The sequence below is a fragment of the Peromyscus californicus genome, unplaced genomic scaffold, assembly GCF_007827085.1.
Source record: "Peromyscus californicus insignis strain IS unplaced genomic scaffold, ASM782708v3 Scaffold_5__1_contigs__length_169319896, whole genome shotgun sequence".
Classification (NCBI taxonomy): Eukaryota; Metazoa; Chordata; class Mammalia; order Rodentia; family Cricetidae; genus Peromyscus; species Peromyscus californicus.
Genome location: NW_026294573.1, coordinates 16,578,463 through 16,713,539, shown reverse-complemented (window position 1 = coordinate 16,713,539; position 135,077 = coordinate 16,578,463). Strand labels below are relative to the sequence as shown.

General features: G+C 53.4%; 2 protein-coding genes across 3 annotated transcripts; one reads left to right on the top strand and one right to left on the bottom strand.

Moving 5' to 3' along the window:
• The first annotated feature begins 10,934 nt into the window (after positions 1 to 10,934).
• On the top strand, positions 10,935 to 61,221 carry Rap1gap (RAP1 GTPase activating protein). The gene is given in 28 exon segments (XM_052714967.1): positions 10,935 to 10,992; positions 12,847 to 12,882; positions 35,229 to 35,322; positions 40,940 to 40,975; positions 41,817 to 41,864; positions 42,580 to 42,618; positions 43,024 to 43,209; positions 46,639 to 46,742; positions 46,975 to 47,053; positions 47,397 to 47,450; positions 48,367 to 48,450; positions 48,646 to 48,746; positions 48,878 to 49,007; positions 49,932 to 50,087; positions 50,410 to 50,481; positions 51,059 to 51,145; positions 51,438 to 51,575; positions 53,203 to 53,334; positions 55,462 to 55,539; positions 56,399 to 56,508; positions 57,226 to 57,339; positions 58,454 to 58,577; positions 59,240 to 59,342; positions 59,642 to 59,745; positions 59,830 to 59,952; positions 60,248 to 60,332; positions 60,335 to 60,404; positions 60,406 to 61,221. Coding segments are annotated over 28 exon segments (2,664 nt in total). The 5' UTR covers positions 10,935 to 10,948; the 3' UTR covers positions 60,539 to 61,221.
• Positions 61,222 to 72,617: 11,396 nt separating this feature from the next.
• Positions 72,618 to 129,414, bottom strand: Alpl (alkaline phosphatase, biomineralization associated). 2 transcript variants are annotated; one of them, XM_052717856.1, is made up of 12 exons: positions 129,289 to 129,414; positions 91,401 to 91,554; positions 86,209 to 86,328; positions 85,583 to 85,698; positions 84,475 to 84,649; positions 83,744 to 83,919; positions 80,623 to 80,766; positions 78,847 to 78,916; positions 77,558 to 77,692; positions 74,523 to 74,714; positions 74,044 to 74,163; positions 72,618 to 73,537 (listed from the first exon to the last, which is right to left on the bottom strand). In XM_052717856.1, exons 2-12 carry the CDS (start codon positions 91,459 to 91,461, stop codon positions 73,272 to 73,274), a joined length of 1,575 nt encoding a protein of 524 aa, XP_052573816.1. In that variant the 5' UTR covers positions 91,462 to 91,554; positions 129,289 to 129,414; the 3' UTR covers positions 72,618 to 73,271. The 2 variants fall into 2 exon arrangements, with proteins under 2 accessions (XP_052573816.1, XP_052573818.1); XM_052717858.1 differs by lacking the exon at positions 129,289 to 129,414 and adding an exon at positions 119,028 to 119,209.
• Positions 129,415 to 135,077: the final 5,663 nt, after the last annotated feature.

The window sequence follows — 135,077 nt, the reverse complement described above, 5'->3', positions numbered from 1 at the left end:
CATATCTAAAACAACCAAATAATAAAAAATGCTGGACCTAGTAGCACAGGCCTGGAATCCCAGCTATTCAGGAGCCTGGGCAGGAGGAGTGAAAGTTCAAGGCCTGTCTAGGGCACAGAATGAGTTAAAGGGCAGCCTGGGCAACTTAGACCCTGTCCCAAAATAAAAAGCAAGAAGGCTGGACTAGAGCTCAGCGGTCGTGCGCTTGGCTAGCATCTACCAGGGCTCAGCTCTAGGCCTGCAGGTGAGGGTTGCCACAGGCAGAGTCCAAGTGCTGTGTGACTTTGGACGAGTCACCTACCTTTGATGACTCAGAGTTCTCCACAAAACAGGAATGTTGGTCTCCTATCTGCTTTCCTCTTGGGGGTCTCGTGAGGACGGTGGCATCATCGCTGGGAGCTGCTTTGGATAAACAGGACTGGGCTCCGAGGAAAACACACAAATGGACCTGGGACAAACACACACCAGGACACCCTGGAGAGACCTTTTTACTTCCCTCTCCTGCCTTCTCACTTTTCGTTCTAAAAAGGCGTTTGTTTATTAGCTTATGTGTGTGTGTGTGTGTGTGTGTGTGTGTGTGTGTGTGTGTGTGTGTGGCCATGACATGGCACCCACGTGGAGATCAGAGGAAACTTCTTCAAGAAGTCATTGAACTCAAGTTGTCAGACTTGGCAGCAAGCACCTTTACCCACCGAGCCAGCTCACCAGCCCTTGTTTTCTTTGTTTGTTTGTAACTGGTTCTCACTATGTAGCCCAGGCTGGCCTTGAACTCATAATAACCCTCCTCTCAGCCTCCCAAGTGCCAGGGATTTCAGGCGTTCATCACCACATCCAGTCCAAACTTTATAGTAAAAAAGAGTTTTAAAAGCCTTTCCTTCAGTGTTTGGGGATAGTGGGATTTTTTTTTTCCTCCCATGGTATCGCATTTTCAAGGTAATTGGCAACTGGGCAATTTTCCCTCTTGAGGGGTCAGGGCCTGGCACATAGTAGGTGTCAGTACATTTTAACAGGGACATCAGCAGAATTCTGAGCTGCACGGTGAGCGGGGCAGAGGCAGGCCTGATGGTGTGACCAGCTACGTTGAGAGCCAAGGTTGGGGGACCTGGGCTTCAGAGGAGGGTGGTGAGATGACCTGCCTTATTAATGGCTGGACTGCCAGCCTGAGGACTCTGCATCACCCCAAAGTCACCAAGGAGCCCGCTGGGCATTCTGCACATAACCTGGGGCTGCATGGCCGGACCCTGTAGCCAGGGAAGAGAAAGCAGCCTGGCTGTGCTCGGTGAGTACTGCCCAGTGCCTTCCTCTCTGGATCTCATCTTCCTCAAGACAAAAGCATGGCTGTGTCTTCTACCCCTCCCTGGAGCAGGGGAGGGGGTCAAGACGCCAGCCCTGCAGAGAACTGTATAGCTGTGAGTGCAGGAAACAAGGCGGTTGCCTGCACAGAAGGTCGACGCCTTGTCCCCTGCCTTTGCGTTGCTAGCTGGGGGCAGTGAGCAGGTTCTGAGCCTGCTGATAGGTCTGTGGCATGGGAGAAGCCTTGTGACTGCTGCCGGCCTTCAGGATGATGATGGCTGCGCTGGGTGAGCCCCGGGGGTGTTGCTCTCTTAGGGAGTCAAGGTGTTTCGGTAACTGCCTGTTCCTCAGGCACTCCTGGGAACTGGGAGCGGTTGGCAAGGTGCACAGGGCGACAGTAGGTGCAGAGCAGACACCTGAGCTGCCTCCTCAAGTCCGCAGGAGCCACACACTTGCAGAGGGAAAGTGGAGGCCAGACTGTGGGGTTCAGCCCTCTACCTCCTGAGAGCTAACTTGAATCTCTAAGGGACCGATTCCCCTGTCCTAGGTCCCCACCTTGAGTCAGGACTCCAGCGGCAGGTGGAGGTGGCTAATGGAGGATGACCTTGGTAGTGTCCCCTGCCTGGCTGTTTAGGAGCAGGAGTTGGGGGGCATCTAAGAGGGCCAAACCACTGACCTCAGGGTGTGCTGGGATGAGGCTGGGTTGGTGGTTGGCAAGTCTTTTTCCCTGATACTCTCTTCTGACCTTGGAAATCAGCAGAGAGGCCACACACCCTCTGGTAGACTGATGCAGGCCCGTGTGCCAGCCTTGGTGGCAGGCTAAGGGCTACAGCTCGGCGTGCGTGGGCTTTGGCCTTGCCTGTTCACACATACCTCCCACCTTGGAGTCTGCCTCCCTGAGCTCTGAGTACCGCTGGAAACAAAGCTTGGCAGAGCCCTTAGGGCTGAGACCCCATCCATCCCTGCCACCAGGCTTACAGCTGGAAAGATGTAGGTTGTTGTGGTCCCTAAGGATAGAGAAGCCTGAGACCTGCTCCTGCCCCATTACCCCAAATGTGTGCAGTCCTTGCCAGCAGGATGGGCTGAGCAGCAGAACCCTGGAGGGGCATTAATGGAGCACTTACAGTACGCTGAGTCCCATGTTAACGCTTTCCATGGACCCATCCCATTGACTTCTCAGCAACTGTTATTATCAGGTACAAGGGGCTCAGAGAGGTTAAGCAGCCTCCAGAGGTCACTCAGTGGGCTGAGATTTTAATTAGGGCTGTGTTAACCTCTGTTAACCACTGTGGTGTACAGAGAAAGACGGGAAGCGAGAGGGGGCTGCTGAGAGGAGTGGGCTATTCTCTAGGAAGTTTGATCTGGCCACGGCGGGTAGGGAGACTAGGCTGATGCCAGGACAGGGGCTTTCCCTATCAGTTCTGCCCATCACCCTGTCAGTGCCAATATGGAGAAAGTGGATGTCTCATGATAGGGACTAAAGAAGGCCTCACTGGCTCCCCAAGGACCTTGCTTGATTCTTGCCCTGTCCCCATGGGGGCCTCTCAGAACCAACCCTGTGACAGTAGAAGATGTATCACAGAGCCACAGCACAGGATGCTCCGAGTGGCCCAGTGTGTTCAGGAAAGGGATGGACCCAGAAGCAAGGCCATGTGCATACCCACCGAGGCCTATCTCTCTGAACCTGTTTCATCATGAGATGGAATAGCAACTGCCACAGGAGTCACACTGCCACCCAAGACACAGGGGGACCACCCAGATGTGACTCAGTCCTACTCAGGGAGACCATGATCTGTGAAACAAGGAGTCTGGACCCCATCACAGGCTTCCCTGCAGTGCTTAGGCTGAGGACAGTTTGGGTTCCAGGCTAGAGGATCCTGCAGACAGAGGGGCCAGGATAGCCAGAGAGTGCCCCTCACTCCCTGCCCCATTCTAGTCTGGGATACTGGACCCCAGGAATAATCTGTGGGGATGTGGGACCGGGGGCTTCAGGGTTAGGTCCTGCATGTTGAGAGGAGGGTCTTGGAGTCTGAGCTTCAACTTTGCCCCTGCCCACCGTGCCCGTGGGGCTGGGCTACCTTGGTAACCAGAGTGAGAAAGGCCCTCGGAGAGTCCTTGTTATAGACAAAGAAAGGGGCACAGAGAGGGGATGGGACTTGTCCCAAGTTACCCTGTGAGCCAGTGTGGAACTTGGCTCCTGGGACAGTTCATACTACCACCAGGACATGCCCACTAACCCTGTCAAACACCCATCTCAGTCTTGCTTACTCGGCCTTTTCTTTTGGTAGGGTCTCACTATGTTGCCTAGGGTAGTCTTACACTCCTGGCAATTCTCCTGTATCAGCCTCTCAAGTACTGAGGTTATATGCATTAGCCACACATTTCTGGTTTTTTTTTTTTTTTTTTTTTTTTTTTTGACACAGGATCTTGCTATACAGCCCAGGCTGACCTAGAACTTATAATCCTCTTGCTTCAGCTCCCCAAGTGCTGGGATTATAGGCATGCATACCACGCAGGACTGTGAGTCCCAGTTTATTGGTGGGTCCTGTGTTAGGGCTGAGAACTTTTGAGTTCTAAAACCAACTTTGTGAGATCACTACAGTTACTTCATCACCATTACCTGTTAAAAATCCCAGGCTTTGAAAGGTTATGAAAAGGACCCAAAGTCACCAGTCAGGAATAGTGGAGCAAGGGATTCGAACACAGGCCTGACTCATTCCAAGCTCAAGTCATCACTAGACCATGTATGTTATGATAGGGATAAAATTAACTTTCTTCCTATCCATAGCTGGCCTAGGACACTATTATGCTGAATATGAGAGACTGAGAGTCAGAGATTAGACAGTGAAGTGCAGGATCTCCAGACACCCTTCCACTCTCTGCCTCACCCATGATGGCTGCCTCTTTCCTGTCCCCAGTCAGCCTTTTGAGTGCCCATGGTGTACCTGACCTCCTCTTGTGAGAAATGGGGCAGGACCCAGCGGGTGCACCTGCTGCCATTGGTATAAATAACCACCCTGTGCAAGCCCTTTGTGAGCACCAGGCATCGCCTCTGTTACCGCTCAGCATCAGCCTCCACTCAAGGGAGCTGGGCCCCTGTTCTGTGTGGCTCTTGTGGACTCTGCCCTGCCCTGTGTCCAGGCTTTGTGCCCAGGCTGTGGCTGTGCTTGTAGAGTTCTGTGTCTGGAAGATGGAGTATCTACCAAGCAGCATGCATTTATTAAGCACTTACTGTGTGTCTTGCGAGGCTAAAGCTTGGGCAAATGGGGAGACCTTGTTCCTTGTGAGGGATGTGGAGCTCCAGCCCCATCCACTCCAGCCTGTGAAAACCAGAGCAGAATAGTTGTTTTCTTTTAGAAGGCACAGTGAATGTCTCAAGGAGTGTTTACAGTCATTCCCACCCCCACTCTTGGGCAGGCCCTTCAGCCCCCAGGATCCTGGGTTTCCTAACCTGTGGAATGGGGACAGCAATCCAACCTAATCTACAGAATGGCAGGAGATGTGCTTGGCACAAAGCCTCAGCAGTGGGTAGCTACTGCTTTTCTGGGATGGGACATGAATGATGAGGATCCAGGTCTTGAGGAGCACCCAGGGAGCCATTGCCAGCCTCAGTTTCCCCATCAGTTATGGCAGATACACAATTCTTGCATGCTCTAGCTCCTGGGGCTGTTATGGGATCACAGAGACCCAGGGTGCGTAGGTGCAGCTCAGCAATCCTCTCAGAGGAACGAAGGGCGGAAGGAACATGGTAGGCGGTGAAGCAGGTGCCACCATTGTGGCATGCAGGTGTGCCATTGTGGCCTGGAGAGACGCAGCCTAGAGGGAAGGGCGAGGACAGACTGTGGGGCCGCCTCCGCACCAGGGGAGGAGGGAGGGAGTGTGCCACAGCAGGGTCTGGAGCGCTTTCTCTGGGGCCTCAGGGTCTCCCACCCTTCCAGAGAGACGCTGGGGGCTGGGGCCGGGGCGCTGTCCCTGGTCCTGGAGTGCTGCCTGCTCTGGCCTGCAGTTCCATCGACGGCCAGATGAGGGCGCCAGGGACCGTCTCTGACTCCCAAGCTGTGTTCAGAGAGCAGTCTTCATTTCTAGACTTAACACTCCTAGATAACAAGCCTACCTGCTCAGCTCATTTCAGAAGCCACTGACATGTCACCATGAGGGAACCAAGCAGTGCTCCACTTGTTGGGGTGAGTGCCCTGGCATGACCACACTGCAAGAGTCACAGAAGCAACCAAACCCTTGGCATTTATAACAGAGACACTTTTCCATTTAACAGTGGAAAATCTTACTGCTGCACCTGACCTCCAGCTCTGGATGGCTCCAGTAATTGAACCTAAGAAAATTTCATTATGGATTAAAGCCACATCAAAAAGATACTCACAGGGTTGGGGCTGTAGTTCAGTGGTAGACCAATTGTCTGGCTTACTCAAGGTCATGGGTTCCACCCCCAGCCCCCGCACCATGAGAGAGAGAGAGAAAAGCACAGATCAATACTGGTGTATGAAGTACTTAGGGACTAGGCTGCCTTACCAGTCTGTGCCCACACGCAAGGCAGGGTAGTGTGTGTGCAGGAGTCTGCCTTGAGTGGGACTCTCCCTGAATAGCTCTTTGGGCTGCCACCCTCTGAATGGCTGTGGTGACTCTCAGTAATTGCTAAATTAAAAACCACCTTCCTCTATTTCCCTAATGCTTCTCGGGGGCGGAGTTGTCCTCATTGGGAACCACAGCCAAGGTGGGAGCTTTGTTGCTCTGCTGAGGCTTACTGGGTCCTAGACTGGCCGACTGTGTGGAAGGCGATGTTTTGGGAATTGTTAGGGTGCTCCCCCCTCATCTTATACGTGAACCAGCAGAGGCCAGAATAGGAAGGGGCTTCTTCTGGGAAATAACAAGTGACTCGCAGATCTGGGGGCTAGATCCAGGTCTCCTGGCCCAGGAAACAGGGCTCAGTCAGCCTGCCGCCCTGGTAGGTGTTGTGGGTACATACCGGGGCTTTAACCAACTGCCCTGAAAATGGGCAAGGAAGGTCATACACTTAGCAGAGATAGGGAGGCTAAATGGGTCCCTGCTGTCCCACAGGACAGTGGCCTTGACCTCCCTCTGTATTCTCTTCAGGGGTGCCATGATTGGTCACACACATCTCTGACTCATGAAGGGCCATTCTCTTTATCTCATTTCTTCCCAACAGTTTGCTGGTTACCACATAAGATAGCCATGCGTGTGTGGACATGTCTGTACACACACTGTATAAGTGAAAGACAACCGTAGTTAGAAGATACGATTTCTGTGCTCAGATCTGTGGTCTTGTGTGTCCTGTGCGTGTGCAAACCTAGCCACAGTCAGTAGGTGAGCACGCTTAGATTTGTGACTCAGGCGAGTAAACTTCATCTGACCTTGGCACGTGTGTGTGCATGTGAGCTGACAGCATGAGGGCTGACTTCCATGTGAGCAGGTCTACACCTATTGTCTAGGCACAAGTTAGACATCTGTATGTGTGCTCTGTACAAGTTCAAGTGCATGTGGACCTGGGAAACCTTGTGTACAGATGTGTACTCGGGTCCTCCAGGGAGTGTGTTATGCTGATGCTCCATACCAGAACCAGGACAACAGAGGCATCACTGGCAGCTGCTTGGGGAGGGTGAGCTGAGCCACACCTCCTCCCTCCCCAGGGGATATCCCAACCCTGATGCTTTAGAACTTAGATCACAGCTCCTGGGACCGGATGGATGTCACTGGGCTAGAAGGGTGAGGGTGCTTCCATGGCCGGCGAAATTCTTCCTAGGCGAGTGTACTTTGCCAGTGCTGGGCCTTTAGGCTGGCGAGAAAGAGATTGGTGTGCATGTATGTGTGAGGGAGATTGATTAACACATGAGCAAACCTGAGCCCTGGGAGGAAACAGATTCCAGCCAAGCCACTCAGGAGCTGCCAAGGCCAGGGCAGGGAGCCCAGACCTGCCATGTCTCCTGCCCAGGAGGCTCTGAGCGTATCCCTGCATGGGAATAACTTAAAGGGGAAGGGGCTGTTTGGGGACCCTGGCAAGAGCCCATGAGTGGCATGCGGAGCCCAGCCTGGGATCTTCCCAGGGCTTGCCTTTCGCTCTATTCTCCGGTTCCCTGCTGAGGGCTGGCAAGGGCGTGCTGAAGGCAGGTGGGCAGGATGCTCAGAGTTCAGCCTGGGGTGAGCTTGGGAAAGGAACTACTTTGCGCCCATGCACCTTCCCTTCTTCACCGGTTTGGAATGCGTTCATTTAACTTGGGTGCACATTCAGGAGGCCTAGAACAGGAGGTTTCTTCCCAGAAGGAGGCTGGCCATGGAGAACAGCCTGGCTCTGTTTTCTTTTTGAGATAGGATCTCATGTAGCTGAGGATGACCTTGAACTCCTGACCCTCCTGCCTCCACTTCTCTAGTACTGAGATTAGAAGTGTATACCACCAGACCTGGCTCTGTTATTTGTTTATTGAGACAGAGTCTCACTATGTAGTGTTGGCTGGCCTGTGATTGGCTATGTAGACCAGGCTGGCCTGGAACTCACAGAGATCCACCTGCCTCTGCCTCTTGAGTGCTGGGATCCAAGACATGCACCACCACATGTGAGCCTGATGCCTGGCTTTGTTTTGTGCAGGAGAGTGAACCCAGGGTTTCATGCATGCTAGGTGAGTGCTACTCCCAGCCTGCAGTTCCTTTTCTAGGTGAGAGACCAAGGAAAGGGGACTCTGACACGTGTAGCCGCCATTCCCCAGAGCCAGCCTGCAAGCACCACTCCCTGTCACGGTGGTCTGTGGTGGCTGATATGGGTCCCTTGTCACGCTGTCTCTCTGTGTGTCTGTCTTGGAGTCTGTTCTGTGTGTTTGCACAGATTTACCTCATTCTTCAACAGTATTTTAAAGTTTTGTTTTTATTTTATGTGTATGAGTATTTTGCCTGCATGTATGCATGTATGCATTTATGTATTTATGTGTAACATATGCAGCCTGGTGCCTGAGGAGGCCTGAGGAGGGCTTTGTATCTGCTAGAACTGGAGTCACAGATGGTTGTGAACCACCATGTGGATACTGGGAACATAATCAGGGTCCTCTACAAAAGCAGCCAGTGCTCTAACCACTGAGCAATTTCCCCAGCCCCACCCAGCCCCACCCACCCTTTTCTTGAGACACATGGAAGTGTGCACTGCCATGCCTGGGTCTGTATTTTAATTAATTAATTAATTGAGTCAGGGTCTCATTATGTAGTGTTGGCTGGCTTGGAATTGGCTGTGTAAACCAGGCTGGCCTTGAACTCACAGAGATCCACCCCCCTCTGCCTCCCGAGTGTGAATGCTGGGATTACAGGCATGGCTACCACACTTGGCCCATCCTTTCTCATAGCTGTGTGGCCCTGCATCTCCGTCTGGGTGGCCAGTTAGTTAGTTTACTAGTAATTCTTTGCTATCCTTGTAGAATGAGGCAAACTCATGTAGTTAAGCCTCCTCCAAATCATGCTGCAATGAAGGTTTTATTTACCACACACACACACTATGCCAGGCAGGATCCCCGGTGCTTTAGGATTGGCAGTTTAATTTATGGGCAGTCAAACTGTTTGAATAATTAACACCTTCATTACCAGCCCCACTTTACAGATGAAAAAACTGAGGCACAGAAAGGTTAAGCACCTTGCCCTAGGTCACACAGCAGACGGATGAGAAAGGCTTGGTTGGAACCTTAGGCGAGCCCACAGGATGCAGGTCTCCCCATCCCTTGTCCTTGGCTGTTCATCTTCAGTACCCAAGCTGTGACATAAAAGAGTGAATTCTTGTAGGTAGTCTTGCAGGCTAAGAGGGTACATTTAATGGCTGCTGGCCTGAGGGGCCAGGGGCTGGCCATGGAGTGCCCTCCACATCTGTGGCTGAGAGAACATGACCTCACTGACCATTGTCCCACCCCCATCTCTTGCCAACAAGGCAGCTGCAGTTGGGCAGAGCTCAGAGGCCGGAGACCACACTGGGCTCTTTGTCCTCGGTGGGAACCCTGCAGCCCCCATGGCCCATCTCAAGGGCCTTCTGTCCCAGCATCAGGGGGGCCTTCCTGGGGCCGGGCCCAGCTGGGAAACTTGGCGTGTTGGCAGCTCCTTGGCCAGCCTGCCAACTGGGCATTCAGAACCCACTCAGGAATTGGCCCCTTCGGTGAGCCTAGGGAGGCTGAAGCCCGTGCTGCAGGGTAAATGCAGTCCAGAAAGGGCTGGAGTCCTGGGTGAGCCAAGGGCGAGCCAGCCCCCAGCACACACATACTGCCTAGGCTGGATCCAGGTCCTCTTGCCCCTTCCAACTCCTCCCTGGAAAACCCTGCTTCTCCACACAAGGGGGGGGGGTTGTTCTCTTCTCAGTGGACGACTCTGGTGCTCCCACACTCGCCCCCCTCACTATCCAGCCCCACCCAACCGCCGCTTACAGAGTGCCCCTCTTCACGCTCTCCCTCTTCAGCATCTGCAGCTGGGGTCCAGCGCAGTCTCCTCAACCCCCAACCCCACTCTGAGTCCCCTGCCAAGAGGGCCAGGAGGCAGCCAGACTGAAAACCTCCAGAGCTGAAAACCAAAGCAAGAGTTCTGTGGCCTCAAACCCATCTCTGAACCCTTCAGGCCCCTCCTCAGGGCTCCACCACTCATCTGAGCTTGGAGCAAAGGGGCAGGGGTGGAGCAGGGCTGAGGCAGCTGGCTCAGTCACTGCCATGAGCCCTGCCCAGCCCTGCCCAGCCCTGTCTGGGTGAAGCAAACTGCAGTCTAGACCCTCGTCAGTCATAGCTGTCATTTCCCAAGAGATGAAGGAGCTAGCCTTGCCCCAGCTCAGTAAAAGCTTCTGAGGATCCCTGCCCCCTGGCCCTGTTCCTTTGGTGGGCCCTTCTCACTCTTTGTTTACGGCCTTAGACCCTGAAGTCCCCGCAAAGAGAAAACTCCACAGAAACACCCAGGGCTCCTGGGGCCTCCCTGGACAGGGGTGAGGGAGCATGGGGGGGGGGGTCACGGATGGAGGGACAGTGAGTCCCAGAACAGGGACTGTGTCCCTCTGTCAGCTGGTGTCTCCAGGAGTGTCTGAGCGGTGCGGGTGCGCTAGGCCAGCTGGGTGTGTGTAGAGGAGAGAACTACTGTGTTTGTTGAGTGAATATGAGGGGACTTTAGGATTCAACCCTGTTTGTTCCCCAAAGGTGGATGTATGAGCGATCCTAGACGTATTTCCTAACCTAGCCCAGGATCCCTCATGCATGCTGAAGGATCGTGCTGAGAGTCCTGAGGGGGCTTCAGCTGAGACAACAGGAGGGTCCCTCATTCTCTGACCTGCGGAACAGGCCCCAGGGCATCAGCCGGGAGACTTATGGGCTGCGTGGTCTGTCTCCGCGTTAACTCAGCATCTCATCGCCCTGGAAGCCAGGCTGACCCAACTTTCCCAGTGGGACACCCTTGGCACCTCTCCCCGGGGAGGACTGGAGGTGGCTATGTAGATGGGGCCGCGCGGCGGCCGGCGTGGGGGTGGCGCTCTCTCTCGGAAAGTCCCACAGCCCCGAGCGAACAAGCGACGCTTTCTGCGCCGGGGCCTCAGCTGGCTGGCGGCCGGGGCGCACACGGTCCGGCCGGGGCGGCGTTGCCAAGGTGACCCCGCGCTGGGCAGGCTGCGGGCGGCGGCTGCGACGGCACCATGAGCGGCCGGAAGCGCAGCTTCACCTTTGGCGCCTACGGAGGGTAGGTGCGAGTGCAAGCGCCGTGCGGGACTTGCTTGGGGGGCGGTGGCCCCCCGTGGTGGGGAGGGCTGCGGAGGCTGAGGCGAGCTTCCATCCAAGTCGTGAGTGGGACGAGTGAGCTCCCGCGTGCTCTGCTGGGTGTTCACGTGCACGCGTGGGGGTGAGAGTAAGTGTGGATTGCAGTGTCTATGAACATGAGCGTGAGTGTGTGGAAGATGCCAAGATGCCTGGACGTGTGTGTGTGTGTGTGTGTGTGTGTGTGTGTGTGTGTGTGTGTGTGCGCCAACTGGGTGGGCACAGGGCTAGGAGTGCGTGGTGGGGTAGACAGTCTCAGAAGGCCTCTGCGGTCCCTCTACTGAGGCTTTGGAAGTTGGTCCCTAGGAGCCATCAGTAGCCCCCTCCTACACTGACATCCTCACCTTGCGGAAGCCAACCACCCTATACATTTCCTGCTTGACCTGGAGGCTAGGGCTGGGGGCAGAGTAGTATATGGTCCATCTTAGGGTGGCTTACCTCCTTGACCCTAAGCACCCACCTGAGGGATCCTGAGGGATCCTGAGGGATCCTGAGGGATGGGATTGTTGCCAGTAGCAGAGATTTGGCAAACCAGAGGGAGCTGGTTACACAGACTAAGCCAAGTGGTCTTTCCTGGGCCAGCCAAGGGGCTGCTGCGTGACCTTCGCCAGCCTGAACTCCTAACTCCCCGAGGGACAGGGCAGGTTTGGTGTGGTGCTGTGGGGTACAGTCAGAGCCCCATGAGGTAGCTGTGTGTAGGGGAGCTCTGGTCCAATGTGCTCTCTTCCTGGCTGCTCAGCCTCTGAGGGGACTTCCTGCAGAGGGACAGGGTGGGCAGACAGAGAAGCACATTTTGGGGGTGAGATCCTGGATGTCAAGCAAAGCTAGGCGCCTGGGCGGGGGTGGGGATGGGGGGGAGCTTCCTGGTCATGACATCCAGGGGCAGCCCAGAAGGTGAGGACAAGGTCTTCTTTGTGACCTCGGGTGAGCCTTGGTCTTCTCAGTCTTACTTTCTCCCCAGCAGGATCTACTTTGCACCCTGGCTCAGTACCCCAACCTCAGCCGCAGCAGCCCAGCTTCCTTCCCCTCTGCTCCCTGCTTGCCTCAGGCAGAAGGCAAGGGTTGTTTATTTCCCCAACAGCTGCCCAGTCCTGCGGAACCCCGCTAGGAAGGAGGGTGGGGCCCCAGTGCTCCCCCACCCCAAGGTGCCCTCTCTGAGAACAGTGGGGTGAGAAGCTGGGGAGGCCCTACCCACCCACTCTCCTCTAGGCTGGGCCTACAGGGCTCGGGGAATGCAGTCTGGGCGGGGGGTGGGGGGTGCCCATGCACTCAGGCAGGAACATGTGTTGGAGTGAGGGGAGGATTGTCTAGGTCCTCAGGTGATTGGTTCCCGGGTGGATGTGAGCTGGGACAAGGCTGTGGGACTTGGAGAGATGATCGTGGGATTCTACCATAAGCCATAGACACCTCGCTTACCTCCCAGCCTGTCCACACTCCTAGAGCCTTGCGCTGACCCTAAACTGGAGCCACACAGTCCTACTCTGCTTGGCTCAGAACTACTGACTCCACCCCTGCCAACACTTATATTCCCTGCTTCCCTGAGCCCCAGACCCCCAATCCAGCTTCTGGTCCTTACTTGCATAGCCCCAGCCCACCTACCCAGGTGTCTAAACGGACTTTAAGAGTCTGGTCACACATAGGATTTTGGAGGGCATCGGTACCTTTAGCAGCAGTGCCTCCTCAGGCCACCAGGGGGCAGGATGGAATGGAATGGGTCTGGTGTGCCCTGCAGGGCCACGACGGATGTTCCCTCATGGGCTGTCCACTTGCTGTGTTTCAGGGTGGACAAATCCTTCTCCCCGCATCAGAGTGTGTGGTGAGTACTGGGGACTCTCAGGAGCATCTGGCTACCTTGACCGCTCCCTGGGGGCACCCCAACCATTCCTACCCTCTATAATGACAAATCAGACCTACCGGCCCCTCCAGGAAGGGCATGGGAGACCTTTCCCCCAGAACCCATATATTCTCCCCACACAGTTCTTTTTGGAGCTCAGCCTCAGAGTCAGATCTTAGCTCATGCTGGCTGGGTGATCACCAGTGTTTTGCCACCTCTCTGAACCTCAGTTTTCTCATCTGGGAAATGGGGGTATAGATGTCTATTTAGTAGTGTGATGTCGGGGAACTCAGGCATGCGAACCTGGGCTGGCATGTGAGAGGCCCTCATTCAAATAGTTCCTTGCTTTCCTGTTCTCCAGTCCTTGCCCTGGTGTTGCTCCCAGCTGGGCAGGTGGTGGCCTGCCTTCTTACTGACCCCCAAACGCTCTAGTCCCATTCATACCCAGCCCCAGAGCCACCTCCTGTGTCTGAGGCCTCCCTCTCTTTGGAGGAGGTGGCATCTGCAGCTTCCCCAACACCGAGAGGTGCCAGGCAGTGGGTGGAGGTGCCGTATCACCTCGGGATTCTCACAGCACTGGGCACCTGATGCCCCACAGGCGGGCGCCTCCTGGCTTCCCTGGCACCAACATCACATGGCCCTGACAGCTGTTCCTGCAGTGGCCTCACCTCCAGAGGGAGGCCCCCCGGGTGGCTCCAGCCTCCGTTCGAGGTTCCTGCCCCTGCTGGGGGCTTCCTGGGGTCTGCACACCCCACGGTGATTCAGTTGCTCTAAGATTTCTAAGCAGCCCCCATGGGCCCAGGACCCTGGGATGCGGGAGGCGCACGGGTGTCCAGGCTGAGCTCCGGGGCTGCTTTCTCATTTCCTTTTGTTACCAGCTGTGCAGTTGGGAGCCAGTGACTCTCTCTTTCTGAGCTTTGCTCCTGATGCCATGCTGAGTCAAAGTGGTGTGTTGTGCCCAGAGCAGGGGTTAGGGTAGGGAGATGAACAGGTGAGGCAGACGGTTCCCTTGCAAGGTTTCAATCACCAATAACTGCCACTTGTCAGGTACCTGCTGTGACTGATAGGCACTTGGTATGTGTTGACCACACCACCCATCGGGGACTGTTCTCTCTAATTATGCACAGATGAGACAGAGAGTGGACAAGTGACTTGCCCAAGGTCACACAGAGTTGGGATTTGAACTTTGACCTGATGTAGAATCATAATGGGGACCAGCAGCTGCCTCCAGGCATATCTGTCTTCAGCTCTGAGTCGAGAGATCTCCAGGCCTCAGAGAGATTCTAATGGGGGCAGGTATGCAAGGCTGTCGCAGACGAGCACTCTGAACCGAGAGCTACAGACAGGGTGCCATGGTTGAGAGTAACTGACCAGCTGTCTGGCTTTGACCCTCTCAGGATGTAAGGATCTTGACACCTCAGGATGCACCTGTTACCCACAATTCCTTGCCCTGTCCCATCGGCGCTTGAGCCGCTGTCCAAGGTGTTAAGTCCGGGTGTGCCCCACCCCACCCCACCCCTGCCGCCAACCCTGACCTAGCCTACCTAGTGAGTGGCAGCCTTCTCCACAAGTCATGATCTGATCCCTGTGCTTTGCTTCTGCATTCCTCTCGAGCAGGAGTTTATTTCTCACATGGCCTGCGTCTCTGGTCACCAGGGACACTTGATTAGAACCATCATGATGTTTTGCTCATGTGTCTCCCCTGCCCTCCCCACATGCTTCCTCCAGACACCTTCCTCAGCTGCTGGGTGGTGGGGGAGGGCGCTCTTTTCTAATCCCACATCACGCCTCCCTCTCCCTGGAACGCCCCCCTGTTTATCTCACACACATTACCGATTGTTCCCTGGTTAGCAGAAAGAGTGTGGATTGGGAAGGCTGACAGGTGTGGGTGGAATCCGCCTCTGCCATGTTCTAGTTGGGGACCTTGGGCAGGTCAGTCCCCTCTCAGAGCACCGCTTGATGCTCAGCACGCTTGTTGAGTTGGAAGTTTCTACACGGCAACCTCTGTGGCATTGAACGTGTCCACGTGACTCTGAAATAGGAGGCAGGCTCTGTACTCCTCCAAGTGGGGTGTGCTGAAGTTCCTCCAGGACTTGACTTCTTATACCTGTGTGAGTCCGAGATCAGTAGGGCTCTGTTCCCTGCAGAGCTATTGTCCCACCGAGTGCCGGGTGGATATCGTGGAATGAACCTGTGATTCAGCTTCTGCAGCCCTAAGAGCCCAGCTATCCTGGTGTAGGGGCTGGGCATTTAAGGTCGGTCCAGACAGGGGCAGGAAGATAAAAGGTATTAGGGCAGCTGGTGGACTTGCTCATGGCAGAGGCTTCTGGGAAAAACTGTGAGAAAAAGCAGTTGATTCACCCGTAAAACTAGGAGCCTTGGAGGCAGAGGCAGAGCCCAACAGAGAGGGTGCTGATGATTCTGGTGGCCTCGGTCAGTCATGACATAGGCCTGAGAGAAGACCTCTGTTTCACAGGTCACAGTTTAGCCAGAGTATGGTAAAGGTCATGCAGCTGGTGGAGGCTGGATTTGAATCCAGCTCCCTTTCTTCCTGGAGAGGGGATCTTGGTCAGGCATGGAAACTCCAGAAACAGGAGTCTGGCTGTGGGAAGGGTAGAGAGAGGCAAGTGACCCCCAAGTACCCCCAAAACAGGAGCCAGTGCTGAGTGTTCCATAGGGAGGGCTCACCTGCCACCGAGATGTGTCCCCTCAACACTGTGCAGGCCCTGGGTTCCCCTTGGATTATTTTATTCTGGAGCAGACTTCCATTCCCACTTTACAGATGAGGAAACAGACTCAGAGGACTAGTGGCTGACCCAGGGCAGGAAGTCAGCGACTGAGGAATGAGGCCTGTCAGTTCAAACAGTCTTCCAGATGCAGGAATTGAGAGGCGGCCTGAGGTGGTGGCCCCTGTCCTCAGGAGGCTCCTTCAGCCCTCAGACAGCCAGAGCTCTTGGGGCCTGGTACTGCTGCAGGAGGCACAGGCTGGCCTCATTAGCTCTGAAATGCCAAGCAGGTACAGCCCGCTGGGCCACCTCATCTATTATGCATCTGGTGGGCAGGCCCCCGGTGGGCAGCGGGGCAGAGCCCAGGCCGGAGCCAGCAGCTGCTTCCTGAGCCCACACCTGCTCCCAGTTCTGGGCAGGGGCCTTCTGGGGCAAACACCAAGGCTGGGCTGGCCAAGGCAATGCCATCTCTTCCAGCTAAGCTAGAGTGGGGAATCCCACTGGGCACGGGGGCAAGAACACATTCCAGCAGCCACTTCTGAGAGGGCCCTAAGTTCCTAGACCTGGATGGGCAGAGGGGGCTGATGTAGTCTGAGGTGTGCATGTACTCTCCTGCTGGCCCAGAACCACGGAGGAGTGGAGCCGCGATTATTTACCATGTATTCACTTGGCCTCAAGCGACTCTTGTGTACCTACTATGTGTGGACAGGTTTCCAAGAACTGAGAATCAGCAACAGCCATTTGAACACCTACTATGTGCGAGGAGTTTGCAGCAACCACTAAGTACCTACTGTGTGCCGGCAGGGTTCCAGGTGCTGGAGTTAGTGAGCCATGAGACAGGCTGACCTTTCTCCTGAGACAGCTATGCTTGGCCAGAGCGGGCTGTACTTCTCTGGGCCTTGGAATCCTCATTTGGGAAATGAATAGGGAAGAGGATTGTAAGTAGACAGAAACTGGCCTCTGATCCTTGTACTGAAGTCTGAAGCAGGCTTACAGGTGAAGGAGGAAGCCAGCTGCTTGGGGCTGTGCCACCACCCTTCACACAGGTAGACACATTGCTTCGGCCCCGTGACTCCATGAACCATGTGTGTTCCTGGGCCAGGAGGAAGCTGAGGCCAGGAGAAGAAGTCCTGAAAGGTTTTTAGAAGATCTAGTGTTTAGACTCTTGAGGAAAGGTGGAGCCGAGAAGAGCTGGGGTATCCAGAGAGCAGCAGATGCAAAGGTCCTGAGGCAAGAATGAGCTCAATCCGTTCTGTAATGGTGAGGAGCCAGGTGTCCGGAGGACTGAGGGAGTGTAAGGTCCGAGGTTGGGAGAGGCTTGGACTGTGGGAGTTCTACAGGTAGGATGGGAGTTTAGGTATGTCAGCCACTGACCTGTGGAAGCACTGAGTCTCAAGTGCCTGGCTTCACGGAGTCTTAGAGATTGCAGGCTTCACGGAGTCTTAGAGATTGCAGGCTTCATGGAGTCTTAGAGATTGCAGGCCTCCTGGAGTCTTTGGAGGTGGAAGAGACTTTGAAGTACCTCTCACGGCCTTCCACTTGGCAAGGAACCGCTGCATTCTCATGACCCTTTAGAGTGTTAGAAGTGATTGGGGGGCTTGTAGAAAAGCACAGCCCTACTTTCAGGGACTTCATGGACCTCTTGAGTCCCTTGTACCTCAGTTGAACCCTTCAACTCCTTTGTATTTTTTATTACATTTATTTATTTGTGTGTGTGTGGGGGGGTGCAAAGTGCCACAGCTTTCAGTAACCAATTCTCTCCTTCTACCAGATGGGTCCTAGAGACAGAACTCTGGTTTTCATGCTTGGCCGCAAGCACCCTTAGCCCTCCTATCACGCCTTCTTGAATATTCCCAGTGACGGGTGACTCCCTGCCCTTGAAGTGGCTCATTGCATTGTTGAGCAGTTTAGATGGGTATCAGAGGGTCTTCTTTTCAGCTTCCTGAGCCTGTACGTGTTCTGGGGTCCCCCCAATGCACACACACAGACCTTCAGAGAAGGGCGCTCTCTGAGGCTGCTCTTCCTGGTCAGTGTTGTATGTCTGTGTCCCGGGCTCCCATTTCATCCTGCAGCTCACTTACCGCTGCCCTGAAGCCACAGTCACTTGATGGGGCCTCAGAGAGACACACACTCTCTGCCAGGACACTTCTTTGTAGATGCAGGAGACAAGAGTCAGGTCCCTTCCAGGTGGGCTTTGGTCCTGGACTGTTGTGGTTTTGCAATGTGGCCTAGGGAAGTGATTGCCAAGAACCCCATGCACGTCACCCGCACCATGAAGCTGGGTTGTTTTTTTTTTTGCGGGTGTGTGTGTGTGTGTGTGTGTGTGTGTGTGTGTGTGTGTGTGTGCTTTGCCTGCCCGTGTGACTGTGCACTATGTACATATAGTGTACACAGAGGAAAGAGGACAGTATCAGATGGTTGTGAGCTACCTTGTGGATGCTGGGAATTGAACCCAGATCCTTTGGAAGAGCAGTCAGTGCTCTTAACCACTGAGCCATCTCTCTAGCCCTGAAGCTGGGGTTCTTGTTCAAGGTTCCTGGTTTTTCTTGCTTGGCCCTACATCCTGCTGATGTTCAGGCTTCCCCTTCTGTCAGGAAAGATCTGAACTCCACAGTTAGGCAGACCCAGGTTCAAATGCCCACTCTGGTTTCCACTCACCTACTGTATGGCCTTTCCCATTATCCATACCATGTCAGCAGTACTGCTTAGAAATGACTCTACTGTGGGTCTTCAGGGATGTTTCCTGCCTCGTGAGTATTTGCACTGAAAAAAAAAAAAAGACTCATTAATCCACAGAGACTAAGTGTTGTGTGCCTGAGCAGTTGGGGTGAGTGGATGATTGAGGAGGGTGCCCTCTTGGTGTCTTAGGGCCCAGGGTTTTATGAAAGATCATTGCCCAAGTAGTCCAATTCTTGTACTAAGGTGGGGAACTCCCCGAGGGCCAAAGCTTGTGCAAACCAGGGGGCAGGGTGGTGTGCAGTGGAGACAGCAAAGAGGCCATGCCTCTTGGAGTTTCTCAGTCCAGAGAGTAAAAGGATGAGGCCATACTAAAAGTACAGGCCATCATGGCAGAGAAATCAAGGCGGCAGGAGCTTGAAGTGGATGTTCACATCCCACCCACAATCAGGAAACAGAGCTGTGAATGCCTGGTGTCAGCTTGCTTTCTCTACTTAGACAGATACCAGCCAGGGAATTGCCACCCACAGTAAGCACTCTTCCCATCCAATCAAAACAATCCCCGCAGGCATGTGCGGTGATGCTGGATTCTATCAAGTTGACTGTGTGACTAACCATCTCACTACAGTGACCCAACATAGAAATGGGCTGCATGGCATTGTGCATGTGTGAGACGGAGGGGTGGGGAGACGGAGATTGTGTCTGGTAGGGAGTGAGCCCCATGCAAGAGAATATTCTAGAGATCATGGTGGGGAAGAGCAGATGGCATGTGTCGGGCACTGAGGGCAGCAGAGTTACCCACCAGGCCATGTGTCTGACCTCCTTTAGGGGACTCTGGAGTCTCTGAACCCCCAAACTAGGACTTATCCTGAACTTATCCTCTTTGAAGCTGCATTGTTCCTTGGGGCTTTGGAGCCCAGTACCCTGATGGTGCTCAGTGCAGGTTGAGCCCTACACCCTGGATTCTGGGCCTGGATTGTGGCTGTCTGGATTTAGCAAGCTAGGGAGCTGCTCTGGACTGCAGTTTCCCCCCTTGTTAGGTCTTTGTGTGTGTGTGTGTGTGTGTGTGTGTGTGTGTGTGTGTGTGTGTGTGTGTGTTTTCGGTTTTTTGAGACAGGGTTTCTAGTAGCTTTGCGCCTTTCCTGGAACTCACTTGGTAGTCCAGGCTGGCCTCGAACTCACAGAGATCCGCCTGGCTCTGCCTCCCAAGTGCTGGGATTAAAGGCGTGCGCCACCACCGCCCAGCTTGTTTTGTTTTTTTGAGACAAGGTTTCTCTGTGTAGCTTTGTGCCTTTCCTGGAATTCACCTGGTAGTCCAGGCTGGCCTCGAACTCACAGAGACCCGCCTGCCTCTGCCTCCCGAGTGCTGCACCACCACCGCCCGGCCCTTGTTAGGTCTTTAAGCTGCAGAGATGGAGGGAGAGAGAGAGAGAGAGAGGGGAACACGAATCCTAAATGGTCTTATAATAAAAACCTGGAGCCAGATATTGGGGTAAATGCTGAAAGATCAGAGAGACAAAGGGACAAGCCACTAGAGAAACTTCTCACCACTACTGAATCCTCAGGCCGAATGGAAGGCGAGATCCTGTCTCCATGAATCCTCTGACTGAAAGCTTCTGAGTCCTCAGCCAAAAACTCTTGAGTTCCTGTCTCCTCATGCCTTACATGCCTTTCTCTGCCCAGCCATTTCACTTCCTTCCTAGTGCTGGGATTAATGGCGTGTGTGTTTCCCAAATACTGGTAGCAAAGGCATGAGATCTCAAGTGCTGGGATTAAAGGTTTGTGACTCCCAAGTACTGGGATTAAAGGTGTGTGCCACCACTGCCTGGCTCTGTTTCTCTCCTAGACTCAATCAATCTCATGTAGTCCAGGGTGACTTTGAATTTACAGAGATCCAGATGGATCTCTGCCTCCCAAGTGCTAGGATTAAAGGTGTGTGCCACCACTGCTTGGCCTCTTTGTTTAATATAGTGGCTGGCTCTGTCCTCTGATCCTCAGGCAAGCTTTATTTGATACACAATATCAACACGAGAGAGAGGGGGAGAGAGAGGGAGAGGGAGAGAGAGAGAGAGATTAACAAAGGAACAAACCAAGACCCAGGGAAGAAGCAAGGTCACGTCAAGCCACCACACACAAGTCCAGGCTTGCTGTATCTCTTGCCCAGACCCCAGGCAGATCCTGAATGAGAAAGACTACAGAATGGGTAAGTTGTTTGGGACCCTGGCAAGAGTTGGCTAAAAAGAGTTCCACAAGGCAGTATGCACCAAGGACCCACTTAGGGACTAGCACAGAGCTGACCCTGACCACTGTGCTACTATAGTTACTCCACTGTCACTGAATGCACAGCAGGTCAGTCTTCTTGGTGTCATGGAGGCCTCTGCCTGCAGATGAGGAGACTGTCCCCAGTTCCCCATGTGAATGAACACGCTACCTACTGGTGCCCTGGCACTGGCCCACACAGGCTGGCCACCTCAGCTGACGACTCTGCGGAGACCCTCACCTGAGTTCTGCTTTCTTCCTCTATGCCGTGGATGTATGGAATTCCCTCTTCAGAGTCAGTGAGGTGGGAGGACATGCTGGAGGGAAGCCTCCCTGGTGACCCTAGTGGCCCTGGTGACATGTGGATGTATCCCTTCTCAGAGGGTTTTTTTTTTTTTTTTAATTCTCCATAAAACAAAGGTCGTCCCCAATTACAGTCTCTGCTAGCGAGGCCACAGCAGGGCTAGCTTATTTGTCCTGGCCTGGCTCTTTGCTGTGTGGGTTTGGTCTAGAGGCTTGCCTTTGTCTGAATCTGTTTATGCCCATAATAAATACATAAATGGGGATCTAGTCACCATGGAGGTGTCCTTCAAGGCTTTATTCTTTTCTTTCATTCCTTTTTGTTGTTTTGAGACAGGGTCTCTCTGTTTAATCCTGGTTGTCCTGGGACTCTATGTAGACCAGGCTGGCTTCAAACTCACAGAGATCCTCCTGCCTCTGTCTCCCAAGTGTTGAGATTAAAGGCATGCGCTACCACGCCAGACCCTGTAAGGCTTTTTATTAGCTATTTGCTCATTTAGCAAATACTTTCCGGGCTCATGTCCTGGGCCAGTTGTTATCTGAGCTGCAGTTTGCAGGGAGCCAGATGAATGAGGTCCCTGGCCTCCCACAGCTTCCTTCCAGTTGAGGTGGGGACTGGGCATAAGATGAGCTAAGGGACCAATGAGGTGATTTCAAATGGGTAATGTGGCCTACAAAAGGAGTCTGCCTTGGAAGGATACTTGGGTGGCCCCAGGGACTGATGGGAATGTCTGTTGTGGGAAGAGTGGTCCAGGCAGCAGAGGCGCTGTTTTAGGATCGAGAAACAAGAGAGTTGATGTTCCTGTCTCTTTCCTCAGCCAGCCTGGTGTCAGTCCTCTGCCTTCTTCCACCAGCTGCCCATGAGGCCAGAGGTTCCTTGAGGCCTCTTACACAGGTGCCCATGTGCCCAGGCACCTCCAAGTTCACCCTCACTGGCTGGTCAGGTAGACAGATGCGTGGTGAACACAGGATCACATGAATACACCTAACAAGCTGGGTGTCCAGTGGGTCACACTGTGCGCTGAGTGAATTCTGGTAACAAGGTTCTGTGGGCTTGGTCCAAGCTTTTGAGGCATGCTGGTTCGTGGGGCACCTCTCCTGGTTTGGTAGGGACTTCAGGGGAGGCTGGGGAAGGGTAGAGCATATGAGATTCTATTGCAAGTGGGAACGAACAGGGTGTGTGTAAAGGCCTGGAGTTGTAAAGTGTCCCAGGGACTTGGGAGCTGCAGGGGCTGGGGAGGGAGGACCAGACTGAAGGGGAGATGGGGGCCACGTGAGACAGCACATCTTCATTCTCACGCAGAGTGAAGCCATTAGGCAGGTGGGTGGCACAATCCCATCCAAGTACACTGGCACGCAAGCCCACGCACACCCCAGACACAAGAGCGTTCTCTGCCACCTCTACTTCCTGTCATACATACCCAGACACTTCCCACCTATGCTGCAGCCTGCCCCCCCCCTCTGCTCGCTGCAGGGAACCCAGTACTCAGAAGGGACAGACACACCCACAGCAACCTGGGGCCCAGCCCCTGTACGTGAGGTGGCTGACTACCAGAGAACTTTCCCATGAGCCTGCAGGGTGGAGCTGCTGCCACCCCTGCACATTGGAGGAAACTGAGGCTCCTCCACACATGGACCACACACACAGATCTTGACACAGCCAGGAACTGAACTTGGGGCCCTAAGATCTCCAGTTCTTTTCTCAGCCCCCTACCCTCTGACTCTGGTACCTGCAGGTGGAACCGCTCTGCTGTTCTCCCTGAGACGGGCACAGGTGACTTTCAAGGCCAAAGTCTTCCACAAACAAGTCGATTGACACAAAGTTATTCAGAGCTCAGGGAGGGGGCTGGGCCAGCCCGTACCCACCTGCCAGGTGACCGGGAGGTTTCTGAGGTGGGACTGGGGTGTAGTGGGGCAAACGTGCAGCTGGTGGCCAGCTGGGCACAGAGCCTGTGTTTGCATTTACAAATGAGATAGACAGCGTTGGCTTCCTGAACACTGGTGTCACACCAGTGTCCTTCCTCAACCCTCAGGGAAAGAGTGTGGTATGCCAGGGAGGTGAGTTTCCGGCTCTTCCTTCCTGGCTCTGGGCTCCAATCTCCCTAGGTCAGCTTCTCCCTCTTCTGGTGACTGGAGAAGGCAAAGGAGCCAGGTTCTAGCAGTCTGAATAAATGCTCAGTTTCCCTTTGTCTTTATTTTTTTTCTTTTATCCATTATTTGCCAAATACTTCCTTCACATCCTTTTTATCTACAGTGTAATAATCTGTAATTTTGCTGGGTGGTGGTGGAGGTGGCGCACACCTTTACTCCCAGTACTTGGGAGGCAGAGGCAGGAGAATCTCTGAGTTTGAGGCCAGTCTGGTCTACAGAGTGAGTTCCAGGACAGCCAGGGCTACACAGAGAAACCCTGTCTCAAAAATACAAAAAACAAACAAATAAACAAACAATCTGCAATTTCTTGTGGATCCATTAACTTTTCTGCATCTATATCTATAGTTCCAAACCCATATTTGTCTTCTGTGGCTGTGATGACCTCTACTTGGTCCAAACGGTCTAAGCCCAGGTCTTGACAATCTATCGAGCCTTCTCCTGGGTCTGTCTTGTCTCAGAGTTTCAAGACGTACAGAGGCCGATCCTCAGTTCTGTCTAACGTCAAAGCTGGAGTGTCATTACTCTGTCAGTATACACGGGGAACCTTCTGTGCACCTGCCTGAGGATCAAGCTCACTGCATTGCCTTGGACCTCATCCATTCCCAGAGGCTCGAAGTGGTGCCAAGTGCCTGGGCCAGCCAGTATGGAAACCCCAGGCACTAGCTTGAAGGTTGCATGCAAGGGGTGGACACAAAGGACTGGAGTCACCATGGCTCCTCTGTTTTCTTCCTTCCTTCCTTCCTTCCTTCCTTCCTTCCTTCCTTCCTTCCTTTCTTTTTTAAAAAGATTTATTTATTTATTATGTACACACAAGTGGGCGCCAGATCTCATTACAGATGGTTGTGAGCCACCATGTGGGTGCTGGGAATTGAACTCAGGACCTCTGGAAGAGCAGTTGGTGCTCTTAACCTCTGAGCCATCTCTCCAGGCCCTACTCCTCTGTTTTCTTTTCTTTTTTCTTTTTTCTTTTGGTTTTTCGAGACAGGGTTTCTCTGTGTAGCTTTGCGCCTTTTCCTGGAACTCACTTGGTAGCCCAGGCTGGCCTCGAACTCACAGAGATCCGCCTGGCTCTGCCTCCTGAGTGCTGGGATTAGAGGCGTGCGCCACCACCGCCCGGCTCTCCTCTGTTTTCTTAAAAGACCGGGTTGGGACCAGGGAGATGGCTTAGCTGGTGAAGGGCCCTGCCTCCAAGCCTGATAACCTAAGGTTGACCCCTAGAATCCACATGGTGGAAGACAAGAACCAACTCCCCCAAGTTGTCCTCTGACCTCTCTCCATGTGCTTGATGGCATGTGCTCCCCCAAGTAAACAAATGTTTTGTGTTTTGTTTTTAGAAAGGAAGGTGCTTGGTGGGGTGGCGTGCATCTTTAATTCCAGCAGGCAAATCCCTGTGAGTTTAAGGCAGCCTGGTTTACATAGTGAGTTTCAGGCTAGCTAGGCTACAGTGTGAGACACCATGTTAATCAATCACCATCAGTCAATCCGTATAAAAAAGGTGGGGTCTAGGGCTGGAGAAGTGGCTCAGAGGTTAAGAGCACTGGCTGCTGTTCCTGAGTTCAGTTCTCAGCAACCCCATCATGGCTCACAGCCATCTATAATGAGATCTGGTGCCTTCTTTTGGTGTGCAGGCATACATGCAGACAGAATGTTGTATACATAATAATAAATAAATAAATAAATCTTTTTTTAAAAAAGGCAGAGTCTAATTGCCACCCAGCCTGTGAGCCTCTTCCTCAGACTTCCAAGGACCTGGGCCTACATATGGGCTGTCAGGGTTTTTTATTTTATTTTATTTTATTTTTTTATTTTTTATTTTTTGGTTTTTCGAGACAGGGATTCTCTGTGTAGCTTTGCACCTTTCCTAGAACTCGCTTTGGAGACCAGGCTGGCCTCAAACTCACAGAGATCCGCCTGGCTCTGCCTCCCGAGTGCTGGGATTAAAGGCGTGCGCCACCACCGCCCAGCTAGGGTTTTTTATTTTAAAAAATTTTTTTAGCCAGGTGGTGATGGCACATGCCTTTAATCCCAGCACTCGGGAGGCAGAGCCAGGCCGATCTCTGAGTTCCAGGCCAGCCTGGTCTACAAAGTGAGTTCCAGGAAAGGCACAAAGCTACACAGAGAAACCCTGTCTTGAAAAACAAAACAAAACAAAAACAATAAACCCCTCCCAAAAAAAATAAAATAAATAAAATTGAAAGTAGGCCGGGTGGTAGTGGCGCACGCCTTTTATCCCAGTACTTGGGAGGCAGAGCCAGGCAGATCTCTGTGAGTTCCAAGACAGCCTGGTCTACAGAGCGAGTTCCAGGATAGCCAGGCTACACAGAGAAACCCTGTCTTGACAACCCCACCCCCCCCAAAAAAAATTGAAAGTAGAAAAGTGTGTCACAGAAAAAGGCAGAAGCTGCCACTGTCCTACTTCTTAGACACAAGCTGTGGAGATGTTCACATGTAGTTTTGATTTTTTATGAAAGATGGCAAATTTTTGTTGCAACTTACCTTTCTAATTTCCTCCCTCCCTCCCTCCCTCCCTCCCTCCCTCCCTCCCTCCCTTCTTTCTTTCTTTCTTTCTTTCTTTCTTTCTTTCTTTCTTTCTTTCTTTCTTCCTTCCTTCCTTCCTTTGAGACAGAGTTTTTGTAGTCCTGGAGCTCATTATGTAAACCTGACCCTAAACTCCCAAAGGTCTATCTGCCTTGGCTTCCCAAGTGCTGGAATTTAAAGGCATGCACCACCATGCCAGACCCAGTTTGCTTTATTTACTTAATGTGCCCCAAACCATTGGGACCAGAGACCTCTGTTATCCCTGCCGCCTGTTAGTTCACACTTTGTAGGTACCTTGAACTACTTTCCAGTATCATTTTATTGTGGTGGTGAGGACCAAACCCAGGGCTGCACACATGCTAGACAAATACTTTATCCCTGAGCTACATGCCCAGCCTTTGCACATTTATTTAGGGTCATTGTCTCACTAAGTTGCCCAGGCTAGCCTGGAACTTTCCATCCTGTCTCAGCCTTTAGAATGATGGGTATAGGCTTTGACCATCAGACTTGGCAATGTTTTAGTTTTTGCGATGCTTTGGATGAACTCAGAGCCATGTGAGTGTTCTGCTGCTGGATTCGTTCTCAGCGCACCAGCTTCCTTTAACGGGTGCTGAGGAACCTTCCAGACTTTAACTCTTGCAAACTCCACTGGCAATGAGTTGCCGGACCCCTGTGCATCCTTGCGTGTGTTTATAGAGGAGAAAGCAGAAACTGAGTCTCCAGGCCAAAGCGTGTATCTTTTGCTCTCGGCTAGGAGATGGATAACATTGCCTGAAATACTGTGGTTGTATCCTTTTTGCCCTGGTGCATCTAGGGAAATCCTGGAAGCTATGGGGATTTATCCACTGCCCCATCCCTGGGATCCTGAGCAGCTAGCGGGGGCCCCTTGGAAGCCCGACCCAGGCTTCTCTCTACACCTTCAGCTGCAATCCAGTGCTGCCCCGCCTTGGCTTCCAGGGGACCAATCCCCCACACAGCTGGCTGTCTCACTGCTCATATTTACCTTCTGGAACAGAGATGGTCTGTTGTCAGCAAAGAAAAAAAGAAAGACAGAGAAGGGAAGGTTCAAGATTAGCATTTACCACGAATGTTCTGTGTGTAAACTTATGAATCCTCACAGACTAACATTGTTATTATCCTTCCTTTTAAATCTAAATGTGTGTGTGTGTGTGTGTGTGTGTGTGTGTGTGTGTGTGTGTGTATGTGTGTGTGTGTGTGTATGTGTGTGCATGCGCACACTCATGCAGTGGAGATGGAACCCAGGGCTACGTACACAATGGGCAAGCCCTGTGCCACTAAGCTAATTCCACAGCTCTTCTTCCTGATTTGCTTGTTTGTTTTGTTTTGTTTTTTTAAGATTTATTTACTTTATGCTGGGTGGTGGTGGCACGTACCTTTAATCCCAGACCTCAGGAGGCAGAGACAGCTGGATCTCTGTGAGTTCCAGGCCAGCCTGGTCTACAGAGTGAGTTCCAGGATAGTCAGGAATAAACAAAGAGATTCTGTCTAAAAAAAAACCAAAAAGCAAAAAAATACTTTATTTCTATTTTATGTGAATGCGTGCTTGTCTGTCTGTCTGTATGTGTGCCATGTATGTGCAGTACCTCTGGAGGCTGAAAGAGGATGTCAGATCCCCTGGAACTAGAGTCACAGACAGTTGTGAGCCAACATGTGGGTGCTGGGAATTGAGCCTGGGTCCTCTGCAAGAGCAGTCAGCGCTCTAACCACTGAGCTGTCTCTCCAGCCCCTCTTCATTCTGATTTTATAGATGAGGAAACATAGGCTCTGGGAGGTTGGGTAACTTTTCCAAGGTTACAAAGTTGTTACAAAGCTTTTCCAAGGTTACAAAGTGTCAGACTTAGGACTAAAATGTGGGTAGCTCCATCTTAGGGCCTACTCTGTGACCTATACTGCCTCTGCAGGCAGAAAGAAGTTCATAAATCATAAAGTGCCTACTGTATACTCAATTCTAGGCTAGTCAGAATGTACATATGGCATCTAATTAATTACAAATAACAACCCTGCCAAGTAGGTGTTTATTATCCCATTTTTCAGACAAAAAAACTGAGGCCTGGGTCAGAGAAGCGCCTCTGAGGGGTTTAAGGTCTTCTCAGTGAAAGGTTTCCTTCTGGGTTTTGATTCCAAACAGCCCTTGGCTTAGTCCCTGTCCTCCCATTCACACCCAGCTGTGCTTCAGGATTGTCTAGCCCGAGACCCAATGTCCAATGTCAAAGCCCATGTTCAGAGAGAGGTGGCAGTCACACACCTACGTACCCAGATCGTCAGAGACAGAACCAGGGCTCGCCCTTGCCATCTTTGGTCAGGAGACGATGACCTTCTCCTTCTCCTGAGGTTTCTGTCCCAGCTTGGAGCCCTCAAGGTGGTGAACCTGACCTTTAGTAGGGCTGGTGCAGAGGGGGAGGGGTGCGTTAAACAAGGCCTCAGTCGTGGGGGTGTGAGCATCTTGCTGGTGAAATCAGAGGAGTCCTGGGCACAGCTAGAGAATCTGGGTATCAGTATGGATTTGCTGGGGGGAGTGTCACCCACTGGGGGAGGGGGTCACCCACCCTCACCCCCTGCCAACACCCAACACCATTGTCTGGCTCAGAGCAGGCGGCAAACCACGTGCTTTGGGTAAACGACCAAGCGTAGGAATGAAGGACATGGGGACGGGGGTGGGGGGGTTGGGGGGGTGGGGTGCGTAGGGCACTGATGGGCTGAGTGAGCACAGGAATGCTAGGAGCTTGGAGAAGGGGGACCCCCTGGGCTGCAGAGGCTGATTAGGACAATAGGTCAAGGGTGGGGTGGGGTGACACAGAGACTGTAGGCCGCTATGGAACTCAGTGGCCTGTGGGTGCTGGAAAGGGCACTCTGGCCACTCTTGCTCTGTGTCTAGGGTGGGGGTGGCAGGCCCATCTGAGAGAGCTGGCACACGGCGCTCTGTGCTATGGCAGTGTAGGCAAGGACTAGAAATAGAAAGTGTGAGCTTCGGGTGTCACCATGGGCAAGTCCCTGTCTTCCTGCCGGGGCTGCGGTTTTCTTCCAAGTACAGCATGGATTGTGTTACCTGCCAGTGGATTTCTGGGTAGCTGGTACCGAGGTCCTGGGGGAAGGCTGGTGGTGTGTTAATTAGAAGGTGCCTGGCTGCATTAGCAGATGTCCCCAGCAGGAAAAGTCCCAAGCTGGGTCTTCTCACATGCCTTCTCCTACACTGTGAGAGCCAGAGTGCTTGCCTCAGGACCAGGGGAGCTGGGAGAGTCAGGCCACCTGAGCCAGCACCCCAGGTTGGGGCCAGCCCATGACCTCCTCTCTGGCTTGCCAACCTGCTGTTTGCTCAGGAGGCCACGGCCTGGCCCAGCTCCGGGATCCGGGTATCTGGGCTCCCAGCCAGCACATGGTGAGGGCCCCACATGCCACCTTCCTGCCCACTAGTGGCCCCGGCCTGGAGTAGAAGGCCTCTTATCTGCATGCTCCATGGGGTCCTGGCAGCTGTAGCCCCAAGCCCATCTTAAGACATTTTGGGGGGATCTGGACTCATCTCCAAAATGGGTGGTGGCAGCAGTGACCTCATTAGGGGGTGTTGTTTTAAGGACTAAATGACATCACTGTCAACAGCAGCTCTTGGCCCCTCCCCACAGCCTCATGCTCCCTTCCAGTTGCTATGAGGTCAGAGGTACCTAAGACCTAAGGATCCAGGCGTAGAATAACTCAGGCCTATGTCTGGCTGCCTAGACTCCTGCCTCCACCTGGACAGAAGCCCCCTACCCACCCACCCCCAACTCCCCACACCTTGCTTTGAAACCTGTTCACCTGGCTGTGCCTAGCCACATTTCCTGGTACCTGGGCACAGGCAGGGATGGGCAGGCAGGGCATGGGGCATGGAGGAGGGCTGTGCCAGATGGCTGAGCTTCGAAAACAATGGGCCTCTGTGCCCCCTGGGAGGGGGCAGATCTCAGGCAGCCATTTGGCTTCCATTCTATAATAGAGCCCTCTTAGACTCAAAGCCCCAGGCCAGTGCTGGGAGACTGGGGCTCTGGAGGGCACGCCCCCCCCAAACCCCATCCTCACTGGGAGATCTGTGCCCTTTTTCCCACCAGGTGGGTAGAAGCACTTGGCGGGCAACCTCTGTCCCCAGTCTCTGCTGGCAGGCACAGGCTGGCAGGCACCCCTTAGGCCTCTGTCCCTGGCTAGCTCTGCCTGCCTAAGCCTTCATAAGCTGGCACGTTCTCCCAACGACTGTATCTGGTTGCCCATGTGTGTGCCAGGTGGGTGTCCTCAGGACAGGACAGGCAGAGGAGCACGAGAGGTGGAGGCTGGGAAGGAAAGTCAGCAGGGGCCAGATGCACTGGGGCCTCCATGTTTTTGGAACGCCCGTGTCGGCTTGACTCCCCTTCTGGTGCTTGGCATCAGCGTCCTCCAGGCTTCTAGGCAGTCCTTCACAGAAAGCCCCTCAGCTCCCACTCTGTAGATTCAAGAAAAGACGGGGCTCTCCGGCCGCTCTACATTCTCACAGAAGGAATGTACCCTGGCGAAGTGTGCCGTCACTTATCCTCAGCCTGCCCTAATACGTCCAACACCCCTCATGTTCAAACCTGGCTTGGACCCTGCTGTTTTGCAGGGCAAGACCTCATGAAGCATCAGAGCCCTGAAGGGTGTGTTGTGGGGGAGCTTAGATTTTCATCTCTGATCTGCTGTCGAATGCTGGGCCACCTTCACATGGTTCCTTGACCTCCCCAAGCCTCAGTTTGCCTTTCTGGGCATGAGGAGCCTGGGCCAGAGCCTTATCTGCCAGCTTAGTTGTTCAGTTCCGGTGAGAGTCCCAGGAGAGCCGATAAAGCAAAGGATAAAGAAAAGAAGCCTTTGAAAAGCTCAGAGCCTGCACCCCGCCCCCCAGGTGTGATTATTATTGTTACCTTGATTCAGTGATAAGTGCGATGCAGAACAGTTGCCAAGAAACCAGGAGCTGTCTGCAGCAGCTTCCAGCTGGCCCACTCAGGAACTGGGCCCTGTACCCTAGACCCCTGCCTGACTCTTTCTCAGGGAAAGATGGACACCACCAAGAGGTGAGGAAGCTGGGCCAACCGGCTGGTGACCAGGGAGCTGCAGGAGCTGAAGGTCACTCTCAAGTGTGCCTGGCCCAGGCTCCCAGGTTAGCTCTCCCTATGACGTTTGGCAAGTCACCTCTTATGTGGCTGCCACCTGTTCGTATGTCAAGGATGTGCCCAGTGCAGACAGGGCAAGCTTGGAGCCAAGAAGGCCATAACAATGTCCGCAGAAGTCCAGGGCTGGGGTGGAAAGTCGCTGTGGGCAGGCCAGTCGATAAGATGAGGAGCCTGTGTGGTGGACAGCTGGGACATACGTAGTGGAGTCAGACCCCAGCCTTGCCCTTTCTTTGCTGTGTGATCTTGGGCTGGTTAGAGAAAGTCTCTGTGCTTCTGTGTTTTCATCTGGACAAAAGTGTGATGAAGTCACACCTCAAAAAGCCATTGTGGGGTGGGGGGCGGGGGACAGGGGGCATCAAGATGGCTCAGTAGGTAAAGGCGCTTGTCACCAAGCCTGAGGACCTAAGTTTGATTTCTGGAACTCACGTGGTGAAGGAGAGAACCAACTCCTGTGAGTTGTCCTCTGCACACATTGTAGTTAGCATACATGCACACGCACATACGCACACATGCACACAAGCACACACACATATGCACACACGCACACACAGTACGCATACGTACACACACACACACACACACACACACACACACACACACACACACACGTATGCATACGTGCACACATGCAGGGCATCTGGCAGGGTGGGCCCCTTACCCCGGCTGCAGGAGTATGAAGAGTGGGGGATTCTTTTAACTGGGCTAGGCCTGAGGGTCAGGAAGGGTTTTGGAAAAGTGGGAAGGGGACAAGATTTAAGGGACCTCCTCCCGTGTAAACAGAATGACAGAGATGAGGATGGGACAGATGAGACGGGAGGGACCTAGAAGGCCAAGTTCATGTAGGTGGCGGGAGGTGTGCGGAGGCCAGGGCTGCAGGGAGTGAGGCTGGAGAGGAGCAGGAATGTCTGAGCAGAAGGCAGAGTTGAGGGGAGGGGGAGGAGAGGCTAAGTCTGTTGCTTCGAATTGTTAAATGAACAGCTGCTATTTGCTAAGAAGCTCTGTCATGTGGGGTTAAAGGGATACTTCTTCACCCAGATCCCTGGGAGTCTTATGGTCTTGGACTCACTGAATGTGACCTTCGGCAAGCACTCAATCTTGCAAGGTTTTAGTTTCTTCTCTCAAAAATTAAGGACCCCAGCTGGTAAGAGGGCTCAGCAGGCAAAGTTGCTTGCCGCCAAGCTTGAGGACCTGAGTTTGATCCCTGGGGCTGTGCTGTGGTGGAGAGAGAGAGCCAATTCCTCTGGGTTGTCCTCTTTCTTATTGTCATCCCTGTGCCGACCCTGCTGCCGGTACTGGCATCTCTTCAACGGTCAACAGGGTGTGATTAGCAGTGCTCAGCCCTTAGGCTGGGATGGCTCTGTGAGGACTGGTCCCTCAGGGTTGGCCACACGTTAAGAAGTTCAGATCTTGACTTTGGGGGCCTCAAACTAGGGTGCAGACGCCTGCTCTGTACGCCTTTCTGGTCCTGTTTCCTCGTCTAGGAAGTAGGCAGTTTGAAAGCACTACCTTGTTAGGCTGGAAGGCTTTTGTTACGATTGTCATTCCACCCATCAGGACTGAGGACAGAATGTCCTCTACCCCAGTCCCACCCCGCCCTTTCCCAGTCCTTTAGGACCCAGCTGAGGAGTTGCCTAGCTGGGGGAGGGCCAGGACTGTGGTCAATAGAGAGGAGGGAGCCCAGAGCAGGGAGGTGAGGGGTGGAGGTGGGGGGGGGGTTAAGTACAGGATGAGGGTCCTATAAAGGAGCTGAAGTATCCCCCCGACACACATCCCACAGCTGTGAGACACACCCCCTAGTTCTGTTCTGGCTTCAGTAGTTCTGAGAGAGATGGACATGGGATCTGGGGAGCAGGCTAAGTTGCTCTATTAGGACTTGCCACCAAGCTGACCAGCAGCTGTCAAAGTCTGATTCTGGGGCCATGAAACGGATAGAAAGTACCAGTTATTGAACCTGGCTATGGAAATCACCATCACATGCAGCCAGAGGATCCCAGGACAGTGGTCCTCACTAAGAGCACCCGTCTGGTCTCAACAGTACTTCTACTAAGCACATTTTTCTTTTTTTTTTTTTTTTGGTGGGAGGGAGTTCAAGACAGGGTTTCACTGAATAGCCTTGGTTGTCCTGGAGCCCACTCTGTAGACCAGGCTTGCCTGGAACCCAGAGATCCATCTGCCTCTGCCTCCTGAGTGCTGGAATTAAAGGTGTGTGCCACATTCTTCTTTACACTGCTGTGTGGGTAGAGCTTATCATCGGGATCACCAGCCAATTCCCAAATAAATGACAGGGAGACTTAATATTAATTATAAATGTTCCGCCAATAGCTTATGCTTGTTACTAACTAGCTCTTACAACTTAAATTAACCCATATTTCTTATCTACCCTCTGCCACGTAGTGGTACCTTTTTTCAGCATGGCATGTTCATCTGCTTCTCTTGCATCTGGTTGGCGACTCCTCTGAATCTGCTCTCCTTCTTCCCAGCATTCTCTTTGCCCCGAAAATCCTGCCTAGCTATCAGCCAATCAGCTTTTTATTAACAGTGAGAGCAATACATACTTACAGTGTATAAAGATTGTTCCACAGCACTGCTGGGCACCAGCCATGCTTGGTCAAGGCTGTGAGCTTTGAAGTCCGGCTGTCCTTTGTCTGTAAAATATGGGGGTCAGCAGGGGCCTGAGAGCTGGCTCCGAAGGTAAAGTGCTTACATTGCAAGTATCAGGACCTGAGTTCAGATCCCCAGCGCCCAGGTAAAAAGCTGCACAATGGCACACATTTTTAACCCCAGCTCTGAGGAGACAGAAATAGGAGGATGCCTGGGTCTCACTGACCTCATTAGCTCACTAGCCAATCAGTGAGCTCCAGGTTCAGTGAGCGCCCTTGCCTCAAAAAACCAAGATGGAGATCAATTGAGGAAGACACATGACATTGACCTCTAGCTTCCAGATACATGCATACCTATACACACGTGCACACATACACACACACACACACACACACACACACACACACACACACACACACACACACTTATGGGGGGGGGGAGAGAGAGAGGGAGGGAGAGAATAAGTAGCCCTAAACTCCAGTACAATAAGGGCAGAGTGGGTCTCCACAGAATCTACCTAAACACTGTATGGGCCTCTGTCTAATCTTCCACCCCATCTCCCCCTCCCCCTCCCCACTGTCAGCGCACACTGTGACAACAGAAGTTGTGTTGAGCACATTCCCTCACTCACCAACCTTCCATGGCTTCTTCCTGCTGCCCATCTTCAGTCAGTTAGCCAGCAAATACTCAGTGGGGCCCTACTTGGGAGAGAGTTCGTTGTGGGACTGCCTGTGACTGCACAGTCATGGTGCTGAACTGTTTCGGAGACAGAGGCCCAGAGGGACTGCTGTGTCCTGGACTCAAGCTACCCTAGTCAGTTGTTGTCTGCCATCATGTCCACACTGATGCTATGGCCTCAAAAGTCTGCTGCCACCAGGTCTGTCCTTTTGAGTCAAGCAATCCGGGACACAGACCTTGGAAGAAGTTGACAGCCCTTGGGGGTAGGGGGGGGCCCTGTGCTAAGTGGGGCTGGGGCTGGTTCCTCTGACCCAGGGAGAGGCAAAGAGGCTTAGAACTTGCCAGGGTCGTCTTCTGGGCCAGGATCCTATGGGTCCTGCCTCTCCTGGGTGTGTCTGCCTGTCTCTGCCTGACTCAAGCCTGCCACAGGCCACTGAAGCTCCTCTGGAAGGTGACTCACCCTCTTGGGACTAGCCTGCCTTGATGGAAGTGGGGCTGGGGCGCAGCCATGTCAGGTTGGCCTCGGGCAGCGATAGAAGCCAGGCCTGCTTCACCAGGCCATAGGTTCCCTGGATCCGGGAACCACTGGGCACGTCTTCCCCTTGACCTGGGAGGTGGACTCAGCAGGATTGTGTGGGAGACAGGTGCTGACTTCACTCTTTAGACCTATCCCCTGTCCTTCAAGGGTTGTGGGTGTAACTTCATCTAGGCTTAGCGTCAGATGGGTCATAAACAGTGGCCTGTTGTGGGCTGACTATGTGACCTCTGTGTACATCGTAGTCCATGTCCTAAAGTGGAAGTGAGGAGTTGTGTCTAGAAGGCCTGGGGAGTGGCTCACACAAGTCTGGCCACAGTGGGCCCACTGTGTGGCACTTACTGGCATTAGTAACAGCAGTCCTAAGGCTGCTGCCCACTAAAGACTCTGGGAGGGACCCAGAGAACTGGGGAACCTAACAGCTCCTGCTTCTACAGCAACATTTCCTGTGCTGACTCAGTTTCCATCTTCAGAATGGGCTGGAGAACTGGTGGAGAACTTGGGGGTCCACTCCTCTGACCTCTGGGAAGAGGAGCCCGCTTGTCAGCCCTGCTCAGGGAGGGCTCCCCCTGCCCTTCCTCCTGGAGAGCTCAGAGCCCTCCCCACCTCGCTCCCCCAGTTCTCAGGGACTCTTCTTCCCGGAGGTCCTGAATCTCCCAACCTGAGGCTCTCTCTGACCTCGGACTCCTTTTTCTCTTCCAGGAAGAGTGATGGACAGAAACAGTGCTTCCCTCAGGCACTAGACCTGCTACTAGTGGACTCGGTTCCCTCCCACCCTGCCTCACCTTATCCTAAGGTAAGTGACCCCAACCTATGGCCCTGGTCTGTGCCCCGCCATGCCAGGGCTGGGAGATACCTAAACGTGGCTATTGGGAAGATGTCAAATATTCGGTCGATGCCCCAAAAGGACACCATTCCTGACCGTTGGGTGGCTTGTGTGGTCTCAGAGATTGAACCAGTGTCTACAGAAGTGTTAGCAGTGGGACGTAGGGATAAACTATTAAGCAGCAGCTCCTTTGCCTTCTCTCCGTTATCATCATGGCCACAGCTGCCCCCACTATGGGCCAGATGTGTTAATAGTCGCAGACCGCACGCATCAGGATTGGATAAAAGGCATCTCTCCCACAGCCTGGGCTGTCTCTGGCTCCAAGCCCTGTGGTGAAGACTCATTTGTTGCTCTCATCAACAACTAAGGTTTGCCTGGTACCTGCTTATACCAAACTTAAAGATTCCTGGCAGGCCAGGACACGGCCCCTACCCCCAGAAGCCATGCCCTGGCCAGAAGATGAGTGACTGAATGGTGTCTGCACAGTGTCAGGGGCCAGGGGCAGCTGGTGTTTCAGGGGATTTGGTCAGTGCTGCATAGTACTTAGTGTCTTGCCTATAGCGTCTTCTGTCTCTCAGCTCTGTCCACTCCACTGCAGCCACGGCCATCCAAATCCAAGCTCAGTGATATTGTTATTCGCATAAAGGGATGCAGGCTGGATGCTGTGGGGCCAGGACCAGCTGATGCTTTTTGGCCAGCATGTGGCTCATGGACTCTCCAGTACTGAGGCAGGGTGTTCTGCAGTGACTAAAGCCTGCCTACAGCCACCTTGCCCTTTGCCCTTTCATCAACCTCAGGCAGGAAAACTGCTCTCAACTGGGATCTAAATGCTCAGAGATGTGAAGTCATCTTCCCCAGGGTTGCACAGCCAGGAAGGCTCTGCGAGGAACATCCTCCAGAGCTCTAGAATAAGGATTGACACCTTTCCTAGGCCAAGAGGACAAAGGACCAAGGAGTGTTATCTATGTATAGGACTGCTATCTCCATGGAAACCCCAAGGAGCGTGCTTTAAGTCACATACAGGCCTCCTGGGATCTTCCCCTGCCTTCCCAGGCAGGGTCAAAAGCGTCCTCAGGAAACAGAGACTTGATGGCAGCCACTTGCTCAAGCAGCTGGGTTTGTGAGTGAAGTCTTCCCAGGCTCTGGACTGTTACTTGTCCTCTCTGGGCTTTGGTCTTTTCATCTAGGAAGGGAGGTGGGTATAGCACATCCTTGGAGCCTTGTACCTCAGACGGCCCAAGGTGGGTCCTTCTGATTACCATGGATGACCCTTCAGCCTCCTGGCCTCCACTCAGCTGGCTACCACTTTCCAATTGTGCTAACACACCTCAGTGAGTTTCTGACCACTCCGTTCCCACAGTCCACTGCTCCTCCAAATTAGGACCCATTCTGTGAACAGTTGTCCCTTTCGAGGGCTGGACATCAACTCCCAGACACTGAGCGACTCCTCTGTGGTTTCCAGCAGGCTCCTGGCTCCAAGCCTGCGCTACCCTCCAGTTTTCCTCAGCACCCTTTATCGGTACATATTTATCAAGATACTGGAACCAGTCTGGGGGGCACATGACCTCCCTGTGCATAAGGACAAGTTCCGCCTATAACACAGAGTGGACAATGTCTTCTCTATCAACCTTGCCAGCTCGCCACTGGGCAATGCCCGTGAAGTGTTGGGAATAATCAGTCTGCCTGCGTTCTCAGGGCTGGGCAGGGGAATTCTCTTCTCTTTGGTGAGCCACACTTGAATAGACTCTAGCTGCCCTCTGCAGGACTCAGGGACTATAGAATCTACATACAAGTGCACAAGTCCTATACCTAGACACTGGGGGCCTGGCCACAGACAGACAGACACAAGCACATATCTATAGCGTATTCAGACTTGCACATGAACACATGAAGGAGATGGACAGTAAACATCCCTACCCATCCCTTCCAACCCACCCCCCCACACTTCTATTCTACAGAAATGCAGTATGTCACACACAGTCACAAGTAGCCTTGGAGCTGCACACGTACACACTGGAAGCGTGCATAGCATCCACTCTACCTGGCCTACATATCGCTGGTGATATGAGCAGGCTTGGCCTCCCCCAGGGCCAGTGTGGGAAAGGATGTTCCTCTGGCTGCATTGTGATGGGTGCCCGGAAGTGTGCAGGTCTGGAAGTGGTTGCATAAATCAATATTTGCTGCTGTTAATTATTAAAGCCAAAGCTACTTGGTGTCTGGAATGCACATCTCTGGCGTTCCCGCTGGCTCTCTGGGCCCGAGCCTGACCTGGGGCCAGGTCTGGGAGGGAAAGGAAAGTGCTGCCTGCCTTCCTCGCAGAGGCTCCCTGGCCCTGGGGACAGAGGGTAGTGGGCAGTGCTTCTGGGAAGTTGCAAGAGGTCTGGCCCCCCGAGCTGGAGGACAGCCCTACCCCTGCAGCACCCAGGATTCTCCAGCCTCTGTCTGGAGAGTGGGTGCTATGGCTGGGGGCCTGTCCACACTGCACAGTGGCTACACCAGCCCAAGACACAAGGACAGTAGTGTCAGATGGGAGGACTTCAGAGGCCTTGTACTTTAGATGGAGAATTGGGTCAACAGAGGTGCCAGAGACTCCCTTATGCACTCTGAAGTTGTAGCAAGGCCAGAGCTAGACCCTGAGGAACCTAAACTATAGAATACCGGTCCTAAAGTTCGCATGTGCCTTTCTCTCCACTCCAGGCTTTCCCCCAGGGTTGGGCAGGGTGCTGAGGTGGAGAAGAGGTGAGGAGGAGGCCGCTCCACGCTCTTCTAGGGTTTTCCTAGTGGTGTGATCTCGGATAAGCTATTGCACCTCTTGGAATACGGTTTTCTTGTCAGTCTAATAAAGATAGCCAAGTACCTCCTTGGCTGTGGCAAGACGGTGAGACACGCAGAAGGGTCCAGCTAAGGAAGTGCTCAAGAAAATCACCGTCTCCAGGACTTTTGCATTCCCTGGGCACAGCTGTCCCAAGAACCCTGTCCTTGAAGCCCAGAGGCAGGCAGGGTCTCCAGCCTGGGAAGGCACAGCTGCTAATAGACGTGCCTAAGGCTTCCTGCGCGCAGGCGCAGTGTCCCAGGCCGCCGGGGGCGTGGCCTAGATGTCCCGCCCCCACCCGCGCCTCCCGCACCTGGCGCCCCGCCCCCTCGGGCCCGGCCGCCGGGCGAGCCCAGAGAAGGCAGAGCGGCGGCGGGACGGGAGCTCGGAGCTCCGGCTACGGGGCCCGGGGCCGGGCCGGCTTGCGGAGCCGCCGGGTCTGGGGCTCGGGATGGCGCAGCCGCGGCCCCCAGCACCCCAGGGCCGTCCGCGAAGGGGCTCGCTGCCGGCTGTGGCCGGCTGGCAGGTGAGGACGTTGGCAGGGGCGGCCTGGCCGACGGGGGACCCTAGGGCCACCACTCAGCTCAACTACCCCGAGTCCGGCAAGCTGTGCCCGAGCCCCATCACGGTGGATGTGTGCACTTTTGGACTGACACCCGGACCACACGGAGCACCCCAGTCCCACGGGCAGTTTTCCACAGCTGCCCGTGGGACAGACGTGAGGACACTGGCCGTTGGGCTGCAGTGGCATTGGGTGTGTGTATGTGACTGCTGCTGGGACTACCCGCTGCCTTTCCTACACGGATGGGGTACAGATGTCACAGGGTGACTTTGTGGTGGCTTTTCCCCAGGTGGGATGCCCCGGCTTCTGGCCACACCACTCTAGCCTTCCTTTGCCATGTGTCAGGGCGTCTGCTGCTGCCTGTGGGGCTGTAACTGTGGGTGTTACTTGTTGCTGTGTGTGTACACTCTGGGTGACAGTACCATGTGTCAGTGTTTATGTAGTTGTGATTCCGGTGCAGCAGTGTGTGATGTTTCATTGTGCCTGGATGTTTGGTCACCTTCAGTGGGCCCCCTTCCCTCCTCAGCCCATTGCTGGGTGTCTTTGGAAGGGGTAGGGGTCAGAGGCTGTCTGGCTGCCCCGAACAGATGGAGGCAGTGTTGTCAAACAGTCGAGTTGACAGGTGTGTTTGTCTTCCGGGACTTTAGGTGTGTGTCTGTGCTGTCTGCCAAAGTGCCAGTGGGATCCGTTCTTCCAAACTCAGAGGTGTTGGGTGTGGCCACAGGTGACCATGGCCCAGGGGCTCCTGGGTACTGCTGAAGTGGACTTTACAGGCTGGGTCTTGCTCTGTAGGCAGGCTTCAGACCGTGCGCATGAGGGCTTAGGTTCCATGATCTTCTCGATGCGCATGTGTGGTGTTGGGTGGCTGTACTCAGGACCCCGTGGAGCCTAACAACGCTGGCAGTTGCCCGATTCCTCTTCCTTTCCTCAGAACTCTTGTCTGCAGTGTCGGATGCCGTCTTGGGTCTCTTGTGCAGCATGCCTCGATCCTGGCAATGATGCCTGGGATTCTGTGTCTGTTTCCCTGAGCACCTAGCTGTCCCTGCCCATGCCAGTGTGTCTCCTGGTCTCAGCCAGGAGAGAATGACTGTGTTTGCATGTGCAGTGACTGGGGTGCAGGCTGCACAGGTGTGGGTTTGCATATGTGTGAATCTCAGGTACGTGGACCTGAGTGTGTGTTGTGTGTAACTCAGGACAACAACATGCGTATATGTGTGTTAGGCTATGTCTTTAAGAATTACTCTGCATAGGTGCCATGTGGACCCCTGTGTGTGTGTTTCTTGATACACAAAAGGTATGCCTGGTGCAGTGAAACTGTCCAAATCATGGTGTGCAGGCCTGTGTGTGTCCCACAGACAGAGTGTGTGTTTCCTGGTACACAACCTTAGCACATGTGTGTGAGCTCAGATGGCTCCACCTGGGCAGTAGGAACTGCTCGAGTTGAACCTTGGAAGGGTTGGGGGGAAGGCTGCCCTGGAGACTCTAGGGGCTTCCCAGGCCTGGCCCCCAATCTGCCAGCCTCCATCCGGTAGGGATGCCGCCTTCCAGGAAGACTCAGAAGGGAGTTGGCGTTGAAGAGGCCCATGCTGCCAAGCAGCTGCCAGACGCTGCATTAACCCTCTGTGTGTCCTGATTCGCCTTGGACAGGCTGGCTTGTGCATGTGGGGTGCATGTGGGCTCATGCACAGGTGAAGGACCGATGGCAGGCTAACCTCTCCCCAAAGTGTCCCCAGCACACTGCTTGTGTTAAGGGCTGTCTGGCCTGGGCATTGGTAAACTGGCTCTTCCTGAGTGCTGGTGAACCACAGACCCTCCCTCCATACCTGATGCCTGGTGGGTCTTGGCACTCGGGCTGAGTCCTGGGGGCTCTCAGGGGTCCATATGCCAATCCTGGGAATGATATCTTTGTATTGGCAGAGGGGAAGATGTCTCTTCTCCTGAAGTAACTTCCTCCTCCTTTAGGAAAGCAGACTGAGTAGGGTGTCTGCCAGAGACCCAGGACCTAAGTTCTAGGCTCCCCTCACTAGGTGACCCAACTAGCCAAACTCTGGGGGGGTTAGCCTTACAGAGCCCCTCCCACAAAGTCCTGGTCACTCCCTCTGGCACCTGATGAGAGGACCAGGCAAGCTGAGGTGGCTGGAGCCTGTTCCAGGCTTGGTAGCATCAGCTGGGCTTCCCTCAGGATTGACCTCACTCTCCCATCTCTGTTCCAGAACACAGATCTGTTTGAGATGATTGAAAAGATGCAGGTAAGAATGGGCCAGGGAGCCTCAGAGCTGGCTGGGCTAAAGGTGGCGATCCCCTGCCTGCCTCCTCTCTGTGAACTCATCCAGGGTCCCAGCTCCCATCCCTTCCTGGGTCCCCAGCAAGTCATCCCCACATGTACATACCAACCTAGCTCATCAGAGTCCTGGGAGGCTCCTGTGCAGTGACCCCATGCAGGATGGAGGAGGGGATAGATGCGCAGATGCAGGTGGGGGAGGCATTAGTGAGCCAGGCAGCCTGGGGTGCAGCCCTGCCCCTTGCTTCACCCCTGCTCACCCTCCACCTCCCAGCTCTGCTCTGTCTGTGGCATGGGTGAGTGTCTGGACGGGGACAAAGGGTAACAGGGTAGGGTGAGAGGTGACTTGAAGAAAGCTCAGGAGCCTCCTTCACATCTCTGGCTTGCCTCCCATCCCTCCAGTTTCTTTGCCTTTTCCTCTTCCCTCTCTTCCTCCTCCCCCTCCATCTCCTTCCCCTCCAAGGATCTCCTGATGCATGCACTAGCCCCTCCCTACAAACAACACACACACACACACACACACACACACACACACACACACACACCCCACATGCCTGCGTACACTTCCCTGCCCCCACTCCCAGCAGCACGTGCGTTCCTGCACAGAGCCCCCAGCTCCTCTTGCTGCTGTACCTCCCTCAGCTCATCACCGTGGGGATGCCAGAGGCTTGAGGAACGATCTGGCCAACACCCCATTCTGCAAGTGCCCCTACATACATGGGCATCTCTCTCAGGGCTTTCTCTTCAGTCCAGGGAGGGCTCCCGGTGGCAGGCATGGCAGAAGGGTAACAGTATACCTTCTCTTGCAGGGAAGCAGGATGGATGAACAGCGATGCTCCTTCCCACCGCCTCTCAAAGTAGGTGGACCAGACTCTGGGCCATTCACCCTACTGGGCTGGGTAGGGTCCAGGAAGAGTGTCCCAGTTGCCACTGTGTGTCAGTATTGGTGAGCAGGGTACCTGGCCCTGAGAATTCAGCAGCTTGTAGAGCCTTTTCCCCGACCCAGGCAAGAGCTTTCAAGCCAGCCCTTGCTGCCCTCCTGCACCACCAAAGGCACTTGCCCCTCCAGGCCACCTCATACCAAAGCTGAGGCCTTGGTTGTGGCAAAGATGGTTGCTGTCACATGGTTGTGTTTCCTTATTGGCCTGTGAGCCCCCGCCCCACTCCGCCCAGATCCTCAGATAGGCATGTACCTCCATTGATTCGAGACTCCCCTAGAGGATGTGGCTGGACCCAGGGGAAGGTTCCAGGGCTGCAGGCACGTGCAGAGCTGTAAGCCTGAAGCTTCATTCGGGGCTGGGGTCTCAGAGCTGTCCTTAGACGGATGCCACCAGGTGCTTGGTGGGGATTTCACTTCTAAGGTCCTGCTTGGAGTGTTGTCTCTGTCTGTCCCGGCTTTCCTCAGGGGAGGCAGGGAACCTCCCTTGTCCCTGGCTTTGGAAGATATCAGACTCAGGGAGCCTCTGAACAAGCGTGTGTGTGTGTGTGTGTGTGTGTGTGTGTGTGTGTGTGTGTGTGTGTCAAGGGTGAAGCCCCACCTCAGCTGGTCCTTGGCTTGTTTGTATTTTGCAGACGGAAGAGGACTACATTCCCTACCCAAGTGTCCATGAGGTACCAGCCTCAGCCCCACACCCGCCCTTACCATGACCCTGGGAGGCCCTCATGCAGGCCTGTCCCATGGAGACTCACTTTCCAGTCCTGACAGTTGTGAGGTTATTTGAATCCGAGGCCTCTCGGCCACGTGTTTCAGCCCATGGCCCTGGGCCACACTCTCTTTCACCCTCTCCCCATCTTTTTTTTTTTTTTTTTAAAATTAAAAATCCCCTCTCCCCATCTTTTGCATAGTGCTGAGAGGTAAGGAGCCAAGCAGGTTCCCCAGGGGGTGGATGAGAGCCTTGGGTTTCATAGCCCTGGACTGTCCCATAGTACCTGGTAGTCCTGGGACTGAGTTGGGGGTTGCCTTGGGGCCCTTAGTGGGTGCCATGTGGAGTAGCTCTCAGCCGAGTCCCCCTCTAGGTTCTGGGGCGAGAAGGGCCCTTCCCCCTCATCCTGCTGCCCCAGTTTGGGGGCTACTGGATTGAAGGCACCAACCATGAAATCACCAGCATCCCTGAGACAGAGCCACTGCAGTCTCCCACCACCAAGATCAAGCTGGAGTGCAACCCCACAGCACGCATCTACCGGAAGCACTTTCTGGGCAAGGTGAGTGGCTGGCTAGGGTGGGAGGCGGGGCCCCACAGGAAGTGGCGTTAGGCTGAAGCTGGGTCAGTATTCCGGAATTCTGAGTCTCAGGGAGCATCATGTGGATTAATTCATTCACTCGACAAATGTTGCAAAAGGCAGACAGGCATAGTTGTGAGGAGAAGAGACCCCATCATGGTTTGTGCCTTAGCTAGGTTACCTACTGTGTGCCTCAGTTTCCCCATCTGCAAAAATGGCAATTGTGACATCTGTCTCATGTGGTTGCTGGGAAGCCTTAATGAGGAGATTCCAGTAGGGGGTTTTGAATGGCATCTCAAACCAAGCAAGTGCTTTTCAACATGAGCAAATTATGAGCACCAGCTGTGTACCTGGTCTCTGAGCACCAGTTGTATACCTGGTCTTGCACTGAGCACTAGATATGGAAAACAAAATTGAACCAGACTTGGCCCTCAGCAGCCAGGGCGAGTGGCTGGGAAGACACAGGAGTGTCATAGTTTGACTTGGACTGGTGTCATCACAGCCTCAGAGCCAGGGACTCTGCCCGGTAACTGCTCCGTAGACTGACCCACAGTGACACTCTGCTGAGTAGTTACTGAGCAAGGTGATAACTCTCCATAGTTATCAGGTGTGCACTGGGTATGGCGATTATATGCCTGTAATCGCCAGCACTTGGGAATCTGAGGCAGGAGGATTACCACAAGTTCAAGGCCTACCCTGGCCACAGAGCAAGATCTTGTCTCAACAGAAATGAAAAGAAAGAAGTTACTGGGTGGGAGCTGAGAACCCCTGTGCTGGGATCCTAGATACCACACCAGGTGCTGTCAGGAGAATTGTGCTGTGTGCTCAAGGGCCTCAGGGCTCTTACCTTCTCTTTCTTTCTTCCTTCTATTGATCTGGTCGTGTTATCTTGGGTGTTTTATTTGATCTTCTTATTTAACTGCTTCCTTATCTGTAAAAATGGGGGTAAGACAAGTGCATGTGAAGCATATAATAAACATGTGGTTGTTGGTAGCTGCCACCACACCTGTCTGCTCCCTCTGTGAGAGCAAGACTCTCCCATTCTTGCGGAAGAGGAAGCGGAAACTCAGGTGAGGTGACTTGGTCTAGATCAGTGTGTGTGTGTGTGTGTGTATGTGTGTGTGTGTGTGTGTGTGTGTGTGTGTGTGTGTGTGTGTGTGTGCACAGAATGGAAGAAGGGGTACCCTTGCAGGATTAGGAAAATATGTGGCCTCAGTGTGGCCCCAGAGCACCAGGCTGCTTCTAGGAAATCCTGGTGCTGTCTGGTTGAAGGTGGGGCGGGCCATCACTGTGTGGTGACTAATCCAGCCAGCCTTTGCCTGGGGACAGACCCAGAGCATAGCACTTGAGTCTACCCCCTGGCTGGGCCTGGGCTGGAGGGAGGGAGACCTTCATTCCAGGTGCCCACTGTCCAGTACTCTCAGCTGTGTCTAGGAGTCAGGGATTGTGAGCCTGGCATGTAGTTGGCACTCTAAAGTTTACTAAAGGAGTCCCAGTGCCGAGCGGGGGTGGGGGGGTGTCTTCCACACAGCAGATACTAAGGTACAGGTGGGGTCTGTGGTGACCAGGGTCAGGTCAGCAGGACAGAGGGGAGGTGGTGGGGTGGCTAGGGAAGAGGCAGTGTCTAGCACAGGACCACATGTTGGTAAGAGGCAGTCAGGGTGGCCTTAGGAACCGATTTCCTGAGACCATGATCCCACCTTCCACTGTGTCTCTAGGGCTTCTCTGGCCTTGTGGGGAACTCCCAGCCCCTGGACTTCCTGGACAAGTACCTGTCACTCATCTGTGGACAGTGTTAGGCATTTTGGGGTTTTCTCCAACCCTGTGCCTAGGCTGGGGTTCAGGGGGGCTCTGGTCTAGGTCCATTCATTGGACCTAGTTCAGGGGAGCTGCAAATTTGAGGGCACACCCCCTAGCCCTGCCTCTCTCTCCACCCTGCCTCCAAATGCAATGTTCATGTTTAAACAAGATTCATTTCCAGAATGATTCTCAGGGCGGGTGTGGCTGAACAGTTCCACTCCCAGGCCCAAGCCAGCAGGGGGAGCCCAGGGCCAGGCTGGGGCTGCAGTACCTCACTTCTGGGCTTAGGAATTCCCCCCCCCAAGGTTCCCCCAAAGGCCTGGGTTCCCATAGGAGGGGTGCCGTTCCTGTCATAGGCGTCCCCTCTTCTCTCGGTGAGGAGAGCAGGAACCTGCCTGGTTAGTTAGGATGCGTCACTTCCTGCTTCTCACGGGCCTTGGCTTCAGGGGCCACGGAGCCACAGGTTGGGCAATCAGCTGTTCGGCTTCTTTTCCTTCTAGTGCCTGGCACATGCTAGTGGCCCCTAAACCTCCCTCCCTCCCCACTCCCTCCATTCTGTGGAGGTCAGAAGAGGGCGCTGGATCCCCTGACCCTAGAGTTACAGGCAGGTGTGAGCCACCTGACATGGCTTCTGGGAACAGACCTCAGGTCCTCTCTACAAGAGCAGTCCATGCTCTTAACTACTGAGCCATCCAGCCCCATCCTAGCATTCTTCTTTCTGGAGGCTGACCTTGAACTCCGGATCGCCTGTCTCAGCCTTCCTAGGCTGGAATGCCAGGTGTTCACTACCACGCCTGTCTAGTTGGCTTTTCTTTTCTTTTCTTTTCCTTTCTTCCTTTCTTTTTTTCTTTCCTTCTTCTTCTTCTTCTTCTTCTTCTTCTTCTTCTTCTTCTTCTTCTTCTTCTTCTTCTTCTTCTTCTTCTTCTTCTTCTCCTTCTCCTTCTCCCTTCTCCTTCTCCTTCTCCTCCTTCTCTCTCTCTCTCTCTCTCTCTCTCTCTCTCTCTCTCTCTCTCTCTCTCTCTCTCTCTCTCTTTCTCTCTCCCTTTCTTTTTTTGTTTCTTGAGACAGGGTTTCTTTGTATAGCCTTGGCTGTCCTGGAACTCACTCTGTAGACCAGGCTGGCCTTGAACTCACAGTGATGCTCCTGCCTTTGCCTCCCCAGTGTTGGGATTAAGGCATGTGCCACCACCCTAGCTAGTTGGCTTTTCTTATTGAGCGATAGCTGGGTACTTAGGGACTGGGGTATACGTGCATACACATACATATACACACAGACACACAGATATGCATGTGGCTCTGACTTTAATAAGGAGCCAGAGACAAAGTTCCAACAGGCATTGTTACCATGGTGCCAGGCCCTTTACCTCACTCCCCTGCCCCGTCCAGGTGGCCTCCCTCCCATCTAATAGAATAGGAAAGGGAGGCATGGAGAAGCAGGTGTGCTCCTCAGGCTGCCCAGCTGCTAAGGGGCGGATCCATCTGATGCAGAGTCCGCTGTTGCCCACGGCATCTGCTGCTTGGTGATAGACATCAGCCGGGATGGAGTTGGCTGTCTTGCTTCCAGAAGCCAAACGCTCAGCTCCCTCACTTCCTCTGCCCCTCCCACCACAGGAACACTTCAATTACTATTCTTTGGACACTGCTCTTGGCCACCTGGTCTTCTCACTCAAGTACGATGTCATCGGGGATCAAGAGCATCTGAGGCTACTGCTTAGGTAAGGCAGTCAAAGGGGGAACCCCAAGACAGTAGAGAGGACTGAGGTCCAGAATTCAAGTGCACAGTTCCCTGTACCTGCCCTCCTGATGGAGGCCCAGAGAGGAGCAAGAATTTGCCTGAGGTCACCCAGCAAGGTAGTACCTTAGCCAGGCTTGGTGCCCTGCTGTCCCCTTTGGTCCCCCTGAGGTCTTCCCACCGTTGGGTCTCTCACCTGCCAGCTTTCTCCCCAGGACTAAGTGTCGGACCTACCATGATGTCATCCCCATCTCCTGTCTCACCGAGTTTCCCAATGTGGTCCAGATGGCAAAGGTGAGGCCATGAGCACCCTGGGTCTGGCACTTCTGGGATCCCTGGGCCTGCATAGGGCAGCTGCTTCTATGGGCAGCCTCTTACCTGATCCCACCCAGTGTGCATGCTGCCCTGTGTTGTCCTGGGGACCTGCACATGTGCTTCTCTCTTTACAGCACCCACAGATCCCAGGTGGCCCCAGTTCTCTCAGCCCCAGCAGTGGGTCCCCAGTCTGTCACTAGCCTCTGTTGCTTCAGACCGGCCCATCTCCCCTCCTTTCTTCCCTCGACTTGCTTACCAAGGCGCAGGCAGCCTCTCCCTTTCTCCTTGACCCCAGCTCAGACCCCCCTGTCATCTTTTGCAGCTGGTATGTGAAGATGTCAATGTGGATCGATTTTACCCTGTGCTCTACCCCAAGGTACCTACTCTGACTTGTTCACCAGGGTGGGTGGCAGTGGGAGGAGTGAGCACCTGTTGGTACCCTTGGTGGCTGAGCATCTCCCCAGGGCCTCTTGTTTGCCCCTGACAACCTTACCTTGCCCACAGTGTGCAGTAGAAAACACAGGAGGGTTGTATGTTTACTTATGGATGCACAGCTGATAAGGGGCCTGCCTGGAGCCTTGCTCATGCCTAGAATATCTCAGTGCTGCCTGGAGAGCTTCATAGGATGCTCTGAGCTCTAGATTTCTTTCCCATGGGCCTTGCCTTCTAGGGGATATGGAGGGACATAATAGCACTGATGACCCCGTAAGTGCGTCCCTAACAGATGTCCTTACAGTCCCCATGCTGCTGGCTCCTGTGGCTGTGACAATGATGGAATAGATACAGTGGCTTCTGTCTTCTGAAGGATAGATGGGGCCCTGAAATGTCCTGGGGGGTCCTGGATGAACTTTTTCATCAGGCTGTAGTCCTGAAAGGTGAAGGAAGGGATCTCAGAAATCAAGTCCCACAACTTGGTTTCAGTGGGAGAAACAGGCTCGGAGTGAGGAGGGCCCACCTGCTCAAGGCCCCAAGGCAAGCTGGTTGGTCTTGGGGTGTTTAGGAGCACGAGGAAGTTTGCCAAAGTGTCAGGGAGTGAGCTGGGCATTGTGGAGTGGTTTGGGATGGCCTTGGCCATAAGAAGTTCATGGTAGAACTTAGAAATCCAACAGAATCAGAGCCAGGTCCCAGGCCTGTGCTGACTGGAGGCAAAACGTTGAAGGTTTCTGAAAGCAAGCAGCAGGGGAATGATGGAGTCTCCCTCTGACCTTGTTTTGAGGATGGCGTGGGGGGGGGGGGGCGGGGGGTAGAGCACAGTGGTGCTCCCAGGGAACACTTCGCCTTGCTCTCCATAGGCCTCCAGGCTCATTGTCACCTTTGATGAACATGTTATCAGCAATAACTTCAAGTTTGGAGTCATTTATCAGAAACTGGGGCAGGTGTGTTTGCCCACCCCCTCCCCTGGCCTGGCCCTGTGACCCACCCCACCTCGCCCTCAATGGTCACCTGCCAAAGCGTTTTCCAGTTTCCCAGGAGCTTGGGGACTGCCCATGGCCACTCTGGGAGAAAATGGGGCTGAGGGAGGGCCACTCAGGAGTTGCAGCTTTGTGACTTTGCCCCCATGTGGTCCCCAGACATCTGAAGAGGAACTCTTCAGCACCAATGAGGAAAGTCCCGCCTTTGTGGAGTTCCTTGAGTTTCTGGGCCAGAAAGTCAAATTGCAGGACTTCAAGGGGTAAGTCCCAGGGTCAGATGGATAGAGCAGATATGACCATGTTCCTGAGCAGGGAGGGAGCCCCATCCTGGCCCCCTGGAGGCCTGACTGGAGCTGGAGACTGAGTCGTGGCCTGGGGGCCCTGGGGACAGGTTCCGAGGAGGCCTGGACGTGACTCACGGGCAGACTGGGACCGAGTCCGTGTACTGCAACTTCCGCAACAAGGAGATCATGTTTCACGTGTCCACCAAGCTGCCATACACAGAAGGGGACGCCCAGCAGGTAGTCGGGCACCCATACCTGTGACCCCCATCCACTTGTCTGTTCATCATTCGTTATGCCAGCCTCAATGCTGGCTCTGTGATACAGATACGGAAATGACCCGTTCTCCCCAGGGCGGGCTGTAGGTGGAACAGGGGAGGTGGGAAAGCCCTGGCGTCTGCCTCTGTGGAGCAGTGGTGATAATGGCATCTACAAGGTAGAGACTTAGAGGAGAGGGAATGTGAACAGGGTAGATTATGCACAGCAGGAGCCCTGCCTGGGGGGACTTGTGTTTTGGTGAGGAACAAGGGGCATGCGTGGTGGGGTCCTGGGGGGGTCCCGAGACCCAGCAGAGCCAGGAGTTAGGAAGTGCTTTTAAGATAAAATGACAACAGGCTGCCAAGTTGCCAACAGAAGGAAGTGAGGAGTCCCATGAAGAAAAATAGGGAGTTCAGGCATGTTCTTAGACCTGACGTCCAAATTCAGTTTACCTTCTCTCAGCGTTCCCATCAGGCCATCTGCTTGACTCTACCCCCCAGCCCAGGGTGCTGAGAGGGTAATAATGATGGAGATGTATATTCTTGCTGGCTTTTTTCCTTGCCTTTCCGTTTTAGCAACACTAATGTCTTTGTTCAGTGATGGACCATGTTGGGGGTGTTGAGATAGGATTGAGATAGGGGAAGGGCTGAGGTGGGACCTGGGTTTGAGACCTAGGTTCAAGTCCCCAAGGGCATCGGGAGACCTTGGAATCACTTTCTCTCAGCTTCCATTTTCTCATCTGTCAGAGGTATCCAAGGAAACGGGAATAGTTTTAAGACAGGAAGCACACATCCCTAGATATGCTCTCTGCTTGCTCCATTCCCCCTCCAGCTCCCACACCCCCTGGGCACCCCTGTCCCACACCCTGCATGGCCAGGCTCTGAAGGCCTGTGGCCCTGTGCTCAGTTGCAGCGGAAACGGCATATTGGGAACGACATCGTCGCTGTGGTCTTCCAGGACGAGAACACGCCCTTTGTGCCGGACATGATTGCATCCAACTTTCTGCATGCCTACGTGGTGGTGCAGGCAGAGGGGGGCGGCCCCGATGGCCCCCTCTACAAGGTAGGTGAAACTGGGGCCGCCCAGGGCTCGTGGGCTGTGAGGAAGGAGGGCCCCTCCTTAGAGGGGCCACTTACCTCCCATTCTGGTCTGGTCTTATCCCACCTCCTCAGCCTTCACATCCTCATGAGGTCTCCCCTGCAGCCCCACCCTGCAGACTCAGGGCAGTGGCTGGATGAGCTGAAATTCTGGTTTAAAAGGTTCCCGCCCAGAGCAGCCCCAGAGCCTCCTGAACCCCATGGGACAGGAACTAATTTAGGGGTTTCTAGATGCTGTGAGCAGGGTGGGCCCTGGACCCCACAGAAGCAGCTTCCTCTCTTTCCAGGTCTCCGTCACTGCGAGAGATGATGTACCCTTCTTTGGGCCCCCCCTCCCGGATCCTGCTGTGTTCAGGAAGGTAGGAGGCAGCCCGGCTCCTCATCACCAGAGCAGGACTAAAGAGGGAGGGGGCAGCGGGGGCCACAGTCTTGCCTGAGAAGGACCCGAAGCCCTGCTCTGTACTGGGGATCTAGGTTCCCCCTCACCCTTCAGCTGTGCTGCCTCTCTTCATCTTGATAAATGCTGTGACTTTCTCTACAAGGCCACAGAGTAAACCGCAGGGCTGTTGGACATTTTCTAGATGACTGTGGTCTTTCAGTTCTCCTCTCTCTGAAGACTGTCCTCTAAAATGTGTTTTTTGGGGATGTGTGTGTGCACACATGTCCCTGTCGACCCCTCAGTAGCTACATGGCAAACCTTGGTTTGGTTCCTCCCTCCCCCTGCATGTTCTGCTGGGCCCTCCCAAGTTGGGGGTCCCTTGCAGGTGTCTAGCTAGAGAGCTGAGCCCAAGGAGGAGCCCTCTGGGAGTGAAGGTGGTCACTTCAGACCACAGTATGGCACAGCTCGGGAGCTCTAGCCGGACTCACTCAGCTCAGCCCCTGCCTGTAGTGTTCATCTGACCCCCCTTTCGTCTCCTCCACTCTGGGGGCTCCCAGGGGCCTGAGTTCCAGGAATTTCTGCTGACGAAGTTGATCAACGCTGAGTACGCTTGCTATAAAGCAGAGAAGTTTGCCAAACTGGAGGTAACGTGGACTGGAGGGATGGACACCCTCCCTGGAGGGAAAAGGCATGTTCAGACCTTGGCTTTGGGGGGCTGATGGGGGAGGACAGAGCTACAGGTCAAGTGAGAGGCAGCAGAGGGCAGTGTCCAGCATGGGGTGGAGGGGGCAGATGCCATGCAGGAGGAGCGAGGATTGGGGATGCCAGTGCAGGTACCTAAGGACCTCCCCATGCCTCGCCTAGGGTAGGTGAGGCCAGGATTGGAATTGCCAGGCCGAGGGTTGATCTCTGGGGTCTCTCATGGCCGACCCACAGGAGCGGACGCGAGCTGCCCTTCTGGAGACACTCTATGAGGAACTCCATATCCACAGCCAGTCTATGATGGGCCTGGGCGGCGACGATGATAAACTGGAGAATGGCAGTGGTGGGGGCGGTTTCTTCGAGTCTTTCAAGGTGAAGGCCCCAGGCTCCACGCTGGCAGGCTGGGGCTTGGGCGGGCTAGTGGAGGAGGAGTGGGACATGAGAGCTAGAGGCAGCTCCGGTGTGGAGGGGCCTGGGGAGGGTCTGAGGTGGGACTTATGGTTCTGTGAGGGAGGTGTGGCTAGAGATGGGATTAGGGCTGGTCTCCCAGTGTGAGTCCTGGGGATGTAGCTAGAGGTGGGGTCTGGCTGAGGGCTTCTATCTCTGCTTAGAAGTGTGACTAGGATTGAGGACAGAGCTTGGTGGACCTGCACCTTCAGGTGCTTTGAGATTTGGAGATGTGCTCTGTGCTTCGAGAAGAATATAAAGTGGGGCTCTCGTTTTGGGGTGGAGTTAATGACTGGCAGGGCTCAGGAGCGGGTCTACCTGGGAGTACCACCAAAGGTTGGAGTCCTCTAGATGGCAGCCAGGAGCCACTGTTGCCATGGGCTGTGGCTGTCATGTCTGAGGGCAGAAAAGAGAGGAGGAGGTCTATAAGAAACAGGCTCAGGAGGCAGAGGGACCTCGCCATGTGACCTCTTCTGGTACTTTGTGGTTTAGCTAAGAGCACCAAGTCCCTGTGTTTATATCTATGTTTTGCCGCTTACCAGTGTGGGCATCCTCCAAACCTCAATTTATCTGCTGAGTAGGGAAATGGGGGTCATGATAACTCACCATACAATATGTTTTTTAATTATTTGCTAAGCAGTTAGGTTAGCATAATGTGGATGTCAACTCCTGCCCCATCTACCAGAGCAAGGACAAACTAGAGCTGGGCAGTGGAGGGGGACTTCTGCCTCCCTTTGGATGGGGCCTGGACCCACCCAGCTGCAGGGCACTAAGCAGTGTTTGCTTTCCCTAGGCCACCAGTGGGAGGTGGCCTCACTTACTCAGGCTCAGCTACAGTGGGAACTGTGGGTTCATATAGGAGGATTAGTCCAGTGGCCCACAAAGGACACCAGCAAATTGGCCTAGAGAGCCCTGGCCGTCCCACCAGAGTCAGGGACCCATGGACCGAACATGGGTCTAGTGTTTTCTTTGAGCAGAATCTAGGGGATTCTCATCTGACTGGTGCCAAGCAGTGGCCCTGGATTCGGTCAAAGGATGCCTCCAAGGCACAGAGTCTATGGGGAAGGGCATAGGATTTATCCTTATGGGCCCCAGGCTCCCCTCTGCCTAGGTCTTCTCCTGGGTAAAGTGGGCATTAGACAGTCCCACCTTGTAGGGAGGCTTGTATGGCAGAGTCTGTACACACTGTCTGGCTCCCGAGGAAGCATTTGATCTAGCATGGTCTGGAAATGGACAGAAAGAGGGCGAAAGGACCCTAAGAGGGCCCCACAGGGCTCCTGATGAGCCTAGTCAGCCAGGTACCTGCTCTGTATTGCCTGTCGTGACATCCACGAGACCGTGTGCTGGTGAGACATCCAAAGCCCTCTGTATACCTGCCTCTTGTGTGGCACAGAGGGAAACTGATACATCACAAAGAGGCGGGGCTTCCTAGAGTTGCCCAGAGGGTGCCATTGGTGGGGAGGGACTAGATGCCTGTATTCCCGAGGTTTCCCGAAAGTAAGAGGCCCCCAGGAAGCCAATACCTCCTTTACGCCCACCCCTACCCCCGCAGAGGGTCATCCGGAGCCGGAGCCAGTCCATGGATGCCATGGGACTGAGCAACAAGAAACCTAACACCGTGTCTACTAGCCACAGTGGGAGCTTCACCCCCAACAACCCTGATCTGGCCAAGGCAGCTGGAATAGTGAGTGTCCCCCAATTTCCTCTGCCCCCCCCTGCCCCCTGCCCCTGGGCCCTTGGTTCTCCCTGCCTCCTGAGGCCTGGCCTTGCCTCTTCCCACTGCCCTGTTGTTCGTGTGCCCATGCTGGGCACTGGACTTGGTATAGACACTGCTCTCCATGGTCAAGTGCCCCAATCAGGATACTGGGATACTGTTCCCCATCCCCTTGGCCTTCTCCTCCTGGCCCTTTGTTTATTTGGGTGTGACTTTCTGCAGCCTCTGTGTCCCAGTCCTAACTGAACACCTGCTGTCTGTCATTTGTGTGCTGGGAACTGGGCTGCTGTGTAGGCATTTACTGTCAAGCCTTAGGTTTCTGGAAGCACCTCTGTTATGTCAGGCATCACTGTGTGTCAGGACCTGGGCTGCTGTGTGGAAAACACACTTTGTGAGCACCTACTGTGTTCCCAGCCCTGAGTTCTTGTGAGCACCTACTATGTGCCCCACCCTGGGCTGCTGTGTGAGCACCTACTGTGTGTCTGAAAATGGGCTGCTGTGTGGGCATCCACTTTGTAAGCACCTACTGTGTGCCCCAACCCTGGGCTGTTGCGTGAGCATCTACTGTGTATCAGGACTTGGGCTGCTGTGTGAATAAATGATGTGTGCTAAGCCCTGATTATGAGGGGACATCTGCTGTCTGTCAGAACATGTGTTGCTGTGTGGACATTGCTTGTGTGGCATTCTGTGTCTGCAGCAGCCAGGGCCTCAATGCCTGGGACTGCCTTTTGTGTGTCTGGAACTGGGCTTCTGTGTGGGCTTCTCTTGAGTGAACCCTTTCACGATGATTACTAATTGTCTGCCAGGCTCTACGGACATCTGCTCCCCACACTCAGTGAATTCTACAAACCTAAATTATGACTTAGTTGCTTGCGCCATCTAGTGGCCACCTCAGACACTGCTCCCATTGCTCTGCCCCTCCACCCCTACTTGCCCTCTCATACCTCCACCCACTAACTCACCCACACTTCCATCTACCCAGCCACCCACCTATGCATCTGTCCATTCATCTACCCATCGTACAATCCATCTACCCATCTGTCTACCTACCTGTCCATCTGTACATTCCATCCACCCACCCACTTACACATCCATCCATCCATCCACCCACCCACTTACACATCCATCCATCCATCCATCCATCCATCCATCCATCCACCCACCCACCCACTTACACATCCATCCATCCACCCACTTACACATCCATCCATCCACCCACTTACACATCCATCCATCCACCCACTTACACATCCATCAATCCACCCACTTACACATCCATCTATCCATCCATCCATCCACTTACACATCCATCCATCCATCCATCCATCCACCCACTTACACATCTACCCACCCATCCATCCATCCATCTATCCATCCATCCATCCATCCATCCATCCATCCATCTATCCATCCATCTACTCATCTGTCCACTTATCCATCATCCATCCATCTGTCCACCTACCCGGCCTCCCACCCTTCTCTTTCTGTCTGCTGCATGCCGAGCCCTGTGCTTCGTGCTGTGAGGCTGTCATGTGGCAGGAGTCTCCCCTCCCCGGCCCATCTCTCGTGTGGTCTGGTCTGGCCAGGGGAGCAAGGTGGGTCTCTGCTGTTCAGTGGTCGCCAAGTCCATTGTCATCTAGGAGCTGGCCCAACTTCTCCCCAACCCAGGTTCTCAGCCTCTCCCTTCCTGCCCGTGGAGTGGCCTGGCCTCCTGTGGGTGGCTGTGGAGGGGCCCCGGGTTAGGGCCAGGCCAGCAGCACCCGCCATGCAGTAACCAGACCCATTTCTGTTTTTGTTTTTGCACAATCTCCCTCTCTTCACATGGCTTCCTCTTCTTACTCCTCCTGTTCCCTCCTCCTCCTCTCCCTTCCCCATCCGTCATTCCTCCTCTTACCCTGTCCGCTTGCACCCCCTCCCATTCTTCCTGTCTCTCCCCCGCCCCACCGTGCCCCACTGTCCCCCCTACCCCTCGGTTTCTCTCTGCCCACGTGGTGTGCTCTTGCGGTACCCGCCTCCCACTGCCTCTTTGTTTCTCTCTCTCCCTCCTTCCCTCGTGTTCTCTCTCCCGCCACTCTGTACCTCTCTGCCCCACGCCAGTCATTGCTTATTCCCGGGAAAAGCGCGAGTAGATTCGGACGCCGGGGCAGCGCCTTAGGCATAGGAGCTGTGGAAGAGGTTGTCATCCCGTCCGGGGGCCGCGGCTCCGGAGCTGCCTGCACCTGCACGCGCTGCTCTCTGCTCGCTCTCAGGACGGAGGCCATATTGGGGACGTTGCCCCCCTTCCCAGGACAGGCCCAAGGGCGTGCAGGGCAGAGTGCCAGCCACAGCCCCGGTGATACTGGGACCTGGTCAGAGTCCCCAGGCCCTCACTAGGAGACTCTGGCCCCGGCCTGGCCCCTAGAACCCTGACTGGGTCCTTGCCGGGATCTGGTGCTCAAAGACCCTCTGCCCAGCTGCACGTCTCCCAATATTGCCGGTTCTGCATGAAGCGCCATCTCTCTCCTTCCCTGTGTCCCCTCCACACCCTGAGCTGCCTGCAGGTCCTGCCCTTCCCTTCATGCCTCCTCAGGGCCCACTTCCTACCTCCCATGCTTCTGATGCCGGGCATCCCGCCATAGTGTGTGTAGGGTTGTCCCTATTCGGGGGACAGCCTGAAGTCTGAGGGGGCAGATGCCCTGGTAGGGGCTGGGGTTGCCACTGCTTTCTCACTACTACTTTTAGGCTGCAGCTCTCATGAGGCCCAGGGGCAAAAGGCGGGGCCGTCTGAGGATTTGTCCTTCCTTCTGACCCTAGTGGCTGCCCCCTACCCTTCTTGGACTAAGGTCCAGCACAGCCATGCTGTGTGTTCTCCGGAGCAGCACTGGCCCTCTCTGGGTCTGCCCGTCTATCAGGCAGCCCTCCGGAAAGCACATTTTCTCTCCTTTCTTGCTCATCACCTGTTGGCTTCAGGGCGCGGTGGCAGGGCCCCAGTGGGAGGTGGGGGCCACTAGGGTTCCAAGGCAGGTAGGCACTGAGTCAGAGTCTCTCCCCACAGTCCCTGATTGTCCCTGGGAAGAGCCCCACAAGGAAGAAGTCTGGTCCATTCGGCTCCCGCCGCAGCAGTGCCATTGGCATTGAGAACATCCAGGAGGTGCAGGAGAAGAGGTGGGTGAGTGGGAGCCTGACCGGCCAGGGCATCCAGCACGCCTCCCGCCTTGACCTGCAGGGGCCGCCAGCGCATCTCCCACCCTGACTCACAGGGCACCCAGCCTGCTGCGCCCGCCCCCCTCCCTGCCCAGTGCCTGCCCTCTGCCGCATACCCTCCAGTGAGAGCTATCACCTAGGAGGAAATGCTCCACCTGACACTCAGTAGTTCCACTGGTTCCCTGGGGCCAGCACCTTTCAGATCAAGAAACAGCTTGCCAGTTCGTACAGCCAGCAAGGGCGGAGCAGAGAGAGGGGCTGGCGGCATCTGTGAACGCCTGTGGGCAAGGCTGAGCCCAGAAAGCAGACAAGAGGTCCTCACCCTATTTCAGCTGTGTAGCCTTGGACACGCCCCTGACTTCTCCGAGACTCATCAAGGCAAAGAGCAAGCAACAGGCAGCAACCTGGGGCTGTGGTGCAGGTTCCCTGTCGGGACCCGACGCAGTGGCCAGCAGCCTCACACCACCTGAACTCAGACTATAAATCCTGGGCTCAAGCCCTGGGGTGACCACGTCCTGGCTGGGCGTCCTTTAGGAGACCATCACATCCAGAGGAAGGGCCAGCTAGCCAAAAAGCCCATCTGAGGCTACACCATGCCCATGACCACTCCTCACGGCCTGGGCCTCATTCTACCCCACTGCCAGGCTCGGTGCTGAGTCCCCCCTGTGTGCCCCGCAGGGAGAGCCCTCCAGCTGGCCAGAAGACCCCAGACAGCGGGCACGTCTCACAGGAGCCCAAGTCAGAGAACTCTTCCACTCAGAGCTCCCCGGAGATGCCCACGACCAAGAACAGGTAGGGCTTCGGGTACCCTGGACTTAGGGAGAAAGCCTCCCATTCTGTCTGTTCTCTGACGCCCCATTGAGTGCCTTGTGAATGCTGTACCCCTCTGTACTCTGGAACACAGCTGCACGCTGTGTGTACATGGGGCCACAGAGCTGCAGGCCTGGAGAATAGAACTAACAAACCACATCTGCACAGAGAGCAGGGGAAGACAGCGGGGGTGCAAAGAGGAATGAGGTGTCCTTAGTAGGTCTTTAGACAGAGCTGAGGGAGGAACCTGCCCTGGTGGACCCGGTAGAGATAGGGTTCTGGGAGGGACCCCGCAAATGCAAAGGCCCTGAGGCATGCCTGATGGATAGGCACAGGCAGTTGGAGCAGACTGGGGGACTGGGCCCATGGGGTGGGGGTGGGAACAAGGTCAGAGGGGTGGGTGGAGGCCTGCTCATAGCTTTGGAGGCTCTGTGAGAGCTTTGAGTTTTACCTTAAATGGGATAAAAGCCCAGGAAGAGAGCCATGTTTTTAAACATGCTGTTGAGAGAGGCTGGTAAGTTGGCGGGACCAGAGGCCTGAGGAAGCTGCTGCTCTGTTGGGCTGGTCCCTGTTGGAGTAGGGTGTGGGGTGGAGGCCTAGGGGACTCCCCATGAGCTGGAGAGTCAGACTTCTGAACAGAGACAGAAAAGTGTGACAGGGACAAAATTGGGTTGTGGGATTTTTTGGCTAGGCGAGACTTTGGCCAGGAGACACAAAGGCCCTGTTCTACCTTGAGCTGAGTGACCTGAGGCTGAGTGCCGCCCTGCTTGGGCTTCCGTGTCTGTGAGATGGGTCCCATAATAACTGACTATCTCAGGGGACCAATGAATGTTTACTAGACTAAGCCATTTAGTGTCACAGTTGTTGAGCACCAAGCCAAAGCGATAAGACTTTCCCTGGGGCAGTGAGGAGCCACAAGAGGGCGTTGAGCATGGCGGGGCCCATCCAGATACATGCGACAGGAACAGCTTCGCTGGGAGTCCATGGAGGCTAAGAGGCCGGAGGAGCTGTAACGGCTGCTGGGCTGGCCCCAGGCTGGGCTTTGGGGAGTGGGGTGCAGCGCCTGTGGCTGCCTGCTGACGGCACTGTGTGGCAGAGTGGAGACGGCTGCCCAGAGAGCCGAAGTCCTGCAAGGCTTTTCCAGATCCTCATCCAGTGCCAGCAGCTTCGCCAGTGTGGTGGAGGAGACAGAAGGTGTAGACGGAGACGACACAGGCCTGGTGAGATGCCTGAACGGTTAGGGCCCCCACAGGGGTGGGATGGGGCCCCTCAGGCCTCCGGAGGTGCTTTGAGCAGAGGGATATCTGGCTGTGGCTGAGGTGTTGAGGGGGATGTCCCAGCTCATAGGAGATGCAGACAAATCTCAGCCAGGCTCCCCAGTGCTGTCCACAGAGACCCTTGAGGACCCAGGCGCTCCTCACGCCCTGTCTCATCTCTTCATGAGACACTCTGAGCTCCTCTGCAGTCCCTTAGTGTCACGAGCTGACCCCACCCTCAGGCCTTTGGATCCAACATTGTCATTTTTCCTACCCTTCTCCTTCCCCCTTGGCCAGGCCGACTCACACTCTCTCTCCCTGTGGCCTGGGCCTCCCCTTCAGGGCCTTGGCTGGTTTTCATCTAACATACTTCCAGTGGGTACCTGCTACTGGCCTGGCCTGTACCCTGGCAGACACAGGTCCTGCCCGCTGGCCTTCTAGAGTGGAGTTACAGGGTTCTTCACAGCCTGTTGGCCTCTGAGACTTCAAGCTCCCTGAGGTCAGGGACTGGGTCTCTTCTATCCCCGAGACCCGGACCAGGAGAACATATGCAGATGTGTGTTGAGTGAACAAGGGATGGGGGTGGGTGGGGGCTGTGGGCGGGGCTGACCTCCCCCCCTCCCTAGGAGAGCGTGTCGTCCTCAGGAACTCCCCATAAGCGGGACTCCTTCCTCTACAGCACATGGTTGGACGACAGTGTGAGCACTACGAGTGGGGGCAGCTCCCCAGGTACGAGGAGAGCTGCGCTGGGTGGGAGCGGGCCGGGCACAGACAGCAGGGGCTGGTCCACACTCCAGAGCATGGGGATGGGGTGGGGCAGCCTCTTAGGTGGGGCAGTGGTCCAGGGTACGTGGACGGGTCTCACAGGACAATAAAGCGTAGCTGGGAGGTGAGTTAAGAGTGAGGTTACCCAAGGGAGGAACTTGGCAGGGTTGGGGAACCCCAATACCAACCACCCATCCATGCCTGCGTCTCCTTGGTGCCTCCTCTTGGCCAGTGAGGTGGCTCCCTCCTGCCCCCTTTCCCAGGCCTCACGCGGTCACCCCACCCAGACGCCGGCAAGTCGGGGGACCCTGCGTGTCCCGAGATCAAGATCCAACTGGAAGCATCTGAGCAGCACACACCCCAGATGGTATGAGGGACCCCTCCTGGAACAGGGTAGAGCTGGCTGGGGACAGGGATCCAGGGAGACCCCGATGGCTGGATGCTCCTCTAGGCCAGGAGGACTTGGGCTCATCCAGTGACTTCTGGTTCCCTGTGTCTCCTGCCCCCACCTCTGGCTGCATCTGTCCCCACAGGGTTGCTAGCTGCCACCTCATCAGAAGGCAGGACTGAGCAGGTCAGTCAGTACTTACCTGATCCTATGGGGTGGAGGAGGGGAATGCCCCTGGTGGCTGGGGACCTGGGCTGGTCTTGGTGCCTCGTGGCCTCAGTTTCCCTATATGTACAGTGGGGCTCAGAGGGCCACCTCACCTCTGCCTATGAGTTGTTGGGGAGCTTGATAGAGCCAAAAGGAACTGGGCAATCATGGACCGTGGGGAAGGCTGGGGATGCCCATGGGATGGAAGGAGCCCATGCCTGACCTTCCCAAGCTGTCCTCCTCTTCCTCTGAGCTTATCTCCCTTTCCCTGCAGATGAGGCCTCAGAAGCACAAGGAGAAGATGCTGCACCACATCCAGGCAGCTGGCCCTCTGCCCCACAGCCACCCCAGCCCCTGGTACCCCTGCCTCCAACCCCCCTGGCCCACCCATCTGGGCTGTCTCCGCAGGGCGGAGCCATCCAGAGCTGGGGGTGGATGCTGCTGGCATCACCCTCCCCACCCCGGGGTGGGGCTCTGGGTGTGGGCAGGGACTGTGGCCCTGGCTTGCCCCCACCTGGGCCTCTGTCCCCTGGGTTCCCCTCTGGAGTCACGGGGAACAGAGTAGGAGGAGAAGGAACAGTGTGTGCACACACTCCACTGTAGAAGCAGCAGGTGCAAGGTGTACAGAGTGAGCACTGAGCAGGGAGTCCTTGGGGGCTTCTGCTGTGGGACCTTGGGCAAGGCACTCCTCTTCCCTGGGCATCTCTGCTGCACGTGGACAAGATTATTTCAGAGGTCACTGAAGACTGAGTCCATGCACCTGTCCCAGAAGGGGGCCATTGTCCTCCTGGGGACCTCCTCTCACACTGACTGCTCTCTGAGGCCCCAGGTGGGGCTAAGGGGCTGGGGCTGTTGTACCTGTCACCCTACCTGAGCCCCCAGCTTTACCACAGACCTGCCAACATCCTTTCACTGCCTCCACACGATGGCCGACTATCCCCCGTTGGGAAGAGGGGCCTCCCTGGCTCCTCATCCGGCACCCAGCTTAACCCTGCCACCCCAGGCTCCTGGGCATTCTGGGCTGAGGGGTCTCAGCTGGTCTGGAGTCCAGGCCATCCCCCTGCCCACCACGGCTGTGGAGGGGGCTGCCAGGCATAGCTGCTGTGAGCCATGTCCTTGTGTGTACCTGTTCACTCTTAGGAGCCATGCCCAAGTCGAGACTTCCAGCCCCAACACCCACTTTGGAAGCCCTGTGGCTGTATGTATGTCGTAAGGGTTGTACAAAATAAATTCTATTTATCGCTATTGTCCTGAGAGTTGAGCCTGGCTTTGTGTAAACCCTGACTAGACACACTCCAGATAAATGCCCAGAGGACCCAAGGTGGAGGGAAGGAGCTGGTCCCCTCCAGTGCTGCTGAGTCTGGGGGCACCTCCAAGGCCAGGAGGCCGCAGGGTCTGTGAACACTAGCTGAGGCCTCCTCTCCATGGCCCCACTCTTCCCCCCACCTTGTGCCCTTCCCCATGGAGGAAAAGTGTGGCTCTGGAGTCAGCCCTGGTACTGTCTCTCCTTAGCTTGGTGGTAAGGAAGTCGGTCTCCTCTTAAAGGAGGAGGGCGAGCCTGTGACCTCCTAGGGGCTAGATCTGTGAGTATCTAGTGAGCTGGTGTACACAGTTACCAGACAGTGGCCAGCACACAGTAGGTGCTCAACTAACAATTATCTCCTTTCCTTGCTCATGTCCCGCAAATCCCAAGAGTTTCCTCTGTGTGGCCACCAGGGGGCACCAAAGGATCGCCAGCGGGGACAGAGGAGAGGTCAAAGTCGCCTCAGGCGCTCACAGTGTAGCGCCACAGGCTAAAGGATGAAGTGTGCTGGGGTGAGCAGAAGGGCAGAGGAGGAAGAGGTCTCTGGGAGAGGGACCTCCGAGTAGAGAGGGTAGAGAGCACCTCACATTGGGAGGGGTCCAAAGTCAGGACCGTCCTAGAGGGGATGAGATAGGCTAGGGTGAAGGCCAGAGATCACATGGTCTTGAATGCCAAGCCCAGGGCCATCATGCAGATAGCGGAGAGACACCTAGAGCTGTGGTGGCTGCTGATGGAGTCTGAGTGGGCCTGGCTGGCTGGAGGAGCCATGGAGGATGGGTTTCTTCAGGGACAGAGCCACAGGAGATTCATGAGTGGGACACGGGACTTGAGGGTGGTAGCTATCTAATTGAGCTCAGAGGGAGCAGCCATGCTTAGCTTCTCTAGATGCTTGGTACCCATATCTCACTCCCACCTTCCCAGGAGGATGCTGAGGTATCCTGAGACACTATGAGGCTCTCTGAGATGTACCATGCCTTTCCTGACAGGGCCCTTCCATGACCCTCAGCTGCCTCAGGCCACCCAGGGACCATGACTCATACCCAGATTCCAGCCTTGACCATCAGGGTTTGGCTCCAAGTTGCCCTGGCTCAGTGGTTCCCCCTCCTAGGTCACCCCATCTCCCACCAGCTCAGCTCTACAGTGCATTCTGCCCCAGCCTAAGGTCTACAGCCATGACATCCAGCATAGAGCTTCCTGGGCACGGACTCTGAGTTCACTCTCCTGGTAATCTTGACTCTCTGGCCCTCCACTCCCTCTTCTGTGGTCCCTGGTATGAGACTCGGTGAATGAGGCCTCACCACGATGGTCTCGGTACAGCTGGAGCCACAGGGCTCAGACAGTTGTGGGGGCGGGCTGGAGGCAGAGTTGATGGAGCCTCTGAACAAAGGTAACCGTGGACATCCTTATTGCTAAGCCTTCAGACGGTGCAAACCACTCTGTGTCCAGAGGTGTCCCAGGGGCTGGCTCCACACAGGAGTGTAGTTGAGAGCCTTTGGGAATGCTTCTAAGCTCAGCACCGCAGGCTTTTGAGCTGAGCATCCCTTCATGGGGCTTTGCTCAACTGTGTATCTACTTCTCTGATCTATCCCAGAGCTGAGCTGGAGCAGCAGGGCCCTGGAATAAAAACAGGTGAACAGCCAGGAGAGTAAGCCCTGGCCAGCTCCTCCCGCCCCTCTGCCTGTTTGCACCAGCCTGGCCGCAGGAAGAAGGCTCCAGGCCTCAGTGCATGGCCCAAGCCGTTACTCTCAAGCTCCAAGGTGGGGCTCAGGGAGGCCGAGGATGCATCGGGCCTCTGGGATCAAAGTGGACAGTACTGTTTCTCTTGTCCCCACGCCAGTTCTGTGCTGCCCTGGGTTCTGAGGTGGGGAGGGCAAGCCAGGACACCAACCCGAGGCTGGAATTAGGGTTAGGGCGGGGGGCACCAGCTCCGGGAAGCAGCAGGCTCTGTTAGAAATAACCCTGGTGCTGGAAACAGCAGCACTTCCCCAGGAGACAGGGGCGTACCTCACACCCCTGGCATCCCCAGCTCCCTGAGGGCAAGTGTCACCTTGACACAGGACAAACCGACTTAGGTCAGGGACACTGTCATACTTCTAAGGAACCATGCATGAAGCCTGATGCAGAATCCATGCCCAAAATGAGGGTCTTCACATACCACCCACCCCCGACAGCAACTCCAGAACAATGTTGCCGAAGAGGCGGCTGCAGGCCAAGCTGGTTTAGTACCAGGGGACCAGGACCAGGCTGTTCCCTGCTTCTCAGGCTGCAGGGGGTACTCAGCCAGGGACCCTGGAATATAGAGGTCCCCCCCCTTTCTCCTTCCCTGAGCCTGCCCTATTGAGGCGACAGCCTGGGATGAGGCCTCCTGAAATAACCAGATCTGGTTAGTGAGGCTAATTTTAAAAGCCACTCTGGCTGCCCCATGGGCCCTTCTGGGAAGCTGTGAATGTTCCTGTGTGTGCCCCTGGGAGGGGCTCCTACTGAACACCCCACGACGCTTCCTAAGGCCTGTGAGCCAGGCCTAATGCTTGGGCTTCAGAGGCCCAGGCTCCGCTCTGCCACAGTGCAGACCCTCCCCCACGGCCGCTTAGCATCTTTAGCTTTTTGTCTTGGTTTCTGGACTGTCCCCACCCCTGTCTTCTGCTTCTGGGTCTCATGCGCCTCTGTCACGGTGTCCCCTCTGTCTCTGACCCTCTAGTCTAGCCTCTGCAGCTGGGACTCCACCCCTCTCCAGGCCTATCTCCCAGGAGACCGGATACAGCATACCGGACAGTCCATAGCCTGCTCTGTGCAGGCTGGTGGAGGTGGGTGTCCACCTGGAATCGAGGGCAGGAGTCCTAGAGCTGACAAGAGCTAGGTCCGGCATGCAGGGGCCAAGTCCAGGCACGACCTGGACCATCTGGCCAGGCCAGGTGCCAGCTGGGGGAATGAGCTTCAGGGCAAGGGTTGGCAGGCAGCAAACAGAAACATGCGGTACCCAGTTAAATTTGAATGTCAGGTAAACACAGACTCATTTTTAGCTTAAGTATACCTCATACAATATTTGGGACATACTTATAGCAAAAAAGAAAAAAATTATTCCTGTTTACCTGACATTCACAGTGAACTAGGCGCCCTGTGTTTTATCTGGCAGTCTCGTCCTGGTGGCCCTAGGAGTGAGGGGTCGCCTCTCAGGGACAGCCAGTTCTACAGACTGGTTTGAGGGTAGAGGCACAGGTCCTGCCTGGCAGGGGGCAGGGCTCCGTTTTCAAATGGGGAGAGTCTTTGGGAGACATGGTGAAGGGCACACGCCATCTAAGCACAGTCACGTGGCAGCAGAAGAGAGGGTTGTATGTACGCTGCTGAGCCCCAGGAGCAGGCACACAGTGCGACCTCTCTAAGTGTTGAGTGAATAAGACTACTCACAACCCATCCCTGTAGGGTGTGGGGCACATGGCCAGAAGGGGGCTCTAGCACCCTGCTCCTAAGTTTCTGGGAGCCAATGCCTGGTGCACTGGCTCCAGCCCCAGGCTCTCCAAAGGCAGCTTCAGTATGGAAAGAGGAAAGGGTTGAGGGCTCCTCTTTCCCCAGCCCACTCTGTCCCAGACCAGTATTGGGGCTCAGCTGCTGTCAATGGTGCAGGAGACAGGCCTGAAGCAGGGAACTCTGCCTTCTGAAGTGGAGGACCAGACCTGAGGTACTATGCTGTGCTCTCTAGGGGGCATCTGAGCCATGGGACACCTAAGACCCAGTGCGTTGGAAATCCTTGACCCTGGGGGATGAGGTTTCAACCATGATTCCATAGTCCATTCATCTCAGGGAGGGAGCAACTGGGGGAAGGTCTGTGTGCCTCTTATCCCTCTCAAGACAGGGCCCATTAAATAGCTTATCCACCCACCTAGCCACTCACTTATCCATTCACCCATCTATTCATCTACAAACATCCACCCACCTATCTATCCATCAACTATCCATTCCTCTACCCACACATCTCCCCATATATCCACCCACCCACCCACTCACCTACCTATCTATCAACATACTCACCTATCTACCTACAATCCATCCCTCCACCCACTTATCCATTCACCCACCCACCCACCCACCTATCTATCCATCCATCCATGTGTCTATCCACTTACACACCTATCTATCTACACATCCAGCCTTCCACCTACCTATACATTCACCCATCTACTTATCCATCATTCATCCATCCATCCATGTGTCTATCCACCTACACACCTATCTATATACACATCTAGCCTTTCACCTACCCATACATTCACCCATCGACTTATCCATCATCCATCCATGCATCCACCTGTCTGTCCACCGATACACCTATCTATCTGCATATCTAGCCCTCTACCCACCATTCATCCACCTAACCACTCACCCACTCATCTACATCTATCCATCTATTTATTTACCCACCAACCCATCTATCTACCCACACATCCATCCATTCATTTATATATACCTACCTGCCTATCTATTCATTTATATATCTATCCATCCACCCACCCACCTACCCACTCATCCACTCATCCACCCATACATCTACCCACACATTCACCCATCCATTTACTCATCTGCCCATCCCTCTGTCCCTCTACCCAACCATTGACCCATGCACCCATCTCCTGCTTATCAGCTGATCTTTTCAACAGCTCATCCATCCACCCACTCAATCTGTCCTCCACCACACTTCCACCCTTGCTGGCTTGCTCGCCATTTCTATTCACTCAGATGACTCACCCCTTGAGTCCCCTGCCCAGGTCTTCTGCTGAAGGGTCTCAGAGCAATTTGTCCAACTCTGTGAGGGACACCTATGCTGTGCCATGCCTCATTCTGCTCCTGGCTCCAAGCCTGACTGTGGACAAGTCACTGGAGGCTCAGAACCTCAGTGTTCCCTTCCCTAGAATGGGGCCCGCACTAGCAGCTCTCTCCCAAGGTCTGTGAGGATGATGAAGCTTGCAGGTGTCCAGTGGTCATCCGGCGGGCATTTCAGAAGGGAACTGCTACTACTGTTCGTTTTGATGATCAGGTCTAGGTCCCTGAGAGGTGGGCATGGGGAAGCCAACTGGTTTTATGGCCGTCACTGACTTTGAGATACCCACTTCCTTGGGGGCTGCAGTTGCCCCTCCCCATCATCCAAATGCTGGAGTAAATCCTTCAGAGAAAGTAGGAGTCAGAGGGGGTAAAGGGCATCACCCTTTTCCCCTGTGGGGGGTGGGGGGTGCCTGGAGCTTGTCTCGTCCTACACCGGAGGCCTCTGTTTCCCCAGAGTATAGGAAGGGGGCTGGGCTGATACCCCTGTGGCCTGGCCGGGACCTCTGTGTCATCCTGTTAGTAACACTTTAGCTCTGAGCCTATAATCATATCTGTCCAGGGAAGAACCAGCCCAGCATTTCTTTAAATTGGGCTCTAATTGCGGCTTCTAGTGGAGTCAGATGGAACCCATCCCCCAGCTGGTGTGAATCAGTGAGGTTGTCCTGACCTGCTCCCCCACACCCAGCCCAGGACCCCCCAGGAGCCATGGTGGGGCTGTGGCCGATATCCCTGGAGGGTCCACTCTGTGCCATGCTCTGTCCAGGGGACTATGTCATCTGTCCTTTACTCTGTGACACAGGGGCTACGGGAACTTTAGCTTGGATGTGCCCGAGTCTGGATTTGAAACCAGCCTTGTCTGATCCCAAAGCTTTGTTCTTGGCTTGAGGCTTAGAAGTGCTCCACCCGAGTCGTCCAAGCCTCCTTCCTGGGGTCTCCCAGGGCATCCCGGGTCACCTGCATTCCCATCCAGCCTTCCTCATTCACAGTTGTCTCAGCCATCTGCCCCTTCCCCTGGTCACAAAGACCCATCTGCCCTCTGCTTGTCAGTAGGCCTCCTGCACCCCCTCCCCCCAGTTCAGGGTTGTGTTCACCACTCTGTTCCCCAGCCCATCCCCCACAGACGTGGGAGCCAGGCCTGGAGAGTGGGGTGGGGCTAGGAGCCAGAAGCAGTTCCCTCTTCGGTGGGCAGGAGAGGAGCCTGCGGTTCTGTGTTTGTTCTGGAGACCCAGCCGCTTCCCCAAGGAGACAGCCAGTGGTTCCCAGGCCACAGCCCCTCAGGCGGAGCCAGACCACGACTGGCCAGGCCCTGACGGGCTCCGCCAGGGCCTGGCGCTGGGTGGTCTGGGCAGCAGCCAGGGAGGCCTCAGTCCTGGCCTCAGGGAAGGAGCCATGACCAGAGCCAAGCTGAAGGGGACCTGGAGGGGTCCCGAGGTCTGGGGGTGGGCTGGACATGGGGCAGAGGCAGGCATTAGGCAAGTGGTGCTTGGGGATCCTCTGAGAAGACTTCAAGGCCCAGATCCTAAGTCCAGGAAGATACCAGGAACATCACAATTGGGTGGTTTCCACCCAGCTCCTGAGTTGGCCCAGGCAGAAGCCCACCATAGAACTGATGGCCTGTGACAACCTGACTCCAGTCCCACCTCTTTAAGACCTGGGCTTTTCCATCCATACCACAGTTAGGGAACAGCTCAGAAAAGGCTCTTCAAGTTGGGCAGTGGCCCAGGCTGGAGGGATCTGTCTGTCGGAGTTCATTCTCAGGGGCTTCTCCTTGCCCTACTTGAGTCTGGTAACAAGCGCACCCCATTTCTTCATCTACGTCTCTCCTCACCCTCCCAGAGATGGGTGGCCCCGGGGTAGAAGGAACACCCTGGCCATCAGCTCTCTGTAACCTTGGGCAAATTACTTCCTCTGTGTGCCTAGAATTCTGCATATCCCTGTGACCCTGTCTGTGGGCAACTGGGGCTCTCCTTGTGCCTCAGGCTCCCCTGACTGCTCACTCAGCTTCTCCACCCCAAAGTCCAGTGTGTGCCACCATCTAACTGTGATCCAAACCCAACTCTACTTATTCTCTCCAAATCTGGTCCTCTGTAAATGACACCTTCATCCACTCAGGCCCTGGGCCAAAAACTTAGAAGGGGGAGCCCCTGATTCTGCTGTTTCTTCTCCTCTCCACATGCCATCTGCCAGACAGCACTTCTGGCTTCAGCTCCCCAACATGTCTGTGATCCAGCCACCAGCCACCACTCCACGCCACCACCACCTCCAGCCCTGAGGACAAAGGCCCACAGGCCACATAGCAGCCTCCACTGCTGTCCAGGCTCCTCTGACAGCAGCTAAGGCTACCTTTGCAAAGCTAAGGTGCAAGCCACGGCCCTCCACTCTTTGAGCCCCAAGGTGGCTTCCCCTCTGCTACCAGAACACACAGGCTGCCACATAACCATAGTCTCGGGCTTGCTCTCACCCACCTACCCCCACAGGCCTTCCTCTGGCATCCTCTCTTTACCCCTCAGAGGACACATCAGTTCCTTCTTGCCTGGCTTTGTCCCTGCTTCCAGCGATCTGTCCTTCAGCTGTCTACAGATGCCACCATCTTCCGAACTGGGTCCCTGTTAGTGTCACTTTCTCAGACAGGTCTTCCCTGATTACCAGCTACATGGCAGCACTCAGAATTCATTTCTTATCTGTAAAGTGGCGCCAGCCCTGGAGTTCCATCTGCCCTCTGACCTGAGATCGCTACCTGGAACCCTTGGTGGAAGAGACTCAACTCCTGAAAGTCTTTTGACCTCCACGCATGCACTGTGACACACACACACCTATATTCATGTTCGCAGACATGTATCATGAACATGTGCAATAATAATAAATCAGATAAAAAAAATTTTTAAGAAGCCTATGCTCTGAGCTGGTAGGTTTGGATCCCTGGCTCCACTGCTCACTGATGCTAAGCTTTCCTGGAGCTTACCACCTTTCTTACTGATCTTGTTGATTCATCTGTAAAATGGGATAATAGCCCTAGCCCTCCAAGGGTGGGTAGTAAAAAATAAATGAGCCCATGCATGTCAAGGAGCACTTAGGGACAGTGCCTGAGACCCAGTGAATGTCATGGAAATTGCTGGAGTCGGGACTGCTTGTGAGAGCATTTCTGTGCCTACTGTGCGGATAGCCTACTGTGTGAGGAGCCTGTGTCTGTGTTCCCACAGGCAGAATGGAGGTGGTCCAGCCAGCATCCCTAGTCTGTTCTGTCCTTTCTCTGCTGTCTGCTTTCATGGCCACTCCACCTGGGGGTCACTAGTGCCATGAAGGAGGCAGACGAAGCCACGTCGGGACTGGGAACCCGAATCCTCCCCTAAGCGTTTAATCACTGCCCCCCCCCCCCCCCCCGTGTCCCGGGGAGCACCTCAGTGGGAGGTCTTTAGTTCAGCCCAGGGGGTAATGACAAACTTAGCTGTCTGGGCCTCTCCTCCAATTCTCCCCAGGGAACCCACAGTCCTGTGGCTTGTGGGGCTGGAGCACTTGTCCTTGGATAGATTAACACCTTAGAAATACAGGAGGGGGTGGAACCTTCCATCTACCGCTGATTGGGCCTGGAGCGGGCTATCATGCCCTTTGAACCTCAGCTTTCCCATCTGTAAGTGAGGGTGATACTGTCAACCAGACAGGATGATGGTGGGACAGATGTGCCAAGCTTGTCTTTCCTCTAGGTGGCAACTCACTTCCATGTCTGGGGCACTAAGTATGGTGTGTGTCACACAGTAGGTCTCTTGCTGCCTCCAGCTCTTGATTTCAGGGCATTTGGAGGGATGACACCACTCAGGGACAGGCCTAAACGCCTCTGCAATAACCAGGAGCCAGATTGCTGAGGGCAGTGTCTGGGCCTTTTCCCACCTTTTTCCCACAGCCCCAGACTTCCCTGCCTGATCTGGTGTAGCAGTCTTAGTGTGGCTGCCCAACCTCCAGCATCATAGAAATTTCCTCAAAACTGGCTGCTGAGAGGATGTTACAGCAATGGTGCTCGTTTTCCAGGTCCTAGACCTTCTGTGTCTCCTCAGGGTCTTTATCGGCAACCTGCAGGCTTCTCAGACCGGCACCTGAAGCCCTGCTGCCCATGACGCCTCTTCTGCACAGGTAAAGGGCAGCTGCCCAACCCAAACTACATTTCCCAGCATCCTTTGCACTTGGGTGGACACGTGACCAGTTCCTACCAATGTACTCCAAGTGGAAGCTAAGAATGCTCAGGTCCCAAAGCAGGGTGCTAGCTCTTCTACCGAGGTACTGGCCAGATAGAAAGGACACTGGTGCTGCAGGTAGAGGTAGTGGCTTCTGGTGGGAAGGGTCTGGGTCTAAACCTCTTAGCCAGGGTACTCATCCGTTGATATGGAAATAGATTCACACTGTGTTATGAAGAGAACCTGCCTGCCCATCTTTGCCCTTCTTGCCTGAGAAACCTGAGGACAAAGGGACTTGTGAGCCACTGGATGCCAATTGTGATGGCTGTGGTTGCTGGGGACAGAGCTGGGCCCATGCCTAGACCCCTGGCTCAGATTGGGATGCATAATCCACACAATCAACAGCCAGGGTGACAGTCAGTGGTCCTATAATGTGTGTGAAGGACCCAGCCCTCTGGGGCGTGAGCACCCGGACAACTTTGACAACTTCTCACAGAAGAAGAACTGCATGTTCCCAGTGGGGTCTTCGGTGCCCACAGCATGCTAGGCAGGGGTGTTGGGGGCTGCAAGGCCTTGCCCCAGTCCACAGGCCCCCATGGTTCTGATTCAGCCATGCTTACCCCCTTTCACCCATGCCAAGGCTCAGCAGATGCGTCTGTGCTCTCTAAGATCCTGACTCCTATAACTGGTCTGGGGTTCCAGCCCTTCAAGAAGCAAGCTGGGAACTCAATGTGATCTTTCTCTGGTCCAGCCCTTAGCCAGTGAGGGGAGCTAGAGAATAAACATCCCATCTCCTCCACACCCTGGGCGCGACTCTGAAGTGTGCTTCTTGCACCTTGCTGCCAAGTCACACAACCCCTTGTTCTTTTTCTGTCTCCACTTCTTCAGTTTAATAACTCATGCCCAATTCAGCCTGAGACGCAAAGCCACAGTTCACACGCCCTGTCTCCAGTCCCTGTGGCCATCGCGCTCTTAGATGTTAACACTGATGGACTGCAGGTAGTACTGGGAAATGTGTCAAAATGGACTGCTTCCATACGAATATAAGGAACCACTTAAATGATAGTGCAGGGGCTCAGCAAAGACTTCGAAGGTACTGGGCTAACACCTCAACTCACTGTGATACACAGTTCAAGATGAGGCAGGGGTCTCTGGCCCGGAGAGACTGCACACAATTTAATCTCTCATCCCAGCATCAGCTTGGCTGTGCTTTCTCTTTTGGCTTTGACTGCTAGGGAGCTCAGAGAAAAATTTGCTCAGTGTCCTTTCAGACCTGAAGGATATCCACTCCAGATATTCAGTCTTGGTTCCTGTTTAACTGGTGTGGATTGTGAGTCATTGGCATTGGCTGGGACTGGGTGGGCAGGAATTTGGAAATGTATTATAAACAAATAAAAGATGTCATTAAGTGCAGGAACGTTGGCATCGAGCAAATCTGGATTCAAATCCCTGTCCACAACGTGGGGGACCTTGACAATCATATGGCCTCCCACGCTGTGGGTGTCCTCATTCATAAACGTGGGTGATGGGAAGAGTTTCCTCAAAGAGGAAGCTGAATGACTATACACACCACCAGGCCCGGGTTTCTGGCTACAGGCTGGGGCCAGTGTTCACTCTCATGAGCAAAGCGACTTGAGGCAAGAGGAGCAACCTTGGGGGACTCTGTGTACCCCAATGTCTGGAGCATTCCCATGAGAAGTGGGCATGGGAAGATCAGTTGCTAGGGTGCTAGAGGCTGTGCAAGGGAGAACGCGTGTCCACCCCATTCACCACGATCCTCAAGGACTGCGTGTGTGAGCGTGTGCCGCACAGCACATGTGTGGGATGTCGGAGGACAACTTTGCGGGGCCAGCTTTCTCCTCCTACCTTCCCTGGGTTCTGGGGATCACACTTGAGTTGTCATGCTTGTGCGGCAAGTGGCTTAGCGGACTAAGCCTTCTCACTGGCCACCGCCATGCAATTATCGTACCGTGCCTGGCACGCGCTCAGGGTTTGCTGAAGGCGGCATGCTACAGGGCACCAGGCTTATGCAATGTATTTTGTGAGTATCATGCTGTGAAGGTGCCCCAGGTCACTGAAGCCTTCCCTGCTGTGGGTTTAGAGACAAAAGACTCTTCTTTTTCAACTCACAGTGACCCACAAGGGGCTGTCTCCCATTGCCATACAGCAGGGCACTGAGACACAAAGTCAGAGATTCACGCCATCGTCGAAGCTGGTGAGTCGTGAAGCCCCTTGGCTGGCAGGAGCCCTGACTTCCCTGCTCCCCACGCGCTTACCCTGGAACCCAAGTCCAGTTCTTTCCTGAGTGATGGGCCTATTTTGGTCTCTTTCCCACTGACCACAAAGACTCAGCTCTGGTCTCAGAAATATTTGGGTCGTTTTTATTTAAATGTCTTGTGTTCCCTTTAAACCAACACCAAAAAGAGAAATTAATTTTTTTTTTCTTTTTTTGCTGTTCCAAACAGGAGAACCGCTTCAGTGAAGGGCTGGTGTGTGTCTCTGGAGCTGGGTGGGGAGTGTGCGTCCTGTCCGGCGGCCACCCTGGGGAGACAGCCAACCCCGGAGGTGGCTTCCTGGGAGTCTCATCCTGAGCAGACCTGGTCTCCCCTCCAGGAAGGGCTGGGCTTGGGGACTGGCCATGACTATGGGGCCCAGTGTTCCAGAAGGAAGGAATGAGGGGAGGGAAGGTCAGATCTGGAATGTTCCATGGAGGTTGCAGGGTCTGGAGAATATATTTGGTAGAAAAATAAGGTGCTTTGGGAATTTGTGCAGTCTGCGCCCTGCCTGCCCAAGAGAGACCTGCCCTGCTGGCCAAAGGCTAGTGAGGAGGAAGTACAGACAGAGCCTGGAATCTTCCAGCCCATGAAGGATTCCGGACGGAAGACAGGCAGCAAACTTCTGTTCCTGCTGGAGGCTGCCTGGGCCTCTCCCTTGCGTGTGGGCTGCCAGGCGGTGGGCCACATAGGTAGGGGAGCTGGCTATCCATCGTGGGCTTGTGGGACCTGGGCCCTCACTCAGAACAGAGTGCTTAGGGGGAGCAATGTCAGTGGGAGCAGCAGGGGCCCCAGGGAGGGGCTGCTCGTGGAGCGGGCCGAGGCACAGTGGTCGACGTTGGCCCCAATGCAGGAAGCATATGCCATCACGTGGGGGATGTAGTTCTGCTCATGGACGCCGTGAAGCAGGTGTGCCATGGGGCCCTTGGCAAAGACTGCCACATCTTCCCCACCGTGGGTCTCATGGCGCAGGGGGACAGCAGACTGGGCCTGGTAGTTGTTGTGAGCTGTAGGCCAGAAATATCTTTTGAGTGCCTGCCTCAATGCTGTGAGAGAAGCACCCCCTTTTCCTTCATCCCCAGACTGGCTTGAAGGACCTTTTCACAGAAGAGGAAGCCAGGGCCCAGGGTGGGGGCGGCAGGAGAGGGTGGGGGTGAGTAATTCATCAGAGGCAAGTAGGTTCAAACTCAAGCCTGTCTGACCCAGAAGACCACACTCTCTGGCCCCTACAGAGTATCCATCCAGTAAAACACATCCCGTACCTACACAGCCCAGGCACTAGGCTAGGCTCATCAGACCCATTTCGTCTTCTGGGGTAAAGTCCCCAGAAGGCAAAAGCCTTTCACGGGAGAAATTAAAGCCGAGAAAGGTGAAATCATGTGTCCAAGTTGCTAAAGTACTGGAGAGAACCCAAACTGAGGCTCTGACTCAAATTTGGGCTTCTCCAGGACCACATCAGCCCATGCTGGAGGGATACCCTTTCCCCTCCCAGCCCTGGCCTTGGTGGTCTCACCATAATCCACCATGGAGACATTCTCTCGTTCACCATCCACCACCTTGTAGCCAGGCCCATTGCCATAGAGGATGGCTGTGAAGGGCTTCTTGTCCGTGTCACTCAACATGGGAGCCAGACCTGCACAGGGAAGGGGGCCCAAGGTCACAACTGGAAGTCTGGTCAGAAGCTCCCTAACCAAGCCCTTCGGGGTCTGTGACTTGGTATTCCTTGTGATCCTTCAGGAGCCCAAACTACCTCCATGAAGCCACCTTCCAAATGCCAATGCCTTTCACCCCCCAATCACTTCTGCTCTCCCCATGCATCTGCCCCCTCTCTTCCATCCTCTGTGCTGCCAGTCTACTCGCCCACCCATCACCCAGTTTTCAGCTCGCTTGTGTTCCCCCGCCCGTCACCAGTATCTCATCTTTCTTCCTCAGTCCGCACGGGATCCCAGCCACCTTGCTGGCTTTCCCACCCCCAGGTAGTGACCCACTCACCAAAGATGGAGTTGCCCCGGGGGGTGTATCCACCGAAAGTGAAAACGTGGGAATGATCTGCAGTAACCACGGTCAAGGTGTCTTTCTGGGAAGTCATAGCACCCGCCCTTCCAATGGCCTGGTCCATCTCCACTGCCTCATGCAACGCCTGCTTAGCCTTGCCCTCGTGGTGTCCATGGTCAATCCTGCCTCCTAGGGACATCACGACAAAGGCCTCCCATGAGGTGACAGGGGAGGGAGCCATGCCTCCACAGGCCCAAGGACACTGCCATCATTTTAACATCTCCTTGATAGGGAATGACAATGACCTTCACCAGGGACTCCCCAGGTCCACCTCGGGCATCGCACACAGTCGAGTGGCTTTCAGAGGGCGGGCGAGGAGAATGTGGTGCACAGGCCCATGTGGAGAAGGCAGACTCACCGAGTCAAGGGAGAACTGCAGGGTCAGAGCTTGGATCTTTCCCCCATCCCTCGGCTCCCAGCTCAGCAAAAGCAAGGGAAGGGAAGGGGAGCATGCGCAAGTCCTTACTGTGTGCTTAAGTTCCTACTGTGTGCTGGGCATGACAAAGATTTCACAGCACCCCTGGGCATGGTGATTCAGCCCTGTGTGTAGATAGAGCAACCGAGGAAGCCTGGGGGGGGGCATTCCCATAGGGGTACTGGATAGGAGCTCAGGTCTGACTCATTCCAAAGCCTGTAGTTATGTTTCCTCCATGAACACATAAGCAGAAAGCATGGGGACTTCTGGATGGACTTCACGGTGGCACAAGCCCCCAGGTGTCTGGGAAGTGTCATGGTGGCCTTCCAGAAAGGCCAATGGAAGGTTGAATCCCATAATATTAGCCCCGTGGAGTACATATGCAGGTCCTTAGCAACTGCTTTTCTTTGTCTGCCCGTGGGACGCCACCTAGTGGTCACTTCCAGTTCAGAGGGTCCTGAGCTGGGGCTCCAGGCGGAGCTCCCTCCCCACTGACTTCCCCCTCACTGCTGGCCTGGCTGGTTGGCAGGGCAGGCAGGCTGGCCTTCTCTTTGTTGTGGTTCTGGGAGCAGCTGGCCTGGCAGGCTGGTCTGGCCTTGCTCACAAAGAGGACCACTCCCGGGGGACCCGTGTTCACCACCACTGGTTCCTGGCGCTTCCTCAGATCGGAGGCCTGTTTAGGGGCCAGACCCGCTGCACTGGTGGGAACCCCAGGGCTTGGCAAGAAGGTAGCCTAGCTGGGGTGGTGGCCACTGGTCTCTGAAAGACGGAGGGGCCCGAGCAAGCATGTGTATATTGGAGATGTGTGTGTGTGTGTGTGTGTGTGTGTGTGTGTGTGTGTGTGTGTGCATGTGCGTGCGTGTGTGTGCACGCGCGCAGACATACCCACATGTCTGCGTGGCGTGAGTACATGAATATCTCAGCAGGGCCATGCAAGGGACCACAGAGGGCAAGGGCTGTTGAAATTCTGGAAGATTCTGGAAACTTTGTTACTTCCCACTGTTGCTTTGGCTCCTGTGTAATTACAACGACAGCAATGGAAACACTGAAGCCTAACTCACTGCCTACCCCCCAGGGCTTATGTGCTTGTTAGTTCTGGGGGGGGGGGTGTAGACACTGGAGATGGATGCTACGTGTCCTTTCTCAATCACTTTCTCCTTTATTTTTAAAGTACTTTATTTATTTACTAGTTTTTTGCTACACAGGGTCTTACTGTGTAGCCCCGGTTGTCCTGGAACTTGTTATATAAACCAGACTGGCCTTGAACTTACTATGTAGACCAGGCTGGCCTGAAACTCAGGGATCTGCCTGCCTCTGCCTTCTGAGTACCAGGATTAAAGGTGTGTGCCCCCACACCCAGCTTTTATTTTTAACTTTAATCATGTGCACACACACACACACACACACACACACACACACACACACACACACACGCGGTTATGCACATGTATGCAGTGTCCATGGAGACCAGAAGACGGCATCAGCTCCTCAAGAACTGGAGTTATAGGCAGTTAGCTGTGAGCTGCCTGATGTGGGTGGTGGGAACCAAACTTGCTGGGAGAGTAGCAAGCACTCTTAACTGCTGAACCATCTCTCCAGCCTCAAGATTTTTTTCCCCAACTATCCACCTCTCTCTCTCTTTGTGTGTGTGTGTGTGTGTGTGGTGTGTGTGTGTGTGTGTGTGTGTGTGTGTAGGGGGTGCCTACAAAGGCCAGGAGAGGGTGTCGGATCCCCTAAAGCTGGAGATACAAGTGGTTGTGAGCGGCCTGATGTGGGTGCTGGGAACTGAACTTGGGTCTTCTGCAAGAGCAGTATTTGCTCTTAACTGCTGAGCCATCTCTCCAGCCCCTCCACCTCCATTTTTTCAAGACAAGGTCTCTCAGTGAACCTGAAGGTTATGAATTCAGCTAGGCTGGCTGGCCATTGAGCCTCGGGGACCCACCCACCTCCACCGGTCCAGTGCCGCCCAGGCGCTCATCACCATGCCCAACTTCTCCCGATGTTTTGTGATCTGAACTCGGGTCCCCGTGCTTGAGTGACAGGCACTTCACTGACTGAATCATCTGGCCCAACACTTAGTCTTTGCTTTACACTTCTGAGCACAATGGAGCCGAGTCACCGCTCTAGGACAGGGGACAATTTTTGGCCTTATTTTACACACATGCTTAGTGAAGGCCCCATGGCTGTGGTGGCATAAGGTCAAGCACCCCACCACCATCTATCTCCCTGGCCTCTGACAGCCACAGCGCAGGTGGAACTGTTCTTGCATGGGTGATGCTTAGAGGCTGGATGGCCCTCCACAGCCAGGTCCAGAGAAAGACGGCTCAAAGGGAGACGACTGCCTCCTCTGCCAGGAAGCCCTCTCAGATTGGGCTGGTGGAAAGGCAGTTTTCCCATCCTCTGAACTCCCAGTCTTTGCTGGGAGCTCCTACCACATCCTTCCCTAGGAGGGAGTTCTCTCTTCACCCCTAAACTGGTAGTTCTCTTTGAAAACTGTACCATCCCACCACCTAACCCAAGTCATGTTTCTGAAAGGTTAGTCTTCATCGGGCCCTACCTTCCACCAGCAGGAAGAAGCCTTTCGGATTCTTTGTCAGGATCCTGAGGGCCACCTCCACCATCTCGGAGAGCGAAGGGTCAGTCAGGTTGTTTCTATTCAACTCATACTGCATGTCCCCGGGTTCAAAGAGACCTGTGGGCATAGGCAAGAATGTGGGTGCCAGGAGTCCTGAACCTGCAGGGATGACCCCAAGGAACCTGGGGTGTCACAGAGGATACAAAGTGATAAAAAAAAAAAAACCCTACGCTCAACTTGGGGCAAATGTAGGGGGGAGGGAATCTTACCTGGGAGACTCTGTGGATCCAGAACGGGACTCAAGAAGATTTTTTTTTTTTTTTGGGGGTTTTTCGAGATAGGGTTTCTCTGTGTAGCTTTGAGCCTTTCCTGGAACTCACTCTGTAGCCCAGGCTGGCCTCGGACTCACAGAGATCCACCTGCCTCTGCCTCCCAAGTGCTGGGATTAAAGGCGTTCGCCACCACCGCCCGGCAAGACTTCTCATTATCCACACAGTCCACCTCACGGGGGCCACGGGGTTTACAGCTCACCTGACCAGGGGCACAGGGTGGGGGGGGCGGTGTCTAGGGTCCACCTCTCAGAGGAGGAGGAGACAAAGGCTCTGAGTGGCCCAACAACTTGCTGTCTTCAGCAGGTGAAAGGGCAGGTCTGCGACTCAAACCCAAGAGGACACAGCACCATATCTCTGAGGCAGTGGACTCTGGACGGGGCTCAGAGGGGCAACATGAGCGTGTGCACATTTATAGGTGAGGTCTGAGGGCACAGCGGCCTGTGCGGTGAAGCGGCAGAAACTTAGGGGTCATTGTCTGCTCTGCTCACTGGCCCTGGGCTACGCCCATATGAGAGCCATCTCTCACCCGGTCACCACGCCACGGCTGAACAACAGCGACAGGAGCCCAGTGCCACGCCTCCCGGAGCATCTTGGGAGCAGGAGCTAATCTCCAAGGTGGTGTGAGCCACTAGCCTCCTGCAGCTCAGGCCCTGTCGCCCTCCTGCTGGCAAGCTGGCCTCTGTGCCAATAGGCCTCTGGAGTGCCCACTCTCTGGGGAACAGGGGTCACCCTGACGACTGGCAGAGGCTGCCTGGCTGGTTCTGCCCTGACTGTGCCATGTACCGCCCCCTCTCTGATCTTGGTTTTTTTTTTGCCAACTGGGGCTCATCTCCCTGAATAGCTTAACACCTCTTTTCCTCCCTCTGGAAAGGCCCTGCATGGGGGTGGGGGGCTGCCTCTTACAGCCCCAGCCACGGGATCCCCATCTTCTCTACTTACCTAAGAGGTAGTCCACCATGGAGGGGTCGAGGGCCAGCAGCTCGGTGCGGTTCCAGACATAGTGGGAGTGCTGGGGGGTGGGAAGGGCTGTGTCAGTGCAGGTTGGGAAATCTGGGGACAACCCCGGCTGGCCTCAAAGTCAGGGTGGTTCAGTTTCCCTGCATCATTTAACATCCTGCCCTGAGCACCTGCCTCCTCTGTACTCAAGAAACGACAGATATATAGGGATTATCATGTACAACCCGGGTAGATGAGGATTCTGGGGGTTGGATCAAGGAGGGCTTCCTGGTAGAGGTGATACCTTTTGGGGGGTCCTGAAGGCAAAGTAGAAACTGATTCACCTGAGATCAGGGAACTGCTTTTCCCACAAGGGTGTCACAGGGTAAAAATGAGACCACAGAGACCTTGAATGCCTACAGAAAGGAATGAGTGGTGTTTGGGGGTCCCTGGAGAGCCAGGCAGGAGTGAAGTCCACCTGCTGTTCCTTGGGAGTCCAGAGCGCAGGAACACAGGGTGAGACTCTGTGTGGGTTATCCAGGGCCCAGGTGTGTGGTCCCAGCACTGTGAAGAATTTGCTGTGTCCTCAAGAGAGCCCCTTGCCTTCTTTGGCCTTAGGAGCAGGTTTTTGTTTCTGTTTTGTTTTTCCAATACTCCAGGTTGCTCTCTGGGAGCGGGGAGAAGGGATGGGAGAAGGGACACAAGAATCAGGCTCAGGTCCCCAGTGCCCTGCTGTGTCAGGCAATCCCCACAGCAGTCGCTCAAGCTGGCCCCATTTTACAGATGAGGATGCTGAGGCACACATATATCAGGGTATTGAGAACCACTTCTAGGCCATACTATTGATGCCCAGAGCAGGGACCCTATCGGGCAGGGCTCAGAGCCATAGTATGGGTCCCTCCCCATGCTAGGAGTCTATTCAGAGTCCTGGGGCAAGAAGGATGGCTTGCTGGCCCTGATCATGGAAACTGAGGCAAGAAGGACGGGGGGGTTTGTTTCTTTGGTTTGCCTGTCCAAGCCGGCCCAAGAGGGGAAAGAGGACAAAGTCGCTCACTCCCACACCCTGTACCCATGCATGGGGTTGTCCCCAGCCCTGCCCCAACCATACTCTTAGCTCAGCCTCATCCCATCAAGCCTCCCCAGGGACCGCCCTGGAACCCTGAGAAACCCAACCCCAGAGTGACATCAGAGAGGCTGCCAGGCTGCTCCCCACTGTCTTCAGCCCTGACCACAGTCATTTCCAGATCCAGCTGCCCCGCTGGCCCACAGTTGCAGGTTTAAAGGGCCAGAGGCCGCTGGGAGGAACCAGGGCCTGGCCTGACCTTGCTCCAGCCTCCCAGCCCACCCACGCCCCGGCCCAAGGGATGTGCTCTGAGGACTTTACACCTCCCTCTTCAGCCGGCAACTTCTGTTCAGCTGCGTTCGCCTGGGATCTGAGTGCCCTCCACTGCCTCCCCCATGTCTCCCACTTGCTCAAGGCTTCTGTGGTATCCTCTCTGCGTGCCTGTAGATCCCAACTTCCTGCCATCCAGGCACACAACACTCCCTGTGTTTGTGTGCCCCTGTAGGTGCCCAGCCTGCCTGGGGTCCATCCAGGTGACTCCCTGACCCTGTCACCACCCCCCTTGGTGCCCTCCCTACAGGGAGCAGGAGTGTCAGTCACGGGTCTGTAAGGGATAGAATGAACAGGACCCTCACTGGAAGAGGACATTTGAGACATGGGTGGGGGTCCCGTGGCCCAAGGTCCCACAGCTGACCCCTTCTGTAGTCGTCGGCTACCTTGTGTCTGGGTTTAAAGCTCTTCCAAATGCTGATGAGGTCCAGGCCGTCCAGCCTTGTGCCCCTGGCCTTCTCATCCAGTTCATATTCCACATCAGTTCTGTTCTTCGGGTACATGTACTTCCGGCCGCCCCCCATGATCACCTGAGGGACACACAGCCATCACACCCAGGGTTCTAAATTGTCCAGAAGCCCCAGGGGTCCCAACCTGGAAAGCAACTACCAGAGTCGGGGTGGAGGTGTGGATGCTTGCCCAGCAGGTAGGTCCTGAGCCAGTGTTCTCTCAGCCTCTGTTTGTTCAGATTGGAGAGATGAAATCACTGATCTAGCAGAACTGTGGTTTGGGGCTTTTAGGGGGAATATTAGTGTTCCTGAATGCTTACCCCACCTGGCTAACACCCCCTGTGGAGGAAAGACCATTTACTGTGTGCCAGATCCTGAGCCACTAAGACAGAGTAACTCACTCAACCTCCTACCCAAGCTGCAAGGGAAGCGGCCAGCATTTTCTCGATTAGACACGAGCACAGAGATGAGATTTCTTGCTCTTCAGCCACACAGTGGTGCACAACACATATAAGATTCAAACCCAGAACCCAGTGTTTCTCTTCCAGAAGCCCCTTTTGGCTCTGCTGTACGCGCGAGTCAAGGAAGGGGCCCCCAGGAGTCTCTTCTCCCACAGTGAGTGGCTTCGGCCAGGGAGGTCTCGGGGCAGCCCAGCTGGGAACCAGCCCACTGCCTGGGCAAACACGGGCCGGCCTCACGTCTGTGTAATCACCGCCAGGCTAATTTTATCCACTGTGGCTGGCATGCGCGGGCAGACGGACGCGGGGTTGTTTGTTTGCCTAGGGAATCCATGTTTGAAGTCCTAACTATTTTTAAAGCAGTGGCCAAGAACATAACAGCCACAGCCCATGGTGACCACCATACCGTGTCCTCCTGTCACCGTGGGCAACAGCCCAAGTTGCTGCCCCTGTCTGATACCTGAGATCCACTGTCCCCAGATGGGGCCAAGTTCTCTCTCTACCTTTGATTCTATTTCCCAGGGTTCTACGGGGTAAGGAGAGAGATGGGTGCCTGAACGGGCAGTGGGGAAAGTACCCCAGAGACAGCCATGGGGACCCAGGAAGGCCAAGGACACTGAAGTAAAGAGCTGACTCTGCTGCTTGTTAACCAAAGGCCTGTTTTTTGTTTTTTGTTTTTTGTTTTTTGTTTTTTTTACTTTGCAGGGCCTCAGTTTCCTAGTCTATAAAATGGGAATGGCTATCCAGAGAAGAAAGGCAGTCATCCAGGGTCACTGGGGGACCCACAATGGAAGATGTCCCTACAGAAGAGGACAGTGAAGATGGACAGATTCATTCCTAAGGAGGCCAGGTCTTGTCCTCACCATGCAGTGAGGAACTTGGATAGTGCAGACTGGGATGGGGAGAAAAGGACTCCAGGTTGCTGGCGCCTTCTGTTCCCACAGAACCTGACCCCTTGACATTCTCAGAGTGGAACTGAAGCCCCCAATCTTCCTGCCGGGAGCGCTTGGTTCCCAGCCCAACGGAGACTTCACACGGGCTCATTAAGCTCCCAAATAACAGGCTCGCTGTTTGCCTTCGGGGTTTAGGTTTGTGTCTTCCCCTCTCTCTTGAAAGCTCAAGATATTTGTTTTCAGAGTGGACACCATGATTTTCGTTTCATGAACGGTCTGGGAGGCTTTTGGAGTAGTGGTGACAGAAGGGCAAATGGGACAGAGGGGGCCTTAAGGGTTTCCTTTCCCACTCCTTAGCTCATGCCCTCACGGCTCTAGGAGACCCCAGCTCCCTCACTGCCTCCGTCCGAAGCATCTTGTCCCACAGTGCCTCTCCCTGGCCAAGCTGGCTAAAGAGTTACTGTAATTAGCCCTGGGACCAGTGTTCTCACACGTGACCTCATCCTGGCCTCCTGCAGCACAGCCAGCCGGGAGCCCTGGGAGCCGGCAGGTGGGACATGGGAGGACAAGGGAGGGGAAGGGCTGCCTGGAAGGTGGAGATAAAGCCAGACGGGTGGCTTTGTCCCAGGTGGCTCTTTCCTAGGAGGAGTCAACAGGACCACTGGTCCTGAAGGCAGCGCTTCACCGGCTACTTGGAAAAGTGTGTGTGTGTGTGTGTGTGTGTGTGTGTGTGTGTGTGTGTGTGTGTGTGTGTATGCGTGTGCGTGTGCGTGTGTGTGTGACATTGAGGAGGGCAGGGAGAGACGGCCCCTGGATCTGAGGGCTTTCTCTGAGCCTCAGTGGATCCAGATTTCAGGCTCAACGGGCCTAAGTCATGGTCAACCCTTGTAGCAGAAAAAGAACAATTCAGAAATTCTCCCCAAGAGCTGAGGCCTGCATGTAAGAACGTGTTTGGGTGTTGAGGTGTGTGCGTCAAGGACAGGTGGCCTACATGTAAGGGCTGCCGCTTGAGCACTCACAGGGCAGGCTCTGTGCCAAACTCAGCTGGGATTGACTCACTTAGTTCTTGCAGTGAGCTGCTGTAGCAGGTCCAGTTGGCAGAAGGTTGTGCAAGGGGAAGCTCAGAGAGGTTAGGTAACGGCACAAGGTCACAGAAGCTAGTGAAGAGCAGAGAAAGGGTGGGAGAGGTATGGCATGCTCTGGACCTTTCCCGGGCATGTCAGCTCTGTGTGCAGGCATGTGCCGCTCTGTGCAAGTGTGAATACAGAGGGCAGGCCATCTCCAAGACCACACTGTGTGTCTGTGCATATACTCCGTGTGTGCATGTGCGTGTGTGTATGTGTGTGTGTATGTGTGTGTGTGTGTGTGTGTGTGTGTGTGTGTGTTTATCAGTGTATACTGGGTGTATGTGGGAGACGTCAGTGGATACCAGGGAGGTAGGTGGCAGTGAGTCCTGGGGATGGGGTGCGGCAGTGATGGTTTGCCTCACAGCTCCACCGCAGAGAAACCTCACAGTGGTGCCTGACCCAACCACAAATCCCCGAACGGTTTGGGAGCTCTCCCAGGTGTGTGGAGAACCCAGGCCTTTCCCAGGCCATCCTGGGCCTAAGCCCCACTGCCCCCGCCACCCTGACCCCCCCCCCCCGCTCCTAGCACCTCACTGTCCCCCACCCTGTCACCCCATCCATGCCTGGCGCTCCCACTTACATCAATGTCCCTGATGTTGTGCATTAGCTGATATGCGATGTCCTTGCAGCCCTGGCTCAGAGCCTCTGGCGGCATCTCATTATCTGAGTACCAGTCCCGATCAGCCGAGTGTGCGTAGGCTGCACTGGGGGTGGCATGATTTACCCGTGTGGTGGTCACGATGCCCACAGACTTCCCTGAGGTACAGGACAGGAGAGGTTAGCACACCTTCAGACTTCTACCTCCCCCTCCCTGCCACAGACTGCCTCCCATCAGTTCCTCTGGTTGCCTGGGCCTCAGTTTCCCTAGTTTGCATGAAGGCAGATGCAGCTGAACACCCTTCCCTGTACCTGAGGTGGGCTGAGGTCCTCTCCTGCATCCGTAACTTGTGAAGCCCATGACTAAAGGAAGCCCTAGGCAGCCCCAAAGGGACCTCAGATGGAGAGAGAAGGGCTCTGTCACCCTGCCTTCAATGTCCCTGGGGCAGAAGGAAGGAGCAGTCACTCTGAACTGCTGCAGGCTGGCCCTGACTTGGTGCTTTGACCTTCACTCAGAACTAGGGGGCTTCATTGTCGTGCCCAGTCTGTAGTGAAGCGCGCAGACCCCTCAGCTCAGGAGGGGCTCCCCTGGCTCCTCTACAGGGGAGCCAGAGGCTCTGGAGAACCTGCTTCCACCCTCCCATGCACATCCTTAGCACGGATGGGGAGGCTAAGACCCAGACAGTCACAGGAGCTCTGCCTGTGATGGCTCACCAGCATCCTTGGCCCAGCGCAGGATGGAGGTGACCTCGTTCCCCTGAGTGGTGTTGCACCGTGTACGCTCAGTGGCTGCGCTCACTCCCACAGTGCCCTCATTGGCCTTCACACCACACAAGTAGGCCGTGGCGGTGCCCGCGCTGTCGGGGACCTGAGCGTTGGTATTGTATGTCTGCGGGTGGGAGGGAGAGTCAGGGGACGGGCACCCACCGTGGACACCCCACCTCCATTTCCATAAAGGGAACACGTGAGGGACGCTGCTGCTCATTGAGGTCCCCCGGAAGCAGAAGGTCACCTGACTGAGCTGCTTGCTTCCCATGCCTTGGCAGAACTCAAGGTTTCCCTCTGAGTCAGGGTCTGTGGAACCAGCAAAGGGTGGGGAGCAGGTGGGTTGGGCAGAGGGAGAGGAAAAAATGTCCCTGAGGGGAGGAGATGCCGGGAGGGGACGGTGGGTCTGAGAGACCAACGTGGCTTCTCTGCTGCCCCTGCAGATGGTTACCACTATGTCCAGACTTCCCAGGGAGATCCTATAGGCCTACCTTCTTGGCCCCCATGAGCCTGAGAGCGCCCCAGAGGTCCAGAAACGACAGCCCCCACTCTTCCCCTAGAAGAAGCCTGGCTGGGAGGTGCTTGCTATATTATATACCTTCCCCCAATAACCACAGCTGCCCCCTGGCATGCAGGGTACTGAATGACTCACACTGGCAATCTAACCTGGGAGGTGTGAGCTAGGCTGACTCTGTTTACAAAAACACAAGAGCAGGTACAACCAAAGGTGTAGGGGTCAGGACAGTGACTGCTGTCAGTGGAGAAAGAGACAAGGACAGGACGCGGCTCGGGGGACAGCAGGTCTACGCTCCGTTGCAACAGCCAGGTGTGGGTTACACGGACACCGGCAGCTTGGGAAAGATTCAAGCTAGACTGCAGGTATTGTCTCCTGGGCATGTTACACACCAACAGACTCTAGATCAATGCGCTAAAATTTGCCTCAAAAACCTTGGGAGTGGCTGCTCCTGTCCTGGTTCCACAGTGGGACCACTCGACCCGGGAGGTCTGACGGCTTCCCGGTCCACTGGGTGGAGAGTGGACCTGGGCCAGGGCTCACCTTGGAGAGGGCCACAAACGGGAACTTGTCCATCTCCAGCCGTGTTTCCTCCCCCGTGTTGTGGTGAAGCTGGCCCTTAAGGATGCGGGCGGCCGTCACTGTGGAGACGCCCATCCCTGTGTGGAGACAGACAGCTCAGACTCTCAGGCCCTCCAATCAGTTTTCCCAGGCATCCAGAGATCTCTAGTTCAGTGCCAAGACAGTCAGGGCAGGGGGCAGCCGACAGAAGGGCATGGCTCTGTAAATGTCACGGGACGGTATCTCTGTCCTTTCATACAGTACTCTCAGGGACCACAGCTTGGTCCTTTCTCCTAAATCTATCTCTCAGAGCTCTCCTCCACATGGCCCTTTTATTTGCTACCAGGAATCATCCTTTCTAGATACCCATTGTCTCAGGCTCCAATGCCCCAGCCTCAACACTCCCAGCCCCAATGCCCCCGCCGCAACATTCCCAGGGTAACTGTCCCCAGTCCCACCATTCCCAGTCCCACCGTTCCCAGCCCCACCATTCCCAGCCTCAGTTTTCCCAGTCCCACCATTCCCAGCCTCACTATTTCCAGCCCCACCATTCCCAGCCTCAGTTTCCCCAGTCCCACCATTTCCAGTCCCACCATTCCCAGCCTCACCATCTCCAAGGAACATGATGACATTCTTGGCCACATTGGTATTGAGCTTCTGGAGTTTCAGGGCATTTTTCAAGGTCTCCTGAGCTTGCTGTCGCCAGTAATTGGGGTCTTTCTCTTTCTCTGCAGAGAGAGGTGGTTGTTTGGTTATGTGGGGAATTGGCTATCCCTTCCCAATATTACAGACACCCCAGTAGCTCCTTGCTGGGGGATGAGATGATCTTAACATGGAGGAGGCAGTGGAGGTTTGTGAACAGGTTCCAGGCAAACCCCATAAAGAAGCCTGGGGACACCGGCATCTTCACACACCTCAAAATGAAGAAACCAAAGATCAGAGACACCAAGTGACTCTCCCAAAGACACCCAGCATGAACAAGTTTGGTAGAGTTAGATTTCCCTGCGAAACCCACACTTGCCCTTCACCCAGCAGGGAGCAGGTGCGGCCACAGCCAGCAGCCAGCAGGGTAATCTTTAACCTCTTTACAGGAACAAACCGCTGCCCAAGTTCCTAGAGGTAATCAGCCATCAATGATAAACTCTACCTGGCTTGTTCATTACAGCGGGTTCAGCGGGATTGGGGCATCTTGCGAGAACCCTGAGAGCAGAGCTGGAAAGCAAGCATCGCCCTGGGTAGAATGCGTCACATGTACAGACAAGGCACTCCTGTTGGGGTAGCTGGGAAGGGATTGGCTGAGGCTCTACGCCCCCCCCCCCCCCCACCTCACTCTCCAATTCCCACTACCTCCCTGGGCCAGCACCTTAGTTAGAGTTAATAAGAGCTAGAGTCTCTCCTCTTCCTCTTCCCCTCTCCGTTTCTATCTCCTGTAGTAACCAACCCATAGCTGTGGTAGTCTGGGCAAATCACTTCCCTGAGCCTCAGTTTCTTCACCTGTCAAATGGGTTATCTGTACCTTTGTTCAGGCCTTTTCTTTTTTCTTTCTTTTTTCTTTTTCTTTTTTTGTTGTTGTTGAAACAGGGTTTCTCTGTGTAGTCCTGGCTGTCCTCTAACTCACAGAGATCCACCTGCCTCTGCCTCCCTCATGCTCAGATTAAAGGTGTGTGCCACCATCGCCTGGCTATCAGGGTCTTTTTGAGGATTGCACTAAATGTGGAAGTGACAGACCTGCTTCACAGAGGGTCTGAAGATGCCCTTTCACCTTTTTCCAACCCTGTATTCCTAGGAGACCCCTAGGGTCCCATCTCTGGAAGTGGTGAAGGGTCTCCACTGTCTACAAGGCTTCTTTTCTGGGTTTTTCTGGCCCCACTGGCCCCAGCCACCGAACTAGAAGTCCAAAGTTGAAGGCCCTGTATAGATGCCTCCTCCAGAGACCTCCCACTTTGGCCAGGGTGAGGCAGAGGCCAGCAGAGATGAAGGGTCCAGTTCAGGGTCACAGTGTACGTCTGTGGGCTGGAGCTACGGTCACATGTTCCAGCCTGATCAGGCCCACACTTGCCTCTCAGGACAACGTGAAGCTACTCTGTCCTGGTACCTGTGTGGATCTCAGCCTGTGTGCCAAGAGCTCGGAACACACACATCTTCTGTCCCTTCTCAGCGACCTCATAGGAGGAGCATCACTTCCTCTCAGCAGGAAGGGAAGAGAGCAAAAATGAGCTGCTGGGGAAGACCTGAGGACATTCAGGTCACCAAGCAATGGCCACTACGGACAACCCAGGGATGGGGGGACTACACTCTACCTCAAGCCTTGGGCCTCCCAGCCTCCAGCCTCCTCCATGATTTCCTCTCATATGTCCTGCACCCCAAACACTGTCTTCGTCCCTAAGCCCTTCTGTTTTAGAAGTGTCTGCTGGGACCCCCAGTTTCACACCTCACAGTGGAGACCCCCAGTGGAATCTGGAGGCCTGGGTCTTGCTGTCCAGCTCTGGCCATTGGGTAAGTTCTTTGCTCTAGTTTTTGACCAGGGTGAATGGAATGGGGAGCTAGTGATGGAGGGCATAAGATTATATATAACAGATAGCCCCCCCCCCTTGTTTTTTGAGATAGGGTCTCTCACTGGGCCCTGGAGCTGATTTGGCTGTGCTGAACAGCAAGCCCCAGGAACCCTCCAGTTCCCACTCCCCCAGTCCTGGATTACAAGCATATGCCCCCACATCTAGCTTTTCACATGGCAGCTGGGGACCAAACTTAGATCCTTATCAGCTGAGCCCTCATCTCCCCAGCCCCTAGGACAATGGTTTAGATCACTGGTTCTGCAAACCTGGATGATTCCAGTCTCTTCCTCACACACACCAGAACGTCCTTGGTCACAGAGCCTCTGCAGTCACTGAGTGTCACTTGGGGGTTGAAGAACTTCAGCCCTTTCTGACCACATGCTCATTACCCCCAGCAGTCAGGCAGACACTGGGCCTGACTGACGCCAGTCTGCCCCATGTCCATGATCTTTCTCAATACTGGCCCTGCCACCATTCTAACTGGTCTCTGCTAGATTGGGAATCCAAAGAGGACTCCAGGGCCTGCTTCTAGGAAGGGCTGAGTCAATACCAAACCAACCTCCTTGCCAAAGATCTGGTAGTATTAAGCAATAACAGTTTGGATGACTGAATACCAGGAGACCTTTGTTTCAGGGGACAAATGGCAGGGACCGATGCCCAGGATGTGACATTATGTCCTAAGGTACTAATTAGTACCCACTGCATGAATCCACTTATATGGGGTCCAGAACATACAGAATGTTGCTTGGCACCAGGAAGGAGTTGTTGGGAGGGGCACTGAGAAGCTAGTCTCTGCTCTATGCCTGGGAATGTCCCCCTAATTTGGACAGTGCCTCCACAAACATATATATGAAAACTCATCATTCTGGACAGCTAAGATTTATGCTCTTTACTGTGAGTTATAATTAATTATAAAAAGCAGACAGTGTAACAACATGACATTCTCCTTAGAGAATGGCTATAACGGGGCTGGTGAGAAGGCTCAGTGGGCAAAGACACTTGCTGCCAGGATAGCTGATCTGAGTTTTATGCCTGGGACCCATAAAGTAGAAGCAGAGAACTGACTCATACAGCTTGTCCTCTGATCTTCCCATATGAATGCGTGTGCATGCATGCACACACACACACACACACACACACGCACACGCACACGCACACACACACACACACACAAATAAATAAACTGTAATTAAAATTTATTTTAAATGGTTAGAAAGAGAAGCGAAAATTAAATTGTTGAATATTAGCAGATCTTTTCCATCTGTTGCTTTTAAAAATGTATATGGGTACTTTTCCTGCATGTATGTATGTCTGGGTACCACATATATGCCTGGTGTCCACAGAGTCCAGAAGGGGCTATTGGGTCCCCTGGGACTGGATTTATAGATGGTTGTGAGCTGCCATGTAGATGCTGGGAGTCAAACCTGGGTCCTCTGGAAGAGCAGCTGGTGTTCTTAACCACTGAGCCATCTCCCCAGACCCATCCGGGTTTTTTTGTTTGGTTGGTTTTGTTTATCTCTTCCTTTTCTATCTCTGGCTCATCTCTCACATCCAGGTGGCTTGTGTATGCTGAGAAGCAGGGACCCTGACCAGGGGAACCTGGATTCCTAAGGGTGCTCATGGATGGGCCTCACTGGCCTCCAGAGAACATGCTGGTCTGGGAGCCCCACCACCGTTGAAGCAAACACTCTGAAGCCCCATCTCCTCTGCTGAAACAAGGGAGTTGCTAAGAGAAGAAACCAGCATTCTCTGTGAACTCACTTCTCGTCCGATACCGAGTCAGTCCCTGCAACCCCTTAATGGCTCCAAAGAGGAGCGGCATTATCTCCACCAGACAGATGGAGAAACTGAGGCTCACAGAGAGCAAGGCAGGACTTTCAGCCACATGATGGATGAAGCCAAGGAGGGCTCTCCTTGCTGACTCTAGTTGCAGAAATGCCAGGAAAGATGAGCCCAGGGCTAAAGTTCTTGCTCTGCAAGGAGGAGGATCTGAGTTCAGATCCCCAACACGCATCTGTAATCCCAGTGTTGGGGAACCAAGGCAGGTGGATTCCAGGGCTTGCTGGCCAGCCAGTTTAGTTAAAAAGGTGAGCTCCAGGTTCAGTCAGAGACCTCATCTCAGAAATAAGGTGAAGGGCTGGAGAGGTGGCTCGGTGGTTAGCGGCACTGGCTGCTCTTCTAGAGGGCCTCAGTTTGATTTCCAGCACCCACATGGTGGCTCACAATTGTCTGTAACTCCAGTCCCAGGGGATCCAAGGCCCTCTCCTGGCCTCCATGGTCACTGCATGCACACGGAACACAGATATACATGGAGAAGAAAAAAGAAATGCCGAGAAAGAGAATCAACTAAACCCAGTCCCTAAACTCAAGAATGGAAAGGAGAGTGGTGGAAATCCCCAGAAGGACTTCAAGGGGAGATCAAAGATCAGAGGAGTGGATAGGGGTGACTGTAGAACTCTGGGGGTGCCAGGGCAGACACAGGGTCAGCTGAAGCTGTTGTGACTTAGGTGGAGCAAGAGATGGAATGGGAGAGACAGCCTGTGTCTGAGCCAGAGATTTGAATTGAGAGCACAAAACATTGTTACAAGAACTCATCTAGAGCCAGGCGGTGGTGGCGCACGCCTTTAATCCCAGCACCCGGGAGGCAGAGGCAGGCGAATCTCTGTGAGTTCGAGGCCAGTCTGGTCTACAGAGCGAGATCCAGGAAAGGTGCAAAGCTACACAGAGAAACCCTGTCTCGAAAAAACAAAAAACAAAAAAAAAAGAACTCATCTAGAATTAGTGGATCACCTGCGGCGTGGAAAGGGTTAAACACAATACCACATCATAGAAATGCTTCCATGGGTAAAACAAAGAAATTTCCACAGAAACATGGACCAGCAGTTAGGAAGATACACTGCATGTTCAGAGGACCAGAGCTGGGTTCCCAGCATCCATGTGGGGTGGTTTACAACTTCCTTTAACTTCAGCTCCAGGGGATCTGGTGCACTTTTCTGGTCTCTGCAGGCGTGACCAGAAAATGCGCGCGCACACACGCACACGCACACGCACACGCACACGCACACACACACACACACACATCTTCCCGCTGAAGGGAGTTCAAAAGCAAGCTGAGGGGTCTTGCTTTGAGCGCCTGGCTCCCATCTCCTCAATACTTGGGATGATGAGTCTATGACCTCGAACTCCAACCACAGTCTCATCCCGCCCTGCCTACCCGCTCCTTCCACCTGAGTCCTGCAGTCTACCTGGCACAAAAGAGTTGGTAAGGCAGGTGCCGATGGCCAGTACTAAGAATGGTGAGATCATGATGTACCCCGAGACCCGTTCCTCTCTGGAGCCCAGACGGGTAGGTGGGAAGAGGTGGCCTGGCGGTGTCAGCCGTTAATTGACGTTCCGATTCTAGAAGTTAGAAAAGAAGAAGAAAGGTAAGTGGATGCAACCATGGAGCCTTTTCCTCATCCTGGCCTTTGTTCCTTGATTCGCTCAGCAAGAACTCGTTGAACACCAAAAGCCCGGCACTGGGCTACCACTCTGGGAACAGAATCAAAAGGATAGTTGGGCAAGCATAAATGCATCTGTATTGCAAATAAATACCATCCCACTTCCTGGCTGCTAGCCTGCCCCAAGGGCAGGCTTTTCATGCCATACTTTTGATAGAGGCCAGTGTTGGGGTTGCCAGTCAAGGCAGCCTTAGGCCCAGCCCAGAGTCTGTTATTCTGGAAGCTCTCAGGCTCATGGACCACACCTCAAGAAGTAAAGCCTACACCTGAGTCCACGGCCTTTGTGTGTCTCACACAGCAGGGAGAAAACAGTTTCCTCCCAAGGGTATTTGTCCCTAGGACACCAATATTTGCCACATTCTCTTCAAGGAAGTATCCATTTTTGGTAAGAGGTATAAAAGCAGAAGTATCTTTGTAGCTCAGACTGACTGAGGATGACCTTGAACTCCTGATCCTCCTGCCTATGCCCACCAAGTGCTGGGATTACATGGGTGTGCCTCAGCAGCTGACTTTGATTTTTTTTTTTTTTTTTTATGATCTTCTCTGCACTTACCCCAATTATTTCCTTTTTTCCTTTTTTGGGTCAATGCTGGGGATCAAACCCAGCGCCTCATGCAAGCTGGACAATTGTTTGCCGCTGAGTTAGAATTCAGGCTCTTTGGTCTGAGCTTGCATTTCCCTAGTGACTAATATACTAAGCAGCTTCCCACAGGCTCCTTGGCCCCGGGCACACCTTCTGCGCTGGGTATCTGTTGAGATAGTCTGCCTTGGAGCTGGGGAGCTGGCTCAGCAGGTAAAGCCAAACAAGGCCGGGGACATGAGTTTGATGTCCGGAAGCTACAGTGGAAGAAGACAACCAACTTTGAAAGGTCCCCTGGGACTTGGGAGGTGGCTCGGAAGGTAAAGACACTAGTTTCAAGCCTGACTCCGTGGTGCAGTCCCTGAACAGAACCCACAGGGTGGAAGGAGGGAACGGACTGATTCCTGCATTGTCCTCTGACCTCCCACATGCACCATGGCACTCCTGAACTCATACACACACAACAATACATTTGAAGAATACATCTGCTCTCCACCTCCACCCCACCCCCCATCCCCCCACTCCCGTGCTGGGCATCAAACTCTGGGCTTCAGGCTTCCTACAGCTGAGCGACACCCTCAGCTCACCTAAAACTTTTTAAATTATTTTTTCTTTTCCTTCCTTCCTTCCTTCCTTCCTTCCTTTCTTCCTTCCTTCCTTCCTTCCTTCCTTCCTTCCTTCCTTTCTTTCTTGTTGTTGTTGTTGTTTTTGTTTTTCAATAGGGTTTCTTTGTGTAACGGTCTTGGCTGTCCTGGAACTTGCTTGGTAGACTAGGCTGGCCTTGAACTCACAGAAATCAGCCTGCCTCTGCCTGGGATTAAAGATGGGCGCTATCACACCCAGCTACAAATATTTTTTAAAGGACTAGAAGAAAGACAGCAAACATTAACTGGTAGTTTGCTCTGGTGGCAAGACTAGGAATTATTTCCTCTTAATTTTTTTTCCCAAGCTGCCTAAAATGAGTGTGTACAAATGGCTTACGCATGCTTTTAGCTGCGGCCACGTTGTTGCGATCACAGGCAGCTAGCTACAGAATGTCTAACCGTCTGACTAAGGCTGCTACAGTGTGATTTTAAATACCAAGAGCTTTGTTGGAAAATAGTGTTACTATATTAGCCCAAGCTCGGATGTGATTATCTCATCTGTGGTGGGAAACGGAAATGACCAAAATTCTTTGGTGAGAAAGGTGTTGGGACAGGTAAGCCACCAATCTACCAGAAGGAGGTAAGGCTCTGGTGTAGGAAGGGCGGATAGAAGAAGGTAGAGATCCGGAGGAAACACCCTCTATCTAGTGTCCAACTGCACTTATCTCTGAGGTCAATTCAGGTGATTGCTAAATTTAAAAATAATTGTTTTAATTCTACTTTAAATGCCAAATAAGGGGCTGGAGAGTTGGCTCAGAGGCTAAGAGCACTGACTGCTCTTCCAGAGGTCCTAAGTTCGATTCCCAGCAACCGAATGGTGACTCACAATCATCTACAATAGGATCTGGTGCCCTCTTCTGGTGTGCAGACAGAACACTATATACATAATAAATAAATAAACATAAAAAATAGGTGCCAAATAATTTCATAGTAAATCCTAAAATTAGAAAAGCCATTATGTAGACATAAAAATATTAATGCGTTATAATATTATTCACAGCTGTTTAAATCTGAAGTCACCTCTTTCAGGATGAAGTCCAACACATTTCCCCCAACTTCACAAAGCCTCAACTGTTAGCATGCATATCTCTGTTTTCAAAATAATTCTTTCCTGGTCCATCCCAGCCACTACAATGGCAGCCTCCAGTGGTTCTCAACCCTCCTAATACTGCGACCCTTAATACAGTTCATGTTGTGGTGACCCCCAACCCCATAAAATTATTTCATTGCTACTTCATAACTGTAATCCTGCTACTGTTATGAATCATAATGTAAATATCTGATATACTATCTATTGCAAGCCGCAAAAATATATGAAGTAGGATTTCAGCTGATTATGGCAAGCTAATACCCAGAAGAAGCCAAGGGCCTTCCAGGTCAAGCTGAGACTCAAGGAGTCTTGGTGATACTGGCTTTTGATTATTAGCTGTTTCCTACTATGAATTTCTCATGTGCTATTGTAGCTTTTCCATTATTCATTGGGCACAATTTCCCCTCTAAGGAATATTTAGATAACTTTCTGTGCAGTAACGCAGCCAGGATCCCTAATTTCAGGCCTTTCTGTCATTGTCATTAGCAGCATCCGGCCAGGACCATCCCCGGATGGACAGTATCTCTAAGAACAGACTTAAGCACCCAGACTGCCTGTTTGAGAAGGCCTGGCAGATGTGCTAATTAAGCTTAACTTTCTCCTTTCCAAAGTCTTATCTCTAGTTTTAGATCTCCCTTTAACTATTAACCCAGAGCTAAAAGCTTTCTACTTACAGGTCCATCAAGCTGACTCAGGCTGCCCAGCCACCGAGTACACTCCCCCACCCTGCCAGAAAGCAGTAACCAAGATAGCTTGGACAGATAAGGGGACAAAGGAAAATAAGGCAGTTTTATTTTCACTCATCACTGGTAGACTCCTAACACTTTTTTGTTTTGTTTTTTCGAGACAGGGTTTCTCTGTGTAGTTTTGCGCCTTTCCTGGAACTCACTTTGTAGACCAGGCTGGCCTCGAACTCACAGAGATCATCCTGGCTTTGCCTCCGGAGTGCTGGGATTAAAGGCGTGCACCACCACCGCCTGGAGACTCCACTAACACTTTAACTAACCACTTCTAAGAGAATAGTTGAGCACATAAAATCCCCTTGCTCAGCTATTAACAGAATTTAGCCCTCAGTTGATTCTATTCCCCATTAGTCACTTCCCTTTTGGGTTGCAGATGATGGCTGGCAATTACTGCTCTTTTATGTGGATCTTATTGCCCCTCCATGTAACCCTGGGGGAAAATAAGTCTGGTGACCTTGCTTTAATTAGAGCATTGCTATTACATGGGTATATAACTGTAAGCCTCAGAGACTTGGGAGGACTAGACAGAGAAGAGAAAAGAGAATGGGAGAACCAGATGGGTAAGAACTGGAGGGGAATGAACTGAGATGGGGAAGAACTAGGTTGAGGGTTAGAAGAGAGGACTAGAGGAACGAGATGGAAGATGAGGAAGAACAAGATGAGAAAGAAGGAGATGGGAGAGGAGCTGAGATGGGAAAGAACTAGATGGACGAGAACCTAGATGGGGCAGAACTAAGATGAGAGAATTAAGATAGAACTTAGAGGGGACAGCAGATAAATGTAGAGAGAAGTCAGGCAAGAAAGGAGCTAGGCATGAGAGCAGAACTGAAGCTGTGTAGACAGAATTTTATCCCAGAGGAATAAAGTAGATGGAAAAAGAGCTCGGTGTACTTAGATTCTTTTCCCGAAAACAATTCACGCCATTTGTAGCTTCTCTTCTGGGCCCCTGGGAAGGAGATTATTAAGGCTGGTCCTTAAAATTTTTCAAGAGTGATCCCAAAGGGGTTGCAATCCACAGGTTGAGAACTGCTGCCCTAAGGCTTTACCTCGATTATCTGTGCTCCTAGGAAGGACTGAGGTGGCCATTCACTACCGGAAGAGTGTCAATGGATGCAATTTTGGGCACCTGGCATCACCCAACACAGCTGAGCACCATACAGCTGCCATGGGACCCTTTTTATTTTATGCCAGCCTTGTTACATGTGTCCAGCCCACCACACAGAGGAGTTGGAAACTCATGGTTGACAGTGCCGTCCAGCAACACACATGCCCCTAACCATGTGAGGCCGAGCCAGGAAAGCCAGAACCTAAGCACACACCAGCATTAATAGCAGAACCACACAGGCTACAGCACCCCTTTGTTTTGGGTACTTATTCCGCTAGATAGGGTGGCATAAGACAGTACAAGGGTGTAGGTGTGGAGCCGGAAGGGGACCCATGGGAACTTCTGAGGTTCAGGTGCTGTCTGCTTACTGATGAGGTGCAGGTCTGCCCTTGGGCTTGGTTTGAAAATCGAGCCATCTCTTACTTTATGGCATGGGGACTTCTCTGCAAGTGTGTTACGGTCTCTAAGGCTGAAGCCATCCTTTGGGAACACAGTCAAGTTGAGATGGCAGCCCGGTATGGGATTTCCAGTCAGGTTCCCATGACCAACTTCTGCAGTGAGCAAAGAGGAAACTTTACTTGTCTCCCATGACAGACGACCAGACCAAGACTTTGAGAGGAGACATGCTTAGCCTGTGCTTACAAACAAGCCGATGGAGAGCTGAACATTGACCATAGGGCTTCTGAGTCCAGAAATAGCAGCAAGATTACTACAGCAACCTCAACCCCTCCATTTCCTCAAGTGTAAAGCAAAGGCTGAGGTCTGACCCAAGAATAGACTTCTTCCACGCTGCCATGATGAGGGTGGAGACCTGCCTTGTCACCCAAGCCTGTGCTGTCTCTCTGTCATCAAGCAATCCCCATGGCTAAACCCGGCAGTCCCGATTTGTCCTCGATCACCACTTTCCAGCACTGTACGAAACAAATTGATTCGGCCGGTGAGGCGGCTCAGCAGATAAAGGCGCCTGCTGCCAAGCCTGATGACCTGAGTTCAAGTCCCGGAACCCACATGGTGGAAGGAGTAAGCTGACTCCTGCAAGTTGTCCTCTGGTTTCATGCATGCACCATGGCACATGAGCACACACGCTGTCTCTCACACACAACCCATATATATAAGTTTAAATTCATATAGGTGCTGGAGATACGGCTCTCTGCTTAAGAGCACTGGCAGCTCTTGGAAAGCGTTTGATTCCCGGCACCCACAGGGTGGCTTACAACCATCTGCAACTCCAGTTTCAGGGACTCTGATGCCCTCTTCTGAACTCCGAGGGTACCAGACACACACGTGACACACAGACATACATGCAGACGAAGCACTCCTACACATAAAAATAAAATTTTTTTTTTTTTTTTTTTTTTTTTTTTTTTTTTTTTGGTTTTTCGAGACAGGGTTTCTCTGTGTAGCTTTGCGCCTGTCCTGGAACTCACTTGGTAGCCCAGGCTGGCCTCGAACTCACAGAGATCCGCCTGGCTCTGCCTCCCAAGTGCTGGGATTAAAGGCATGCGCCACCACCGCCCGGCTAAAAATAAAATTTTAATACATATAAAGAAAGCCATTGATCAGTGTGGGGAGAGTGCAGTATAGATTTTTTTTTGTCATGAACACAGTACCTCTCTCCATCCCTCTGGTACTTTGATTGATCAGCATATAGAATTTAGACAGGCTTTGTTACATTTATATCTACGCATTTCTCTCATGGGGGGAGTTGCTGTATTGCATATTTGTTTCTTTAGTACTACTATAAAGAAATACCTTGTTGTTTTACATTTTGACCTTATATGCTGAACTCACTTAAATTCTAAGCTTTTGTGTGTACATGTGGGGATTCCTTGGCATTTTCTATGTAGCAAGCGTGTAATTTACCAAGAGCTTAAGGGCCAGCAAGATGGTTCCATTGGAAAGCCTGGCAACCTAAGTTCGATCCCAGGGACCCATAGGATGGAAGGAGAGAACTGATTCCTAAAAGCTTCCTCTGAACTGCGCGCGCGCGCGCGCGCGCGCACACACACACACACACATGCACACACTCTCACACACAAAGCAAATAAAATGTAATAACTTTATAAGTAAACAAAGTTTTGCTTTCTCCTTCCTACTCACGTGACTTTCCCACTCTGTCCCCTTGCTTTTTGTACTGGTCTAGTGTGAGGAAGAACAGGAAGGGTGAAAATCAACATCTCGTCCTTGTTTCTGATCATCGGGTGAAAGAACTCATCTTTCAGCATTGAGGTGGCATTTGGAAGTGTGGGGCGGAGTGGATTTTGTGGGGACAACTCAGGGACTTGAATTTGACGAGATGGGTTTGAGATGTCATTGGGAAGAACAGACGGTTGGAGATAAGCCTGGCAGCTCTTGGCTAGAGGCATAAATTTGGGGATCAAGGGCGTCTAGCGCTGTCACAATCTTGATGAGACTCGATGTCTGTGAGAGGGACAGGGCATCCAAATAATGTGACAGGAGCCTCAGAAAGTCAGGCTGAAAAGAACTGTGGGATTTTCTTCCTCTTCTCTCCTTTTTCCTCCCTTCCTCCCTCCCTTGCTTCTAGATAGAACCCCAGGCCTCCCACGTGTGAGGCAAACTGCTCTGGCCCCTGAACTCCACTCTAAGTGGGCCCCCCAAAATGTCTTTAACTTGGTAAAATGGTGAAAGCCTTATGCCAAAACTTTAAAGAAACCATTAGGGAGAACCATGGCACATTCCCTGTTTACACTGGCTTTTGACCCAGCGAGCTCTTGTCCATAACAAGGAAAACGTGTTGGTAACATGACGTCACATCTACGGCTGTGATGTATCAGTAGTAGCAAAACTAGCTGTCAGACCTGCAGCATGGACAGAGCTTGAGGAGGGACCACAAAGGACCAAACACTGTGGGTGGCACAGGAGCACGGATGAAGGAGTAAAGGAGTGACGGCGAAGCCGCAGTACTTGTGGCCTGAGAAATAGAACGCATTCCACTCCCTCCGCATCCAGTGTCTAAAGAACGGAGGAGGCCCGCTAAATGGGCTCTGGCAGCCCGCGTGGTTAGTCTGAGGGTCCAGAGTCTCTTCCCTCCAGGGGGAAGCTCTGGAAACTGCAGACCCAAACAGTGAAGGTCTTTGCACACTGAGCCTGAGGCCCACGGTCAGCCTGGGACACAGAACTCTGGCCCTGCATTAAGATGACCGTGTGGCACTGAGCACCTGGAGACCTAGGAAATCCTTCAGCCCCCTGCCTCGGCTCACACTCCTCCCCTCCCTCACCCCAGGCAGCTCAGGGTGAGTCACGGACTTTGCTGGGCCCGGTCTGGGGGAGTCCCGGCTGCCCACCACCCATTGTTGGAGTGGACGCTGGTCCATAGTTCCCTCCTACTGCCTAGCCTGGTCTCTCTGCCAGGCTTCCAGCTACGTGATCGGATTCTTTAGGACAAGAGCGCAATGGCTCTGGCTGGGCTCTGGCTTTGGGTGAGGAAGCAGCTACTTGGCAGGCCAGAAGGAAGGCTGAGCTGGCTGCGCCTGGGCCCTGACAATGGCATTCTGAGGCAGTGGCTCCAGAGTTTGGCAGAACGCCAGGCTCCAGCTGGTATCAATAGAGCCAGGACAATCTGAAAGACGAAAGACGTCCATTACCAGGCACTGTCATGTTCACCTGTGAGCTCTCACGGCCCCCAGCCGCAGGTATTGCTGCCCTCACATCACAGTTCACAAAACTGAGCTAAGGCCCCTCCAATCAGCTGATAGCCACATACACACGCAGGCTGACTCTGCCATCGCCTTCTCCGGGGCTTCGTCCTCTTCTGGCCTCAGTTTCCCCACCAGGGAGAGGAGAGACGAGTGTCTATCTTTTTTTTCATACGAACAGTCACTTGGGACAGAGCCCTTGGCAGGGACAGGAGTTAGGGTCCCCTACCTGAGTGGCCTGGCCAGGCGACAGGTGAAGAAGCACAGCAGGCCCAGGGCCAGCATGAACAGGAGGAGGCTGCCAACCGCCGTGACCACCGTGTCCAAGGTGGGTGACAGGAGCGCCATCTTGGAGTGAAGAGAGCCCTTAGATGTGGTTGTCACACAAACCTGCTGGCTCTGAAGCCTGGGGTCAGCGGCCGGTGACCTCGCCTTACCCCTGAGTTAATCTCCTGGGATTAGGCAGGAAGGATGAGATGGAACCCACAAAGTTCCCCTCCCCCACTCCACTCCTGGGAGAGGTTGTGGGGAGGGCTGCCTGATGGCTGTTCACTCAACTTTGTCCATTCACTCCTCACTCCAGAACATTTGCCGAGCGCCTGCTGTATACCCAACTCTATTCTAGTTCTGGAGAGATGACTGAGCAGCCAGTGTAAACAAAGTACCTACTATGTGCCAGGCCCTTTATGAGATAAAAGCTAAGAAGGGGCAGGGGTCTGGCCCACAGGGTCGAGTGCTTGCCTAGCACGGAGAAAGCCCCGGGCTCCATCCACATCCCAGCATAAACCAGGCGTGATGGCGCTTGCCTGTCATTCCAGTAATTGGGAGGTGGTGCAGAAGGGCCAGGAGTTCAAGGTCATCCTCAGCTACTGTGATGGCCAGTGTTAATGTCAAGACTTTAGAATCCTCTAGAAGACTGGCCTTGGAGTGTGCCCATGGGGGGTTACTGTGATTGAATCGGATTTCAAAGATCTGGTGACGCATTCCCAGGCTAGAGTCCTGGTCTGGGTAAGGTGGAGAAGAACCCCGCAGCGGTGTGTGTTCACCTACTTCCTGTCTGTGGGTTCGTTCGATGCCACCAGCTGCTTCGGGCTCCTCCCGCCGTGACTTCCCTACCACCCCACCACGAAGGACTTGAGCTGTGAGCTGAAATGAAACCCTTCCTCTCTGAAGTTGCTTTTGTGGGGATATTTCATCACAGCAACAGCCGAAGAAGCTAAGACATCCTCATAGTGAAGCAGCCTGGGCAACACAAGACCCTGTCTTCCGGGGCCGGAGAGATGGCTCAGAGGTCAAGAACACTGGCTGCTCTTCCAGAGGAATTGCCAGCACCCACATGGCAGCTCACAACTGTCCATAACTCCAGTTCTAGGGGACCCGAAACTCATAGCACACACACACACACACCCTGTCTCCAAAATTTGGAAAATAATCAATAAAGCTCAGAAAGGAAGGAAACCCTGATGGGGACCTCACAGCAGCTGTTGGCCACATTTACCCCATTCACAAGCCAGAATAAAGTACTTATTGTGTCTAACCCCATCTGAGCCATTTCCAGATGAGGAAACAGGTACAATGGTAGGGATCGAATCTGAACCAAATCTGCCAGCCTCAGAACCGGAACAGCACCAGGCCTTCCAGGCCCAAAGCTGGCAGTTACCTGAGAATCCACGCAGGCTGGAGGCGGAGCTAAAGTCCACTGAGGGATTGCCTGCCCCCCAGCTAGCCTCTCACGGCATCCTGTACTATCAGCACGGCAATGATGGTCCTACCTCACAGATTGAGAAATGGAGGCTCCGAGTCTCTCAGTGCCCCCCACACGTGTGCGTGCACACACAAAATACACAAATAAAAACACGATGAAAATTTAAAAGTCACAAGAGCCCTCATTCTGCATCTGCCTGTCCTGTTGGGGGTTGTGAGCATTCAGTGAACAGGATTAAAGGGACATTGGGAAGATGGTTTTCTGAAGGGGTGGATACACCTGTAGTCCCAGCATTCAGGAGGCTTGTGACTCCATGTTCCCCAGCTAGCCACCTTCTGGGCCCCAGGAAGAACAGAAGTGTAGTTCATAGATCCCTGTCAGCTGGGATTCAGAGTGCTCCCTGCTGCCGAGGCTGGGGAAGGTGTAGTGGGGACAGGGGCTTACAGAAGCCACTGGGCAAAGAGACCCTGCTGAAGGCTGGCTTTAGCTGCAGGGCCTCAGAGGGGACCTGGGACCAGTCTAGCTACCAAACCAGGTGTCTCTGATAATCCCTGCTGGCTGGGGCGTTATTCATTCACAGATGGAAGTTATTTAGGGCTGCTGTGAAGGGCTCAGGAAGGGACATGCGCTGGAGAGAGCGGACTGTGGTCAGATCCAGGAGGAATTTCCCTAGATGGGGGTAAGCCAGATGCTGGAGGACAGAGCAAGCTTCAGGTCTCCAGCTGCTGACACATAGCAGGAAACAGACACATAGGAGGACAAGATCGAGGGAGGGCATTGAGTTCCTCAGAGGGAAAACCCCGGGAACACCCCCAGCCTCAGCACAGCTGTATACTGCCCTTCCTGATCTGGAAAGTTCTCTGAAGTCCACCCAAGGACTCCTCTTGTCCCCTTTCCATGTCCCCCTCAGTCTGCCTGCCAGCTGCCCTCACCCCAGGCGCAGCCGGGCATCACCTCCTAACACAGCATGAGCTTCTCTGCCCTTAGGCAGTCTGTGGCTGGAGAGGTCGGTGCACTAGCCAGGAGGCAGGGAAGGCCTGCCAGGCCAGCCGGCAGCGGGTGTTGGAAGAGGCAGCCTGGCAGCAGGGGAAACACTGGGTCAGGCTGCAGGGGTGAACCTTGTCTCTGCCCCTTAAGCTGGACACGCTGAGGTGAGAAGTCTCACCCCTGCACCGGGCAACTCCCTTGTGGAGTAAGGTCTGAGAGTGACCCCTCCGGGCTGCCCTGAAAATTCTGACCATTTTACCGTGGCAAAGGCTCACCCTGGACTCGGGACAGGCAGGTGTGAGGGGTTGTGAGGCGGAAGCAGCTATGGAATGCAGGGCAGTAGGCAGAGAGAATGGGGGAGACAGGAGAGCTGGATGGACACATGTGCGTGTGAACACACGCACACACACACATACACACACACACACACACACACACACACACACACACACACACACACACACACACAGCCTGCCCACAAGGCTGCTCACCTGAGGCCGGAATGGTCTTCCTTGCTCTATAGCGCTCAAAGCAAAGCTCAGCATCTGGATCGAGGAGGCCACAGGTCCCTGTCCCCTGGCCTGTCTCATACACACTGGGAAGAAACAACCTCCAGGCAGCGTGAGGCTCTGTCCCCTTAGAGGGGACAGACTATTAAGGGTAGTCTCGGAGAGAAGGTTGCCAGGAAGCCTGGCAGCGTGGCTAGGTGAGAGGAACAGCCAGGAGGATCGGCGGCTAAGAGGCAGGATGTGCAGAATTTCAGTCAGGGATAGTGGCCAAGCAGACAGCAGGTGTCTGACAACAGAGCAGCCTGGAGTGGCCCCAATGGAGTCAAAGCAGGACCTGGCTTGTGACTTCACTCACCCCTGTCACCCAGCCCTATTTCATAAGTGAGGGCGTGGCTGCCGAAGCTGGAATCAGAAGGCCCAGGGCAGGGTTTCTGGAGCCATCTAAGGCTCCCTTCCCTGGGATACCAGACAGCCCTGTGGGCTGTAGCAAAGAGCTGCTGTGGGAGGAGAGACAGGTGGGCCAGGGGTGGGGGTGGGGGTGGGGCGGAAGGTCCTGGGTACCACTTTATAGGTACACAGGCTTCCTCCTTCCCACGCAGAGGACACATTCTGCCCTGAGCCTGGAAGTTGAGCAGGGAAGAGGTCAAAGGGATGCAGGAGCCATGCATCCCTGAGGTGCGTTTCAGGCCCCTGCTTCCCTCCCATGCAGTACCCAGTCCTCGCGGAGGGAATCCCTCCACTACCAGGAGATGTGGCAGTCCCATCCTTCCACTAACATCAAAAACTGAAAGGCACAGAGAGGGTCCATGACCTTCCAGAGTCACACAGCACATTGATGAGTCTTCTTCCCATTGGAGGAGATTACTAGAGGTCAAAAGGCTGTCTGTAAGACACGGTGCAGACTCTGAGGTTCTGAAACTTAGGTTAAGCACATCGCCAGAGGAAAACATGTCAAACGTAGCATTAGAGAACACTCCTTCCTCATCCTGCCCCGAACTTACAGGGTCTGGCTGTGAAGCCCAGGCTAGCCCAGAGAGAGGGGGGGGGGGGGGGGGGCAGAGTGTGATGGTGCATCATCCCAGAACTTGGAGACAGAGGCAGGTAGATCTCTCTGAGTTCAAAGCTATCCTGGTCTACATAATGAGTTCCAGGCTAGCCGGGGCTACTTTATCTCTATGTACTCATTTAATCCACAATAACCAGCAAGATAAACCCTACAGCTTTTCCCATTATACAGACTGGAAAACAAGAACACAGAGAGGTTAAGTAGCTTTCCCATAGTCAAACAGCAAGTGACCACATCAGAATTCAGCCTTTCATGTGGGTGTTTTTCTGCTTTGGGGAGGCCTCTTGGGGCCCAAGTGTAAATTCCTACAACAGCACCCTGCCCGGCTGGAAATGAGCCACTATTTGCTCTGCCCAATACACACGCAATAGGTTCTGGATGACACCGAGTGACTCAGAACTCTGAATACAATACGTTCTTCCCAAATCTCAGTTTGGCATGCTTGTCTTGAACTCCTGGGGGAGGGGTTCCCCTTACCCCAGAGAGAGATGCGGTTACCTGCCTGAGGTCACATGCTGAGAAAGGCCTAGAGTCACTCCTGGGACAATCTGGGCCCAGCTCCCTGCCCCAGCATCCGTGGCCAGCTGGGCTGTGGAAATCCTGCAGGACTTGGGCAGGATGTGTTCCTGGGTACACCCCACCTCTGCCACAAGTCCCAGCTTCAGTTCATCCTCCTAGAACGACGGGAACCAAGTGCTCCCACTCTCAGACACCCTCCCCACCCCCAGCTCTGTCCTGGCTGCATTTCCTCTGGGAGGACCTGGTTGGTGTCCCAGACAACCCTGGGAGGAGGCTGAGGAGGCTGAGGAGGCTCCGGACTGTGTGGAAACTGGCCTTGAACTTGTAACGTGCTGGGTGGGCCTGACACTGGTGGCACACACAAGGGACGCGCAGATGCTGGCGGTTGACAGCTGCCCCCGCCCCCCAGCATCCTCTCCACATTCCGATCGAGCCTGTGACCAGCTGTCAGGCTTCCAGCAACTGGGGTGTTAGAGGCTCTCAGAAGAGGGGGCAAGAGGGGGCAGGAACGTAGGCTTGTGGTGAGCTAATCAAGGCAGGTGTGGTGCCTCAGGCCCGTCACCCCAGCACTTGGAAGGTGGAAGCAGGAAGAGCGAGTTCAGAGCCAGCCCGGGCTCCCTGAGCTCCTGACTCAAAAATTAAACCACCGGCAGGGGTGGGGGCGGGCAGTGATCACACGGACTGCTCGCTCTCGCCACTGTGCCTGTAAGAACGGGAAATGAACAGGACGAGGAACAGTGAGAGGAACACCGTCACCTGTCGTGATAGTGACCACAAGTAAAGCAGCGCAGTTCTGATTGGTGGAGGCTGTCTTTGCTCCCAGGGCAGAGACGTGAAGTAAGTCGGTCAAGGTCACACAGCAATCCACAGGAAGAAGTGAAAGTCTTCACAGGGTACTTACTGTGTGCTGGAAGCTTTCTAGGCAGTCTCCCTAGGACCCAGTGTGGGCAGAACTCTCAGGCCCAACAGTAGAGAAAACTCATGACTCATAGATGGCAAGGTGTGGGAGAGCTGGGAGCCAACCAGGCCTGGAAGACCCCTCACGCAATGCTTTGGCACCCCAGCATCTAACAGGACCGCCTCCACATGGACTGGGTCCGTGACATGGGATCGTACGTCAGCAGAGTCTTCTGGCTCAGCCTGGGCTGGGGGGCTGGCGGAAAGCCACGCTCATCTCAGGCCACTCAGGCTCTCATCCAGCTCCTCGCCTTGAATGTGACCTGTCTCCTTCCCTGATCACCATTCTGCAGAGACAGTGAGCCCATGGGGACTATCCTAGGCTAGCCTCCCATCCCTACCCCAGGGATGACCGCTCCATGAAGCTTCCAATGTCAGCTTATGAGACAGGACTTCTTCGATGTTCTCTGCTGCCACTGTGGTGACGTGGTGACACCTGCTTGTCGTATCTGGCTGTTCTGAATCCATTCCCCTTCCTAACGGGGGAAGCCCGCTCCCTTCAACTGTGGTGGGCGGGGTGACTGGCTGATGTTGGGACCTTCTCCACTTGAGCAGCAAGGCACTGTCAAGGAGAACACCTGGAGGGTGGATTAGAAACGCAGAGATGCCGGGTGGTGGTGGCGCACGCCTTCAATCCCAGCACTTGGGAGGCAGAGCCAGATCTCTGTAAGTTCGAGGCCAGCCTGGTCTACAGAGCGAGATCCAGGACAGGCACCAAAACTACGCAGAGAAACCCTGTCTCAAAAAAACAAAAAACAAACAACAACAACAACAAAAAAGAAACCTACAGAGAAACCCAGGAGTTGGACGATGGTGTCCAGGCCCTGGATGCAGGCATGCCTGAGGCTCACCTCTGAATGGGAGCCAGTTCATTCTCCTATTGTTTGCTTTGGCTTTTCTGTTGCTTGGAGCCCAGATTCTGCCCTCAGAACTCCAGTCAGAGGGCTTTCCTCAGCTCCCCACACTATAAACAATCACATCTGGTCATTCACGCTCAGCTGGTTATTCCCACCAAAGGGAAGAAACGGGACATACACGCTAAAGGTGGTTGGACACACTGCTAGTGAACGGTACAGGAGTGGGAGCCACACACGTGTGGAATCCGCGGCTGTGTGTGGTGATGCATGTCTGTAATCCCAGTACTCTGGAGGCAAAGGCAAGAGGGATTGCTCAAGTTCAAGGCTAGCCTGAGCTACAAAGCAAGTTCTAGGCCAGTCAGGGCTATATAGTGAGACCCTGTCACAAGAGAAAGGAAGGAAGGGAGGGAGGGATGTGTGGGGTGTGTGTGTGGAGAATTAGAGGGGATTCCTGGGCAGGTCTGCCCAGCACAGCTACAGACACACACCTTCCCACAGGCTGTTATGGTTCCATTTAACATTGGGTATCAGGCCCTGTGCTAGGGCTGAAGTTGTCGGCTCTGCAACCCTGGGCCCTTCGGTCTAGGGTCAGTCAGTCCCCAGGAAGTCACTGGTAGAGAGCTGTGTGACACCCATCTCAGGGGAGGTTACAGGCACACAGGGGTGATAGGACTTGCCCAAGGTCCCTGAGCTGAAGAGAGGCAGAACCAGCTGCGGACCAGATGTGCCTGGCCCCAAGCCTAGGGCCTTTGCCCCTGGCCACCGGGTAGCAGGGGCAGGGCTGGGCCACAGTTCCTCTGAGGCTGTTTGTTGTTCTGCCTAACTGCCCTCAAAGCAGTTTAAAAAGTTAAAAGGAACAGAAACACACCTTGTCCTGGGACTTGCTTGCCCCAGTGCTCAGGGACATCAGCAATGATTTCCTGGGAGCCTTTGTCATCCCAGATGACAGCCTCTCTCATGAGTCTGCCCTCCACCCTTGGGGCCCAGCTAATGTGGATTTCAGAATTCCTGTGTCCCAGAAGCTCCCGTGGTGCTCAAACAATGGCCCCTGGGCTGCTGTTTATTGAGCAGCTACTGCCCTACCAGGGGCCAACAAAATAGGTCAAAACCAGTGGTAAGGCAACAGAGGAGGAAATGAACCCTGCTGAGGGGAAGGCAGGTTAGAGAGGCAGGAAGAAACAGGGAGCGAGGGAGGGAGGGCTCGCTAGAACCCATCTCCCAGGCTGGACAGCAGTGCCACACAGCTGAGAATGTGCATCCATCTGGGGGAGGAAAAGAAGACTCCAGGCTGCATCGCGAGTCTATCACAGCCTACCACAACCCAGCCAGCACACACCACCACACTCACTGGGGCTGGCTGCACTCACACCTGCAGCTACAGAAACTGAAGCCCAGAGGCAAAACCACAAGCCCAGGCAATGCAGAGTACACACAGCCAGCCAGCGGAGCAGGCCTTGACTATGGTGTAGCTGGCCCCTGGAACTCCCTCCGGGCCCAGGCCATCCTTCTAGCCCAAGCTGGGCTCTCCTTTCCTGGGGCCTCATTCTGTCTCACTCTGTGGCCTCAAAGCCCCTTAGGTTCTATCCCAGCCCATGTGAGCCCTAAACCACCAGCCCCCTCTTGTCCCGTCTCCTCCATTAACTTCTGGCGCATCACTGAAAGCACATTTGTGTGAAGCCTATCAAAGCCATATGCACACACCCAGGGCATATAACTGGAGCACACATCTGGGGCAGGGCTTCCAGTGAGCTTCCGCATCTGGGCTCATCTGGTAGAGCTCATTTGGTCTTCCCTGTCCTGGGTGTGGGTAAAAGAGGATCTTGGTCTTGAAGGCAGTAGACCTGGGGTCAAGCCCCATGCTGTACCCACCCATCCCGCTGATGGTCAAGGCCCATGCTGTACCCACCCATCCCGCTGATGGTCAAGGCTCATGCTGTACCCATTCATCCCGCTGATGGTCAAGCCCCATGCTGTACCCACCCATCCCACTGATGGTCCTTCTGATGGTCAAGCTCCATGCTGTACCCACCCATCCGGCTGATGGTCAAGCCCATGCTGTACCCACTCATCCTGCTGATGGTCAAGCCCCATGCTGTACCCACCTATCCCACTGATGGTCAAGGCCCATGTTGTACCCACTCATCCCACTGATGGTCAAGCCCATGCTGTACTCACCCATCCCACTGATGGTCAAGGTCCATACTGTACCCACCCATCCCGCTGATGGTCAAGCCCATGCTATACCCACCCATCCCGCTGATGGTCAAGCCCATGCTGTACCCACCCATCCTGCACTTGGTCAAGCCCCAGGGGTCCCTGTCACCAGAGTGATAAAGGAGTCATAAGAAAAGACTGAGTGAACAGGAGGCAGCAGGTGCAAAGGCCCAGAGGCCATGAAATACTGGAGGAATTGTGAGGGATCCAGTGTGTGCCACAGCTGGGGAGGGGCAAGTGAGGAGTCTGCCTGTGTGTGTGTGTGTGTGTGTGTGTGTGTGTGTGTGTGTGCACGCGCGCAAGCGCGCGTGGTGTGTGTGTGGGGGTTGGGTTTGAGAACTGTGTGTTTGTTTCTTGTTTTTTGTTTTGTTTTTTTTTTTTTTTTTTTTTTTTTTTGGTTTTTCGAGACAGGGTTTCTCTGTGTAGCTTTGCGCCTTTCCTGGAACTCGCTTTGGAGACCAGGCTGGCCTCGAACTCACAGAGATCCGCCTGGCTCTGCCTCCCGAGTGCTGGGATTAAAGGCGTGCGCCACCACCGCCCGGCTGTTTCTTGTTTTTTTTAAGGTGGGCTAGCCTTAAACTCTTTTGTTTCTATTATCTATCTATCTATCTATCTATCTATCTATCTATCTATCTATCTTTTTTTGGAGCTGAGGGCCAAACCCAGGGCCTTGCTCTTGCTAGGCATGCACTCAACCAGTGAGCTAAATCCCCAACCCCTCTATTTATTTATTGAGATGGGGTCTCTCTATAGGGTTGGCCTCAAACTCACAGAGATCGCCTGTATGGTTTTATTTTTGTTTTTTGAGACAGGGTTTCTTTGTGTAGCTCTGGCTGTCCTGGAACTCACTCTGTAGACCAGGCTGACCTCGAACTCAGAGATCCACCTGCCTCTACCTCCTGAGTGCTGGGATTAAAGGCGTGCACCACCATCACCTGGCTGGTCTTGAACTCTTAATTCTCCTGTTTTGGCCTCCCAAGTGTTGAGAGTACAGATGTGAACCGCTGTACTCGGCTCTCATTCTGGTTTCATTTGCTCACGTTTTTCTTTTCTGTTGTTGTTTTGTTTGTAATGTTTCTAATTTTTTTTTTTTTTGGTTTTTCGAGACAGGGTTTCTCTGTGTAGCTTTGCGCCTTTCCTGGGACTCACGTGGTAGCCCAGGCTGGCCTCGAACTCACAGAGATTCGCCTGGCTCTGCCTCCCGACTGCTGGGATTAAAAGCGTGCGCCACCACCGCCCGGCAATGTTTCTAATATTTAAAAGCTACGGACCAGAGGCGCAGCTCAGTGGTGGAGCACTGGCCCTGGGTTCCACCTGGCCCTGGGTTCCACCCGGCACTGCAAAAATTAATTAAATATAAAGACTCAGGCCCGTCTCTTCTGGACTGAGCTAGAGTCCAGGGCTGGTGGCTCCAGTGTGTCTGTGACCAGCTTGTGACTCTGCTTTGGAGTTCAGGTCACTGTGCTCTGGGTGTGCTGGGGCAGGCCGGGGCCTGCACACCTCGATCAAAAATGAACAGAAGGGGACTGGGGACGTAGTTCAGTTGGTAGAGTGCTTGCCTAGCACAGAACAGACTCTGAGCTGGATCCTCAGTGGCACATGAACAGAGCATAGTGGTGCGTGCCTCTAACCTCAGCACTCAGGAGAATCACAAGTTCTAGGTCATCCTTGGCTATAGAGTAATACCAGATTGGGCCACATCAGACCCCATGTTTTAAAAAAAAAAATGCAATTAAACAAACAAAAAACAAGTAACAGATGTTGCTCCTGCATCACTCTGAAGTCGACCCCAGATAACTGTGGAGCAAATGTGACAGAGCCCAGGCGACTGGGGAAACGGAAGCTCCCAGGAGACGGAGCTGGGCTTGCATGTGCCCAGAGTGGGAAAAAGGTCGTTTGAAAGCCAGATTGAGTTCTCTGCTCTCCTTGTGCACCAAGATACCATCCCTGGACTACCACACCCGGCACCCTTAGTTGGGAACGGGCAGCCTAGACAGCATTAAAGACATGCAGGGTCACAGGAAGGAGAAGGGGACCCACAGACACAATCACCCCACACATGCCCTACTGGGCCAGGGCGTACTTTGACCTGAGTGGACGGCCCTCTCCCTCCAGACTCCTCCCTGGGGAGAAAAGGTGAGGCTCAGGCCTGCCTGTAGAGGGAACTGACCAGGCCACCCCCTAACACCAAGCCAGCCTGTGGTCCAGGTCTCTAGCGTGGTCTGTCCTCTTCTTGGGGTGAAGACAGGAGTTAAGCCTACTCCCTCACCCCAAAACACAGTACCCACAAACCAGGTGAACGACAAATAATGCACCCCCAGCTAAAGAGCCCGTACTCACAGAGCACAGTGACTTTGAAAGACAGACATAGCCATCAGAGACAGCACCAGAATCAGCTGCTTGGGGACAGAGGCCTCCAAATAAGCACTGGGAATTGGGAAGGGAAGTGGGGGAGGGGGCGGGTCTTAGCCAACACAAAACAAGAACCCGAAAATGCTAAAAAACAGAACAAACCAACTAACCAACGAAACAAGCAAACCCTGGAAGGAATAGTCTGCACAAGCAACTCACTGAAATAACCTAAGAGAGGACAAATTTAAAGAGGTCCAGGCAGGAGCCAGGGTACCCCCAAAGGACACCACTGACTTCTGGGTGGGGGTGGAGCAAAACCAGGGCCAGTGAGCTGTTTCAGCAGGTGAAAGCAGCTTGGTGCCTGGGAGGCCGCTCATCCACGGAACTGTAAAAGAATCTTTAAGCCTCTGGAGAAAATCAGAAAAGGCTATTTTTGTGACTTCCTAAGGCAAAAACAAATTGTCAATGGACTTGATTAAAGTTTTTAAATGCCCTTCCTTTAAAAGACATTTTAGAGGGCAGGTGAGATGGCTCAGCAGGGAGCAGGCACTCCCCACCAAACCTGACGACTGGATTCGATCCTGGGACCCCACGTGAGGGAAGCACAGGACCACCTAACTCCCCAAAGCTGTCCTCTGATCTCCACGCAGGGGCTGCGGCTCACATGTGCACACACACACACACACACACACTAAATGAAATGTAGCTGAAAACTATTAAAGATACTTAAGAAAGCAAGAGACAAAATGCATGATGGGATTAAATGTTGACGTCAGCTGTGTCTGAAGGGGACTGCTAACTAGTCAAAACGCACTCCCCGCGGCTGATAATAAAATGCACAATCCCTCAGGAATACAGGCAGCCCAAGAAGAAAGCACCAAGAACCAGGAAGATCTGGAGGGCCTTCACAGCACTAGCTACCAGGCCAAGGAAGTGAGACTCACTCACACCAATGGGAAAGCCCCAAACCAAATCAGAAAGACCAGGAGAGCAGACAGCACAGGCCTGAGATCCCAGCACTCAGAATGGAGGTCAGAGAATCAGGAGTTCAAGACTAGCCTCAGCTACACAGCTTGAGGCTAGCCTTCTCTATAGGAGACTATCTCAGGCAATCAGTAAGTAAATAAGACTGGATGTGGTCCCAGCACCCCGGAGACAGAGGCAGGAAGATCTCTGTGAGTTTGAGGCCAGCCTGGTCTACCTGGTCTCCATACCGAGACCCTTGTCTTAAAAAAAATAAAATAAATAATGTAAAATAAAACAGAATAAATAGACGAGCAAAAATAATCATTATAAGAATATAGAAGAACTTAGAATTGTTGCATATTAGCCACATGATCATATAACGGCACTGTAGCTTTTTTTAGACTTGGTTTCCCTGTGTAGCCCTGGCTGGTCTGGAAGTCTCTCTGTAGACTAGGTGGGCCTTAAACTTGTAGAAGATATTCCTACCCGTGTCTTCTGACTTTTGGGATTACACATGTGTACCACTATGGCTAGCCCTGTGTGTGTGAGCCCGCGTGTGTGCACACATGCACACACCATGAGCTCCCATGCGTGCTCACGTGTATGAAGTGCACACATGCACAGAACACGTGTGGAGGGCAGTGACAGCCTCAGCTGTTGGTCTTCACCCTCCACCTTGTTTGGGACAGTGTCCCATTGCCACTGCGTATGCCAGGCTAGCTGCCAAGGAGCTGCCCTCACACCTCCCTGTAGGAGTGCTAGAGTTACAGATGAGCCCTACTGCATCCAACTTGACACGGGTTCTGCGAAGGTTTTACACATCCTTATGAAGCTGATATATGTGTATCATATGACCAACAATTCCACCCTAAGTATTAGCTCAAAGAAATGAAAGTCTATCTGCATGAAGATTCCCACAAGAGCATTCAAAGGAGGCTTATTTGTAACAGCCCAGAGCGGAAGATCGAAACACCTGATAGCAAATGAATGAATCAACAATGATGGGTTATTGCCATCTGGACCAACCTCACAACAGAGGAAGGGGCTTCTGACCCAACAGGTGGGAATGCATCTCAGAAACACAAGAGTGGCAGAGTTCACACTTAGCATGTGCAAGGAAGAAAGAAAGAGAGAGAGAGACACTTATTACAGTCAAGAGAACTACTAGATGTTAGATGCTAGACCTTTATATAAATTAACATTGAAGTGTAAATTAAATTCATACATTCCTTAAACCAGAGCTTACCAAAGCTGAGGTAAGCAGACGTAAAGAACTTAAATAAAGAAACTGAGACCACAGTGAAAAATCTTTCCCAAAGAAAATACTGGGCAAAGATGACCTCACTGTTAAATGCTACCAAATTTCAAGAAACAAATGTTCTTGATTTTACTTGAACTTTTGCAGAAGGAGAGTTAAAAACCACCATCTAGTATGATGACCACGGTCACCACAACCCTCAAACCCAGAGGGGTGGAAGATTCTAGACAATATGTCACCGGCACAAGCCGAATACACACTCAGCAACCAGCCAGGTCCTCAGCCAGGTCAGTCCTGGGAGCTCAAGTTGAGAGGCTTCATGGGAAAGTCTTTTATATGATGAATGACATTAACAGATTAAACAGGAAAGGCTGTAATCATCTCAAGCATCTCAAAATCATTGCAAAAGCATTTAATGCACTCCAAACACAAATTAAGATTCTTTTAAAAAGCTCCCAGTAGAGTTGGGGGTGTGACTCAGTTGCTAGAGTGCTTACCTAGCATGTACAGAGCTCTGGGATCCATCACAGCTCACCAATTAGGGGTGGTAGTGTCCCCTGTGGTCCCAGGGGAGGGACTTGGGAGCAGAGAGCAGGAAGATCAGAACCTTTTCTCGGTGTAATAGCCCTGGCTGTCCTGGAATCCATTTTGTAGACCAGGCTGGCCTTGAACTCACCAAGATCCACCTGCCTCTGCCTCTCAAGTGCTGGGATTAAAGGCGTGAGCCACCTCCGCCCAGCTCAAAGATCTAAATCTTAAGGTCTTGTATATGGAGTTCAAGACACCTAGTACAACCACTATTTGTACACCTATGATTGTATGTACACATTTCGTGTGTGTGTGTGTGTGTGTGTGTGTGTGTGTGTGTGTGTGTGTGTGTGTGTAGAGGCACATGCATCCCATGGCAGTATGTGGAGGTCAGAGGGCAAGTCCCAGGAATTGAACACATGTCTTCAGGCTTGGTGGCAAATGCCTTTCTTTACCTAGTGAGCCTTCTCACGCCTCTCAACCTCTCTCTTTTGAGACAGGGTCTCTCACTAGAACCTGGGATGACTGGTTCTAGGCAGGGCAGCAAGCCCCAGGATCAGCCTGTCTCCAACTTCTCAACATTGGGACCACAAGTCCGTTTCACTAGCTTCTCAACACTGGAACCACAAGTCCGTATCACCAAGCCCCGGGATCAGCCTGTCTCCAGCTTCTCGACACTGGGACTACAAATCCATATCACCAGCTTCTCAACACTGGGACCACAAGTCCGTATCACCAAGCACCACTTTCTACACAGGCTTCAGGAACTGAACTCAGATCCTCATACTTGAGCGACAAGCACTTTACTGCCCGAGCCATCTCCCCGGGTCCGTGTTCATCAGGATTTCTAAATGCTCTTTCCACATCAGCAAAAGGCTGAGAACCAAAGCCAGCAAACATGAATGGAGGCTGGGAGTGTAGCTCAGGGGCGGAGTGTTTGCAAGCTGGAGACTTTGGATTTCATCCTTAGCACGAGATAAAAGAAAGAAATATTGTGGAATAGTTCTTCACAGGAGGTATTATACAGCAGTGAAGAAGTGAGTCACAGATACATGCAAAAATATAGCTGAGCCTCAGCAATAGAAGACTGATAGAAAACAGTTAGAATTTACATACAGTGTGATGCTCTTTCACAGAGTTAAATGCATACTTTGCATATGCATACGACATATACATGTGACTGTAAATACTAATCCCAAAGGATTATGGGAGAAATCTCAATCAGTAAGGTGCCTGCTGCACAGCATGAGGACATGAGCTCAGGTCCCCAGAATCTTCTGGAAAACCAACCATTCAACAACCATAGGAAGCGGTAGTGCATGCTTGCAATCCCAGCAGGGAGGATAGATACAGGAAAATTCCTGCAGCTCACTGGCCAGCCAGTCTATGAGCTAGAGGTTCAGGGAGAGACCTTCTGCAAAGAGGTGGAGAGCAATAGAGGAAGACACCTGAGACCAACCTGACCACAACATGCATGTACACCCACCCATGTGCACATACCCACAGGCATGCACACACTCACACATACCTATAAAAATAAATGAGGGATGATAAGCCACATATATGGTGTTTATCTATATATGTATAGTATTAATACTCATAAATAACAACAAAGATCAATAGGCTGGGCATGGTGGTACATGCTTTTAATCCCAGCATGTGAAGGCAGTTTGTAAACTGTTTTATACTGTGATGTCTTTATTAATGTGTAATTTTGGGGATGAACAAGCAAGAAAAGGCTGTGGCTTGACAATGATGTGTTTTGTGTGTCAAGTTAACAAGGAGTCAGCTGTCCTAGCTGGTTTTATGTCAACTTGACACAAGCTAGAGTCATCAGAGAGAAGGGGGCCTCCACTGAAAAAATGCCTCCATAAGATCAGGCTGTAGACAAACCTGCAGGGCATTTTCTTAGTTAGTGACTGATGGGGGAGCGCCCAGCCCATTGTGGGTGATGCTACCCCTGGCCTGGTGGTCCTGGATTCTATAAGAAAGCAGTCTGAACAAGCCATGGTGAGCAAGCCGGTAAGTAGCACCACTCCATGACCTCTGCATCAGTCTCTGCCTCCAGGTTCCTGCTTTGAGTTCCTTTCCTGACTTCCGTCGATGATGAATAGTGACATGCAAGTGTAAGCCAAATAAAGCCTTTCCTCCTGGGGTTGCTTTGGTCATGGTGTTTCATCACAGCAGTAGGAACCCTGACTAAGACATGGGGGTTCTGAATTTGTTGACATAAGTAACTAAACAAGGTTCCAGTTACAGAGCAGTGACGAGACCACTTAGAGACAGTCAGGTTGGCCATTAACCCAGGGACAGATCTCCGGTCCATAAAAAACAGTGAGCAGGACTCCCAGCAAGATCCGCACCAGGCCAGGCAGACAGAAGAAACACCTGCTCCTCATCCAGGCTCAGAGAGACCCAAGCAATCTTAGGAATTAATAACCACTTTGTTCTCACGGTTTCTGAGGTTCAGTAGATCCATCACCCAGAACCCAGGTCAGGTCACTAAATCCCCTATGTTTAGAAGAGCCCCGCCCTCCACCTGTTGAACAAGGCAAGGACAGGACTGCCTGTAAATGCTTAGTAAGCAGTCGTTTCTAGAGAAGCAACGTGGAAAAAGACAGGTAGGGGTGAGGAAGCCTAGATTTAGTACCATCCCTCCACCTGTGACCTTGGGAAGACCATTTCTGTCCCTGGGCGTTGCAGTCCCATCTGTACCTGAAGGGGGCAGCGGCAGTGAGCCACCAAAGCTGTTCTGTTGTGAAGGGGCCACCAACAAACAGGCCACTCACCTCTGCTTTCTCCCGCCAGGTCCTGTTCATTCACCATCCATCTGGGTCAAAGGCCACATGTCCCAGGTCCTACCCATCTTCCTGACATCACCCCTAGTTCCAACCCTCTGACCTCTGTGCCAATTTCTCTCATCCTAAGTTTTATTTTTTAATTTCTTTTCTCCCTTTCTTTTGGTTTGTTTTATTTCTGAGATGTTTTTGAGACAGGGTCTCATGTAACCCAGATTGGCCTGGAACTCACTACGTAGCTGAGGATGACCTTGAACCTCCCAAAGCTGGAATTATAGGCATGTGCCACTATGCCTGGTTTATTCTCTTCTTATGGTTTAGGGTTTGCCCTTGAGCTCCTAGAACACTCTTTGTACAGGTCTTTGACCCCTCTCTCTCACCCTCCAGCTTAAAGGCCACCACCTCCAGAGTCCCCACCTTCAATCCTTCAAAAACCTGCTCCTTGTCATACCTGTTCCTATTGGAAATAAATTTTGTTAACTTTTTTTTTTTTTTTTTTTTTTTTTTTTTTGGTTTTTCGAGACAAGGATTCTCCATGTAGTTTTGGTGCCTGTCCTGGATCTCACTCTGTAGACCAGGCTGGCCTCGAATTCACAGAGATCCGCCTGGCTCTGCCTCCCAAGTGCTGGGATTAAAGTCATGTGCCACCACCACCCAGCAAATTTTGTTAACTTTTTTCTCTGTCTTTTCCCAGGTGATGGAGCTCGGGCAGGGGCCAGGCACTGCTTTGGCTCCTAAACCAGACAAGACACCCATACACACAAAATAATACAATCAGATTTAAAAGTAAATTAGTAGGGGCTGGAGAGATGGCTCAGTGGTTAAGAGCACTGACTGCTCTTCCAGAGGACCTGGGTTCAATTTCCAGCACCCACATGGCAGCTCACACCCGTCTGGAACTCCAGTTCCAGGGGACCCAACACCCTTACACAGACATACGTGCAGGCAAAACACCAATGTGCCTAAAATAAAAACAAACAAACAAATAAAAATAAGTGAAGTAATATACAGAAATAAAGGTTTGTCGAATGGCTAAATGGGGGGTCCTCTTACACCCTTCTCTCTTCTCCTCTTCCTGGCTCTTTTCTCCCTTCTCTGCGTTCACAGGTACCAAAAGTCTGGCACCCACTAAGGGACCCTTGAAATGCCACTCCAGCAGGAATTTCTTGGGACAAGGGTGCCTTTCTTCCCCCACCTGGAGCCACTCCAGGCAAAGAGGGACAAAGTTCTACCTAGCAGGGCTGCCTCTCTCCCTGGTGGCATCTGGGCCTAGGCCGCCACAGCCCCTGGAATGGGCATTTTCTCTGGAGTCTGCCCCGGGCAGCTGGAATGTGCCACAGGACACGGAGGCTGGCAGAGGTCTGCACTGTGAGCCCTGCCTGGCCAAGAGCCATGGGGGAAGCACTTGGTTATTCAGCCAGGGTAGCTGCCCAGGGGGAAAGGGTGCACTTCCCCCACCACAGGGAAGCAGGGCAGCCGGCCTGGCACAGCCTGGGAGCCCATGGCAGAGGAGGAAACTGGAGAGCAAAACTCTTGCATGAGTCACTGCGGGGAGATTCCTCCATCCCAGGAAGACTCTGGAAGCAGGAGACAGAAACTCTGCGAAATCAGGCCCAAGGCCAGAGTCCTGGCTGGAGGCTGGGCCAGTCCCACCACCCAGACTCCTGAGCTAGCAGTGGCCTCCCCTTGACCTGGAGACACAGGGGACAGATAAACTCTTCATGGTCGCTCTGGGGCAGGGGGCAGGTCAGTGATTCCCTGGGGTGTTACGTACACTAATCCTGCTGCTTGCTCAACTCCTGTCCCCCCCCCTAACTCTAGCTCCAGAAGAAGCCATAGGTTCAAGCATTTAGGCATCCAGCCCACAGAGATTTCTCCAGTGACTGAGTGGACCAGCCTAGAATCTGGAGCCAGGCTGCTGGCGTTCACCTTTGGATTAACCTTTTCGAGAGCTGCATGACCTGGGACATATCCCTTCCTTTCCTCTCTGCAACTTCACCTTTGAGGAAAGGATTCCGGAACCAACTTCTTGGAGACATTTGAAGCTAATGAGGAAGGAAGGGGGTAAGAAACCTCTTAGCAGGCCACACTGTGTGGAGCTTTAGTAAATGGCAGCTCTCGGGAGTCACAACATTAATAAGCAGATTAAGGAGAAGCAGGATGGAAACTCTGCACCAAATATTCCCAAGGGAGACATAGCTTCACTCCCCAAAGTCAAGCCCAGATTGGTACAAACCAAACCAGAAACCAGGGCACAAAGAGTCCAGGCACTGGGTTCAAATCTCAGCACCACCATTAGCCAGCTCTGTAGGCCTGGGCACTTCAGGGTTCCTGTTTCTGTGTGACACACATCACATGGCTCCCCACCCACCCTGAAACGGTGAGACCTTCCTTCCCCAGTCTGCACACTGCCAGCTCTGGGCGGCGCCAGGGAATCCAGGAACTGACATGTTGGGTCTGCCCCAGATGGGGTGAGGCGACAGGTCAGTTACCTTCCCTGGCAATCTCTCTGGACCCAACCTCCAGGAAAATAAGGGAAAGGCCTCCACAAATGAGGATACCAGTTTCTTCCCCATGTATTACACAGAGCCCTGACTCTGCTCTTACACGGACCTGACTGCCTGGGGCCAGCCCAGTGAGGTGCCAGGAAGCCAGCAGGAAACGTCCAGAATCCTCCAGGCAAAAGCCACAGCCTCACAGCTGGAGAGCACACCCAGACCCTCTAGTCACTCACCACTTGTTGGTCAAGTCCCCACGTGTGACCAGAAACAGTAACAGCAGCAGAAGTCCCTCCCTCCCCCGACCCAAGAGGCAATGAGAGGGAGCTACTGCACCTACCACACATCAGACAGAGTGCGGGCCGCCGGGCGGGGCCTCCGTCCTTTCTCTGCTGAAGGCACTCTGGTTTGCAGGTGGGTCTCCTTCTCCCAGCTTCTACCCAGGGCACGGCGGGCGGCCTGCACATCTCATGATGGTCACAAGACCCACCATGTGCTCCACGCTGGGCTGGGTGGGTGTTTTCTTGGAGGTTTCACGGTCTGGGCAGCAGACATGCTCTCCTCACACCTTCATGCTCTTATATAGTTGAACTCTTGAATCTGGGGCAGGGCTCTTGGGGAACTGAAAGCTGGCGGGGGGCGGGGGGGGGGGGCGCTCCTATCTTATGCTCCTTAGGGCACATGCAGCTTTGGGGACAGTCAAACCTTTGTACTGGAGAGCAACCGTCTGACCTGGAGAATGTGTGCTCAATCTCCCTGAGCCTTGGATACAAGAAGTAAATGAATAAAGATCTGCGATGGGCTTAGAACAAAGCTGGGCTCGGGACAGACCTTATTTTAGATCAACATACACTGATATATCTATCAATATACAGATCTCTAGTGGAGTTAGTTATTCAATACATAGATACTGAGACCCAGAAGTCACACAAGGTCACTGTTTTTTTTTTTTTTTTTTAAGTAATCTCTGTGGGATTTTATTCCTCAAATATTTATTCATCTAACAAGCTTGTATGATGTGACTACCATGCACCAGGGAGCAGGTATAGGTGGATTCGGGAAATGACCCCTGGGACTGTTATTTACTTTTGGTTTGTCAAACCAGGATCTTGGTTTGTCTCTCGGGCATGCTTGAACTCTCTATCTTCCTGTCTCTACGCTCCAATGGACAGAGCTAGGAAGACCACAATGGGGTGAGGGAAGGTGGCCAGGGTGAGGCCAGGAGAGGCTCAGGTGGTAAACATAAGCCTTCGCATGTCCTTAGATCAGAGAGCTGGCGGGCTACGGGAAGCCTGGCAGGTGCACTCCTTGGAAGTGCAGGAGCCCTGAACCCTATGGGTGTTTTTTGTGGGGCTCTGCCCTCCTGGAGCTCACACTCCAGGCCAGGCACCAGGCTCTGACCAAGGTCTAGAAGACAGCCCATCATGGGGCTGGAGAGATGGCTCAGAGGTTAAGAGCACTGACTGTTCTTCCAGAGGTCCTGAGTTCAATTCCCAGCAACCACATGGTGGCTCACAACCATCTGTAACAAGATCTGGTGCCCTCTTCTGGCCTGCAGTCATACATGCTGTATACCTAACAAATAAATAAATCTTTAAAAAAAAAAAAAAAAGAAGACAGCCCATCAGGTGGTCCTATCAGAGGGACCACAGGCCGGGAGAGCGCCCTGCAGGGAGGCTGGGCAGGGAAGGGCAGAACCCAAAGAGCTGGAGACACACTTAGGGGAGGCTGGGCTCATCACTTAAATTTGAGGGTAGCTTTTGCCATCAATCTGACCTTGAGCAAGGTGCCTTGCCTCTCTGAGCCTCAGTTTCCCCTCTTGCTAAATGAAGACATAACTTTCAGGTATGACCAACCTTTTGACATTGCGACAAGATGTTGTCATCTATAAAATTTACACTCAAGAGCCACACAACAGTTACTGCCCCCACCCCCCAAGACAGGGTTTCTCTGTGTTACAGCTCTGGCTATCCTTGAACTCACTTTGTAGACCAGGCTGGCCTTGAACTCACAGAGATACGCCCGGCTCTGCCTCCCGAGTGCTGGGATCAAAGGTGTACTTCAGTTACTTTTTTTAATCACAAAAAAATCCCTAATTTGGAGCCCCACTTTTAGCCGTCCTCAGGGGGGCAGACTGGACGTGCCTGTAAGGATCCTCGGAGCTCATGAATAAGAAATGGCTTTAATGCCCAGTATGGTGGCACACCTTTAATGCCAGCACTCAGGAGGCAGAGGTAGGTGGATCTCTGTGAGTTCAAGGCCAGCCTGTCTACAGAGAGTTCCAGGTAAGCCAGAGATTCATAGTGAGACTTTGTTTCAAAAACAAAAAAGGGGGCCGGGCGGTGGTGGCGCACGCCTTTAATCCCAGCACTCGGGAGGCAGAGCCAGGCGGATCTCTGTGAGTTCGAGGCCAGCCTGGGCTACCAAGTGAGTTCCAGGAAAGGCGCAAAGCTACACAGAGAAACCCTGTCTCGAGAAACCAAAAAAAAAAAAAAAGGAAGAAATGGCTTTAAAAGTTGAAGTACAGCGAAAGCCTGGATACAGAGACTGCAGGAGTGTCAAATCCATGCTATGCAGTGGATTGAAATAAACCTGGGATGCGTCCGGGATGCGCACATACAGGCAACAGGGCAGGCCCACCCCCACTCAAGTTAAAGCCACACTCCTGAACACTGCCCCCCCCCCACACACTCCAGGCTCAAAGAACAAGCAGGGCACTCCCTGTGTGAGCCTCGGCCCACTCTTCTCCCTCTCTGAGCTTCAGTTTCCGATTTGCAGAGGTCCCCTTTTGAGTCTAGGGAAGAGCCAGTTTTGAGCTGTGGCTTCCTGATGGAACACATGATTAGCACATGATTAGGCCTTGGGTTCCATTCTCAGCATTGCCGATGGTAGAACACTCTCCACTCCCACTTGCAAAGGAATGTCACCTCCTAAGTGACACTGGTGACCCAGGAAGGGCTAACATGGAGGCTGGCTGCCCTACGATTGACTGGAAAGCAAGCTGAAGACTCAAACAACATACTTCCCTTGAGCCAAGTTTTGGCTGGGCTGTTCTAGGAATTAACGGCCCGGATGCATATAAATAAGGCTAACAGAGGGGTGAGTGGATAAGACATTTAGTAGGTGTTCCTTTCTGTTACTATTATTGTTACCACTGTTGCGGTTATTAGGGAGGGAGGGAGAGGGAACCTTCAGTTCTTTCCAGGAAAGCCTCAAACAGCCCCTTCCTTGCCCCTCTTACTTAAGCCAGGGCAGCAGCCAGACCCACAAACCAGAATTCTTCTTGAGGCTAAATGTGGGGACCTGCTGTGGCCCCGTGAAAGGTCTTACACCACACCAGAAGCCAGTTCTGGCACAGGCCGTCTCAGAGCCCTTCCTGCACTCACTGAACCGAGTGCCTCCTGGACCAGCCTGTTTCCCACTACTCCTGGTCCACCACATTGCTACATTTAATCCAGTTCTGGGTTGTCCTTCTTGCTGTGTGCCAGTTCTCATTAGTGACTTGTGGCTGTCGTGGAGTAGCATACTGTAGTGGAAGGAATTTCAGCAGGAAAGAGAGCAGCGGTTGATTAATGATGTCTGTCACAGGTGCAGGACAGGGGAGTGGCAGCATGCATGTCAGCTTTGTGTCACCAAGGAACTAGGAGAGTCCTAAGGCCCTGTTTCATTTGCATGAAAGATGGGTTTCAGGAAAGATACTAGATTGTGGAGATGAGAACAAAAACAAGGCTACTCAGCTGGGATTCAAATCCGTTCCCTCCGGGTGCTAGGGATGATTCCTGCTAGGACCGCGCTGGCCTTCTGGACCAGGAAGGGGTGTGACCAGGCTGAGATTCATTTGTCTGGGAGAGCAGATGCTGCTGAATTAGAAGTCCTGGTGGTGCTAGGTCCCCTCCCTTTGGGGACCACAACCCTGCTTTGCAAATCCTAGACAGACGGTTCAACTGAAAATAGTGTGTACAACGAAGTTTCCTGGGGACTTGCATCCAAACATCAAACCTCTTCTGACCAGGCGTGAGACTTAACCTCCGGCCTAACCGCTGGTAGTGCAGATACTTTGTAACTCTGTGGCTTTCAGAAAGTTACTTACCATCGCTAAGCTTCGTACTTTGTAAGATGGACAAAATAGCAAGTTAAAGACATTCAATGTAATTAGCTCAGCTTCTGGCCCAGAAAAAGCCCTTACTATTAGGTATAAGGATGGGTCAAATTGTATTATCTACAAAAGATAAGCGCTGAAGGATAAGGGCTTGAACAAGCTGCAAAGAGGAACGCTTAATAGCCATGATCACCATGATTGCCCGTGAATTATTATTTTTTTGTTTTGTTTTGTTTTGTTTTTCGAGACAGGGTTTCTCTGTGTAGCTTTGCAACTTTCCTGGGACTCACTTGGTAGCCCAGGCTGGTCTCGAACTCACAGAGATCCGCCTGGCTCTGCCTCCCGAGTGCTGGGATTAAAGGCGTGCGCCACCACCGCCCAGCTGCCGTGAATTATTAAACTTTATTATTTCAACATAAATAAGGAAATGATCCTTCCAGGAAGCTGGCTTATGCCACTCGTGGCTCAGGGAAGACAGCCGCTCGAATGGGTCAATTGCAACAAGGAGAGTTGTCTAGTTCCCAGTGAGGGAAATGTGTGCCCAATATTCGGGGCTGCCATAGGACCAAATGAATGTCACCAGGAATGTTAGAGACAGTGGACTAAGGGAAGGCAGGGGTGCGTGTGTTCCTGGGGACTGAACCCGGGGACTCACAAGCCCTATATCCTCTTTGTGCTGAGTTTCAACACTTTGAGGCGCACACTCACCTATTGCCCAGGCAGGCCTTGAACTTATTATCCTCCTGCCTCAGCTCCTAAGTAACTGGGATTGAAGGCCTGAAGCAGGCTTTCTTTTCTTTTCTTTTTCACAGATTCGTGTAATCCAGGTTGGCCTCAAACTTAATATATATAGCTAAGGATGACCCTGAACTTCTGTGTGCTGGGCTTGCCATGCTGCCATGCCCAGTTTACTTAGCACTGGTGATGGCCTTTGTGAATAAACAAGCATTCTACCCACTCGACACACACCCAGCCCGGAGGAGGTTTAACAATCGGAGGAGACAGGCACAGCAATTTAGCAATGGGCATGCCTAGAAGGAAGGAGTTGAGGACCGGGACAGTCCTGACTTAGCAGCAGATACGTGAGTCAATCCCATCTTGGCCTCTGCAGCCAGCTGGACCCAATGCCTGCTGACCGCCAGATGAAGGACAGAACTTGACCCTTCAACCCAGAGGACGAGGACTAAGTCCAAACACAAGCCCAGGGGAGGGTAATGTAATTACAGTATTTAACAGGCTGAGGCAGGAGGACTGCCAAAAGTCTGAGGCCAGCCTGAGCTACATAGTGAAACTCTGTTTCAAAAAACCAAACCAGAAGAATAACAAAAGACGGGGGTCACAGGTGCAGGAGGGGCCAGGGGCTCGCAACAGGGTCTCTCTGGTCCTACTAAACAGAAAACACCTTCCAGACCCTTCCACAGGTCTAAAACATTTATGTCTCTTTAGCAAGAGGGCAGAATGGGGCATGTGTATGTGAGTGCCGAGAGGTCGGGGTAGATCAAAGCACGATTTTACACAGGGTATGTCAACCTCTGCAAGTGCATGGGGCAAGGGACCTGACATCACTGTCAGGAATTGAGGTCCCCCCAGTTCATTTTGTGTCCCCAGAATAGCTTATCCATGTGGACCTAGACTCATGGCCGGCTACGCTCCATATTTATCCACTGGGCACCACAGCCTCCCATGATGCCCTCTTGCTCGAACAGTGATTCTGAGACTCCAACCAAGGCCATTTTGGTACCCACCTGTCATCAAAGACTTTTTGGCACCAGCAAAGGGATGAAGAAGAGAGCCGTGGTTAAGATTGTAGGCCCTGTGTGTGACAAGGGCATGAGATGAGGTGAGGTGACAGATACCACGTGAGTCCCTTCTCCCAATGTTGCTCATGCCCGAGAGAGTAGCTATGTCTTGGGCAGTCCCAGCCAGCTTAATGTTGACAGGTAGGCAATGACACCCCATCCCTCAAACTTCTGGAGTCCCTAGATTCCAGTGAAGCAGGAAAAGGCTCCCCACCTAGCCAGTGTCTTTGAGAGAAACATCCAGGCCACAGCAGCAGCAGACCAAGCGCTCCTATCCTAGGTCCCGCCCCAGCCCCCTGCAGGCTGGCCCCAGCCACCCACAGTCATTCAAATATGATCTGAGCCTCTGTTTAAGGCCTCCCAACTCTGCCCCTGAACTACAAACTCGGGGGCAGCTGGCGATGTTGGCGAGGTGAGTGGGCTGTGCAAGGGACTGGGGCACCTCAGGAACTGCAGTTAAATGGACACAGCAGCTGTGGCTCAGCTCCCGCCACCGTGGCCAGGCAGGGGCGTGGTCCCGTAGAGCCACATCTTCTGATCTTTCAAGAGAAGCCAGAAACCAGTGTTTTTATGTAAAATGAAACCAGCCGGGTTTAACAACACCAACAACTAAATTGAAGCTTTGAACTCACTGTAGGAGCCAAGCCCACAGCCCCTGAAACCTCCAGGCTCTGGGCCCTCCACACACAGTAGGCCAGATGTGAGGGACCTCAGTTAGGCCCATCTCAAGTTTAAGGAAATCCCACCCTCCTTTTTCTTCAGACATCTTGGTTTATAGATGGGGAAACTGAGGCTAGAAAAGGGAGGTGACTTACCCAAGGTCACACAGGTCAACACCTCTCCTGAGCTCAAGATCTCTCCCATCACCCACACCATCTTCTTCCTCCCTTGAGCGATTACAGCTTTTCAAACAAAGGTAAGTTGGGGCTGAGGACATGTCTAGCATGCATGAAGCCCTTGGTTCTCATCCCAGGACATAAACCAGGCCTAGAGGTAGTCACCTGTGATCCCAGAACACAGGAGGCGGAGGCAGGAGGATCAGAAAAGTTCAAGGCTATCTTCTGCTACATAGCAAGTTTCAAGGCCAGCCTGGGCTATATGAGACCCCGCTTCAAATAAATAAACAAAAGCAAATTAAGGATATATAATGGAAGTGACACACCAAAACACCAAGTTCAAGAGGAGCATGGGGGGGTGTCACTTTTGGAAAATCCAAAGAGCCAGGAGGCTGAGTCTAAGCAACTGTCTGCCTCTGGGCAAACCTCTTTCCCTTTCTGGGCCTCAAAGATACCAATGTACACAGGCAGCAGCGTCTGGAGGCCTGGCCGGTCTACAATTCTGAGCATCTCTGAGGTCTCCTCTCCAGCCAGCACTTTGCGGCCTCTGATGACTATAAAGCAATAATAATAATAATAATACTGGGAGGGCAAGTCCACGCTAGCCAGGAAAGAACACCACAGTTTTAGAGAAACCCGATCCTTGGTTACTGGAATTCGAAGGGGACCATGGTAATAACATGGGGGGCAGTTTAACCACCATCCTAGAGTTAAACAAAAACACATCTGCTTCAACTTCTTCATCTCCTCCCCCAGCCCCTACCCTCATCTCAAATTTTACCCCTTCATTTGAGAAGTTAAATTAAATGCAAACAATTGATTTCATGCCACAGCGAGGCTGGGGTTTGAAGCATGGAAAACTTAAAGCATGGGCTTTTTCTGGGAGCAATTACAAAATGTATGAGGCAGGGTATGAGAAGGCAGATAAATATAGAGAGCACTTTGGAGTGTTCTTTGGACGTGGAGCATCAAATAATGATACTGGGAACCCACTATGAGCTGACACTCAGAGAGGGAAAGAGATCTGCTTCATGTCACAGGTGTCGAGAACTGGAACCAAGGTACTGACTCAAGCCAGCCCTTTCCCAGTTTTCTAGGCTGTCCCCTTGGGCTATGAAACTGCCTCCCAGGGAACACAAACTTCTCCAGAAGAATCCATATAGGTGAAGCCTCAAGTTCGTAAACTGCTTATGACCTGGCGAACCCTCGGCAACTCTGTAATGATAACCCCCCACGTGACAGATGAGAAAACAAAGGGTCCAAGAGAAGAGAGGCTTGTCCAGGGTCACACAGCAACACAGATGATGAATTTTTAATCTACTGCCTCCCACTGTATTCTGAAGGATAGAACAGCTCCAGAAAAAGGAGGGGGGAAAAGCCAAAATAACAAACATACCACACAGCCCAGCCCTGCTGTGCCAATGACGATGAGGCTGATGTTCGAGGGAGCTCAGTCAGCATTCCTGTGGCCAACGCGGAGAATTCTGAGCACCAGTTCTCAGCCCGGTTTGCTCACACTCCCCACAATGCACTCCTCCAGCTCCTCAGTTTTGTGTTAATAAGCCCAGTCAGATAGACTTCATGCTGAGAGCTTCAAGCTCCACCCCTGAATTCTGCCTCCCCCACCCCACCCCACCACCCATCTTCCCTTCCCCAGAAACCAGAAGCCCACAGACTGTATAGCAGGGAGATGATGGGACTTGAAATTGTAGGTCTTTGGGCCTAGCCCTGGATGCCCGAGTGGCTTCTATATGTCCCAGGGCAAGTCACTGTCCCTTCCAGAGGTTTCTTCACAGAAAAGGATAACATCTCCTATCTTTGCAGAATAGACAGGACAGGGATTGGCACTGAGCTGCACAATGAGGTAGGGGTGGATGGCAGGAGATTCCGGGGCTGTGCCCAGCCTGGAGCTCCAGGCTCACTTCCCAGGAGGGAGGAAGTGGGTCTGAGTAACAATGAGGGCAGAGTGCTCCCTCATGGCACAGCCCAGCAGGGAGTGGGCAGAGCCTGGGCAAAGGTGGTAGACGGGACCGCAGGGTACAGAGCAATGACATAACTCTCTCTACACGGACTCTGATGCAATTTCTGCTGAGATCGGAGCTGAGAACAGCCGCTGTTTTCTAACGCGTGAACCTGATAAACACCTCGCAAGCTGTACTCAGAGAGTCCTCCCCACCAGCAGGTTCTCAGGACCTATCAACTATAGCCCCTCAGCTACAATGAGACCGGAGCTGTGCCCTGATCACACAGCTAGATGGCCTATCTTCATCAGTACCACGTGCTGCCTGCTCCCAGTGACACACACATTGTTAGTTACATTTTTACTCCTTTCTTTGAGAATTACCTCATTTTGATTCTACCATAGCAGTTTTGACACTCAAATCCTCAAAGCCTGAAAAGATTTTGTCACGCCAATGTCCACTCCCGGGGAGGGGGGGGTATGTCCTTACCGTGCCTTCGTCAGCACCTAGAACAGCACTTAGCACAAAGCAGGTGTCTAGTAAGTTTGGGTGGATTGAAGATACCCAATGTTCTGGCCTGCCTGGAATTTTGGTTCATTGTAGTCCTAAGGTATAGATGGGACCATCAGGGACATGGATGGGGACCAGCCCAGCCCTGTCTCACTCCACCAGTGGGCCTTTGAGAAGTTGTGTTCTCCCCAGGGAATTCAGGGACAGTTCAGAAACTGGGCAGGGAGGCAGAGAGAGATGGGCAGGGGTTGGAGAGGCAGGAGTTGGTGGAGAAGACCAAAGGATGGAGGATGCGGGGAGGCAGATCCAGTCCAGGAAGATCTGAAGGGGGCTGTCCATCTCTTGGGCTGCAGGAGAGCATAGGGACAGTTCAGCCACAGGATTCAAATCCTGAAGTCACTTGCCTACACTGTCTACAGCTCACTTGTCCCATTTGTAAGTGAGATGTCTGCCAGGTGTCAGCGCAGTTTTTAGCACACAGTAGGCATTCAATAAACACTTGTCATTTTCACTAATTCTCACCCAGCCTGAGAATCTGGGCCTGCCTGAGGGGGGCCTTTGAGTTCTTCTTGGGGCCCAAACATTCTTTCAGGCCTGAGACCCACCCCTCTTTTTACATTTATGTATGTTTGTATGTATGTATGCATGTATGTGTATGTATGTATGATTTGGGACACAGTCTCCCTAGGCAGCCCAGGCTGGCCAGCTCTCCTCAGCCTCCAGATTGCCAGCATCACTCACTCCAACCCTCTTTTAATCAAGGATTCACAGGCACACCCCAGAGTCCTTTGCAAGTCCCCCTCCCCCAGGCCCATTACTGTTGAAAAGGATCACTACGGACAATGTGGGTGAGGATGAAGTTTTCCTCCGCCTTGGGTCTTGCCGCTGTGACTGTGCCTTTAACCCTTTCTTACCCAGACCGGGCAAGGCAGCAGCCCCACTCTCACCTGCTCGCAACCCAGAGCCGGTCTCAGGCTCCTTCCGTTTCCTGGGCTCCCCTACTCCTAGACAGCCACTAGCACGCGGTCTCCGATCTCTCCCGCCAAGGATCCCAGCACGTGCTTCCCAGATGCTCCCCGACTATTTTAGACACCAAGGGGGACAGTGGCTTGGAACCACAGAGAGCGCAGCTGTGGGCTACGGTGCCGTGTAGACACCGGGAGCAGGTGCTTAGCATGAGGATGGGGTCCTGGTTAGCGGCTCCGCGGGCGCCACGTCCATCATTCAACCAGGCCCCAAGAAGTGCGCGCGGGGATCGGAGAAGAACGAGTGGTCGTGGGTCCTCAGGGCACCTGACCTTCCACGTGTCCCCACCGTGACTGGGACAGTCACTGCGGGCTGGCGGAGCGCGCATGTAGGGGTCGAGCCAGCCGCGGGCGCACCATGCGTTCCTTACCTGCAGACACTCGTGGGGAGGGTCCGTCCCGGCGCGCGAGCGGCGGCCCTAGGGAGCGCAGTGGCGGGAGCGTACGCTGGCGGCCACCTCCCCCGCCGGCTTATGAAGGCAGCCTGGCCCGTGCGCCCGCGGGTCTCCCCGCCCCCGCCCGCCCTGCCCCCGCCCCGCGCCCCGAGCCCCAGGCCGGTGCCTCCGTGTTGCCAGGGCGCCCCCTGCCGGGAACGCGACTCTCGGCCGGCCCGAGGGTTACAGCAGACCGGGTGGCCAGCCTTGCCTCCCTCTCCCTGCGTCCGATCCTGGCCTCTGGGGTCTTTATCTTGATTTCTTTGTAGGAGTCTTTGTCCCTCGATGGCTGTGCCGGTCCATGCGCGTCTGTCTAGGAGTCTGTAGACTCACTTGGCTTCCCTTAAGTCTCTACCTACACATTTTTGTCTGTAACCATGTGTGCCTCCATGTGAGCCCCATGTGAGCCCCGCACCCCTAGCCCTTTCCCATCCACTTTCTTTCTTGCCCTTAGCTAAGGCAGGAGGAAGCAGAAGGAGACCCCTCGGGCAGGGCCCTCCCTCTCTATTGTCTTCAGGATGTCCTTTCTGTCCCAGCCAGAGGCCCCAGGACCTGCCCGCGGCAGGCCACCTCCCAGGCAGTGGAGCCAGACTGTCCAGGCCCACAAGCCTGCTCTGGTGGCCTCTGGGGACTGGCCAGTGCTCTCTCACAGGCAGACACTGGCTTCCCTTGCCTCCCGTTGATGGAGAAGTTATAAGGGACCGTGTTTGGAAAATGCACAGGAAACAAATTCTAGATCAATGGTAGAGGAAAGGCAGCCGCTGGGTGCTTGTAGGCCTCACCCCATTCCCCGGAGACCACCACCTCCCTTCCCCAAGTTCTCTTCCGTAAGAGCCAGACTGAAGTCTTTGATCGGTTCCTGCTGAAGCTCCTGGAGGTCTGTTTGAATGCCTCCTGTATCTGGGAGCTCATTTCCTCCTAAAGGGAGGATCTTCTTACAGCTACTGAGGCTGCCAGTAACAATTTGTGCCTCTAATCCCCGATGGCCAGAGATTGGAAGGCAGGGATCCCAAAGTTTCTCCTCACTCCGTCTTCCTTAGCACCTAAGCCCTAGCACTCACCAAGTCTAGCCTCAAGTTCCATCTTAGGCCCCAGGCGCCTTCTGTATGAGATTTCCCAGCGAGCCCATTGTACAGAAAGGGAACCAAGGCCTAGAGAGAGCATGTGACTCACCGGGAAATTCAGGGCCAGAACTGGAGCCTGATGCCAAAAACCAAGAATGTCGGATTTATTTTTATTTCTTCTTGTATCTTAATAATTAGTGCTGCTTATTTACAGTAGTGCTATGAAGTTTCCCTTTAGAAATAAGTTTATGTTTTTAAAAAACGAGTCCAAGTATTGGGTAAACACTCCTTATTTATGTATTTGGCAGTGAGGTCGTGATGGCAAAAGTCATGGGGACAATGAATAAATGACACTTTGGACATTTCACATCCTGGTCTGGAAGAAGCTGGGAGTTAAGGACAGCGCTGGGCACAGCTCTTGGCAATTGCTCACTAGTGCCAAGGAAGAGCTCAAGGTTACAAAAGGCTTGAGATAGTGTCAGCGACTGTGTGCCCTGGGACATCGAAGGCACAGAAGGTCTTCCTTCCCAACATGGGCAGAGCTGAGAAGCTGAAGTGGGAGGTGGGAGTCGGCGGTGTTCCGTCTCTTTACCATGGGCCCCCAGCACCACCCCCTGGCTTCTCATCTCCCAAGGTTGGGGGAATGGGCACTTCTGGCTTGGCTCATGACCAGCCGAGACCATTGTGTCTTCCCCCAGGCATTCTCTAAGGGACAGGAGTGGCTGCTTGTGCGCCCCTGCCACCTTCCTCCCTCACACACTTTCCCTGTTACTGGTCTCCATCCCTCAAGAATTCAGTTAAAGGATGTAGCACCACAAGCTCTTGCTTATGTGCATGAGGCCCTGGGTCCCAACTTCATCACAGAACAAAGCCATCAACTGAGATGGTGTCTTCCAGCATCCCTTGCTTCCCTGCCTCTGGGTACCACTTTTGATGCTGCCTGAAAATGAGGAGGAAGGCAGGCCTTCACATCAGGAGCCCAAGCCCAGCTCTGCCCTGGCTGGTGAGCTGAGAAGGTATCTCTGTTGGGACCCAGATTCCCTCTAGCTGTTTGGTCTAGAAAATTTGTAAATATAGGCCAGATTCCAAGGTGCCAGTCCTGCTCAGCTGGTAGAAGCAGCTCCTTATATAGACCTCTCGCCATCGTTTCACACATGGTCTCCAGGGTGCGATTCCTACCTGAAAGAATAGGCAAACTGTACCACTTGACCTCCAAGCTCCCTTGCTTGAGAGCTATTCATTCGGTTTGTCCATGTTAACTCCATGTCATGAGCTCCCTGCCTGAAACAAAGCCCAGGTTTCACAGTCACCACTGGGGTTGGCCCCCACACCTGTGATCCAAGTACTCAGAAGGCCAAGGCCAAACAGCTGCAAAGAGAGACCATGTCTCAGGAAAGGGCTAGGAGTCCAGAAACATGGACTAAGAACCTCAGTAGGCAGGGGCAAGGGAGAGAGGCTGAAAGAGACAGTGTGGCCTCCACTCCAGGGGTGGGAAAGATTGTGTGAAATCTGGTAGATGTTTATAGGTGTGATTGTTTTGTTTCAGGCCTAGGTCTAACCAAAGCTCCAGCTTTTTGACTCCCTGGGTTCCCTGGGGCCCTGCTTTCAACTCAGTATGAAAATGAACTTGGAGATTTAGAATGAGAGAACCTGCTTTGTGGGTTGCTGACTCCACGAAGTGACCCACTGGCTTCTCAGAGCAGCCCAACAGTGTGGGGAATTCACAGATGGGAAAGCAAAGTCCGTTGTGAGCTGTCATTTGAGGGACACTTCCTTTGTGCCTGTCAACCAGACATAAAGCTCTCTTCACAGTTAAGATTCATTTTGTAACCATAGAGACAGCCTCTTTATCATCATTCTCTCCCTGTTTTAAGAGGGAGGTCTTGCCAGGCTTTGGTGGCATACCCCTTTAGTCCCAGCATTTGGGAAGCAGAGGCAGGAGGATCTCTGAGTTCCAGGCCAGCCTGGTCTACAGAGTGAGTTCCAGCACAGCTAGGAACACAGAGAAACCCTGTCTCAAAAAAACCAAAAAAAAAAAAAAAAAAAAAAAAAAGAGGGGGGTTTAACCTTCTCATGTTGCCCCCAGGATGGCCTCACACTAGATATGCAGAGCCTCCACTTCCTGCATGCTGTGATTGCAGATGTGTGCCACCACATCTGGTGTATATAGTGCTGGGGATTAAACCCAGGGCTTCATGTATGCTAGGCGAGTACTCTACCAACTGAGCTACATCCCCAACCCCACTGAAAATGATCTTAAAGTCCTGAATCTCCTGCCTCTACCACCTGAATGCTGGGATTACAGACATGGACCACCATGCTCAGTTTATGAAGTGCCGGGGATGGAACCCAGGGCATTGTGTGTGCTTGGTGAGCACTCTTCTGAGCTACATCCCTAGCTCTGTTCTCTTTTCAAAGGAGGAAGCACTCAGCTCAGTTAGGACACGTTGTTCGAATCTTAGATGGATATGTGTCACTCCCATTGGCTAATAAATAAAGCTGCGCTGGCCCACGGCAGGGCAGAATGGATCGAGGGGGGTGGGATCCAAGAGAGATAGTGAAAAGAAAGGATAGTAGGGCAAGACGCCAAACGGCCGTCCAAGGGGCAACATGTAATGGGACACAGGTAAAGCCACGGAACACGTGGAGATACATAGATTAATAGTCATGGGTTGAGTTAAGTTGTAAGAGCTAGCTAGCAATAAGCTTGAGCCAATAGGCCATAGAATTTGCAATTAATGTAAGCCTCTGAGTGATTGTTTTATAAGCGGTTTCGGGACCTCAAGGCCGGGGCAGGACACAGGAAAATTCCCAGCTACACTGGCAAGCAACTTTGTGCATTCCACAGAGGTGTGTTAGATGCCTCGTGTGTGGTCCATGCTGCTCCAGGATGTTCGGACACACATGAACAATGCAAAGGTGACAGACAGTCTTAGGAAGCAATGCATATCACACACGGGTGAAAGTGGGAATGAAGATGATGAGGGTATAGACAAAGCCAGAGCGGATTCGGGTGTGCTGGAGAGGGGCTGACTGTAGCGTTAAACATGACTGCAAGGGAGGAAAGAGAAGACTGTCCCTGGCCACCCAGCTAGGAAGAAGGACAATCTGAACCCAGGGATCCTGTGTCTACTCTTCAGCCTCTTGTGCAGTGTGCAGCACATCCTCCCAGGACCAACCCCAAGCCTCACCCCATCCCAAGCTTAACCTTCTGTTTCTATTTCTGCCTCCCCTGCCCCCGACCCACTCCCAGCCATTTCCTAATCTCAGCTCCTGCTGCTCCTGCTCACCTCCGGGTTCTCTGATCCTTTATCATGGGCCCCTTTACATATGCCACTCTGTTCCCCAGGCCCAGTACCCTCCCAGCATGTCAATCCCGCTCTCAGCCCCTGGCCTACAGGGTGTCCTCCAACCCCAACTGCCCTTCAAGGAAGTCCTGCTGACAAAAGCCTGGAGGAGCCGCCCTGTAAGAAAAACCTCATTGTCCACCAAACAGTGCGCCCATTTTGTCCTCATTCTCAAGGGACTTGTGAGCTGGCTCCAAGCTGGGAGAGGGAACTTGCTACTTCCTACTCTCAGCCCCGGAAAAGGCTGCAGGCCAAGAGCAAAGGGCAAGGCAGCCTTCTAGGAGCCGGATTCCAGAGGCCAAGGCAGACTCTGGCAGGCACAGCAGCCAGCCTTCACCTCAGTGGAGTCAGGAAGGTAATCTCCTCTCAGTAGGGGAGAGCTTGGCTGTGTGTGGGACTGCAGGAAAAAAGATCTCTGTCTCTCAGAGATTCTCTTTACCTCCTCTTGTCTCCCTGTATATCATCCATCTTTCTGTCTGTCTGTTGGTTCATCTCCCTTCTTCCATGGATCCATATGAGATGGACCATGCAGAGGCTCTGTTGAGTGCAACGGCGTTTAGCATCCCACTTCCTGCTAGGTGTGGCAATTTTATATCGGCAAGATTGGAGGTAGCTTTACATACAAATAGCTGGTGCTGCGGATTGGACAGGGACTCACATGCTAAACGTGTGCACAGAACCAGGCCCCAGCTGCAGCAATACATATTTTTAAAATGGTGTGTGTGTGTGTGTGTGTGTGTGTGTGTGTGTGTGTGTGTGTGTGTGTGTGTCTGTGTATGTGTTGTGTGCACACACACCATGCCACACCTGTGGAGGCCAGAGGACAACTTTTGGGAGTCTGTTCTCTCCTTCCACCTTATTGAGGCAGAATCACTCTTACTGTCCAAAGCACACTGTACTCCAGGCTGGCCAGTCCACAAGCTTCCGGGTAATTCTCTCATTTCTACGTCCCATATCGCCACAAGAGTGCTGGGATTACAGGTGTACACCTCTGCATCTGGTTCTCTGTGCTTCCACCTGCCAAGCTACCTCCCTGGAGCTAGTAGCAAGAGTTTTAAATGTTCCCTGGGCATCCAGTTTCTAACCTATTTTGCTTCCACTTGACTGCATAAACTAGTGACCCAACTCAGTGATCTTGCCAGATCTCTGTGCCCAAAACAAAATCTGGGACTAGATCTGAGAAAAGATGTTGAGGGCTTGGAGAGACCACTCTTACAGACAACCTGAGTACCCACATCAGGTGGCTCACAGCTGCCTGTAACTCCAGCTCCAGGGGATCTGATGCCCTCTTCTGGCCTCTGCAGGCACCTGCACT

Excerpts from the sequence above, each read along its gene's own strand:
- Alpl (XM_052717856.1), bottom strand. The coding sequence starts at position 91,461 with ATGATCTCACCATTCTTAGTACTGGCCATCGGCACCTGCCTTACCAAC. Across the intron at positions 85,699-86,208 it reads CATCATGTTCCTTGGAGATG|GGATGGGCGTCTCCACAGTG; the intron begins GTGAGGCTGGGA and ends GTCTCCACACAG. Across the intron at positions 74,164-74,522 it reads CCGGGGCAACTCCATCTTTG|GTCTGGCTCCCATGTTGAGT; the intron begins GTGAGTGGGTCA and ends TTCCCTGTGCAG.